The sequence below is a fragment of the Saccoglossus kowalevskii genome, chromosome 14, assembly GCF_978046115.1.
Source record: "Saccoglossus kowalevskii chromosome 14, keSacKowa6.1, whole genome shotgun sequence".
Lineage (NCBI taxonomy): Eukaryota > Metazoa > Hemichordata > Enteropneusta > Harrimaniidae > Saccoglossus > Saccoglossus kowalevskii.
In genome coordinates, this window is record NC_140654.1 from 6,238,387 (window position 1) to 6,360,282 (window position 121,896).

Genomic DNA, 121,896 nt, shown 5'->3' on the forward strand with positions numbered 1-121,896 from the left:
TCAATTGAAAACGTCCTTAATCTTTGGAATACTAGAAATTTAACTATCTATGGGAAGGTGGTGATTATTAAAACCATGGCTGTTGCTAAACTTACATATGTGATGAATGTATGCACAATTCCTAACGAGTTCCTTATTAACCTTGATAGAATGTTTGCTAAGTTTATCTGGGGCTCCAAAATCGATCGCATTAAGCGTGGTACTATTATTGGTGAATACAACGAGCCTGTTAATGTGAATGTATCGTCATGGAAACTAATCCTCTTGTATTATTTATATAAGGATGGTATTGCTAAAACAATCTTCAATATGAATTTCTCAAAACCAGGTGATTGCGGTTGCTTAAATTCGATACTTCCTTTCTACAAAGATGTGATCTTGTATTGGCAAGAATGTGAAGCAAGCACTATTATGAATGTATCAGACGCGCAAATTGCCCTTAATCAAATTATTTGGTGTAATCAAAATATTGTATGTAATGGGAAAACACTTTTTTTCCCGTCACTGGCTGGAAGCTGGTTTGATCTATTTAAATGATGTGATCAGCCAATCAGGAAATATTAAAATTGAGAAAATCTTCACGAATTTGACAACCAAAGTAGACTGGTTAAGGGAAGTTTTTATTGTTTATAACGCTATTCCACTTAAATGGAAAATGCTAATTAAACAAGAACCCCAGTTATATCAAGCAACTGATGACCAGCAACAACAAACTGTTCATCTATTAGAAAATTACAGTAAAACAGTATTACAAGACACTAGTTAAAAAAAAAGTTTATTGTACCTTGGGTAAACGAAATGTCGGAAAAATGTTGGGCCAATGTATGGGTTGAACGGACAATCAAAATTACCCAAGAGCGCAGATTGTCAGCCTTTATGTACAAATTCCTGCATTGTATTTTACCAAACAATGATAAACTGTTTAAACGGCAGAAGACAGACTGCAAACTATGTCGTATCTGTAATTACACAGAAACGCAATACCATATGTTTTGGGAGTGTACACGTCTATGCAATTATTGGGCATGGGTGGGAGAGTTTATTAATAGCAATACTAACTATGCGGTTTCTTTAACATTTGATGATCTTGTTGCTGGTGTATCAAACACAGACGCATGTGTCAATCATATTATTATTGCAATGTTCTCTATAAATCATGGTATGTTTGCCAGAGCAAGTCTATAAGCACATTCAAACTTTTTAATTGTTTTTCATTATTTAAATCAGAGCTCAAGTTTAGAATTAACATTGAACACGAATATAATGGTGTCAGCCAAGTTGATTACTGTGTGGTTCAAAAATCATTTTTGCCAAAGATCAACTACTTAAAAATCAATGAATTAAGTCATATATCTGATCACTGTTCACTATCTTTAGCTATAAATACCAACTACGTTAATGAACACAGCATTGACATCTCATTGACTCTATACTAAAAATATACTTGGAATAAAAGGAAAAGTTTGTAACTCAGCTAAACTCTAAGGATTCAGTAAACAAAATGAATACTTTTTTTGATAATCATTTTAATTTAGAAGAGAGTGACAAAGCGATATCAGACTTTAATGATATTATGCATTTCACAGCTGACAAAGCTTTAAAGTTCACTGCAATTAAATCAAGAAAATTTAGTAGAAAAAACAAAAGAAAAAATAAACAAAAATGGTTTGATAATGATTTAGCGCATGCCCGAAAATGCCTAAAAGATATTTCCAGACTTGTTGGACAAGTTTCCTTTTGATCAAAACTTGAGAATGCAAAGGATGAGTATCAATAAGCGATACAAAAAATTAGTCAAATTGAAGAAAAATAAGTTTAAAGAAAAATTACTGCATGACTTAATGAATTTGGAAGCAAAAAAATCCATCAGAATTCTGGGATGATATCATCAAACAAATTAAAGAGAACAATGATTTGGATACTAGTAAACATCCTCCATCCATTGCATCAACAGAATGGACTAATTATTTTTCAAAATTATATAACATTAGTACAACAGATTCCAATTCAGAGTTGGATTCTGAGGTAACTAATTTTGTTGATAACATGGATCATAATGCTACTAGTAATCCGGATCTAGACAAAGAAATTAGTATCGCTGAAATAATCAAGGCTATCAAGAAAACAAAAGTGAATAAATCATCAGGCCCAGATTCAATTCTCAATGAGATGTTCAAATGCTATAGTCCATTATTAATAGCTTGTATAAGCAAACGTTTCAATCATATTTTATCAAGTGGGTGTTTTCCTGTACACTGGAGTACTAGTTATTTAGTACCAATTCATAAATCAGGCCATATTTGGGATGTAAATAACTACAGAGGAATTGCGCTTTCTAGCGCCACCTCAAAAATCTGTAATACAATTATTCATATCAGAATACAGCATTTTCTTGACAAAAACAATTTCTTTCAAGATACTCAATTCGGTTTTAGAATAAATATCGAACTACAGACAATGTTTATATTCTGAAATCGTTAATTAACAAATATACAAATAAAGTGGGCAAACATTATCTATATGCTTGTTTTGTGGATTTACGCAAAGCCTTCGATAGTGTTTGGAGAGAAGGACTTCTTTTTAAATTGGCTAATGCAGGAGTGACAGGAAAAATAATCCACTTGATAAAATCAATGTATAGTAATACTAAATACGCCATCAAGACTAACCAAGGTTATTGTAAACTCTTCATGTCTTCTAGTGGTGTTAAACAAGGGTGCAATTTAAGTCCCCTGTTGTTTAATATCTATATCAATGACCTATCTGAAAGTCTAGTACAAACTGAACCTGTCAGGCTGCATGACATGTCATTTAACTGTCTACTCTTTGCGGATGACATTGTCATACTGTCAAATTCAGGTTCTGGGCTACAAGACAGTCTTAATCTCTTTAATGACTTCTGCAAAAAGTGGAAACTGACTGTCAACATCAAAAAAACCAAAGTTATTATTTTCAACAAAAGGGGGAGAAAAATTAATGATATATTTTTTCTAGGTGATGAACAAATAAAAGTAGTATTTACATATACATACTTGGGGATCACCTTTCAGAATAGTGGCAATTTTACAGTCGCTGTTAATAACCTTGTAAAGAAAGCACAGCGAGCACTAGGGGTCCTAAAACAAACTCTGCTATTAAACAACATTATTGCCTCACCAATTAATGCAATTAAACTATTTCGTAGTTCTGTTATGCCTATTCTACTATACGGCTCGGAAATTTGGGCAGCTTTTAATTTTAAACCTAATATCACCCCTGAATTATTTATTCAGAAATTATTTAGTGATAGCTCAAAAATTGAATCAATCCACATCAAATTCTGCAAACAACAACAAGAGTGTTTTTCAATTCAGGGACTATATGCCTGGTACACCCCACCTCTAAATCAGCCACTAAAGATGTCATTGGAACAAAATTGTGTACAGAACTGAGACGAACAGAAAGACAGTGATTCCCATTCCATTGATATTTTTACACAAGAAATCTATAGAACTGTATAACAGACTATTTTAAAATTAATCAATGACCATGACTTAAGATTCTAGGTTGCCCTTTTACAGAATTATGTTCAAATTTACATTATATATTCATGAAGTAAACTTTACATGATACTGGTACATTTATATGTGCAAGCTGATTTACTGCTAAATCCCTGTATGATAAATACCGTCTGGCTACAACCACTTTTATACATCTGGACAAAATTAAATGCCTGTATCATACTAAACTTTTTTCTCTTTCTTAAGTGCAGAATCACAGACATTAGCATACCATAAGCTAAAGTCAGTTTTCCATATTTATTATTAGATTAAATAAAAAATATTTCACATATGAGCATAATTATCAGTGGTACATTAACGTACACACGAACTTGATGACCATAAATCAAAAGATACAATTTTCTTCACTACTGTGTTCCAACGAAATACCACACAATTTTCTCTTTTCTCAATTTGATGAAACTAGACATTTCCTTTCTTACCTACAGATGTATAACAATTAAACATTTTACAGCATTTGCAAAATAAAGTACTTGTCCTGGTATATTAAGCCCTGACTCTTCTATATTACAAAATAAGTTGAAATTTATTTGGTGGTCTTTAATACCAGTGGGCATCAATTTTCTAGTGATTTTTCTAAATATATTGAAATAGCGAGAGGGGGGATACCTACTATACAGGCTTATATGGTTATGACCTCAATTATTTGCAAATTTAAAAAGTGCTACAAATATTGTGGAACGCTTAATTTTCACTGGAATTTTATTTTTGCTGAAGGCGTTTTTCTATACTTTACATTGTGTCTTGATACAATACAGTGAAAATTAGGTCCACACATAATGCCTGTAAACTGTTTTCAGTGAAAATAAAGTATTTTACAGCAAGCATTCAAACAAGTTCAAGTCATGTTTTACAATTAAATGGTTGAGAAAAAGAGATGTCTTCTGGCTCATGCACTTTGTTTTAGCAAAATATTGGTTGCTGACTTATAATCATATCGCTGCACTGCATGTCGAACTCTATTTAGAAATGATGATACATTCTGCAAAAGAAATACTGCAAGTAATATTTTATTCCAGAAAAATATTGTCATGGATTTATAATATAACATAATAGTACTGGTATATTATATTACTAATTATCTACTTGCATAATATGTTAGTTTTTTCACATTTGCTTTGTTATTCCCTTTAATGGAGAATTTTCTTTGTTTTCCACACATTTCCTCTTTACTGATCTAGGGGGGTTACTCAGTGTGTTCCTTTTTCATGTATGAAGGCATACACATCTTTTATCAAAAATTAGTTCTGTCTCTTGGCTCTCTCTTTTCTTTTTCCTAGCTTTTTCCAACAGTAAAAAACAGCAATTGCACAGGTACTCGTTTGAACAGTGACTGTCATTTATAACTCTTTGCCTTCACTTCAAAAGGCTGATTACAATTTATACATGAAGACTCCATCATTCAGAAATCAGAAAAATCATAGCAAGGGAAAAATAACCCTTTGATTTTTTGAACTTACATATGTTCTTTACAAATTAATAAATAAATCTTTTATTTATTATTTATGCATTTCTCATTTTATTGTACCAATGACGACACAGCATGACCCAATCTCCCAGGCAGAGTTCTATTCCACGAATATATCTCTGCCACCACGCGATCTTATGCTCGTCGTTGATTGGTCGATGCGTCAGAGTGGTACTTCTTTCAAAGACGCTCATCAAAACATTGTCATGCAAGTGTTCTATTTTCGAACTCAACGAATGTGTACGCGTTGTTTGCAGATTTTGGCTGTTTTCAAAGTTAGAAGCTTCTTTTTATTTATTTCTGTTACACAAATGGTGTGGCAGTAGGACGATTTAGTCGTCAATAATACAAAGTGCTTTCGATAGTTTGTAGTTCTTCGCCTCGCGATCAACAGGGCCGTCTGCTTGATGAACCGAGTAACACCTTAGTAACCGTTATTCCGCGATGAAATGATTTTCTTTTGTAAATTATAAGTATTTAACCGTTTTCAGTATGTTTACCAAAAAATCATTATCAGCTATCGATAACATACTTTAAAACTTGTTTTCCAGTAGGAATAAAGAAACACTAGAGACCTTTAATAACAAAAATACGCGAATGATACGCGTAGTAAAAGTCTTGTGGTGTTTCACCACAAAATGGCGGTGTGTGGTGGCAGAGATACTTTCGGTGATCTAACCGCAAGGAACTCTGGGAAGGAGAATGAGCATGCCCAATAAGACACATTCGAGAATATGCGAGAGCATGACGTCACAGGTAAAATTTTACAAGATGGCGGCTTCCCGTTGTAAATAGTAGATTTCCTCTGTTTTCACTATTTTATGGTGCAGGACAACCAGTTTTCCGAAAATTATAGTTAGAATAGGCTGTCAGGTTACTGATAAGGTAGGAGTAAACATAATAAATCCGTCGAAAAGACCCTTATATGTGGGTGATTGGGATTTCGATCGGCACCTGTGCATATCTTGAAGGCTTCGCGCTGTAGCTCTACTGTTCCCCCATGACCCGAAGACCAGGAATCGTGAGCTACAGAACTGCAGCTATCAAGTGATATGTTCTTTCTGAGTGAATGGGTATCTTTTTTCGGGCAGGACTCCAGAAGACGTACCTACACTTTATGCATTTTTTTAAAATTATGCTAATTTATTCATGACGTAGCAGTTTCTGTGCTCATGAATATTCATTAATTTGTGGATGAATATATTCTAAAAGGGGCGATATATTATTTTGGGGGGAAGAGTTCGAAAGGGGGATTAGCAATCTATAGGGGGGCAATACAAAAGAAGGGACCCATTTGGAGAGCAGAAATGCTCCTCGTGTCTGTTGTTGTTGCACGTCACTTGCAGCTGTCAACTGTCTTCGTACTTTGACGACTCCTCGGCTTCGACTGGCTTCCATGTGAGGTAGTATTCTTTTGTTCTGTTCTTGATTTGAACTTGCAATCTTTGAGTTCCCAGCACACTGTCTTGTCCACTGTACCAAGAGTGTCTTCACACATGTGATAGGATTTAAGTCCTATTTATAGGAGCACTGTTATCACTAGCATTCAAAAATGGTACTACCCGTACTGGATTCGAACCAGCATTTCTCTCACATTGCTGGCATTGTACATGCCCACTGAACCATGTGGGTTAGTCATGCAAATAAATGATTTGTTGTCATATTTAGCCTTATTGCAAATTAGTGTTTGCGAGAAAAGACATGGGAATTGAACCCGGGTCCTCCTGAAAACTATGTAGACCACGATGGATTGACTGGTTGTGTTTGCATTTGATGAGACTATATAATGTGTATATATATAGAAATACAACATATTTCTATTATTGAGTTACAATTGTTTTTAATTGTGTAAACTATATGCGTGCCATAACCCGTTAGTGTACATATTGCCAATTGGATGTTTGCCATTTGCGTTGCCAAGACACGTTCCTGTTAATAATTGCTCAATAATGATACTCTGTTGTGCACTGTCTGCGGGTAAGTTGCATTGACGTCAACTGGTTAAACAACTCTCATTTATTTTACACCGTTTCAAGTTGTTAAATTGAGAGAATAAATGTGTGCACAAATATTTGAGACTTATTTTGGTGTAAACAACTCACGTTTGATTAATTCACACAATTACAAGTTGTTAAATTGCGAGAATAAATGTCTCAACAAATATTTAATACTTATTTTGGTGTAAAGAAGTCAAGTTCAATTGTGAAAATAAATGTGTGGACAAATATTTGACTTATTTTGGTGTAGACAACTGTCTAATTAACTTTCACCATTACAAGTTAATAAATGTATGAACAAATATTTGAGACTTATTTTGGTGTAGACAAGTCGCGTTTAATTGACTTTCACCATTACAAGTTTTAAATTGTGAAAATAAATGTGTGGACAAATATTTGAGACTTATTTTGGTGTAGACAACTCTCATTTAATAATTTGAAACTTATGTTGGTGTAAACAACTCGCGTTTGACCAACTTCCACCATTGCAAGTTGTTAAAATAATGAAATAAATATACTGGTATCATTAGATATTTGATTTAATTGTGAAACTTTCTAACAACATTTTAACTGCGGACTTCGAACCATCAATCAACAATTCCGCAGACAAAGTATAAATTCCACAACACCACATTTGATATTGGTCTATTGCCTGAATTGTTTTCGTAATATAGGCAACGCCATCCATATTTTAACAAAACTTACCTTGACTTGGGTCTTGTTTATCTCTTGTCACAATCTGGAAACTGTTGAACAAATTGCGCGTCGTCCAGTTTAAGACGTAAGTTATTTTATTATTTATTCATTCAGTTTTGCATGGTGGAGTTTCGTGAGATTTATTATTTTTTCGCGACGTTTTTAATTTACTTGTTACGGTTTGAGGGATTTCATTTTATTTGATTTACGTTTTTACGGTAACTCCGAGCGGGACTCGAACCCACTGTCTTTTCACCTAATTTTGCTTATTTGAGAGAGTTAACGTCAACATTAACAGAAAATACACTTGATATTGTACAATTTGAAATTGCACCAGTAACATTTATTCCAGGCGAGCAAGATAACTTAATGGTACATGAAGTTGATGTAATGCAGGTTGATGGTAGAACAGTTGCATGGAAAGTATTGCAGGAAACAATTGGATGACAGTGGATCCAAAAAACTTACGGAGAGGGACAGAATAAGAAAGAAACTGTTTTCCACAAACCAGACTTCATGGGCTGCACAAAAGCATGCAACAAACCACTCTAACACCGATTGTTTCATTATTTGTGAAAAACAAGAATATTCAATTTTCAATCCAGTTGAAACTGAAAAATCTGTTGTTTTAGTTTATCCCCATCTGAATGTATTTTTAATCAACGTGGAAATGGCCTCCCATTAAGAGAGCCTGTAACAAAAGGCATAGTTGCAGATGGCAATTGCTTTTTTAGAGCTATATCTTACATTGTTACTGGTTCTGAAGTACATCATGCAATTGTCAGAGCAAGAGTAGTGGAACACATGATCAAACATAAAGATAAATTCAAGAATATTTTGAGAGTTCCAGGACAAACTGTAGATGAGTATATATAAACCAGTAAAATAGCAGACTTGGGTAAATGGGCAAGTGAAGTTGAAATAGTAGCTACATCTCCTTTACTAGAAACCAGTGTTTATACATACATGACTGACAAACGTTAGGTACAGTATTCAGGTCAGATGGTAGACGATTCTATGCATGTGGAACAAAGGTCAATTTACTTCAAACATTGTAATCTCAATCATTATGAGGTTGTTACGCAAATAAAAGATACGGATATGTCACTCATGATTAATAGTTATTTTAATCAACAACAAAGTCAACAGCTTGAACATGAACGCAAACGCAAGGCTTCTTTTCAGCATGCAACACCACTGAAGATTAGTAAAAGTGAAAATGATAGTAAACAAAAGACTCTTACGAAAAGACAGAAAGAGCAATTAAAAAGGAAAAATCACAAATTAACAATGCAAACTCACAGAGCAAATAGATCCAAATTGGAAAAACTGGAGGACAAGAGTAATGACAGAAAAAGAAAACAGAATGTTAGAACAAACAGATCTGAAATAAAAATAAGTGAAGACAAACAACAAAACAAGGAAAGGATGTACATGACTAGAACAAATAGATCGGAATCACACAAACTTGAAGACAAGAGTAATGACAGAACGTTAGAACAAACAGATCTGAAATAAAAATAAGTGAAGACAAACAACAAAAAAGGACAAGAATGGCAGAAACAAGAATAATTTCTAATGAACAAAAACAGATATTAATATCAGATTTCCATTCAAATCGTTCAACGAATCATCTTGCCTTTAAAATTGTTTTAGAAGAATATTTCAGTTCTATAAAATCGGGTTCAACTTATATATGTAGTTGTAATAGATTCATGTATAAAAGTGCAGTAGTTACATTTAGGAGAGATGAATTCAGCCATGTGGATAGCAAGAAATCCTGTAACAGCTGCTAGACACATTGATTACATTTTCAACAAAACCTGGAAGTCTGTAATATTGAGTGGTATTCACCCCATAGGGCAAATTCTGAACTACGATATCAGAAAAGAGATACGGCACATTTTCATGCTGCTGTTCATGTTATAGATGCACCAATATTGGACAAAAATACTGATGAAGAAGTCGTTACTTTTATTGACAAATATGTAACATGTTGTATTCCTAGTGAATCAGATGATGCAACTCTTTATGACCTCGTGATTTCACGCCAAATGCACCACCATACCAAAACCTGCCGAAAAAAGAAAGGTGTTGAATGCCGATTTCACTTTAAAAAACCACCATTTTTCACAACAATTATTGCCAGAAAAGGAACATCAGATGATTCAATTTCAGCAGCAAAAATGTTATCAGTAAAGTTATGGAAGCTTTGGAAAAAATTGGTACAGATGTTACATTGTCACAGTTACTAGAAGATGCTAATGTATCCGAGGATGATTACAATACTGCAGTGTCAGTGTCATTGAAACGTGCAACAATTATTTTAAAGAGAACCCCATCAGAGGGAAGTATAAATCCATATAATCCATACATTTTGAAGGCACTAAGAGCAAACATGGATATACAGTATGTTACTGATGTATGGGCATGCATTGCATACATTACTTCCTATATGTGTAAACCTGAAAGGGAAATGTCTGAACTTATGAGGAATGCTGTCAAAGAGACAAACTCTAATGTATTGGAAATACATTTCTGTGCTCACGAGAAGTTCCAAAGCATGAGGCTATAGCACGATTGATAGGATTGCCACTAAAACAAACCAATACAGCTGTACAGTTTGTTTTTACCGGATATGAACATGAACGTACTAGAATGTTGAAGAGTATGTCACAACTAGAAAAGATGGAGGACAATGATGAATGTGTATATATGTCAAACATTATTGATAAATATGCTGCAAGACCTACAAGTTTAACAGATATTTGCCTTGCTGAGTTTGCTTCAAGATACACCTACAGTATCAGTTATAGATGACGACAATGATGACAATGATCCGGATGATGTAATACCTGATATGAATGAATCAGAACCTACGTCAAGAACAAAAACAACATGCATTAAACCTTTGAAAGGATTTGGGTGGATTCGTAAAAGACAGTAACCTGTGTCAAAGCAGAGAAATTCAGAACGATACTGTCATCAGCTACTTCTCCTTTATCTCCCATGGACAGTTGAATCTGAACTTAAACTGAATGATAGCTATGAAGCTAAGTTTGTGCAGGTACATCATTCTATAGTTGACACCATTAAGAAATATGAACCTTGTATAGACGAGGTACAGGATGCTTATGAAAATGCAGTAGATACTGATGAAGTTTATAAGGAAATATGGGACAGAGTAGCACCTGTTCACGCTGAACAATGCAGAGATGAGGAGATTGCAGATGACAACAATTATAATCTGTTGGATCCATCAAACTTGGAGCCTGATCAGATGATGCAACCACTTATTACAGTCAATGCACCATCAAACTCAAAGCATTCGGTTACATTACAAGATAAATTGGTACGTGATATTGACTATTACAAGTCAGTAAGAACTTTGAATGATAAACAGCGTAGAATTCATGATTTCATCTTTGTATGGTGTACTAAATGTAGACTAGCTAAGATACTTGGCAACCCTTTACCATCTTCTTTTTATGTAATACTGTCTGGTGGTGTCGGAGTCGGCAAATCCCATACCGTTAATGCAATCTTTCAAAGTGCAATACGACAGCTCCGTACAGTAGGTACAAGTCCTGATACCCCTACTGTCATATTGACTGCTTTCACTGGTAAAGCCGCAGTGAACATAGGAGGAACTACACTTCACAGTGCATTTAAACTTCCTTTCAGAAAAAAAGGTGAATATCACAAACCATCTGCACAGACATTAAATAACTTAAGATCAAACTATGCAATGTTGAAAATAATTATTATTGATGAAATACCAATGGTTGGTGGTCAGACATTTTCAAACCTAAATTTAATACTCCAAGATATTTTTGAAAATGAAAGTCCATTTGGAGGTGTTTCCATCCTTTCTGTAGGAGACTTATTACAGTTAAACCCAGTGGGAGAAAGACCTATATACAAACCATCAAGAGTAATAGATACCAATGTTTTAGCAGGATCTCCATGGCTAAACCTATTCAAACTACATGAGTTGAACTGAAATTGTACGTCAGCAGAATGATCCCGAATTTACATGTTTACTTTCAAGAGTGTGATTAGGCGAACATACAGAAAATGACATTAAGGTTTTAAAATCTTAACACTGAAATACCTACAGATTGTGAGTCTATATTTTTAACAAATGCAAAAGCAGATAACTACAATGACAAACAGTTAAACTAAATTTGTACTGATGTTATAACTATTCATGCGCAGGATACTACTAAAGACTTACATACTGGAAGGGCGAAAGTAACAATTATTTCAAATAATATGCATGACACAGGTGGACTAATAGTCCAGCAGATAAGAACCAAAAAAGCATGGAATTGTTCAAATTGTGATAGAAGCATGAAATTTAGTACAGGTCTTCATTTTGATATGGAGATTCATATTCCATTGAGACCTACCGCAGATCTGATTTTTGGTGTAAAATATTACATTTTGGTCAAAAATTATGATAAACAAATATATTATTTTAAAATGTTTAAATTGTAGTACACTCGTGAAATTTAATACATATACACATTTGGATGTGACAATTCATATAAAATTTGAACTATCATTGAGCTCACCTTTAAAAGCTATCTTTTGGGACAAAAAACATCAAATTCTGATTCAAAAATATGAAAATAACAATAAATGGTTTACAAATGTTTAAATTCGTTTTAGAAACATACAATATAGTACAGGTATGCACTTTAATATGTAGATTCACATTTCATTGAGAGCAATAGCGGACATTGTTTGTGATGACTGATTTTTGGTTTTAAAAAATAACATTTTAGTCAAAAAATACAAATACCAGATTTATAACTGCCTCTCGTATTATAGAAGCATGAAATTCGGTACATACATGTATTTTGATGTGGCAGTACATATTACACTTAAACGTGCATTTTATTTTCCATTGAAAAGTGGGTTTTGGGGTGAAATGTGGAGAAGAACAGTTATAACAAAAACACATTTATATTGTTAAAGTGTAAACTTCATCTGTAAATGCAGATTTGTATAAAAATGTGACCCAGGTAGGGGTGCATTGGAGTGCAAATGAAAAAATCATTTTGAAAGACAAAAAATAACCTGAATATAATAAGCATAAACACCTAGAAATTCACTAACGTTTTTTTTGACACAAAGTCAATAGATAAGCATGTTGGACAATAATGTATATATAGTGAATATTAATAAATATAAACATATTTGAATGAAAACGCAATTCTGGTTGTTCCAAAAAATGATGCAATGCAATTATATCATGAGCATTTATATCAGTTCTACAGTTGATTGCGTCATCTTAGCCTGACACTATTTAATATTAGCGCCCTCAGTTGCCAAAAGAAACTGCGCATGCGCTTAGTTCCTCTGTGAAAATAGGTTTGCGTTGTAGTCTCCATGTTATCAGATGAATCAGGAAAACCCAGTAAAACAAGAACTGTAATGCACTGCAGGACATTAGTTGGTTGGACAGATTTAGACCAGAAGTATTCCATGTACATGTATATTGTACCATAACAAATAATTTGGTATATTCTCGAATTACCAACTCATCGATCACTTCCACTATTCATGTGTTGGTGAGTAAACATTCTTCATGTGTTGATTTTTTTTCCACAATTTTTATAGTTTATACTAACATTCTGATAGAATTTGCACAATAGTTATGAAATCATTTTACTTGTAGGTGAAGACACATTTTAAGTTAGATATCACTACATAACTGAAGAGTAAAATGGAACTAGAATCCTGTCCAAGTACAAGTAGCCAGCGAAATAGTCAAGATAGCTCCATCCAGTGGTATGTATGTGTCTTGTGTCAAAAGCTGTCAGATGAAAAGTTAATTTGTCAGTCTAACCGCAAGAATAAGCAAGGTTCAGGATACCATACACTGTCTGAAAATTTGTCTGGTTTTCATAAACTAGGAAATGTACATATGAACATTAATATAGCTAAACTTGACGAAGGTCAAGGAATTGAGGCTACTTTGAGAAGAAATGATGCAAAAATCATGCTACAATAATTGTAGCACCCTCAAGCTCCGACGAGCACAAATGCGAAAATTAAGTGAAAGTGTTGTAACACATGCAAGCCCTGTAAAAACTCGTGCCAGCATGGGATCATGGGTTTCTAGTGGAAATAGGGATACAACAGTGTGTTTTTTCTGTGATGAACCTGGAGGATCCCTACATCGAGCATGTACTCTTGACTTGGACCACAAGGTAAAATGGTGTGCCACAGAACTAGGAGACAGACAGTTATTGGCTAAATTAGCTGCTGGTGACATGCATGCATTAGATGCCAACTACCATTTGAAATGTCTGGTGGCTTTGTACAACCGAGCTAGGCGCACTTGCAAGCAAGCCAAGTGCAATACAAAGCAAACGTTAATGGAAAGTATTGCTTTAGCTGAGATAGCGTCATACATTGAAGAAACTAGGACTGATGGAGAAGACACCAGTTGCATATTCAGGTTGTCAGACTTGGTGAAACTGTATACTTCGAGATTGGAACAGAATGGGGCTTATGTTCCTAACTCTTCAAGACTGAAGGAGAGACTGCTTTCTCAAATCCCCGATCTCAGAGCATATAATGAAGGCAGAGAAGTCATGCTTGCTTTTGAAGGAGACATTGGCACAGCTTTGCAATTTGCGCATGTGAACAGTTCTGACACAGAAGCCATGTATTTATCAAAGACTGCTACTATTGTGAGGAGGGAGATACTCAAGAAACAGAAATGCTTTAATGGCCATTTGACCCTAAGTGTCAACATAATGCAGTGTCTGACACATTACTTGCTCTTATAAATATGATATTAAAAGGACCTGACATACGCAATCAGATTGGCAACGAGAAAGTTGATGCGGCTTTAACATTGTCACAACTTATCATTTTTAATGCTGTTAATCAAATGAGATCTCATAGTACACAGGTCAGGCATCCTGCTGACAAAGAAACTCCTCTAGTCATTTATCTTGGATTAATGGTTCATGCTGAAAATCGAAAGAGAACTCTCGTGGATAAGCTTCATAGACTAGGACTATCAATTTCTTATGACAGAGTTCTTCAGATATCAGCTGACATGGCCAATAGTGTATGCGCCTTGTATGAGACTGAAGGAGTGGTATGTCCACCAAAACTAAAAAAGCAGATATTCACCACTGGACCAACAGATAATATTGATCATAATCCTAGTTCACGCACATCCAAGGACTCATTTCATGGGACAGCTATCTTTCTAACCCAGCATCCAAGCCAAACATCACATGGAATAGACAGGCAACTTGTCATCAACCCCGATTTAACAGAACATAAAAGAGTGTCGCAGCTTCCAGGATCATATAATGATGTACAACCCGTCTTTCTTGCAAAGGGGAACCAGTATACACCTATGGTTGATGGTTCAGTAAAACCCCAACCAAATCTTGTTACAGAGGTCCGAAAGTTAGACTATAGATGGCTAGAAAGAGTGGATGAGCTTTTGAAGAAAGAGAATCTCGAAGATGGTGACTATGTTTCATGGTCTGCATACAATGCATCAATACAACAATCTTGCTCTAGACCATTAGCTAATACATCATTACTACCACTTTTCCACGAAACTGCACATTCACCAGCAATGATGCTGCATTCAATGAAAGTCATAAAAAACTCAGTGGAATACCTCAACTCTGGAGAGACTCCTGTTATGGTCATGGATCAATCATTGTATGCCATTGGCAAACAAATTCAATGGCATATTACTGACACATATGGGGAAGACAAATACATAGTGATGATGGGAGCACTGCACATTGAGATGACTTCCCTGAAGATGCTTGGGCATTGGTTGGATTGTAGTGGGTGGACAAGTGCATTAGTGCAAGCTGCAATCACAACCCGAGGGAACGCAGATGCAATTTTGAAGGCCTCGCATGTCACACGTTCTCGCTATGCTCATCAAGTCAGTGCATGTGCACTGTATAGCCTGCAGAGAAAAGCATATAAAGCATATACTGATTCTGTTGAAGGCACAGAAGTTCTGGGTTTCACTATGTGGAAAGAGGAACAGTCTAAAAAACACCCGCACTTCAAATTCTGGTCAACTACTTTAAAGTTAGAGCTTACACTCCTGGATTTTGTAAGATCGCAAAGAGTGGGTGACTTTTCCTTATATGTTCAAATACTTTCTTAGATAGTTCCATGGATGTTTGCACTGCACATTCGAGGATTATGCAGGATCAGCTTTTCTTTCCAATGTTAAGAAAGAAGCACAACCTGTAAAGCGATTGGATCTTGTATGGGGTCGATACATTCCCAATAGTCTAAAACAAAGCACAAGAGATACAAGGGGGCATGGTGTTCGTAGACGAGTTTCTGTGACTTCATTCATTCCAGGAAATTGGATGAGTTTTTTGAGAGTTAATGAAAACAAAACTGAACTGTTCACGTTTTTGGCAAGATATGTGACTGATAATACAATAGATGAAATAGAAGTAGTCAGCACTTATAACGAAGATGTTGTTAGTTCAACTCCCATAGATACTATTGGCATTGCACCATGCAACCACGAGGAAGCGGACACCAGACTCCTTATCCATATAGCACATGGAGCAAAGAATGACTACCAAAGAATTATGATAAGAACTGTTGATACCGATGTTTTAGTGCTAGGCATTTCACATTTTCACAAGCTAGGCATTCAAGAACTGTGGTTGGACTTTGGTACTGGAAAACATAAACGATACATTCCTGTCCACATAATAGCTAATTCATTAGGGTTAGAAAAATGTGAAGCATTTCCATTCTGTAACTGGGTGTGACACAGTGTCTGCCTTCTCAGGTAGAGGGAAGAAAATGACATTTGAGACATGGAATGTAGATCCAAATGTGACTCCGATATTTCGTGCACTGTCTAACAGACCAATAACTATATCAGAGGAAGATCTCCAAGAAGTTGAACAATTTGTTGTTTTGTTGTACAGCCGGACACTGCCTCATAGCCAAGTCAACAAAGCCCGTCAAGCCCTATTTTCTCAAGGTAGAAGATCTATAGAGAATATTCCACCTAGTCAAGCTGCCCTAATAGAACATGTAAAGAGAGCTGCATACCAGGCTGGTCATGTCTGGGGACAGGCCCTTGTTCCTATTCAAGAACTTCCCAGCCCAAGTAACTGGGGTTGGGAATCACCAGACAATGTGTGGATACCAACATGGACTACCCTACCAGAAGCATCCAAATCATGTCATGAACTGATTCACTGTGGATGCAAACAAACATGCAGAGGTAACTGCAAATGTTACAAAGCAAGTCTTCAATATACCATTCTGTGCAGGAAATTGTCACCAAGACTGAATTATGATAAGTAATTTGTTGTTTTGATAATTTTTTACCAAAATGTGATATTTTACACTAAACATCTTTATAGGCCAGTTAAAAGAATGGTATATAAATCTACATTACAACCATTAAAACTGTATACGTGTGCCATATTATATGGTTCTAAAACGATCAACACATTTGTAAATCATTTATTGTTATTTTCATATTTTTGAACCCAAATCTCATGTTTTTGCCCCAAAAGATAGCTTTTAAAAGTGAGCTCAACGACAGTTCCAATTTTATATGAATTGTCACATGGAAATGTATACATCTACTAAATTTTATAAGTCTACTATGATTTCAACATTTCCAAATTATTTATTTGTTATTTTCATAATTTGTAACCAAAATGTGATATTTTACACCAAAATGAGTCTTCTTGGGTCAGTTACAAGATGGGTGAGCCAATGAAATATGAATCTACATATAAAAGTGTATACCTGTACAAGATTTATGTTCTAAATCGATCTAAACTTTTGTTAATCATCTATTGTTATTTTCTTGTTGTTTTTTTTAAGGTAAACTCAACGATAGTTGTAATTTTATATGAATCGTAACTTTGAAATGTATGTATTTGCTAAATTTCATAAGTCTACTATGATTTAAACATTTGCAAAATACTTATAATTGTTATTTTCAATTTTTTTGACCAAAATGTGATATTTTACACCAAAAATCAGTCTTCATCGACGAGATTCTCGATGGGTCCCAATCGAATATTAATCTACATGTCAAAATGAACACCTGTGCCAAATTTCATGCTTCTATCACAATTTGAACAATTATTCACTTATCCGCTGGACTATAAAAGATGAAATACAAGTTGCAGTTAATGCTAGATATATACAGATCTTCCTGATGGTCTTGTGAATGGAGTGACAGGAAAGATAACGCATATAGATATGGATCAACAACATTTATTTATTTATTTATTTACTTATTGACTCTTACACAATCCCCGGAGGGAAAGAAAATGGTCACAAAGTACAAGGAGAAATATATATATATAAACAAAACAAAACAAAAACACAATATACTAAATAACAAATAACAAATACAATCACTAAATTACTAAATAATACAAAATCTCTAAAATACAATCTAATAAAAAATTACAAAATTGACAACCATTGAAAGAGATAATATATGTAAAATTTGACTGTAATAGCACTGGAGGCTAAGAAAACAAGTAAATACCCCGATTCAGTTCCCATTAAAGCTGTCACAGAAACATTCTCTTTCTCAATAAAAGCTCAATCAGTTAAAGTAGATAGAACACAGTTTCCTGGTACTCTGGCATGGGGAATAACTGTTCATAAATCACAGGGCAGTACGTATGAGTATATGATTGGTGACATGAGTCCTCCTTGTCGTTCATCACCTGGTCAAATGTACACTATGTTTAGTCGAGTAAAATCAAGATCAGGAATTCGTTTAGTTGATTCAAGTTCAAGAGAAAAACATCAAAGTCAACAAGTCAGCACTCAAAGAAATGAAAAGACTACAAGATACAATGCTATTCAATTATAAGTGGCTTATTGAGACAGTTGAAAAACACTTTCTCGCTGTTGGACATCTTAATATAAGGTCAATGAAATCACATGTTGCTGACTTGAAATGTCACCCCTTTACAAGTAGACTGGATGCAATTTGCCTGACAGAAACAAGGCTGAAAAATGGAAATAACTATAACCTACAAAATATGGAACATTTCTCTGTTGATAGTGATCATGTTTGAATAATGTATCAAGTATCAACAAAATACATTCAAATGTGGATTTTGGATGGTTTTTATCCCAAACTGATCACAGTCCAAGGACTTAAAAATTGGGTTCCATCCATCCCCTGCAGTATCTCAAAAGTTTATGACCTGATTCTCCCCAAACTTGGTACATGCTTTAAATTTCATTATGTCACAATCCAATTCAGCAATTCAGGATGGTCCAGCGGCAACCATTTTGTTTTATGAAATTTTTGCACATTGTGGCTTATATCTCAGATTCACAGAGACTAAATTAATTAGATTCACATAGAATTTTAAGACATAAAGAAAAGTGAATTTATATTGCAATCCAATTCAAGATGGTGACCTAGAAGCCATTTTGTTTCTTTGACCATTTTAGTTTACATCTCAAATTCACGCGATCCAATTAGGTTTACTAAAAGCTCAAAACAATTAGTAATTGAAGTAAATTTGTATAAATGTATATTTTTGTCTAAGCTTATAATGTGCTGAATGAATTATGCAAATAATTGTTTACCTGTTGGTGTTACTCCACTTCCATTGGACATCTGCTGTGGTTCTGATAAAATAATTATAGTCAAAGATTAATTTTTTTTACTAAAAGCTCAAACCAATTAATAATTGAAGTAAATTTGTATCAATGTATACTTGTATCTAAGCTTATAATGTGCTGAATAAATTATGCAAATAATTGTTTACCTGTTGGTATTACTCCACTTCCATTGGACATCTGCTGTGGTTCTGATAAAATAATTATAGTCAAAGATTAAATTTTGTTCACTAAAAGCTCAAAGCAATTAGTAATTGAAGTAAATTTATATAAAACATATATTGTTTACCTGTTGGTGTCACTCCACTTGCACTTGTTGGTGTTATTCTTCTGTCTAGAGAAACAATTTATATTTCATTAATATATCAGAGGTTGTATCACAATATATTAAAAAAGAACAAAATTGAAAATGAAACACAGTCACAGCCAAAAAGATCATTTAACAATTATTAGCTGAATACCAGTCACCCCCCAAAAGGGTTGATTGTGAGAATTATGCAATTGCAGAAAAGTAACCTTTATAAATGTGTCATTTAGTTTGTGCACATGGTTAGTACCATTGTAGATTACGTGAATAGACTGGTGTTCTTGCTGGTGGTTTGGCGGCAGATACAACTCTAACTGATTCACAAAACAAAAGCATGTACATACGTATGGCATGTGTAATCTCTGTGTGAAGTCTAACTAATCAGCCAAGTCATGCCTGAGATACAGGTGTGAACTGACAGATGAATAAACAAACACATGTAGATAAAATTGTAAGTCCCTGGCTGGCATGAGTCAGTGTAATTTCAGTGCCTCTTAAAAACTACTACCTTTTTGGAAATTTTTTTTATACAATAATTCTTTAAACAATTAGATATTTACATGAAATTATGATGACAAGTTCATACATTTTTTTGACAAAAATGTCCACCAGTTGGCCAAAATTCAACAAAATGATGAACAAGATTGAGAAATGATGTCTGACGTTATATTCATAATAAAACATGGAATTGAAGATATTGTCGCAATATGATTTTTTTAAATTATCAACATATACTAAGTATCAATTTGAATCAAGACTGGTAGTTTTCAAGAAGAAATTAATAACATAATTTTTTAACCAAAACAAAGAATACAAAAATATATTGTCACAAAATGAATAAATCGGAAAGGTTCACAGGAGGTACATACTTCTGGTTAAATATAAATACATTAGTAATCAAAGAAAGCTTAGAAACAACTCCTGTGTGCTGAGAGATATTGATGGAATAGCTGAAAACTAATTATGTAAATCAGGTAACTGATATGAGCAGATTTGAGTGTAAAACTAAAAAGGCCTGTGTAATGTAATATCTATGTACCAAGTTTCATTGAAATGTGATTAGCACAAAAAAACTATGAATTATTATTAGAAAATTAATATGAACAAATTGCAACCCAAAATTAATCGGGCCTGCCTATTGTTCTAAAGCATTTATGTACCAAATTTTATTTAAATGAGATGATCAGTAATTGAGTCATCAGTGTTAACTAATTATTTTAATTAGGTGATTAATAAGCATAAATATTTACTAAAAACTAATTGGGTCTCTGCATAGTCCTAGGTTCATTGTAATGTGATGATGAATACTTTCATTAAAATCCAATTAGTGGTTCTTTATATATTAATGGAACATTCATGGAAAAAAATTACTAATTATGCGAATTAGGTAATTAATATCCACAATTCTTTACCCTAAAACTAATCAGGTTTCTGCATAGTCCTAGAGGATCTATGTAGCAAGTCTCATTGAAATATGATGATCAGTACTTGAGTTATCAGGCGAAAAGCTGAAAATTAACTAATTATGCTAATAAGGTGATTAATATGCACAAATATTTACCTCAAAACTAATCAAATCTGCGCATTAGTTCACATCATCTATGTGCCAAGGTTTATCAGGTCTCTGCACAGTTCTTAAGTAACTATGTACCAAGTTTCATTGAAATGTGATGATTACTACTTGAAATATCAAAAGCTGAAAATTAATTAATTATGCAAAATAGGTAATTAATATGTACTGATATTACACTAAACACTATCAGGTCTGTGCAGTGTCCTATGACATCTATGTACCAAGTTTTATTGAAATGTGATGATTACTACTTGAAATATCAAAAGCTGAAAATTAATTAATTATGCAAATTAGGTAATTAGTATGTACTGATATTACCCTAAAATCTATCAGGTCTGTGCAGTGTCCTATGATATCTATGTACCAAGTTTTATTGAAATGTGATGATTAGTACTTGAGATATCAGTGGAAAAGCCAAAAATTGATTAATCATTATGCAAATTGGGTAATTAATATTGCACAGATTTTTACCAAAAACTAATCAAATCTGCGCATTAGTTCAGATCATCTATGTGCCAAGATTCATCAAAATCCAATGAGTGGTTCTTTAGATATCAGTGGAACAATCAAGAAGCAGCTAACAATCAGCTAATTATCATGCAAATTAGGTAATTAATATGCATGGATTTTTACCAAAACTTAATCGCATATGAGCATTGGCCCAGAGCATCTATGCACCAAGTTTCATCAAAAATCAATGTATGGTTCTTGAGATATCAGTGGAACAGACACACACACACAGACACACTAACTGCAAAGACTCCCTTTTTGTGCTTCGCACACAGGAGTAAACAATTTACATACTGTATTTTTGCTTGGATTTAATTTTCGCTATTTTCACAGACAGAATAATTCAGTGGAAATAAAATCCAGTGAATATACCATTGTTCCTATATTTTACATTCAATTTGTCAAAAATCAGTAAAAATAAATTCCCTACAAAACACCCCAAAAGTCTAGTCAGTGGAAATTTATAGCTTAAATAAAAGTATTTTCAAGTACATTGGATGAACAAGGATGATGAATAATATGAATTGCTCCACTCCAATAATATAAATAGACAAATAATCTTTGCTGACAGCGGAGCCAAAAAAAGACATGCCTGTTTCAACTGGTGTGAGCAACGATCAGAAACATAAATATTTGTTGGGTCCTATCTAACTAAATTCACTTATCTAATTAAATTCACTTACTTTTAATGAAGTTATCAAACTGCATCTGTATATTATTATCATTATTTGCAAACATGATACCCAGATCTGTGGCAGTTGTGAACAAACCATTGCAATTGGTTCCAAGGACACATACCTCTGTGTCCAAGGATTGTAGTAAGGCACACTAAGAATACAAAAAAGTACATTGGATGCTCAATCTATTTTGTTGAACATCATTTGAAATAACATATGAAATATAAATTAATCTTGTGGTGAATTCCTCCATTCAAATTCCATAGCTTTTGAAATTAAAAATTTTCATGATAAGTTGGAAAATTGCTATCTTAGTTTCAATTTGTTCATGTATTGGTATACCGGTTCAAAATAGTTTTAATTTGTTTCATATCTTTAATATCTCCACAAATTCAAAACTCTCATATTTTGGTTAATAACTAGCAGAAATGTACTTTGGAGTTAAGTTTCCCTATTTGCAAATATGGTAATTAGAGTCAGTATGCTTTTATATCATTTCACCATGTATACATATAAAAAGAATACAATGAATTTTCCATGTGCCTAAAAAAAAAAAAAAATTGTGTTGGCAAACAAACAAAATTCGCTATTTGACCCAAGATTTTACATTTTCTTCAAGCAACTACAATCTGAATCCTATAACTAGAATTTGTATTAATTCAATAATAATGTAATTCTATTTTGAAAACAATATCTTTGCATGCTTTTTTTTCCTAAGTTTTATAACGACAAACAAAGCCTTCTAACTCAGTGATACTGTGCTCACACATGTACCAAAAAGCCTTCTAACTCAGTGATACTGTGCTCACACATGTACCAAAAAGCCTTCTAACTCAGTGATACTGTGCTCACACATGTACCAAAAAGCCTTCTAACTCAGTGATACTGTGCTCACACATGTACCAAAAAGCCTTCTAACTCAGTGATACTGTGCTCACACATGTACCAAAAAGCCTTCTAACTCAGTGATACTGTGCTCACACATGTACCAAAAAGCCTTCTAACTCAGTGATACTGTGCTCACACATGTACCAAAAAGCCTTCTAACTCAGTGATACTGTGCTCACACATGTACCAAAAAGCCTTCTAACTCAGTGATACTGTGCTCACACATGTACCAAAAAGCCTTCTAACTCAGTGATACTGTGCTCACACATGTACCAAAAAGCCTTCTAACTCAGTGATACTGTGCTCACACATGTACCAAAAAGCCTTCTAACTCAGTGATACTGTGCTCACACATGTACCAAAAAGCCTTCTAACTCAGTGATACTGTGCTCACACATGTACCAAAAGCCTTCTAACTCAGTGATACTGTGCTCACACATGTACCAAAAAGCCTTCTAACTTGGTGATACTGTGCTCATACATGTACCAAAAAGCCTTCTAACTCAGTGATACTGTGCTCACACATGTACCAAAAAGCCTGTTTGGAGACCAGCTTTATAGTGAAGCCAGCGTTGAAACACATATGAACACATATGTCATTGAAAATGACACAGTCCCCGATACATTTTTGAAAGTTCTCTTTGTGCTCGTCATGTTAAAGCAGAGGGTTTGTCACAAGCGTGTCCCTGAAACTTGAGTCCCAATTGGCAAATACCAACAGATTGTTCATTTACATCAACACGTGTTACATGACGACTCCTTTGGTTTAAGACATAGATCACAAGTGAAGGTAAAAAAAATTGAGGTGCATGTCTATGTTACTGAACTTGCTTGCAGTCTGTTGCTATTCCAATGAAAATTCTTGAAAAATAAATATAAATTGTGTAAACGAGGCATGAACGCGAAAGTCATGTGACCGCAAAATCCCAACAGACTTTCCAACAGTGTAAGCTCCCTCACATTACCAGCCAGATTTGGGCTTGTGTTCAATAGGGGTTCTATGGCAGATTCAATATGACATAGAAGATAACAGCTATAAATAGCTCACTATTTTTTTAATTTCTAGACAGGTAAGATAATTTGATGAATGTTCTACTTACAATACTGTTAATTTCCGAAAACTTCTGCCTAATCATCTTTCGTTTTTGTTTAGACGTAAAGGTATTTATATCAAAATTCTTCAATTTGCCAGCCTTCTCCCTGTAATTATGTTTGTCTTCAGCTGACAAGCTCTTCCATTGTGCTCCCCATGTACAAAAGACATGTGGAGCAGATGTATTGGGGTCTGTAGGAAAATAATTGCCAATATCAATATATATTACCTGTGGTATAATAAGAACTGTATCCAAAAATACAAGTGAACAATTATATGGTCACATCATGCCTTTAAAAAGAAAAACAGATGCGAATACATTAGTTCAGCCAGCATAATGGGTTTAAATATGGATTTGACAGATTTCAGCATGGTTGTAACTATTACATAATATGATATAAAACAGATGTGATCAAAATACACATCTGGTATTTTCAGATGTCAGCTAATATACTAGTATGTTTATGTTCGGCTAAATGTGAAACAGGCTATTGTCTAAGGCCAGTCCTAATTTTCTGTTTGTTTTAAAAACAAATTTTTGCTTTCTCACAGTAAAAACATCATGTTGGCATCAAAACATTCTTATTTCTTTGGAATGCAGATTTGTTACATAAGAAGTTTCCAACATGGGGGACCAATGTCATTGGGTTCTAAATTACAATTGAGTAATCACGTTTTGGGCAATCGCAGTTCAATTTTGTGTTCATATTGGAGATGCCTATGGTAATTCAGTTGTCAAGATTCTGCTACATGTACTGTATATAGACTTACCATTAAAACGTACAGTCAGAGTTTCACCAACTCTTACAATACCACATGTAAATTTTATAAGTTATGCTTACCATGATTTCTTTCACTAGCAAATACATTATATGCTGATGGACCTTTTTTGTATGATATTTTGTTTCTTTTATATGTCCTTCCTATATTTTTTTCTTTTATGATTTCCAATCCAGTTCTGTAGGGAAAATAAATGCAGTGATGCGTTTTTGAACCACTGGTTCCCATTAACGAAGACACCCAAAATGAAAAGAAAATATTTGCGTATTTCAAACATGTGTACATCACTCTATTAGTAATACATCACTCTATTAGTAATACATGTGCTTACACAATGGTGAAATGTGTATAATAACTTTAAAACAATATGAAATTGTAATATTGCATTGGCCAATTATTTAAAAAAAATACAATATACCGAATTAAATGAGAACAAAGGGGTTTTATTTTTGTAACAGATATTTTCTTTATGTATTACTACTGTGCAGGGGGCATTGGCAATCAATGAATGCAATTTAGTGGCCATGAAATCTAGAGAACTTGACTTGAAAGTAACTACAAGTATTATATAACTTAGCACATTCTGTTTTATACCCTTCTATCAGTTTTATGATATTATTAATGTAAACGTTATACCTTTATCACAGTAACATCCAAGCAAAGCCTCAATACTTGCTTGGGCGATCAGCTCCTGACAGTCCTTGCCCTTTCCATTCATTCCGTTGTCATAATATCCTTCTAATACTTCCAATTCTGACGAGGATATGCATGTTCTAGAATTCTGGAAAAGTGAGAATAACAATCATAGCATGAAATCCAAGATTTCACTACTGCCCTGGGTGCAATTAACTCTCCATTTGTTATCGGCTTAGCCCAACACGCGTGTCAGACGGGTGTATGGAAAACGAAGACCCTGGAAAACGAAGACCGAAGACCTAAGACCCTGGAAAACGAAGACCCTGGAATGTTCCTATGACGCCAATGATACACGAATTCGACCAATATCGGGCATTTACTTTCATTGTGAACTAACTTCCCGTACGAAATTTTTCATAATAAATTAAACTAACTACTTTTAATTGTGAAATTACAACGTATGGAAAACGAAGACCCTGGAAAACGAAGACCCTAGAAACCGAAGACCCTGGAAAACGAAGACTCTGGAAAACAAAGACCATGGAAAACGAAGACTCTGGAAAACGAAGACCCTGGAAAACGAAGACCCTGGAATGTTCCTATGACGCCAATGATACACAAATTCGCCCAATATCGGGCATTTACTTTCATTGTGAACTAACTTCCCTCACGAAATTCTTCATAATAAATTAAACTAACTACTTTTAATTGTGAAATTACAACGTGAAGTACTTATTTTCGTTGTGAACTCACAACGTGCGTATATTGAATGCGAAATAATACGTATATGTATAATTGCATTTTACTAAACATATGTAACATATGTAAAAATCAATCACGTCATATTATTAAATGAGTTCTTAAATAAATTGCATGACGTTATTAAATAGTTACCAAATGAAATTACGTACGCTCCGATCGCATGGAATTACGTCGCTATTGGCCATCGTCATTAAATGGCATGATTAAATTATGTCAGAAAAAAAATGTATATTATCACGTTACTGATTAAAACGTGTCCAATGGAACTACGAAGTTAACTTTACTGACACATGATTGAATTTGCAATTCCATCCCGACCTCATTTAATTATGGTGAGTACGTAATGATTTATTTACGTACTCGTATAATAACGACATGCATAATTCTACTGCGAACTCATATAATAGCGTGATTTACTTAATTTAATTGCGAACTCGTTCAATAACGTAATATACTTAATTTCACTACAAACATATTTAATCCAACACGAGAATGTAATTCAATTGTAGCCCCTCGAAGACAATAGAAATACCTTCCCGGTTCCAATACGTATACTGGTACTTGGTGCTTATTAGAAGTACTTGCACTTTGAATATATTCGCATGTATAGTTACAAAGTTTAATCAAGCACTTTATTTATAGATTACAATTTCATACAGACAACCAAAGACATTTGAGGATAAGATGCAGTTTTTTTCTCATTTTTGACCGTTTTTGCTTTTTTTTTGGATTTCCTGTACGATGGGTTTCATAACTATATTTTGTTAAAAATAATTTAAAAATAATCATTAAAACCAGTTAAACTATTATTATGAAGCGCTGTTTACGTTTTGTTTATGTTTGAGGGATGATTTGCATATTCACGCCACTTAGCGGTTCCTGATTGACAGATAATATGTAAATTAAATAAGAGTCAAAAGTTTCATAACAGTACTATTTCCGGTGGTAGGGGTCGCGTGTTGTGATTTTGTGCACAGTTTACCGCGGTTTTGTAACACTAGTTGTAATATAACTAACCGAATAAATTTTCCGATTTGGAGCAGTGTCTTCGATATTATGGATGAGAATGTAAATGCGTTGTACCCTGGCTTCGAGGTCACTTTTGCACATCATATAATTTATGCAAGTACCGCCCCCTGTTTGTTCATGCATTGATTACGTCAATATAACGGGAACATTCAGAGTGCCACTGAATGATACTTCTCGGAACGCACTTTAAAGTGCGACTATTCTCATATTATCCGTACATTTATCTAATTTGTCAGTTATCCTTCATAATGTCATAGTTATCATGTGAGCTGGTAAATATTGTAACAGCGACTGTGAAAGTGACCGCAATTTGGCATGTTCCCACAACGACGTGCCGATTATGCAAACCGGCCATTATCTCCGTTTCTTTCGAAGCACTTTTTTGAAACTTCAATTTGAAATAGCGTCTGAACCGCATGTGGGATAGTTCTAAAATTTCACACAGTGTTGTTAGTACTTTGAACATCAAAACGGGGTCGATTCGTTCAGACACCGCTATATATTAAACGAAACCAAGATGAAATTAGGCATACTACTGGGTTTCACATTGATTATATCCGCAAATGTGTATGAAAATAATTTATTATGAAGAATTCGCAATGAAATTCGTACGGGAAGTTAGTTAACGAGTTCACAATGAAAGTAAATGCCCGATATTGGGCGAATTCGTGTATCATTGGCGTCATAGGAACATTCCGGGGTCTTCGTTTTCCATGGTCTTCGTTTTCCATACACCCCGTGTCAGACGTGTGTTCCAGCTCAGTGGTATAAAGACGTATTTTACAAATGCAAGCGATGATCGCCCCTCGCCATTTGACTGGCGGCGCCGAGTTTATGTATCTGCGCAAATCGCTCGGCCTAGATAAAACACTGTAATTTGGTGGAACATTTAGCCTATATTGAAGTATTTTTCATCATTTTGAACCAAATGGTCATAATTTCTTATTAGACACTGGTCCAGATGAAAATTTTAGAAAAGTCTATGAATGTTGACGAAAGTTTATTTTGGCGCTCAATGGTTAGCAGAAATGATATTGCAGGGATATTCGCGGACACGGAAAAGTTTTTTGAAATAAAAAATACTACGAAAACACATATACACTCACGTTCGCGTTGTTGCGGTTCGTGTCAGTCATCATTAGTTCAAAATTCAGAATATACGATTAAAAGTGAACTTCCCGCCGATTGGACTCACAGCTGACTATATTAACGAGGGCGCTGTTTTGCGCAAGGTAATTTAAACATCGCAAGTAAATACTAGTATCTTATCGCTTTCAAATTAGCACAGGAAACGAACAGCTTGTCACTTTATTGCCCGGAATATGCCATATGTCTAATTTATGGTTTCGTCACTAGAAGGGGGAAACAGCAACTTCTCTCATACCCAGTGGGTGTTCCAAATGCACGCACATAGGCACGTAACGCATTTAGAAATCAACGAAAAAGGTGTGTTATGGGCAAGGTGAACAAGAACCAAAAAACAGGATTTTTGTAAGACATGCACGATGCAACATAAAATAATATAAAGTGTTGACTAAACAACAAGTTTTACGTCGTGCCTTTTTGCGTGTCACATGAGACGGAAGTCGATTCGTCCCAAATCACATTCGTCCCAAAGTCGATTAGTTCTATTTATTTTTTCTATACGCCCAATAAGATCCGAACAAGAAACTGTATCATATCGAGTTCACGCACTCATCGTACACATGGCAGTACCCCGACGACGTTTATTGTATCCCACTTTGTAATACCGTAATGCGTCAATCGTCAAATGAGTTATTCATACTGATTCATATTTCAAGATTATAGTGTAGTTACGTGTCAGTAACTAGTAAACAAGGTTGACCGAACCCACACCTCCTTGTACACCAACATAGAAGTCAACATTACCATGCTCGAGATTGTAAGGCCGACTAAAGGAAATGGGACGAAAGTGTATTGGGCGAATATGAATTGGGACGAAACTACTAGTACTATATATATATATATCTTTATTTCGTACTGTGGCCATTGGCCTTATGTACAGATACAAATAAATACATAATAAATTAGATTGGAATGGTCGCAGAACAAGTAAAGAAAAACAAATATAAAATCATAATACATAACATTTGCATAATTAAGTGTTCTCTCCAAGCATAAGTTGACGTACTTGAAAACTATAAAATATAAATTTACCAAGGTTTAATTGTATATATGGGGTTTGATTCTGAAATAATGAAATAAATTTTATCTCTGTAGGTGGGGAGTAGTAATACTGTGCAATAAACTTCAACCTTAGGGAGTTATATTTGGGACAAACTAATGTAAAGTGGTATTCGTCCTCAATTACATTACAGCCAAAAGGACACAACCTCTGGTTACGTGGAGTACCACTGGCCCTACCCTTTTCAATTTGTAGTACATGGGACGAGATCCTTAATCTACATAAAGCATTTCTGTATATTGCATAAGACTGACCAATATTTGTAAGATATTTCTCAGATGTTAATTCATGTTTCACCTTACAATAAGTTACTAGTTTGAGACTTCTATTAATTTCAGAGCTCCAATCTTGTCTGGAAATATCAAAGCACTTCTGTTTAAATAGTTCCAGGAATGCAATAGAATTACTTACGTATTGGTCAATCCAAATATGTCCAAAACCATATTTATAGAGAAGATTTTTAACTGTCAAAGCCCAGCAGATAGTACCTGCTCCTGCCATATTAAGTTGAAATTTATACGATTCTTTTAAAATATGTGGAGAAACATCACGTATTAGTTTTAACCAAAAACGAATAATTTCAACATTTACATACACTCTAAGATAATGCCGACCCAATTCTCCCCTAACAGCGGAATTAGTGGCAACAAAACTTAGTAAAAATTTGCAAAATTTATTGTACTATAGACTACTAGTACTATAGACAGTAGGGATATACTTGTATGGTTGTACACCACGGTGGACCTTACCCTCGATTTTATATGAATGTGATGCTAAAATCTAAGTCCCGGCCGGTACTAGTATGTAATACTAGTATATAATTATTGTTTGTCAATTACGGAGGATTACCATTCTTTACGTTATGATTGGCACATGGAAGTCAACTTGTAACTAATATATCTGTTATACAATATTAATATTGATATCAAGCTTGTATTTGTATCGAGATATGTATATCTCATGCAAAATTCACACGAAAATTATATGCGTCAATTATGCTACATGGATATTGGAATACCGATGTATTAAATGAAAGAGTAAAACAAAAAACAACACGAGTTGAATAACTATGTTTTATATAAGCTAAATCTGGAGAGCACGTAATGTTATAATGACATGACAAATATGCAGACAACTAGTGGGGAAAATAACTGTACCCAAAATCGTATTTTTCGGAGACCCCGACCAAATTCTAAAAATGCATCAGCTCACAAAGCTGCAATTCAACGTTCTGATTGGAATATATCAAATGAATGTTCATATATCGAATCCATATCCTCTTTGTCTTTAAAAGAGCGAAATTGTACGCACCTGTTCCAATATGCGCAATTTTGTAGTAAATTGCGCCATATATATCCCGTTCAATATATGGTTCTTCCTATAATAACGTACACATGTGCATCAATGTATTTAAATGCAAGCGACTAAGAAACAGTTGTCTAGTAACGTCCATTAGAATGTCTGATATTGTAACATATATTCCTAGAAGCAGTCTTCCCAATTTGTCGATCTTTGTCTTACACAGTTTTCTAGCAAATACCAAATCCTCAATAAAAACAGTAGGATGGGTCAAATAAACATTATTCATCAATGGTATGAAAAGTGAAAATACTCAAGTTTACCTAAGTTACTGCAAATGATGGTTTTGAAGTACAAAATAAATATTGAAGTTGCAAACTTGGGCGATGGCGCTGATTGGAATTGAAATCCTCATATTAGAGCAGTAATTCATTGTTTGTGGTGACCGACTCAGAAAATAACTGTGTTTGATGTATACCTCAAATTATATTATGGTACGCACATTTACCTGATTGTATGACACAGACGTTTTTCTCTTATTTGTATATATTGTGTGAAATTTCAGTCAGAAAGGTATTTTTCTAAAAAAAATATATCCCACAACCAGAAATGATAACGACAAGCCGCATCAATTTATCATTTGCAAAAATACGTATTATATACCATTTTAAAAAAGGATCTTTCAAAAATAATATCGACAGCTACTTCAGTGCAAATGTGACATGAGGTTCATATTACGCCTGTCTTTATTGTGCGTTCTACCTCCATTCCGAGATTATAATCTGTTTCATGAAGTGTACTTAAATTTTCAACAAAAAAGTATATATGTGTGTTTGCGTATTGAGAAAAACGCACGTGGTTTGCTGTCTGATTTATTCCAGAATACCTCGATCACATGTTAAATTCACATCTGATTTTTTGAGATATCAGAAATTGGGCTATCAATATGCATATTTTCCAGGGCCGTAGCAAGCTTTTTTTCACTAGGGAGGAAGCAAAATATGTATTTGCGTATAAATGTATAAAGGAGCAGAAGTGTGCAGTTGCGCCATAAGTTAATGGCTATGGAGATCGGGTGGGGTGGTGGGTATATCTATTTTTAACAATAAAATTATCTTGATATATTTTATGAATATATACAAAACACGGGATATTGCAGTATGAACTTTAATACCTGAAACACTTTTGTTCTATCTTAATATAGGAGAAACATTAATGTACAGGACTGATTAATACAATTGATAGTTGTACAATACACAGTTTATGTTTACAACTTTGGCAATAACATATTAAAAATATTATATTATTATTATAATAAATCAAATCAAATAAATCACTTCTGGGGAAGGAATGATGTAAAACAAAATTCAATCTGAAATACTTGAAGGTAACGTTTGACCCGCTGTGCTGTAATTAAGTACCAACCGCCTCTTGTTTTTAACTTCATGTTTTCAAAACATGTTAATTATTACTCATCGTGAAGCAGCTGGCACGTGTAGCCAGTGTCTAGCTTAGAACGGGTAGAATATAAACTCTATAACGAAGCGTACGACACTCGGGATAATCAGTCTAATGCAGGGGCGATTGGCACGAGAGGTGGCCATCCGATCTGAATGGAACGTTTCGACGTCAGTCGTCCGTAGCCCATCGTCAAAGCAACAACGTCCCGTTTATGAACAGATGAAATATTTTCAGCAATTTCTTTACAGAATAATCCTTAACAAAACTCAGAAAACATTTCATAGACAAATACAGACTCCAAAATTATGTCTATTGCAAAACAATTCAACCGACAACCAGTTTGACGCCACAATGTCTTGCTGGAGCCCGAGTTCTACGCGTGATTTTATTGCGTTCAAATATGTTCCATTTCAAACTGCGCATGCACACACACTGTGGTTTCTCGAAATGCATACTAATTAGGTAGCTTGTCATATTTTGAGCAATAGTACTAGAGTGAAATATAACTGTGTCTCTGCATTCTCCATGAATTTCGTAACTTGCTATGATCATGGTAAAGAGAAAACCTGTGCTTACTGTCAACAGTTAGCTGGAGTCTGATCGAAAACGTGTCTCAAAAAATACCTGTACATCATATTTCGCGATTATTTTTTCAGCTCGTAACGATAGAATCAGTCAATTTAGAACTAACATGGATGCTATCGGGAAGCATTTTGGCACAATTTTATTGAAAAGACAAGTTTTTCATTGCTCACGAATATTAATTTATGCAAATGAGACGTTTATTTCAACCAATCGTGTCATGTAACCCCCCCCCCCCGTCTAATGATAGGACATATTGATTTGGGGAGACTATATCGACATATCGACTTAGATAGTACGTATTGAATACAGGATTAATAACAGATCTATGATGGCAATACTACATGGTTAATAATGGATACAACGAGGTCAACAGTTATAGACTCTCCCTGCCTCATCTCTGAGTACATCAAGTTACTGCCAGTACGCGTTCTTTCTCAAACAAGCTTAAGTATATTACTACTGTATTACAAATAATATTTATCAATACAGGCTATCATCGTGTTTCACTCTATTAATATGTAAAGTTTACTGGTGTTTAGATAGCCACCAACAATTTTGAAACCACGAACAAGGCTGCCAAGTGAGTAATAAGATTTCACCCATTCTCATCAATAAACATGCGTAGATTCGAGCATGTGCATTTCGTATGGAGTAGATATATATTATCAACACACATGTATAGATTCGATCATGTGCAAATCTAATTGAGTATATATATATTATCAACCCACATGCATATATTCGAGCATGTGCAATTATAATGGAGTAGATATATATTATCAACACACATGCATATATTCGAGCATGTGCAATTATAATGGAGTAGATATATATTATCAACCCACATGCATATATTCGAGCATGTGCAATTATAATGGAGTAGATATATATTATCAACCCACATGCATATATTCGAGCATGTGCAATTATAATGGAGTAGATATGTATTATCAACCCACGTGCATATATTCTAGCATGTGCAATTATAATGGAGTAGATATATATTATCAACCCACATGTATATATTCGAGCATGTGCAATTATAATGGAGTAGATATATATTATCAACCCACAAGCATATATTCGAGCATGTGCAATTATAATGGAGTAGATATATATTATCAACCCACGTGCATATATTCTAGCATGTGCAATTATAATGGAGTAGATATATATTATCAACCCACATGCATATATTCGAGCATGTGCAATTATAACGGAGTAGATATATATTATCAACCCACATGCATATATTCGAGCATGTGCAATTATAATGGAGTAGATATATATTATCAACACACATGTATAGATTCGAGCATGTGCAAGTCTAATGGAGTATATATATATTATCAACCCACATGCGTAGATTCGAGCACGTGCAAGTCTAATGGAGTATATATATATTATCAACACACATGCATAGATTCGCGCATGTGCAAGTCTAATGGAGTATATATATATATTATCAACACACATGCATAGATTCGCGCATGTGTAAGTCTAATGGTCTAGATATATATTATCAACACACATGCATAGATTCGCGCATGTGCAAGTCTAATGGAGTATATATATATTATCAACACACATGCATAGATTCGCGCATGTGCAAGTCTAATGGAGTAGATATATATCATCAACACACATGTATAGATTCGAGCATGTGCAAGTCTAATGGAGTATATATATATTATCAACCCACATACTCATATTCGAGCATGTGCAAGTCTAATGGAGTATATATATATTATCAACACACATGCATAGATTCGCGCATGTGCAAGTCTAATGGAGTAGATATATATCATCAACACACATGTATAGATTCGAGCATGTGCAAGTCTAATGGAGTATATATATATTATCAACACACATGCATAGATTCGAGCATGTGCAAGTCTAATGGAGTAGATATATATTATCAACCCACATACATATATTCGAGCATGTGCAATTATAATGGAGTAGATATATATTATCAACCCACATACATATATTCGAGCATGTGCAAGTCTAATGGAGTATATATATATTATCAACCCACATGCATAGATTCGAGCATGTGCAAGTCTAATGGAGTAGATATATATTATCAACACACATGCATAGATTCGAGCATGTGCAAGTTTAATGGAGTATATATATATTATCAACCCACATGCATATACATTGTATTCGAGCATGTGCAATTATAATGGAGTAGATATATATTATCAACCCACATGCATATATTCGAGCATGTGCAAGTCTAATGGAGTATATATATTTTATCAACCCACATGCATAGATTCGAGCATGTGCAATTATAATGAAGTAGATATATATTATCAACACACATGTATAGATTCGAGCATGTGCAAGTCTAATGGAGTATATATATATTATCAACCCACATGCGTAGATTCGAGCACGTGCAAGTCTAATGGAGTATATATATATTATCAACACACATGCATAGATTCGCGCATGTGCAAGTCTAATGGAGTATATATATATTATCAACACACATGCATAGATTCGCGCATGTGTAAGTCTAATGGTCTAGATATATATTATCAACACACATGCACAGATTCGCGCATGTGCAAGTCTAATGGAGTATATATATATTATCAACACACATGCATAGATTCGCGCATGTGCAAGTCTAATGGAGTAGATATATATCATCAACACACATGTATAGATTCGAGCATGTGCAAGTCTAATGGAGTATATATATATTATCAACACACATGCATAGATTCGAGCATGTGCAAGTCTAATGGAGTAGATATATATTATCAACCCACATACATATATTCGAGCATGTGCAATTATAATGGAGTAGATATATATTATCAACCCACATACATATATTCGAGCATGTGCAAGTCTAATGGAGTATATATATATTATCAACCCACATGCATAGATTCGAGCATGTGCAAGTCTAATGGAGTAGATATATATTATCAACACACATGCATAGATTCGAGCATGTGCAAGTTTAATGGAGTATATATATATTATCAACCCACATGCATATACATTGTATTCGAGCATGTGCAATTATAATGGAGTAGATATATATTATCAACCCACATGCATAGATTCGAGCATGTGCAATTATAATGGAGTAGATATATATTATCAACACACATGTATAGATTCGAGCATGTGCAAGTCTAATGGAGTATATATATATTATCAACCCACATGCGTAGATTCGAGCACGTGCAAGTCTAATGGAGTATATATATATTATCAACACACATGCATAGATTCGCGCATGTGTAAGTCTAATGGTCTAGATATATATTATCAACACACATGAATAGATTCGCGCATGTGCAAGTCTAATGGAGTATATATATATTATCAACACACATGCATAGATTCGCGCATGTGCAAGTCTAATGGAGTAGATATATATCATCAACACACATGTATAGATTCGAGCATGTGCAAGTCTAATGGAGTATATATATATTATCAACACACATGCATAGATTCGAGCATGTGCAAGTCTAATGGAGTAGATATATATTATCAACCCACATACATATATTCGAGCATGTGCAATTATAATGGAGTAGATATATATTATCAACCCACATACATATATTCGAGCATGTGCAAGTCTAATGGAGTATATATATATTATCAACCCACATGCATAGATTCGAGCATGTGCAAGTCTAATGGAGTAGATATATATTATCAACACACATGCATAGATTCGAGCATGTGCAAGTTTAATGGAGTATATATATATTATCAACCCACATGCATATACATTGTATTCGAGCATGTGCAATTATAATGGAGTAGATATATATTATCAACCCACATGCATATATTCGAGCATGTGCAAGTCTAATGGAGTATATATATTTTATCAACCCACATGCATAGATTCGAGCATGTGCAAGTCTAATGGAGTAGATATATATTAACAAGACACATGCATAGATTCGAGCATGTGCAAGTCTAATGGAGTAGATATATATTATCAAGACACATGTATAGATTCGAGCATGTGCAAGTCTAATGGAGTAGATATATATTATCAAGACACACCGTAGATCCAGGCATGTGTAAGCATGATTGAATACCTCTTATCCCTCAACACGAATGCATTTATTCAGGTGTGTAGAAAAATATAATCAACCGGGGTCAACCAGTGCTATTTTGATTATGTAAGCATAGCCAAATCAAATCACTAAACAATGACATGAAAAAATATACAACTTATAACTTTAAGGAACATGATAAACCTTGTGCGAACAAATTCCAAGAGCCTTGCAATTCTTAACATGCATTCACAAGGTCAGTGTCCAGCGCTTGGATGCTCTTAGTCACACCTGTAATGTAAAAAGAAACAATTTATCTTTCAATATGCTGACATTGTTTTTCGTAATCAAAGGAAGCTGTACATGACAAAAGAACAATTAAGATCATTTTTTAACTTTTCTAAACCTGCTCGGGAATTCAACCAGTCAATATTACCAAAAACAGTAATTTTATTGTACATTGCAAAATGACTAACCAGTGGAATTTTTGAAGAAAACTTCATCTACTTACTATAGAAACAAATGTAGTAAAGATACTACCAAGCAACCAATCAGCACTACACATAGGTGCAAATAAAATAATTCCAGTACGAGAAAATATGAAATAAGATCACGAGGATCCATGAATTAAAGCGAACCTAAATGCGGCCTTAATTTATAGTTGTGTATATTCTAAACTGTATTCGAAATAATATTGCAGTGGTTTAATTTTGTTTTAACTGTAGCTTTGATAGGCATTTGAAGTGCTAACAATTAAACACCATGGAGGCCATTCATGGCGGGGAGTAAGTAACGAACGAACATATTTACCATCCGGGTACTTTTCAAAGCTATGACGTTTAGTATCTGATCGCATTCGTATACGCCATTGTACATTGCCGTTCATGCTGCCAAGCATTGTGTACTACTAGTATAAACTCAACTTTTATATGCACAATGTGCTTTTTAAAACTTGGGTTAGAGTCTTATGCGTTTGAACCACAGTATTCTGAGAGTGGAAGCCCAATTGCGTTAAAGTACCGTACTTCCCCGATCGTAAGTCCCTCCCGAGTATGAAGCCCATCCCTATATTTTTACGAGGTATTTATCGAGTCGAGAGCATTCACGATTATAAGCGTGTTTACTGGGCGTCGACGATATTCTTCAAAATATGCATGTAAAAGGTGTGTTTCATTTCATAATAATCGTGATTGGCATGGTAGTTTGGTTCGTGCTTTTAGTTTTTATAAGAAAACTCGCATTAATTTCATAGTGCATGGCGAACGTACACAACGTGGTTCGCATCCTTTCTATTATGCCATTTACTCAGGATGAACCCCGATGTTGCAATACTGGAGTAATCCATATTTTTTTGAGTAATAGTTTTCGAAAAGCCAAAAATGTGGTCGTTAAGTCGTGTACCTGGTTATTGGGCATGGTTTACTTTGAGACTATCATGAAAGGCCTAGGGTTTGAACGATGTGACATGTTGGCGACCGTGAAAAGTGTTTAAATTCTTCCTCCACACTCAGTTTACCCACGGTTACTATTAACCGTCGTTTATATTTCGGAAATTGCGAATCGCCAGTTTTTAGGGAAAAAATCATCGTTTTTTCGTTGCAATCAGTGCTACAGATCGCATTTTAACATTGCCGTAATTCACTTCCGCATTGCGTTAAAAATCATCGTCGATAATCGGAAAATTTCATCATTACGACACATCATTTTGATTGGTTAATGAAAGACATGACCTGTTAAAGTTGTTCCAGGTCAAATCGTGCTGAAAAACCTCATGGTGGAAAATTGCTTTGCTTCGAGTTTGCGTACGATCGAAAACATACCAAAACGAAGATAATGATAAATGCCTTCGTCCACTGTTTCCACACAGACCCTACTCATTATTTCACCGTAAATTCAGACGGTATGTAAATCGTATTGTAATAAAATGTGTGTGTTTTTTATGAACATGTTTGTTTCTTCATTGTAAGTGTTGTGGAAATCAATGACGCATTTTTTTCAAAAATAAGTATTATTTTCCCGAGCCCGGCGTGGTGAACGAATATTTTTTTGGATAATTTGTCGTTGTTAGCAAGATGGTTACAGTGTTTAACCCCAAAACAAAATCATCTTTTTTGAGTTGGTCCTCGAGTATAAGCTCATCCCTTACTTTTCCCTTAGGTGTTCATGCCTCCGGGCTTATGATCAGGGAAGTACGGTATACTGTGAAGATTCAGATCAGTCCAGTGTAAGTGATGAGAGTATATCGTCGACGATGTCCCTTGTTCGGATGATAGTTTTATTTCAAATTACACGGAAGTCTGTAAACAATCTGCTTGGTGTTCCTGTCACAATTGTCCCATGATTTGCCAGTGCAGCCTCGTGAATACAAGTGGACGAAAATGTTTCCACCACCACCTACGAACTCAAGATTGCATACGCCAGCATCCATACTTTGAATGATTTGCACGCCGCGCAGTGCAGTACCGGAAACAGAATTTATTTGACAGTTAGACAAAAAACAAAACAAAATGCCTGTCTCGATCAATTGCACATCCATAATGTTTGTATATTGATACGCTTGTAAATAACATTAACGTAAAAGTCGAAACAATCTAGACTAGAAGTCAATTCACCAGTCCAGCCAACTATGGCTCCCAAAGTTGCTTATATTTAATCAGATACTATTTCGTCATCATGCTTTGTTACCTTAACTGTTTATACCTCATGAGGGCGTTTTTTTATGGCAAGATGGCGCAAACGGAAGTCCTTCGCAGGTTTATGGTTTCTCATATTTAAATTATCATAACTCTGAAGACAATCATTTTTTTTTTTCATTTTTTTTTCAAATTTATAATCAATATACATAACTTGATAAATACAAACACCAAAATAGGCTCTATTTAGTTCCCCTTTAAGTTGTAGTCGTTTTATAAAGCATGATTTCTATTTAAATGTAGATGAACTTACATTTCTTCATTTAGTTTCCAGCTGTCCCCAAACTCAATAGCGTCGTTAACACTGGTGCCATCAGGCTTCTTGAAGTCATTATGTTTGTCACCATCCGCATCGCCCATCAGACCACAAAGTTTACCATTGTAATGAGTGCCAGAGAGTGATTCGTGTATTATATGCTTCTTCATTGTCCATGTCAGAGTGAATGTTGTATTTTTGGACGTAAATATCAGGGTAATCACGTGATCTTCTTCCTGAATATGTATAGCAGTTGAATCCACACGCCCATCACGTGTACTTCTCTATATATCAAGACACACTTGAATGTTAGATATTGTGATTATAACTGCATATGGATATGTGGTCGACATAGTAGATATTCAAAAGTACTAAAGTATATGTGTTTGTCTATGCAATATGATATATCAAAATACTTACTGTGACTACACCAAGGCCATCAACAATAGCATACTGGTCTCTGACAGTGACTTTGAAAGAAACTGTTCTTGTTTTGAATTGGTCGATATCATATCTTTTTTCAAATTTAATTTTGACTTCAAATCGGGGTGTGTGATGCAGTCTTTGAAAAATGTATACCAGCATACACCTTGCAAACTGTATCGACGTCCATCGAATGTCGTCATATGTGGATCACCTGATGCAGCTCCTTGTGCTATGACATTGAAAATACATATGTTAATTTCTGGTATGTAAGTAAATAATATTTTTATGTATCTACAAATGAAATGAAATGAAGCTATACCAAGACTCCTAGCTAGTAAAACAGTAATCGGGCATTGTTTAAAACAAAGATACTAGTTATATATTACTCATAGTGTCGATTTCATATATATTGTCACCATGTTATATGTGCTTTGTAGTACTTATTAGACCAACTCAATAATCGAACGCTGAAGGGATAAAACTCTCCATAATATATGATAATAGGAAGTCGGTAATAGAGAAATTCACTCTTGTAACCATGGATGCTGTCTTATCCTCTTTCAGTAAATGTATTGAGGTTGGACAGCAAAGAAATAATACAATAATACGAGGGAATAGTTGTTCAACGAACGTCACAATGGCAAGATATTTGTAAATATAAAAATACAATTTAAAAATGTGAATTACTTACTCGGGGGGCTGGTTGTGGTGGTGGCGATTATGCCTGTTATAAAATAAATTATTGATATAAGAAGTTTACTAGTTCAATGATGCATAATTTGAAATGTTCATTTTGTGGTTTGGATAGTTGATTTCCTAGTATGGTCTTGTATTACAGAATTTATTAATCTGTGGCGATAGTCAACGCTGCCAATCTGTGATATAACTCTGAAACGTCTAATAAATTAAAGTCTAATTAGTCATTTTGTTGAGACAATTTTAGACATGTGAGTTGCGTCAATACAAATAAGGAAATGAGTTACTTGTAATATACTGTTTACTGCAAATAGTTTTTTTTGTTTATTGGTGTTTCAGAACTGAATGGTGATCAATCAAATATCTCTCGTACATAAGGACCGGGTGTAATTTTATGCATTCGTATTCATCTGTCGTCTTGCTAATAGGTTCAGCTCTTTGGTACGTCCAGTCTATCTTTCAATTTAATTGAGGCCAAATATCTGTCACTACAAATGTACTTATTTGGCGTTCGTGTTCTCGATTCGATCACTTGCATAATTATATATCATACAAAACTACATCATTTGATGGACGTATTTTCTAACGGGCAGTACTACCTTTATGGAACACAGCAGAGCAACACATTACCATTGAAACTATTTTTACCATACATTACACCATTTCGGATTTCATTTGTACTAAAAAGTCTATATTATTCTTTAAGATAAAATTATGTAATACACATTAATTATGAATGACACCCCCACAAATTATAATGTAAATATAAAAATGTTTAGGTTTAGAAAAGTTGAATATTTACATTTCGTGTTCTTACTAATCGTCCAAATGAATAAGTTACGGACAATCACACCGTTATTACGTGTTTGTCTTGTAGTTCATTGTTGATTTAAGGTAATTACGTTTTTGTTCTAGATATATCCGTTTTGCATCTTCGTATAATTTCAACTCCCACTTATTTCGTTTACGTAATTCAGTCATTTCATAGTCAGTGATTGTTTCGTTATGAATATTTGCATTTACATGAACAACATAGTTTTCTTGTGGTATACCAAATATATACGATAACATATCCTGGGAGGTTTTAAAGTCTTCAGTCAACCCAATAAATGCCATTCTGGTTTCTAAATTTCTCTTGGCCACAAGGTAATGTTTCTCTTCAACCTCAGGTATATTATTAACCTCGGATAATGCAACCGAACCATACGAGTCTTCAAATGTATCGTCAATTTCTGGGAAATCGCCAAACTGTAACAATCGTATGATAGAGTTGCTCATATCTTGTAATCGTATATTCTCTGTTTGATTTAGGTAGTTTGTAATTGACGATGTGTTTGCCAAATATTTTTTACATATCAAGTGCTTTCCACCACATTTCTTTCTTCTCAAATAATGGTAGCTGGAAACCAGACGTGCTATTGGTTCTCGAAACCACGTGACATATGCTACTGGTCTATCTGTGTACACATAATTATGCATACCGTATGTGCGTTTAGAGATGTACACCGTTTGTGTGGAAATCTTTCTGGAAATAATTCCTTCTTTGAATAGATCTAAACAGTGAGGAATTCCACTAATACGCAAGTCTCCTGTCTTAGGTACGAGTTTTGTGAGAATTTTCTCAACAGACGTGCCAGCAGCTTTAGGTAAATGTGTATAGATAATATTAGCTTCATGATACTGACGAAGGCTTGATGCATTTTGGGAATTCCAATTCAAAAAGAAATTTGATAGTGGCTCTCTGCCAGCATCCGACGTGTTCAAGTAATTACGAAGTACTGTATTCAAGTGACTGCATACACCAGTACCTTCTGGTACCAGAGCTTCCACTAACGATATCCATTCACGTGTGCTTTGCAGACAGCTCATATTTTGAACGACGGGAATATTATCACACGTCTTGCATGTGGAGTGTACTGTCACACTAGGTTGTTCAGCTCTGTTTATGTCCACATTAAACGCACATGGTAGTCGTTGCAAGTACACACAAATCAGAAATATAGTGCAGATAGTTAGGCAAATGAACAGTCTGAATGATGTAATAGGCATAGTAGTTCATACAAATATACTCCATATACGTCTTACCTGTGAAAAAATGAAATCATAATTATATGTTTTCAATCATGATCATGATGCACTTGGTGTAGGAAACAACACGGGACAAACTGGTGTTGTGAGAGTGTAGCCCGAATCAGCTTCCTGATGTACCGTGGTATTAGCTACTTATACACTGGCTGCTTTATAGTACTAGGCATGGTCGACATAATTTACCCAACCAACAAATAATTTGTTGACACTGACCACTCAGAAGCCATAGGAATACACCTGATTCACTGTTTAAACTATCTCCACCCTCTTTGAAACTTTCGGCCAGCTGCTTCTAAGATTTCAGTGGGGGTATATATCATCATGGCTTGGCTCTGATTAATGCAAGAAATCACCAGCTTTAACACGATCGCTGGTTGGCTACTCGGATGTACTACATATCGTGTGCCTTTTGATACTGCATGTACTGCATTAATCTGAATGTCCCTTATAGAATAATATAGCATAAACTGTATAAAAACTCTTAAAATAATAGTACAGCAACATATCTAAGCAAAATGTACGTTATATATTATAACATGAATTGTATAAAAGTTCCCAAATAATAGGATAGTATATATAAGCAAGATAAAATACTAGCCAGATTAAGAAAAGGCGGGAACTACACTTGTCACAACATCAGTTTTTATGAGAGCATATTACTATTATTATTATTATTCGGTCCACATATTTCTATTGCTAACTAATATTTTACTTCAGCCAAATTATAAAATCACTTGAAAATCTCACTTGCTAGTCACACCAAAACTAAACTTTGTTGACATTTCATAGAGAGTGGTAAGATTCTCCAAATCGAATAAAATTACTGTTACTGTAACCACAAGTAGATGCCTACTCATAATTTTTGAGAAAGTTGGTTATAAATCGCATTATGTAAAATCAAAATAATAGAAGACAAAGTTGAAAAATGCATTTATTGACACATTTTAAAAACGAGATTTTTGAAATAATTAAGGACAACAACAACAATACTTAATCATCATATTTTACATTATATGATTTTCAGCCTATTTAACTAAACCTCAAATTTGAGATACGGCATAATATGTGTGTCATGTAGAAACCCATGGTAAAAACAGTATAATCCTAACAAAATAGCCACTATCCACTAAAATAAAACAAGATTTACTCGAAAATTAGGCTGGTACCCTCAGCTTTTTAATTCAATATCTTTATATTGTCCAGCAGGAATACAATTTATTACGGAATGAATAAATGTTGGGTGTTTGCATTTATGAGTAAGCTTCTAAACTATTTGAGGTATTGTGACCACAAGAAAAAAAGTTTTATGACGGAGTCTACGACCAAATCATCATCAACTATTCATTATAGGTCAGGTTATTTTTATCATAGACTCAAACAAGAGTACACACTTTAGTTTTCACTTTATCATGTTTGGAAATGAATTCATTTGGTAAATCAGAACTATGTATTGCATTTTTTATGTATTCCCAAATAACATAACGGTCTACCAGCCGAATTGTATAAATTATATTTGACATATAATGGCAAAAATGTTAGGATATCAGAATTTCATATTAATAACAATATATGACATTTTCAGCCCAGCTACTGGAAAATTTTGGGACAATTCAGTCTTCAATTCAAATATTATCCGGTGACCCATATGTTTGCAATTTCTTTATCCTAATTACATGACCTGTAATAATGAAAGTAGTCAAAATCTTATCGCATTGAACTTATTTTATGAGCTCTATTGTCTCTCCTTTATATATAGTGCAAGTTATTCCACAACTCTAAAAATCACTCCCAGTATATCAGATTTACATTCGTTATTAAACATAATGTTGTATCTAATTATTAGCTGCTCTTATCAAATGTGGTATCTCTGGTCATGGTCAGTGTAGCATACGCCACCCTCAACAATATTACAACCAGACAGTTTTTAAAGTTCACCTCGTATCAATGTGAATCCGTATAATGGAACTCGTTCATCAGAGTTCATCACAAGCACCAACTACTACGTCATTCATGTGTTACAAGCGCGATCAAAGTTCAAAATGAATATATATAGTTCTCATATACGTGTTTTTAACTTACATTAAAAACAATGCCAATAACTTCAAAATAATTTAAATGATTTCACAATTACGTTATGAGATTACTCACCTTTTCTATGTTACAGTGAAACTAAAAGAACTAACGTAGGAGACATGTGTTAGCATCTAATGTGGAAAGGTAGTAGTTCAAATGGCCGTTATCAGCAGTAACCTTGTGAATATTACATTAATTATTAAACCAGAGTTAACTATTTACGGCATGACGTGTGGTGTTTAACACCATCTAGAATGTTCTTAATCCTATAGAATAAAAGATTGTAAGCATTATGGTAATGTAAGACAATTCGAAGTTACCTTCAGCAATCGAGTTCATTAACGTGGTCGTTCCATCACCATAATACCATGGCAGAATATACACCTGTATTCATTGTCGACGAAATCACGCACAGCATCACATGCGCTGATGCGAATCCATGGTAAACAGAGCACGACGTCAAATGCTGTTATCATTAAAAATATGGCATGATATCAAACGACAAAATAGTATAGTTGTTTTCAATAAAATATGTGTCGATGCATTAGATCAGCGCGCAAATAGCGACCAGCAATTAATAATATGATCAAATGATCAATTCAAAGTAGAAGCACGGATAATGGCATATGATTGGTCGGTTAATATTTAAATGTATAATCAAAATCTAGAATGCATATCGTATCTGAATGTGACTTAATCGGAGTTCCAGAGTCGGCACGTTAGGCGAGCTGATATTTGTATTTGTATTGTAAATATTTTTTTTTACTTTAGCTAGAATTAATTTTCTCTTAACAGACTGGCTGTTTTTATGACGTATTTTTGCTGAGTTTACTGTATTTTCGCTAGATTTTATTTTTACTGATCCATTCCTTCATCGAAAATGACAGTATATCTGCGACTATTTTGTATGTCTCATTACGCCAATTAGTAATTCTAATCACATATGGATAATCTGTCACCGCAAATATACTTATTTGATTTAATTAATTCAAACCAACAAAACGACATTACAGACAAAACGACAACATTTGGTGGACGTAATTTCAAACGGACAGTACTACCTTTACCAGAGAACCACATTGAAATTATACATTGAAACAACAATTACTACAAAATGACTGTGCTTTGTCATAGGACATTACACCATCTTAGCTCGTTGTCGAAAAAAATAGGTGACGATCTCATCCCCCAGATCGGCATTATTTAATCTGCTTGACCATATATTACTGTTATGTGCGTCTTTTCGTGTATTTAAGACGAGGATACGCAATCAATATCAATATCTAATTGTGAAAAATAACTTCCGGCAATTCCGGATACCCAGTATTGGACACTAAATAAATTCAAAGACATACTGTTTATGAGATTTAAAATCAATACAACATTTGCAGTTTAAGTTTATAAATTAGTGTGTCACAGTCTGTATTTTTGTTTTGCAATCTGCGTATTTCAAAGTCATGCTGGTCTTTCTAGTAACCAGGTAGAGAATCTTTGGTGAAACTTTTAGACTTGTGTGCGATGGATTGAGATTTGGAATAAATTACTTGACAGAGTAAAAACCAGTATATTATTCAGTAACACAAGAATAAAAGTTTAGAAACACTGGAAACTGGATACACATTATATACAAACTTTGACTTTGATCGACATACATTAAAACTGTTTCAATGAAACTGTATACATGTCTCTACTGTCAATCAGAAAAATGTGTACAATCCACTATAGTCGTCCATTCATATGGGGAAATATCTTTAAGTTCAGAGATCAAACTGAATATTGTCTGGTATGCATGCAGTTGAATCATGAAAATAGAACTAACCATCGAATGATAGGCTTTGGACAAGCGATTTTATAGTCCATTTGGGGGGTGTGGTAAACAAAGCCACCAGAACTGGGTAATTGGGTCACATATCAATCAATCATAGCCTGATTGGTAAGGGCCAACGTTATTGCTACAAAGGAGATTCAGCAAAGTTCAAGAAACAAATAAACAATATCAGTAAACGCCATTTATTACTCGTCACTGGAATGGGTTACATGTATTTGCGTGCTAAAACAAGTAATTAAGCTTATATAGCCTTGATACCATCAGCCACCGTAACACAATTTAGCAGGTTGTTGCTGATTTGTTCATGGAGCTATGAGCTATTATAGATTAATAAGACAATAGCACTGAAATGAAGTTATCATCGAGTTAAACGTGTAATAAAGACGATTGGATTGAATAAACACAATAACAATATGAGAAATTCAAGAAAGCACTGAATCATAATTGAATAATAGTGATTAGGGAAATAATAGTGGATTATTAGGTTTGATTATCATTGTTTTCATACTAAATATGTCAGTGCCATGACAACAGAAGATACAACTGACCGAGTTACCAGCAGAACTATCAATTATATAGGGTTAGGTGTTTTCTCAATTTGACAGGACAATATGGATACAGAGATAGCAGTTTATAATCTGTGTATGAATGGAACAGTAGCAGTTTATAAGCTGCTTAAGGAATGGTGAATTAAGGTATGAGAATAAACATAGTCTCATTTTTTTTCATATATGGACAAAATATAATGTATCGTTTATCATTGTGGTGTTTTGTTTACCAATGGGTATCAACCAATTCAATTTGGGGTTATGTCTTTCAACAGTGAAGTGTCAAAAGTAATTTGACAACACTGTGTATAATATATTAAAATTAACATCCGATTAATATGTGATTATATTATTAAGGTATACAAGAAATTAAAAGTTGTTTTTAAATCTGTTGAGTTGTCTTTCGGTGACTATTCCACTTGTGCTATAGCTTTCCCCATCAATCGGTCAGTCATTGGAGCACTTTCCTTTAGTGCTTTTCTCTCAACCAGCAGCGATCTGTAATGAATAAAAGTACAATTAAATTTTGAATCAAAGAAACCTTAGAAAGAACTCCTGTGTGCTTAGAGTATTGGAGGCATATTGAAAATTAAGTAAAAAGGGATGATTAGCCTTTCAAACAAGAAACTTGGCAACTAATATCTGTCTGTTATTTGAGTTGCACAGCGTGAAAACAATGTGATCCACATTATTGAAGTTTACAATACTTTCAGAAAATAGTCTGGTTGTACATCTGTGACTCACAGTCTAATTTATTCCAAAGCACCTCTACAAAATAACATTATTGCCTAATAAATAATAATTAGATAATCAATATGCATGTTTTTAAACATTAAACTAATTATCTGTGCATAACCCCAGAGCATCTTTGGACCAAATTTCAGTGAAAATTGATAATTATGTAAAATATGCAAATTAGACAATCAGTATGCTCGTATTTCAATCCAAAACTAATCAGCTCTTTAGCATTGTTTCCATAATTTGCAAATGCAATAATTGGTTTTTGAGATATAGGTAAAACATTCGGATATTATTATGCATAGAATATAGCCCAAACATTATTAGGTGTGTGTATTGTTCCAGGGCACATATGTACAAAGTTTCATTATAAAGCTGAAAAGTAAATGACTATGCAAATTAGGTAAATATTGTGGATGTATATAACCTCAAAACTAATTAGATCATCGCATTGTCTTCGAATATTTAAGTACAAAGATTCAATAAAATAAGATAAGTACTTGAGACTTTGATAAGTAATTGATGGTTTTGGTAAAAGCTAACCAATATGCACAAATTTTAATCTAAAACTAATCAGATCTGTGCATTGTCCCAGAGCATATATGTACCAGATGTAATCTTAAATGATTATCATCACTTGAAAGGAAGAAGCAATAAATAATGTATATACACACTACATATAACTAAAACTAACATAAGTACCGAGTGTCATGTGAAAAGTTGCTATTATTTCATTAGTCAGCATTGAACAAATTAACGTAATACAAATTATTGGTTATAACAAAACTTTATTCAAATAAGATATTACTTACCTTGCCAGTTGATGGTGTTCTTTTTTCGAAGACTTCAAGGCTGCATTTATGAGAAACAGGTTAAACAAGTCCCTCTAAAAATAATATATTATAAGAAGTGGTGAGACAATTGTTTCAAATATCTTTCATTTCTGTCATCCGACCAAACATGATCACATAGCCCAATTTTTCAACCAGTAAGCCTGACATTCAACTTTGTATTTTACCCATAAGTATCTGCCTCTGAATCTGCATGATTTATTTTTCAATGACAATATCAAGTGTTTTTAAGGGCCCTATACAGTGTATACAACTTACATAAAATATGTTGTTTCATAATCTTATTGTATTTAAGTGTCTGAATGCCATAAATGTGTACTGCTAAAAACTTTGCTGCAACAATTTATTTTTATGTTAATATTTGACCAAATAACCATAATTTCTCAATTGCTAGATTTTGGAAGATATATGAAAAAGTATACACTACCAGGCTTATTTTGTGAAAGGTGACAACAATTTACAATATGTGTTTTTGTATGTGACAGTAAAGTCACACTGACATCTAAAATAACTTGAAGGCAATTTCCTAGATTCGATATATGTTACATAGGTCGTTATGAATGAGTGAGACATCTCACAACAAGATTTCATGGAGTTGTGATACAAGTACTTTAATTGAATTTTACGCTTACCTGTGCATTACTACCTCCAATGTTTACAACTTTATACCGTACAGGTAGGAATATATCCACAGCTTTAGCAAAGTCACCATCACTGTATGCCTGGACTGCTTCACATATTGTTATACCAATCTTTTGCATGATGTCACGTTGTGTACCAGTGTGATTGCTAACAAATATACATGAGTTAACAACAACAATGTGAGGCAGAAACTTTTATCTTTGAATTTTAAATGCATCAATATTTGTAAATATCGGCTTTAGCTTTCATTCAATTTATGTAATTTTCACTGACACAAGATCTCAACATTGTCTACACCCACAATGCGTGCACATGCCTTTAATCATATCACTATAATGTTAAATGGGTGAGAACTGCATATACTTTTTTGAACTTTGGCGATACCGGTAATTGTTAAATTAATAGATGTAATTTGCTGCAGATTTATTGGCAAGGATAAAAATAACTGTAGAGAATACAACTATTCACGCCATATTCATTCGTATATGCAACAAGATGTATGATGTAGTTTTGTAGATGTGTGGTGTGTTTGAACAAAATAGCTGACAGACATTTTGAATCCAATCTGAAAAGCAAAATGACTGGCATAAATGTCTCATTACGTCTAACGAACAATGTTGAACAAAATCCATCCATACACGACTAAAATCTTGAATCAGATCATGAAACAGATCAACATGCCTATGTATCTCATGATACAAGATGTATGTGTGAAGTTTGAATGTAATATCAGCCCATGCCTGTCCTATATGGAGGTGGGTACAGACGGACGAAGGGACAAAGGTCAATTCATAAGTTTCCATTTTCAGGCAAAAAGGCGATTAACTTACTTAATAAAGGTCTTAATGGATTCCATTAGTTTTTCTGATTCCTTTTTTTGTTTATTTCCAAGTGTAGACATCAAAAGATGAATATCATTAAATGCCAGAATATGATCACCAATACGAGGCTGGCAAATCTCATAAATACATTTCCAACGATCACCAACATCCACACCTAATGGTCAGTAAAAAATTCAACAGCATTATAATATTTTGGCAAGTTTTCATATTTTCATTGGCTTTTAAAATTTGTTCTATTTTTGGTTAGATATACGTGTACAAAATGTTATTGAGGAAAGTAAAAATTCTAAAAAATTGCCTACTTTAAAAAAAATAAAGTATTTAGCTGTATTTCATGATTTATTGTCTTCTAACACTTCAACCAATCACTGTGCTGTTTTAGTTCTCTAAAAAATTTTCCTTCGCACCAATGGTTTAATATAGGCTTTTATTAATGAAAACAACGGTACACGATATTAAGGACACAGGACACATTAGGTAAATGATGGTTTACAGTAGTATCCACACATAAAAAATACCTTACTTCTCCAAGCTTTTCACAGCATTGAATTATTTATTATTCAGATGTAGTTTGATACAAAAAATTTCAAGAATGCCATTAACCAATCAAAATATCGCACAATATCGCAAAATATCGCACCGCAAAAAATGCATCCCAGAAGTAAATTTTTTTTATTATCAAAGTTGCATTAGTATCTGTGTGTGTTGATTGTGAGTGTGTTAACAGATTTCAAGATGAAAACAAAATATAATGAAATTTGTTTTACCTATTCGCACAGTAAAGTCTTTTTTTCAGTACTAACTCATATTTATACCTTTTTTTGCCATGAAACAAGTGATTGTGTTATGACAAGTTTTGTTTTTTCTGACAACAAGTATGCAACATACCGGTATATGTGCTATCTAATGGTTTTGTAACCCCTAATTATATTTCAAAAAGTTCAATCAGGTCGATATTTCAAAAATTTAATCAAACCTAATTATTGAAAAGTTGACGAGTGTTTACGGTATGGTATATAAAGGGTTACATGTAAATGTTGGATCTCGTGTAAACAAACAATGTATTGTGCATATATTGCTTATATATAATGTATGGGACTCATATTGAACACAATTCAACAATTAACATCAATATTTACCTTCCATTTGCAATCTAAACAGCATAGAACAGGCATCAACAATATCCAACAATGCACCTGAATGAACACGCTTTCCAATCTGTTGGTAAAAAAATTGCCAAAGATTGACCAATTTATTTGTAGATAGAAGTAAACATGTAGTTATTAGTTTGTTCTCTGCATATAATACTACCTTATTAGGCGCTATATTTTTTCAAACACAAATTTTGGTGCAACGCTTTGCTTTATTTTAAATTACATTTCTATAATATTTTTGGAACAAATGGACATAATTTCCTATTGAAGACAGGACTTGATCAAAAATTTGAAAAAAATCTCAGGGCTGGATGTGGCGGATTCACTGGACTTTCATTTTAGTAGAGATGTGTGGAGGAAAGTCATTATATGCATTTTATAGCAAGTTATAATTTAGTACTACCCCCCCCCCCCCCATAAAATAAATACCTGTATTTGTATGTTTTACCTTTGATAAACTGTGAAACATGGAGCATTGTGGGGCTTAGATTTAGGGGGAATTACATGCATGCTTGAATATGCTGTCAAAATAATAAAACTTGGAGGGCCTTAAAATTCAAAAATAAAATCACCACCATTTAATCATTCTAAATTAGATCACCAAAAAAATGTACATACATGTGAAACAATGTGTGATGTATGTACAAAATTTGAACATAATCGTGTTAGACGTGTCAAAAGATAAAAATCTGTGCCAATTTATTGATTTTGTTCAAATAGTATTTTATAATAACAAAGAGGTTATAAGTAATTATTTATAAAATTAATGAATTTCTTCTTTCTCAGTTAAAATTAATGTATTAAATCTTACGATTCTTTATTGAATATGACATGCGTTATATTAACGTTCCAAAATAATGCAATAATTTCTCAAAAGATTTCAGCAGGAATATACAATGTTGATATTGTAACCACCATACCTTGCCTCTCCATGATCATTATGGGGAAGATGGTTTTATTTTGTGAAACATTTACTTTGAAGAGTTAATAGTTTTCTAACCTCAGAATCGTATATGTCCAAAGCTTTAGTATACTCTCCCTGAAAAATATAAATCGTTTTCAATTAATAATATTTGACACTTTCAAAGATGTACTAATGTCAACAAATAATAAATAAAATGATAGATAATAAAATGGAAATTATAATTACAACAACTAATTAATAGACAATAATATTATAATAAAACAAAAATTTCAATATTGTCATTTTGTAAAAGTATACAGATACAATAACACAACAATTATTATTTCAACAAAAAATAGAAATATTTTTAATATGTTTCAATCATAAAGCTAATAAATGATAGAAACATTGAATTTCTAAATATACAAATATTTATTTATATCAATAATAATTAATTATAATTACTTAATTATAAGTTACCTTTTCAATATAATACACTGCCCAGTGCCAAAAGTTGTGACATGCCAGCATCCCACATTTCTATGAAGAAATAGACAACATTTCAATTCAAGATTAATTAATAGTTCCTGTGGCACTGACTTTACACACTGATGCTAAGAATTAGGTTATTTTGTATAGTAGAGTATTTATTGTCATTTGTATGTCGTCATATAGACAGGTCAGAATTAATTTATAGTTAAATGACATGTATGTCTGCATTAATTTTACTATATACTTCATTTTCAAGCACAGTTAAAATTCAAAACTGACTTGAAAATAGAAAGGTGTATGGGCACAAACTGGCATACTGTAACATGTGAAGAAGTCAGTGAACTGGAAGTCAGGAAACATTTCCCAATATGGAGGACTAGAGCATGTATAATTTCAATTTCTTTTTCAAAGTAGAAACGACTAAACTGATAATATGTGCTAGAATCACTGTACATGAATCACAGTGTTATGTACCAGAAGAATCTGCAACCAAAAAGCATTAAGCAAGGGTGTAATACAAGTCCTGTCACACAGTGAAATGAAATGATTCGCATTCTAATATTCGGAATGTTCATATGAGCATTAATTCTGTAGATTGTCTGAATAATTTAACATATATTATCACTCAAAAAAAATAAAGAAAAATGACTGGATGATATTTTACTATTCCTTACTGTCCAGTCTTGCACAGTTGAGCCCATGAATGAGATGCCTTCGTCTTGACGCCCCATCATTTCAAAGACATGAGCCATAGAATGTGTTGACCATCCATCATTTTTGTTCAAGTTAAGGCCCTGAAATTACCATAATATAATATAATAAGTTTTAACACAATGTGACAAGACATCTTTGGATATGGGTGTCACTCGCGTTGTACACACTGTGTTTAAAATACATGTACATCACTTAAAAATACACGCAATTAGAATGCACTGTGCACCGATTGCGAGCATACAACTACGGTACTTCAGCTATTTCATATAATATGTTATAGTTGCAATATGAATGAGACTGTGCAATGTTGTAGTATGGCGTCGTATTCCTGCCAAAATTAGAATATGCCATTTAATGGTATTCTATGCCATTTGACGCCACAACATGCCATTCTACGATGAAAGATTTGAGTATTTATATTGCAATTCCACAATGCGAGATTCGAGTATTTGTATTGCAATTTCACAATGCGAGATTCGAGTATTTGTATTGCAATTCTACAATGCGTTATGCCATTCCACAATGCGAGATTCTAGTATTCGTATTGCAATTTTACAATGCGAGATTCGAGTATTTGTATTGCAATTTCACAATGCGTTATGCCATTCCACAATGCGAGATTCGAGTATTTGTATTGCAATTTCACAATGCGTCATGCCATTCCACAATGCTCCGTGCATTTGACGCCAAAACATGCCATTTGATGCCTCGAAGTGCCATTCCACTATGCGAAATGCCATTTGAAGGGACCTCATTCGATGCCTTCGCAATCTGCGTCCTGCTATTTGAAGCACGCTCATTTCACGCCTTCGCAGTGTGCGTCACACCATTAATAATAATAATAATAATAATAATAATAATAATAATAATAATAATAATAATAATAATAGCTTTATTGCATCCTTAGAAATACAATGTTTCTATCAGTTAATAGCAATAAAGATTAGTTGTGATAACTACTACTACAAAAAAAAAGTTAATTGTTGTTAAAAAAAAAAAAAAAAAAGATAAAGCAAGTGTTACATATCAAATGGCATTTTTATTTCTTGATTGAAATGCATTATGAATATAGTTGCCAATCTTTTTTATTATTACATCATCTTTTGAAGTCATCAAGAAATTAAATTTCTGGAGATCATCCTGGGTTTCTTGTGGAAATATAATGTCTTGTATGATTTGTTGGCGTATTACTTTATATTGTGGACATTTCATAAGAAAGTGCAGTTCATCTTCTATTTCATTCTGTGAACATTGTTTGCAAATTCTATTTGAAGGTACCCCCATTTGAAGGCTTCGCATTCGACGTCACCTATTTGAAGGAAGCTCATTCGTCGAATGCACCCTCTATCGACAAATTTCGAAAATGTTAAGTAAAATGGCGCAGAACTTCCAGAACAAGGGAAGTTCGTTAGGTGCAGGGCAATCGTCCTTTGATCGCGCAAGACGTTACCTATCAATTGCAGGTCAGCTTATACGACATAGTGATGGGGAAGCAACACCACTATCAACAGAGAATGATTTGGAAGTCGAAAGTGCAACTTCGACCCGCGTGCCAAATTCAGCATGCAGTTCCGGCGCGAATGTTGTCACGCCCAGAGAAGCGCGCACAACAACCCCGTCGCCGGCCTCTCGCAGAGGTTCATCTGACAGCGAATTAAAAGCTTTATTTGGTAGAAACAGGAACCAGACGTCGAAGGGACGGTGTTGAGGGACGGTGGTCGAAGACACAGTTCAGAAAGAGGCAAAACAAAATCATCTAATTTTATTATTCCAGTGCCAACGACGTGGACTCACAAATTCTGTGTTTTGGCAAAGCAGGGTCAAACACAATTTGCCACCAAGTGCAGAAAAAGATAACCTAAGAAGAGCCGGGCTGGGTGATAAAAAGGTCATCTTCCAGAACATAAATGGTGACTTTTAAACATCTACGTGAAACCCTCTTCGACGTGTATCCAAAATTAAGGGATGCAGGGGGATTTACAATTTGTCGTGCTGCCAATACAGGTAACAGCGCAAAACCAATGATGCCGATCGAAATGTTACCCAAGGGTTACACCATACCGTATTTACTGTCCTTTGCGTCAAGCTATCGCATATGTGGTACCACTACATAGAGATCTAGACTTAACGTCAATCCAAGAAAATGAGAAGGTAGCTATATTCATATTATATCTTTCATGTTTTTATGTTTGAAAACTGGGAGGGTGAAGATTTTTTTTTCAAGCATCATAGTAGATACTATATACTATATTGTTAAAGTGTCTAGCCAACTATGAATGATTGTTCGTCCAGTGATCAAATCGTTAGCCCTTAGTAATTCCTTACTAGTATATGCTAGTCTTCAAATATGATTGTTCCTTGTGAGGCAATATTTATTACATTTGAGTATTTATGTGTGTGCATGGTGTGATCATTTACTGAAAACCTAGGAAAATTGTAACAATTATTGAAAATCAGTTTTATTTTTTATTTCAAAATAAACACAAAATTAAAATATATTTTTGAATGAAGAATTCTGTCTCTTATCCCACTCAAAACCTTCATCTTCTAAATATTGTTTGAAAGTCCTTATATAGAGGACCACATTTGAACATACTAGCTCGTCATTTGTTTACATAAGCATTATATGACAAATTTATTATTCACCTTGTCAAAATGATTAAACCTGTCATTCTCTGAAAGCATGTTAAATTAATGCAATGTCCTTTATTACTTTTATCAAATAACACGATATGTACACAGGGAGTAGTATTACTGGGTAGTTGGATCGTGGCTCATTTCCTTTCCCCACAAATGCGGCAAAACATATGCAGGTTATTTCTATGTTTAATCTCCATGTTTCTCTATTTATTCAAAAAATGAGAATATAGATAATTAAAATTTATGCTCCATTAAACTACAAGCATCCTACAGAATATTTAAATGCCTTCATTTGTTTAGTTGTGTGAGCATATCATACAAAGCGTTCACAAAAAGGAACATTGTCAAAGCCAACACCGCCACTTGACCTTTATAAAAACCGAAAATTTCACTAATTCTTGGAAAAATCAAAATAATAAATACTACTATAAATTTGCTCATTATGTATTCACAATATTAAAAATAGGAAATATTAAAAAAGATGTAACTCATCCAAAAATTGGCCGATTTGAAGGGAACAACGGCAATCAAAAGGTCAAAACACACATTTTATTTCCGATTAGAATAGTAAGTTAGATCTGAAAGTATGCCCCTGTGTGTTCGACACTAGACTAATTTTTCTAATATTACAACAAAATACTTGTAAATGAATGTTACAGTTTATTAACCAGTTCTACTGCAGAGCATATAATAATCATGCTGTTAAGAGAATAATTTAAAACAAATTGGTGCAAATTTTGGGAAAATCATGTGTTGCCAGTAATATGTTTATAGTATCCATTGTTATGTAAATATACCAATCAATGGATAATCCACTATCAAACATTACCAGTACTATTAAACAGCAGACTGTTTACAGATAAGCTGTAGTTCAAGTGCATCTGATTAGACACAATAAACAATCAAATATATACTTCATCTAAGACAAACATTATGTAAAAACTTAGTGCTCAGTGCTTACTAAGGGATTTCAGATTTTTTACTAAACTTTGATAAGTTTGGATTTTTGGTTCTGAATTGTAAAAATAAAAAAAAGAATTCTCATTACCTAAAAATACAGCAGGGATATATTGAATGTTCAAAAGTGTGATGCACATCATATTTGTCATTTTGTCTAGTATGCTGGTGACATTTAAATTAACATATCTGTTATATCTCTGTTGGACATAATATGACAAATTATTCAATCCTAATTTCACAAAACCTACATGGAGAAGTGGCTACAGTTGACTGTATCTATTGTCATGAAAATATTATAATTGCCAATATTACTGATCACCAGGAAGTCTGTAATTCCATGCCTATTAATATCGGTCCAGAAGATATTGTTCAGGATAATTCAGCATGTGCCAGCGATGTCACAGTTATTTCTGATGTGCATGATGATACCAAGCAGTCGGAGGTATTTATTGTTCTCATATTTATTCCTAATTCAATATGACACTTTGGGATGCTTGATTGCAAGTAGCAGATCTGTATCATACTTGTATCAACTGAGTTGAAACTAAGCTGTTTGGCATTTATATCCCTCCCCTTGAGATGTCACCTTAACATCTGATTCCTAAACATTTTTCAGATACAGGAAAAAGCTGACACATTGATAGAAATCTTAAAGGATAAATCAAGGGAAGATGTTCTTTCTAAATTGGTAGAATACAATGGAGATGCTGATATGGTATTCTATGCTTTATCATCCGTTAATGGTAAGATTAATTTTCATTCCACTGTCAATTTTTGTCATCTTTTGGAAAAAATAATTCATTCAGTATGCTTGTCTTCGCAGTCCGAAAACGGGAACTTATGTTTTGACCTTTGTGCTTCCGTGCTTCTGTGCGTCTGTACTTGTATCTTACAAATGCCTGGACCAATCACAATCAAACTTCACACATACTTCATACATGATATATACATATGCACATCAATTTGTTTCACGATCTGATTCAAGATGGCCGAATGGTGGCCATTTTTGTGCTAAAAAATCTTTAAAATCAAGCATTTATGGATGGATTTTGTTTGAACTTGGTGCATACGTCGGACATTGTGGGACCTTGATGCACTGGCGACCATTTTGTTTTAGTGAATGCAGTTCTAGTGCCAATATCTCTCCCATGCTTTGACTGATTATGTTCAAATTTTGTATATATACATTGTACATCATGACATAGATATATTGGTTTGACTATATGATTCAAAATGGCCAAATGGCAGCCATTTTTGTGCTCAAAAATCAAGCATTTCTGGCATTCCAGAACTGGATCTTGGTGTTTATATTATGGATAGATTTGGTACATGTATTAGAGGTTTGGGGTTCCTGATGCACGTCATTTTATTTTTCAGATCGGATTCAAAATGGCTGACTGACGGCCATTTTGTTTAAATGAATGCGCTTCTAGAGCCATATCTCTGATATGCTTTGACTGATTATGTTCAAATTTTATATATTCGTTTACATCATGTTATAGATATATAGATGTATTCATTTTAATTTTAATTAATGCTGTTCCAGATCAATATTTCTCTATATGGACAAGTACTCGTTTGACGATTTGATACAAGATGTCAATCATTTTAATGTTAAAAAATCATCATAATCAAGCATCATCTTCTGGATCCATACTTCATGTTTATGTTCCAACTATATTACTATAAACAAAACTATATATCTTAAATTTGATAACTAACACTGTCACTGTCACTGTGCAGTGGCTAAATAATTTTTTTTTAGGCCTTAGATGAACATTCATTTGTAATGGTTGCCTGGGCTGATATGTGTTTGTACTATTTTTTTCTGCCATTATCATTATATGTAATTTCTAAAACTGTCAAAATTGGTGAAATGGACACATTAAAATGGCATGCTTCTATTACTTTACAGAAAGTGAAGATGAATGTCCAGAATTTCCTGATGAATGCACTGATGTACCTGAGAGTGTAAATGGTAGATATTAAGTATCAAGGCTAATGAAATAAAAATGAATATTTTGCTGTTGAACTGTGATTATAGCCAATTTTTCTCCACTCCAACAAAAATATGTACCAGTAATTCATGTATGTGGTTCTAAGTACATACCAGTATGATCAAGTAAATATGCCTCACATACTCTTGATAATGCTGTAATATGATACCTTATATAATGCTGTTGCATGTTCACGATTTCCTGATATGCGATGCAAATAATGACCAAAATCTTTTACAGCAAAATCTGCTCTCTGAATTTTTTCAAACAAATAAGGATTACAAAGTTTCTCTATTTTTTAATATCCAGCTAAAATAAACAGTTCCAGTTTGGGATGAATGGTATTTCAAATGCACCAAGCTCAAACATTTACATTTTGTATAGTAATTACTTGAATGTAATTTTGTCTTTATTCAGATGCTAGCAAATCAGCAACCTTTTCGACAATTAGTTGAGATTTATAAGAAAAACATCAACCTTTGCATTCATCCTACGGTGTATTTTATTTCTGGTGGGGAAGAGGAAGTGGCAGTTGATACAGGGGGACCCAGTAGAGAATTCTTTCATCTCGTGCAAACTATTCTTACAAGTGAAGAACCCTTGTTTTAAGGAGCCAAAGCCAAAAGTTTACCTATTAATAAACAGTATATCATAAGCCAAGAATTATTTGAGTTGGTTATTATTGAGTAATATATTTTTTGATGAAATCGTTGATGGAGTGGTCCATTGCATTCTGTTAATAGGCCATTGATGAGGAAAACGAACAGCCCATTATACAGCAGGATATAACAAAACTTAAATTTTGTATAAAAAAATATATACCGGTAATATCTTCCTACCCACTCTTTGTGGACAGACACAGCACTATGACCAAGTTTTCCAAGCCTCTCACTGATTGCCCAAGGCTGTGTCTGAGAGTAGACTAAAACAGAAACAGAATCTGACTGATTTTATATATTTTTTTTCGTTATATGCTTCTGACACAGCAGATCTGTTTAAGCTAACAAGCTGCTTCCTTTCACAATTTAATGTGCATGTACTGAGGAGTATAAAATTGATAAAGGTCTATGCATTTGAAATATGATGCCATAAACTGACATTATGTTTTATTGTAATTGTTCCCTGAATAGATTTTGGATTGCAGTGAAAACCTTCAGGCATATGGACCACAACTTATTGAAATGTTGGCTAATGCTGGAGCATCACATTTCGAAGTGACACCGGAGAATAAGGGAATACTTGTATTTGAGTTAATACAACATCATGTATTACTGAGCAGAAAAATACAAATGGATCATTTGGTCGGGGATGAATAGTCTTGGACTCCTGAAAGTGTTGTCATGTGAACATGGAATCATGGCAACATTATTTCCAGCTGTGCCACTTATTCTTTATGATGTCCTGAAATCGAAGATAACATTGAAGGAGGATGATCATCATGATACTGAACAGAAGGACTGGAGTTTTTTCATCGTTATATAAAAGAAAAATGTGAATCAAAAGGTAATTCTGTTTCTAATGACAATTTAACCTTCACCAATGCAATTGTCTTTGATGAAAACTTAACAGGATACTCTATATAGGCCTTATTTTATATCTTTTCATATGAGGGGAAAATGTCATCATTTTTGTCTCTAGCGTAAATTATTTTTTAGCAGTTTTTAGCTCCCATTGGAGCAAAACACAAGAGGGGTAGTGATCACAGTTTGCTGAGTTTGTGAATACAAACTATAAAAGAATGAGCAAATTCATATGCAAACATGATTCGTTTTTGAGTAATTTTCGCTTCATGTATTTCAAACAAATTTGCTACGTAGTTAGAGAATATTCTATATTTTATATATTTGAAATCTTGTATAATTCTGTAGCAATTTAATCTGTTTAATTTATTATTAAACTGCATCTCAATCAAACTTAAGTACCAGTAAACACATTTTTCATGGGCAAGATGATAATTATGCAAAGTTTTTGGTCATGAATGGAGTTTTGTCCTAAATATCTGATGCTGATATGTTCTGTATTCACATAGGATCAACAGAGTTTAACTTTGATTGTCCAATCTTTTTCAAGTTTGGATGTTAGGCCAAGTTTGTTTTTGGTATGTGTTTTATATATTATTCAAATTATTGGTGAAATTTCAGTTAAAATTGTCTGCATATGATTACAATAGTTTTCCCGTAGTCTATCTATTCCACTGGTGTCTCAAGAACTATATATTGGTTTTTGATGAAACTTAATGCATAGATGTTCTAACTAATGTGTAGATTTGATTAGATTTTGGTGGAAACCATGCATACTAATTATCTAATTTGCATGATAATTAGCTAGTACTTAACTTTTAACAGTAGTGTTCACGTTAGAGATCTTGACACGTGCCGAGACTCAAGACCGAAACTTGTGTGTGAACGGTCACGACCGAATCGGCACGTGCCAAAAAAAATCAATCTTAGTCCCGAAACTCGGATTTACTGCCTGAACACTCGGCACGAGCCAAAATCTAGCCCTCAGTGGGAAATTTAAGAGAAGATATGCTGATTCATACTACATGTAGTATAAAATGACGATGACAGGAATGCAGATATACTAGTATATGGTCGGATGCTGTAGTAATGAATGAAATGAATGAAAACCATCGTCAGCGACGCATATTTATGTGCTGCTGCAACCGCTATTTTCTTGCAAATTTAAATAAAATTGTTTCACTTGACGAACATAACAAAAAATTCTTTTCAAATTTGTATGGAAAACTTGAACTACACCTGCATTCCAGAAAAGTGGACAAATAAAACCAAAGAAAGCTTAGAAAGAACTCCCATGTGCTGAGAGTATTGGAGACGCATTAAATATAATTTGAAATTACTTAGCTGAAAACTAATTATGCAAATCAGATTTGAGTGTAAAACTAATGAGGTCTGCGCAATGTAACAGAAAATCTATGTTTCCAAGTTTAATTGAAATGTGATTAGAACCAAAAAATTATGAATTATTATGCTTATTAGGGAATTAATATGAACAGATTTTTACTCCAAACTAATTAGGTTTGTACATTGTCCTAGAGCATCTTTGTACTAAGTTTCATTGAAATGGAATAATTAGTACTTTAGATATCAGAGTGAAAGCATAAAATTGGTTAATTATGCAAATTAGGTAATTAATATGTACAGATTTTAACCCACAATTATCCAGGTCTGTCTATTGTCCTACAGCATCAATGTACATTCATTGGTATGTGATCCATGTACATTCATTGGTATGTGATGTTTAGTATCTGAGATATCAGAGTGAAAGTTGGTTAATTATGCAAATTAGGTGATTAATATGCACAAATATTTACCGGAAACTAATTGGGTCTGCATAATTCTAGATTCATTGAAATGTGATGATTAGTACTTTAGATATCAGTAGAAAAGCTGAAAATTAATTATGCAAATTAGGTAATTAATATGCACAATTATTTACCCTAAAACTAATCAGGTCTCTGCATAGTTCTAAAGGATCTATGTACCAAGTTTCATTGAAATGCGATGATTAGTACTTGAGATAGCTGTGGAAAAGCTGAAAATTAATTAATTATGCAAATTAGGTGATTAATATGCACAAATATTTATCGGAAACAATCAATCTCTGCATAGTCCTTGAGTATGTAAGTACCAAGTTTCATTGAAATGTAATGCTCACTACATATATCAAATGCTGAAAATGAATTAATTATGCAAATTAGGTAATTAATATGTACTGATATTACCATAAAAACTATCAGGTCTGTGCAGTGTCATATATCTATGTACCAAGTTTCATTGAAATGTGATGATTAGTACTTGAGATATCAGTGGAAAACCCAAAAATTGACTAATCATTATGCAAATTAGGTAATTAGTATCCACGGATTATTACCAAAAACTAATCAAAACCTAGCATTAGTTCAGAGCATGTATGTACAAAGTTTCATCAAAATCCAATGAGTGGTTGTTTAGATATCAGTGGAACAATCATGGAACAGCTAAAAATCAGCTAATTATCATGCAAATTAGGTAATTAACGAGCACGGATTTTTACCAATACCTAATCAAATCTGTGCATTGGCCCAGAGCATCTATGCACCAAGTTTCATCAAAAACCGATGTATGGTTCTTGAGATAGCAGTGGAACAGTCGGACACACATACATACATACACACACACACACACACACACACACACACACACACAGACACACTAACTGCAAAGACTCCCATTATGTGCTTCACACATGGGAGTCAAAAAGTCCTATCCTGTTGTTGCCATGACAACCCAAAACTTGATTTTTGGTCATAGCATTGCGAAAAATGTATCCTTTTACAAATCGTGAGTCAAAATCTTGGACACATCTCATTTGAGTTTGCTTGAGTGCCTAAAGTTACTTTTTTTTTGAGTTTGTCTTACAATTAACATGGCAACACCCAAAAAAATAATTTTATTTTTAGCAGAACATTTCATTTGTGAGGATAATCAGTATTGGGACAAAATTTGTTATTTGTGTTAATTTTAAAACCATTTACTCTTAGACTATTATCTGTAACCTGTACTGCAATTTCTGCATATCTTATGTTCAATATGTAGCCATCTACAGTAGTTAGTTCAATGTTAAGATTCTTATAAATATATTTTGTTACTGCAACAATATTTGCATTTCATTTGATAGAATGTGTGTGAATGGCAAATGAATGATATGTAATTGTTCAGTATATAATTAATTTTTATGAAATCAACTATAAAGTGACAACTTAATGTCAGTTGAGTTGAAACATGTACGCAAGGCAGAATATCAACAAGCTGCTCTCTGGACTGTTAGACACAATCTTGTAAGCAGCTTCTCAATGACTTCAAAACATTTAGGAACATAATAGTTACCAGTCAGTTGTGTAGAGAACAATCACATAAATTAAACTGCCTTCATCTTCAACAAAAGAAGCCTTTTTATTCAGGTAAGATCAGGCAACATGATTACAAGTAGCACATAATCTAATCAATGAAATTACAATTCACAGTAATCTGACCCCTGTAAATTTTGGTACGACTGGTAATTTGTCTTGCATGGCTACAAACATTTCCAATAAATAAACACAAAAACCTGTCCCATGACATTATAGATTAGTTCCTATGTTTGATACCAAATCAGACAATAATTTGGCTTGTAGTAGTCAAGTAGTGCACTCTTACAAAAAAGTTGTTCACTATACTAGTATTAAGGACTTTTCCATCTAATTTTCATTATTATTCATTGCCCACTTTGTAGCACAGCTATATCTATACAAGTTTTCTACTACAGAGTCATGGTAACACATTAGTGAGTTCAAATTCATCAACCCTCTAAATTTCATGCATTTAATAAGAAATGTCAAATCAATGGGGTACTAGTAGGTGGTTTAAAAAAAAAATGAAGATAAACGTTTTCAACTTGAAATGAACCAATCTTATAGTCAGGCCGATGTATCCAAGCCAGCAGATGGTTTGCATTAAGTGGATGGACACTCATCTATACAAATAGTTCTACTCCATTATAAACATTAATCATGGCAATGTTTCATGAATGAGAAATGTTCTGATTAACCAGTAAGCTAAGAATTGATGTCAATTAGCGCAGTAACTACTGTACATCAACCGTTTCTTCATATATGTCAATGCCGTAATTATTGCTTTCTCTACACGGGTTTACAATTCTTTGAAGTTCCCTCATGGCTTGTGGATTGAGACTAATGTTGTTGTTCATTCACTTCATTGCACTCTCTCTGCTGATACTGGTCCTCCCCAATCTATACAACTGAATGTTAGTCTATGAAAACAAAAACACTAAGTGTCATTAAAGCAGCAATGTTCACACATACTCGTACATGTTTGAATTGTGTGGTAATAAAATAAATTTGATTAATCTGCTGATATTTATACGGCTTGAAACTAAACAAGCAGCCTATCGGCTGAGATAGCTCCGCTGTTAGCAATGCACATTTCAATTAAAGAAGTGAAGACATCATTAGAAAATGAACAATATGAATAGTATCAAAGCAATCGGACTTACAGTTTTTAACAAGAAGTCGAAAATATCACTTTTTACCAAAAATTACAAAAATATTCACCAAAATAAATTAATTAGAGAATTGAAGATATCATCACAAAACGAACAAATCTGAGAGAGGTCCACATGTAGTACCTATATATGTAATATCAAAGCAATCGGACTTACAGTTTTCAACAAGAAGTCGAAAATATCACTTTTTACCAAAAATGACAAAAATATTCACCAAAATTAGAGAATTGAAGATATCATCACAAAATGAACAAATCTGAGAGAGGTCCAAATGTAGTACCTATATATGTAATATCAAAGCAATTGGACTTGCGGTTTTTAACAAGAAGTCGAAAATATCACTTTTCACCAAAAAATGAAAAAAATATTCACCAAAATTAGAGAATTAAAGATATCATTACAAAATGAACAAATCTGAGAGAGGTCCACATGTAGTACCTATATATGTAATATCAAAGCAATTGCACTTGCGGTTTTTAACAAGAAGTCGAAAATATCAGTTTTTACCAAAAATGACAAAAATATTCACCAAAATTAGAGAATTGAAGATATCATCACGAAATGAACAAATCTGAGAGAGGTCCACATGTAGTACCTATATATGTAGTATCAAAGCAATTGGACTTGCGGTTTTTAACAAGAAGTCGAAAATATCAGTTTTTACCAAAAATGACAAAAATATTCACCAAAATTAAAGAATTAAAGATATCATTACAAAATTAACAAATCTGAGAGAGGTCCACATGTAGTACCTATAGATGTAATATCAAAGCAATTGCACTTGCGGTTTTTAACAAGAAGTCGAAAATATCAGTTTTTACCAAAAATAACAAAAATATTCACCAAAATTAGAGAATTAAAGATATCAACATGAAATGAACAAACCTAAGAGAGGTCTACCCAAGGTACATATACACCAAGTATCAAAGCATTTAGGCTTGTAGTTTTCAAGAAGAAGTTGAAAAAGTAAAACATTGACACGGACGACGGACGACGACGACGACGACGGACAATCACTCATATGATAAGCTCCGCTCGACAAAGTCGACAGCGGAGCTAATAAAAAGGTAGTTTCAAGCTGTATTCAAGATGGCTGCCCATATATTAAGTAAATATATATTGGCATTATTTTGTTATCACATGTACGCTAGCTGACTGGTAGTACACAGTAGTTAGACTACACTAAAACAGGAGTTCATCCTACTTCAATAAAAATAGTGTTCGAAGTTACTTATTATATTCGATTGCAAATAAGCAGGGTAATTTCAATTTTTTTTACGTTTTTGCTCATGTTTTTTTTCTCAAAATAAAATTGAATTAAAAACGCAGACAATATTTATTAAAAAAATATTAAAAATGAAAAGACTTAAATGACACTCTGCATATATGTTGTATAGATGTGGTGTTCAATTTAATGTTGCATTTCATAATCAGGCATATCATAATTGTTTGTATTGCTACATTTGAAACAATTGTTACTATTTATTTATTGAGTAAACTTACAAAATGCTTACCTCAAGTTGGGTGGTGAATACCTCTTCAGCAACAGTACTATCTGAATTACTGATAGCTAACAGCCCACTGACCCACAATTGATCAGGACTTAAGTTAGCAGCCGTACGAATTTTATGTGCATTCAATCCCTGGGTGAAAATATCCAATGTATGATTAATCCTGGCATGGTACACAAAATGCAAGCAAAATATATGAAGTTCATTAACCGGGTCCAATAGGCCAAGATCTTCTAAATGATAAAATAGATTATAAAATAAGTAGGTACAACCAGTAAACACATCTCTCCACAAACGCTCTATACGTTGATTATGCTTGCTTCAACCAGCAATATGGCTACCACGGCCAGGTCCTCCTTCAGGATGTGTTAACATTCTCCAGCCCTCTGTCAGAACGAACACGAAATGGTAACCCATACTTCGAAACTGCTTCTTCAAATGCACTAAGCACCGTTGCAGCTCTGTTATTTTGACTACAGCGCAGGAACATAATTTTCTTGCTATACCCATCAATTCCGCCATGTGTTACGAATCGTCACCTAAAACAATACAATTTCTGTTAGTCAATTAGTATACATGTATGTATCCAAGATCAAAGTTGTTCCACACAACCTCAATAAACCATTATTCAAACTTGAATTCACAATGTTTAAGGTAATATATGAACATGTGTTTGTGCCCATCAAATTTAAGCTATAAATTAAGTGGGTAATTCGCATATTATTTATCAAGTCTTGGCATTTCCCACTGATTTGATGTGAAATAGTTTCATTAGTTTTTATCTGATTAATCTGTCATGAAATTTTGGTGCGAAACAAAGTAGTAACTTTGATCAAATAATTCTGGTTTGCTGAAGATTTTTCAAAAATAATATCAAATGTAATAGGCAACAAATTTGAAAACATTTTAATCAATTTCATCACATTTTAGACAAATTTGCATTTGTTTATGATTTTGTATTGTCCGTAATAGTGATTATTTACTGCCATTATATATTGTTTGTGAAATGAAATGAATGTGTAAAATTACCTTATTAATTTATGATGTCCATCGATATGCCACAATGCTAACGGAGCAAAAACATTGTACGGTCTACGCTTAACGAGCCGAAATTCCATCGCCCTAATAATAACACCTTCTGCATCTACTCTGTGCATAGAGTCAAGTATCAACTGCTGTTGTACGCGTAGTTATCTTTGTTGCAAAAATCCATACATACGCCGAAACTCGCAGTTAGGAAAGCTGTGCAGAATTTCTCTTACATGTCTGTCCAGTTCATCATCAAAAAATTAGCATACTAGTATGTTTCTGAAATTCGTATATCATACTCAGATAACCTGCGATAAATTGTTCGCTCACTTACGTGTAGCATTTTCGCAATGTACACTGCGGAAAACCCCAGACCGATCAAGTATCTTAAATGTGCCTCGGAAATATTACCGTATATGCTGGCCTTCCAATGCTGTTTTTACTATTACGAGAAGCGTGGTAGCCTTGGAGATTATGTTCATTTCTTATTCTTAGCTGCCCGATCTCATCTGTAGCTTCTTGCAGTACTTCAACAACTCGGTCGCTTACAATTTCTGCACTATTCATAAGTACAGCGGCACGTAATAGAGCCAATGACCTTCTATAAAGCCTCTCACTTTCGAAAATTTCAGCCACGTATAAATTGCTCATTAAACTGTCAACACTGGTTAAAAAAGTTGTTATAATAAGAGTATCACTGTTACATGTGTATGCCATGTTGTCGACCACGCACTGGGTACACTATATAAGCCAATCAGTTTGCAACGGTATCCTTGTACTATGTTCGTTCACTTCACAGGAAAAACACTATAATTTTGAGCCTACAATTCACATATTTCCAAGCGAGACACACACCATCTGCCATTTTGTTTTACGTTTGACCCCAGCTGATGTCATAAACATGTACTAAATAATAACTTTCAAAAGGAAAATATATGTAGTAAATTTAATGTTAAATTGACATTTAACATATATCCTAACCCAGAGACGACCATCTCGCAAATAACAAATTTTCTTCTTGTGCAATTTCCCCCGATAATAGTTTTATCAATTTGCCGACAGAGGGCCGGCACATTCAACGAATGAGCTTCCTTCAATTGAGGTGACGTCGAATGCGAAGCCTTCAAATGGGGTACCTTCAAATGGCGTGACGCACAATGCAAAGGCGTGAAATGAGCGTGCTTCAAATGAGGTGACGTCGAATGCGAAGCCTTTAAATGGTGTGACGCATAATGCGAAGTCGTGAAATGAGCTTGCTTCAAATGGCATGTTTTGGCGTCAAATGGCACGAAGCATTGTGGAATGACATGACGCATTGTGAAATTGCAATACAAGAACTCGAATCTCGCATTGTAAAATTGCAATACAAATACCCGAATCTCGCATCGTAGAATGGCATGTTGTGGTGTCAAATGGCAGGAATACGACGCCATAGTTGTAGATTTATAGGTATATTGTACAATGCTTTATCCTAAACTGAAAATATCTTAGCAAGCATCTTTTAAAATAAAAAATATTAAAATATTTATTGGATGACACAAGGAAATTTTCAAATACACATAAATGTATGTACTTGTTGTTTTGGTACGTACAATAACGATCCCTACACATGTACATTTATTTAGTAGTTTTGATTTTTCATCAAAACTGTGTCATTGTGTTCCAAACACAACATTGTTAGTTTATAAGAAAGAATATTTTGATTTGGTATACAGTATGGAACCACAATATTAAAAATATTTGTGTTCATTCATATTGCATCTTTGAAGGGGTGTTCATCACAATGTTATTACAGTCAGCATTTGATATGGACCCCACCATATACAAAGCAATTAATGTATGCGCGTCAAATGCATTAATTATTCACACAAAATTCCGATACTTCTGAGTGCATGTGGCTGTGATGACCACTGTTCTTAATCATACATCAGAACAGAGATTTTGTGAATACACTGAAAGCTCAGAACAATATAAATTTTACACAATAGCTAAATGCATAACTACATGCATTCATGCTGTTTTTTATAAAGATAATCTACTTAAACCTTTTCACTACCAGACTTTCTCGCTCAAATTTGTCTGCACTTTTTTCTTATACATTCTTTAATATTTCTGAAAATGAACCCTAATTTTGGAGCCAACAGGCAACATTTTAGTAAATTTTGGCAGAGTTCATACCCACCATAGACTCCGGTCAGTCAAAATGACTATTTTGAACTTAGGCGAGGGTTCTCCGAACCCGCCTATTCACATAGTTCATACCCATCAAAAACTCCGGTCAGTCAAAATGACTATTTTGAACTGTAGGCATTAATCAGCGATTCTATCGGTGACAGAGAGATAGAATCTAGATCAGGGGAAGCCCCATGACCCCGAGATTCTCTTCCCTTACGTCACGAACCACGTGACCGAGGCCATGTGGCAGCGCCACTAACGGCTTGACAATCACTCTGGTTCCTTTCGCTCCGCCTCCAGGACTTAGACCAATGATACGGAAAGAGTGGGATGGTTGGGGGGGGGTCTATGATGGGTATGAACTATGTGAATAGGCGGGTTCGGAGAACCCTCTGCCTAAATTCACTACGTTCAATTACCCACCTTAGACTACGATCAGTCAAAATGACTATTTTGAACTGTAGGCACAGTCAGACGCCGATAGGTGGCAGGTTTTTCGAGCAAAAAGAAAATGATGAAAGTCTTTTCCCAGTCCGGGATGAAACAAACTACAATAAACTCAACACCTTAGTTACATGTAAGACCCAAAAAAGGGTGGTGTCGTACCTTGCCTGTGCTGTCCACGGAGCAAGAAGCCAAAATGCTGCTATGGTGACAGGGTTCGGTGTGCCTGAGAAAGCTAGACCCCAACCCAATTCTGGGGGTAATAAGCCGAAACAGTTCTGCATGAGGGCATAGGCCGAAAAGCAGGTCCTGGGAGCTTCCAGGGAGTGCTGATGGTAGAGAAATCTGTCCACATAAAATGCCGAGACTGACTCATTGCCTATGCTCAGGGACCCTTGTGGTCGTTCGGGCTGGGTCAGCAAACCAAGACTGACCCGCTATGACGAGACCCAACCTAAAGAGACCTCCCTCAATGGATTCGGTGTCTGTTTTGGTGGTAGTTGATAAAGACGTTCTGCGTTCTCCAGAAGCCTGCCCTCCATGTATGCCAGAGGGGGGGCACCTGACGCTAGCACAAGTGAGTTGGCAATCGCACAGACCCCATGTGCTCGTACTTGGTGTCTCTGCAAGCTCTGTGTCGAGAAAGTTATGTGTTGCAGTAAACCACCTGGTTATGGAAGTTGGGGAGGCCGCTTGCCTCCTGGCTGACTCTGGCTATCGGACGACGCTCTAGGGCGTTGTGTTTTCTGTGCTTGGGGTGCCCTCCGCTTGCCCTTGGCAGGGCCAACTGACTAGCGGATTCAATCTGAACCCTCTGGTTCATTGCACTCCGAAGCTCCGAGACTGTACCCACCATTCCCTGAACAAAGAGGTGGAAGATGTCCAGTCCGGTCAGTCAAAATGACTATTTTGAACTGTAGGCATTAATCAGCGATTCTGCCGGTGACGGAGAGATAGAATCCAGGTCAGGGGAAGCCCCATGACCTCAAGATTCTTTTACCCCTTACGAACCCACATGACCGAGGCCACCTGGCAGCGCCACAGGTAGTCGTCCATCACTCTGGTTCTTTTCTCTCCGCCTCGAGGACTTAGACCAACGCGACGGAAGGAGTGGGGAGGTTGGGGGGACCCGGAGTCTATGGTGGGTATGAACTATGTGAATAGTTCGGAGAACCCTCGCCTAAATTCACTACGTTCAATTACCCACCATAGACTCTGGTCAGTCAAAATGACTATTTTGAACTGTAGGCAGAGTCAGACACGATAGGTGGCGGGTTTTTCCGAGCAAACAGAAAAAAAAAAAGGAGAATGATGAAAGACTTTTCCCCAGTCCGGGATGAAAACACACCCAAAAACCTAAGTTAAGACCCAAGAAGGGTGGTGTCTTACCTTGCCTGTGCTGTCCCCGAAGCAAGAAGCCAATGCTGCTGTGGTGACAGGGTTCGGTGTGCCCGAGAAAGCTAGACCCCAGCCGAATTCGGGGGTGATAAGCTTGAAGTAGGACCGAAACAGTTCGCATGAGGGCGTAGGTTGACCGAAGCGAAACCTGGGAGCTTCCAGGAAGTGCTAGTGGAACAGACTGAATCTGCCCGCAAAAATGCCAAGACTGACTTATCGCCTATGCGCAGAGGCCCCTGTGGTCGTTCGGGCTGGGTCAGCAAACAAGGCCTGACCCGCTACTATGGGGCCAAACCTGAAGAGACCCTGCTCAATAGATTGGGTGTCTCTTAGGTAGTAGTTGATGAAGACGTTCCGCGTTCTCCAGAAGCCTGCCCTCAGAATGTGTTTGAGGGGCACCTGACGCTAGCGCTAGTGAGTTAGCAATCGCACAGACCTCATGTTCTCGTACTTGGTGTCTCTGCAAGGTCTGTGTTGAGGAGGATAGTGTATTATAGACCTCCAGTACAGTTGCAGTAATCCACCTGGAGATGGAAGTCGGGGAAGCCGGCTTATCCTGTTTGCCAGGGCCGTAACACAAAAACATGTGTTTGGTTCCCCGTCTAGAAAACCTGGTACAGTTCTCGTGGCAACTCACCGCTCGGACCGGGCAGAGAAGCAATTCCTCCTGATCCTCCGGACTGACAATATTTGCCAGCCGGGGGATGATGATCGGTTGAGGATCGTGTCCTGGGATTTGGTTCTTGGCGAGAAACCCGATTCGTGTCTTTAGTACAACTTGATCGTCCATAAAAGTGGCACAACCGTCCGCGAAGGACAGTGCGCGCCTAGCTCTGACCGGCGCCTACCTGAGGCAAGGGCCAGTAGGAAGACTATTTTCCACATCAAAAATTTGAGTGGTGCTGATTGGAGAGCCTCAAAGGGCGGTCTGCTTAGAGCAGACAACACAGCCGACAAGTCCCAGTTGGGCGGCTCCCTTGTATGGGGTCTTGGCGTCTGGAAAGCAGTAAATAGTCTCCTAATAATAGTACAATCGGCTAGTCTTGTTCCCATACGTTCTGAGGGGGACAAGACCGACCTGTAGCCAAAGCTCGCTGTGTAGGACAAACCCACTTCATCAAGCAGGTGGACGAAGGAGCCTGCTACCTGGCCAATAGAGAGATGGTATGGATCAATCTCCCTTCCGCTACACCAATCAGTGTATGCTTGCGGCCTAGAAATGTAGGCCGCGTAGGTGGAATCCCTGTTCGCCCTGGCCAGGACGTTGGCAGCCCGCTCAGATAAGGCTTTCGTATGTGCGGGTCTACTGAGAGCCTCTATGCGTGTAAGTGATACCTGCTGGGCTCATTGGTAGTGCGCCGTCTGGTTGGGACGGCAGGTCCAGTAAGTCCGGAAGCACTGCTGACGCTTCGACTAGCATTTCCAACAGAAGTGAAAACTAGGCCTTGCTTGGCCAATTGGGTGCAACCCATGATAATATGCGGATGTGCCCCCGTCGAAGTTTTCTCCGGTGCCCGATGAACTAGCGGGAAGGGAGGAAAGGCGTACACAACTAAGTGGGTCCACGGGGCTAGCAAAGCGACCCTGGCCCAGGCTCCTGGAGTCAGCAGGAATGTTACGTATGTCCGAAGCTTTGCGTTCCGGGGTGCGGCAAAACGGTCCAACCTTGGGCCGTCCCACGGCCGAAACAGCCTAGAGGCTACCCACTGGGGTATCAGCTACTCCGTGTTCTGGAGACGGAGCCGCCCTGAAAGGGCGTCGCCAGACTGTTCCTCACCCCTGGAAGGTGGTGTGCGGCTAGCTCCACATTGTATCCCAGGCACCAAAAGAAGATTTTGCTCCGCTAGGACTGACAACGATGGGGAATGCGTCCCCCCTCCTTCTTGAAGGAGACCACCGCTGCATTGCCTGTGCGGAGCAGGACTCTGTGGTCTCGAACTACGGGTAGAAAGCATGGTAGTGCTAAGTACACTGCTCTCAGTTCGAGCCGGTTGATATGGTAGTCCCGAAACTAATGCGGGGGCCATATCATTGGGCTTGTTGGCCCAATAGATGCTCTCTCCAACCCTAGGGGGAGGTATCTGTTACCAGAGTCATACCTGCGAAGAGCGGGCCCAAGGGGCTCCCCTGTCCGAGATTGGCCAGGGACGACCACCAGGGCAGGGCTTCCTTCACTTGGTCCGAGATGGAAACCCGCCTACATAGTTCCCATAGGAGAGCTCGGCATTATAACAAGCGTTATACCGGGCGGCTGCATAGTGCGGCCTGGGGAACGACCCTTTGAACCGAAGTCATCATTTCGATGATCCGTATTAGTTCACGGAGGGACACCGAGGGAACGCTGACTAGGCATTCGGCTAGGCTGCTTAGCGCTAAGCAATACGCTTGAAATAGCTAAGCCAAGCTTACCTCTGTGTCAAAACTCCATTCCCAGGGACACCAACTGTACGTTGGGTCGAGGTGGGACTTGTCGATTTACTAATGAGCCCAACTGGTGGAGTAAATCCCGTGTTAGCCTGACGCGTTTGGCTATTACCCCTTGCCCGAGTTGTTGGTAACCGCAAGTCTGGGTATGGATCGAGGTGTACCGACATCTGGTGAAGCAGCAGCACTACCTGTTTCATCACTCTGGTGAACATGTAGGGCGCTGTGCCTAACCCGAATGGAGGGGCACCTGAAATTTGAATACTTGGCCCAGCTGGGCGATTCAAAGGAGATGGCAACTCACTGGGTGCATCGGTACGTGCAGGTAGGCCCCGCTTAAGTCCAGCGGGGCTAGCCCATCAAAACGGTGGATGGAGAGAAGAACCCTGAATGGTGTCTCCATGTGGAACCGCTCGAGGAGCACGTACTGATTCAGTCTGCCGAGGTCCAAAACTGGACGCCTGCCACTTGTAGATTTGGTACTACGAACACATTTGGGTAGAAGCCTGGCCTTAGTTCCGGCTGATGTACCCTGTGTATGGCGTCTTTCCCCAGCAAACTGCTACTTCGTGTCTGATTGCTTCCGCCTTGCGGGAGTCCCCTGGCAGTGCCCAACAGGGGGAACACTGACGGGGGGGAAATGGAGATTTCAGCAGTATCTCGTAAACGGATGTCACCACCTGGAAAGGTCCAGGGATCGGTCATCCACCGTCTCCAAACCGGACTACACCGGCGCAATCTGTGTACGACAGGGATATGTGGCCATGTGTTCGGCAGTTGCTCCCTTCCCACATAAGGTGAGCTTCCCAAGGCCTGAAGTAGTCACTAAGTTGTGACCTGTGACCTAAGTTGCAGAGGTGAGCGTCAAACATGCCTCCCCTGCTGCCGGGTAGACGTCCGCCCAGGGAGGGTGAGGAGCCACCACCTGGCTCTTACCTCCCTGGGGGCGCGCCACTACCCTCCCCTCCCATGGAAGGGTATAAGCGCTTGCCTCCTGGCTGACTCTGGCTAGCGGACGACGCCCTAGGGCATTGTGTTTTCTGTGCTTGGGGTGGCCTCAGTTTGCCCATGGCAGGACCAACTGGCTAGCGGATTTGATCTGAACCTTCTGGTTCATTGCACTCCGAAGCTCCAAGACTGTACCCACCATTCCCTGAACAAAGAGGGTGGAGGATGTTCAGTCTATGTCACTGCGGTGGGGGACGTACCCCGGCTCAGCTTGTCGACAAAAACACGTGCGTCTAAGGCCGCGTCCCATAGCATGGTAGTGGCCCTGGCCAAGAGAGCCAGGCGACACTAGGGGGTGTCGCATGCTAGATGTGCGGAGACCCACCAGTAAAAATGTCGCCTGGTCTAGGAGGCTGGTGCATTCTGCCTCCAAGGTCTCCAGAATGCTGGTCACGCATAATAATGTGCTCAAGCAACTCTGCCCTCAGGGCTGGATGGGTCGTCTTCAATTGGCAAAGACACCCATGGAACGCGGCTATCCCCCTTTGCCCGGTTTGCCAAATTCGTGGTACCGGGGTCTGGGAAAGGAGCCTTGGAATCCGGTTGGGGGCGTTTTGGTCTCATCCCACGCTATGGGGTCTGATCCCGAAACCACACGACCGAGTAGCGTTTGGTCCAGTGGGAAGTGTTGCCTAATGTTATCCCCACCCGGGGCCTTAAGCATTACATCCTCCGCGGCTGACCAATGCCGCCCATAAACACCGTTTGCGTGCTCTGCGCCCCACTCCGCACTCAGGCGGACAGGGATAGACTTTGGATCCCGACGCCTGTGATCCCATAAGCGTTGAAGCAACTTTAGGTGGTCGCTCTAGGATCAAGGGTGGGGGTATATACATTGTATCACTGGGATCGATGATACTCCGCCTCACCCCAAAAGCGTGGCTCACCGAGTCATATAGATGGAAGACTCTGAGGGACTGCCCGGAGTACCGGCTGTATCCGACGCGAGCGAACTGCATCTCCTTTCACTTTAAATATGTGAGAGGGAGTGTGTTCGACTGTGCGTCTCATGACAAGGTCGGTTCCCTCTGGGGACGCCCGTGGGTCGGAAGAAAGGAGTCAAAACCCACAGCGGGGACCGGACACAAGGAAAAATTCATTACCGTTGTACCATTACCGCGTGACGAACCCTAGCTGGCTGAAAGTAGGGGGGGTCAACGTGTGCCCTGCCCTGAAAGCCCTGCCCCGAGATCGGAGACTTGGCTGCCAGCACCCCGTTGGCATTCAGTGCCCGAGGATCCAGAGAAGGACCGGTGCAATTAGCCTGAGCCTCGGCCACCCCCCAAAAAAATAGTGGGAGAGCTGTGCCTGGGAACGGGGGTTCCCCGGAAGAGACGTGTTTGAATGCAAACATGCTTTCGTGTCTCTTCCTGCTTGCCCACCGAGGGGACACAGTGGAGACAGCTCGCTCGGACTGCGTCTGATCTACCCGGCCCGCCAGGGACGCAATTGCCCCGACAGTCCTTCGACCAAAGCCCTCAACTCAGAGGCAAACCCGGCGCCGTGCGAGGAAGGGTCCACAAAGAGACCCGCAACGGGCCCCATAGGAGGAAAGCCTCCAGGGGCACAGCCTCGCTGCAGCCGGTAAAATCGGGTAAAACACCGCCTGAAAAAACAGACTGTGAGGATGCCCTCCGATCAGCGGGGGAGACCGAGAAAAATATCGGTACCTCCGCCGTCGGGCCTCTTACTCGACGTCCCGGTACATGAAGTACCGGTAGCCGAGCGTGAGGACTTTCCACTCATGCCAAACACGCAACTCACTTTAACCGATCTGTTTACTGGACGCGCGACCTTGCTGTGAGGCGGTCAGTCTCAGCGATTTTGATGGCTCTGAAAGAAAATCTCTGGCCTCAGAACTCCAGTGAAAAAACACGCTTTTACGCAAAAACCCCGAAACCCGCACGTAGCTACGACAAAGTATCTCGGATGCAGGTTCTATGCTGGTAAATTCTGAATATAACCACTGCACGGTCGACTCGAAACACGAGGAGACCGGAAAGAAAACGGCAGCGAGCCCTGGTGCTGTCATTACATCTATACAGTACTCATTCCGCCCAACCTCCCGCTTTTATCGCTTTTTTTCCGACCGCTTATCGCTAAATTTCCGACCGCTCGCTGCTTTCCGACCGGAAACCGACCGCTTTTTTTCCGCTCGCTCGCGTTCGCTTTTGTTCGCTCGCTCGCTCGCTTTTGTTCGCTCGCTCACTCCTGCTATGGCTGGCTTCAGAAACATCCGCTTGCCAGCCGACCGCTGGAGTAACAATGATCGTACATTGTATGTATCAACTTAAGTTTGTATTCGTAATAAATTTAGGTTTTAATGACGATTCAAAACACAACGCCTATTGCTTCTCTGTTTTGGAACAAAGACGCCTTCAAATCACTTGACACATTTTAACGTTTGCTACGCAAGTCGAGCTGTGACCTGTATTTACATATTTACGTCCTTGTGTGTGTAGTTCAAGCAGCTATATAACTGGTCAATCGCGATATGTATTGAGTACTAGTATTTGTGTGTTGTGTGTGTGTTTCTGTGTGTGATTTTGACTAAATTTATTCCGAACGGCGCTCAAAATAATTTGACACTTTGTTATTTTTGAACGCAACTCGCACTATGACCCTTACTCAATTTGCATAAGTAATACGAATGCTGTAGTTCAGAAAATCTATTGGTTAACTTTTGCTCGTGTCTGGGTGCGCAAAACAAAACTGCACATATAATTATCGCATAGCTGAATTTCTACAAATCAATTGGACTTAAACTACTAGTATAATGATTGTGACGATTAATCGCTTGTCTGAGTACATGCGGCGACGAATTATTGGATTGGCAGCAGCCGGACGAAAAATGAAAGAGATATCGGAACAGTTTTTGTTGAGGAAAACAAAACAAACGCAGCCAGTGATACATTTTGAAAACAAAAATACAAAATAATCGCAATCAGAGGCGCCGACCACGCGCGTTGGAAATAAATAAAACGTGTTGTGACAGTCTCACCAAACTCTTTCACTCGCACAATATAATTATGTTATTTCCCAAAGCACTTATATTTAATACATTGACGAAAAACACCGCAAGAAAAATGTAAATCAGGCTTGTAATTACTACTCGAACGCAATGTTGATCACTGTAAAAGTGGATAAATTCGAACCGTCATCAAATTCAAAATTCAAGCGATCTCGTTGAATGTCAAAAATAAACTCGATGTTTAGAAAGACAAAAACAACACCATATTAGAGTGCAAAAAAAGTTAGCAGCAAAGAACGAGAAGTGCATGTGGGAAAGCGATGAGTGAACTCGAGGAAAATTATGCTGATGTGAGAACAAGCCATATACTCGCGGAGTACTCGCTAAAACATCGAGAAAATGTGCCATTTCAAAGGGCACCCTTACAAATAATGTCTGCGATTGTGTGAACATGAAAACGTGCAAACAAGGAACAGAACTCGTGGTCCACAAGGAAACTTAGCGATGACGCAGTTAGATGTATACGGCTGTTGAAAACAGACTCCTTAGATCTCATATAAGCAAGTTCACGTGGATGTATCATTTTCAACTATTACCAACAACGCTATGATAACAAAGACATTGTGAAATTCATTTGTTTTTATGTAGAAAAATACAGTAATTTTACCAAGTAAAATCATATTTATTAAAATTGTTGTTCATACACGAGTTGTCGAACACACTACATAGTTTGTAATTTCATCTAGCTCCTTTCAGTCACGATTCAAAACAAATAAAAGGCACAAATATAGATAATATAGCAAATTATTTTTTTCTGTAATATTCGTGTGTAATCAGTAATTATGAAAAAAAATTATGGGTACATATGAAATAGATTTCGTTATGAATTATTCTTAATATCAATTTCTAAATTATTTTGTCAAAATCAGTTTTTTTTCCAGGTTTTTTCCCCAAAACGAAAGAATTTCGTAATGTCGGGAACGAGAAGTTTTTTTCTTATTATTATTTTTTGGGAACGGAAAGTCTTTATCGTAGAGCTTCGCCTCGGTTGACAATGAGCTCTTCGGGTCGCTAAAACTGTATGTCCACTTCTGTTGGGGTGAACATTTGTATTATTATACTGAATAAATCTTAGAACAGAAATGGTGGCACTCAATTATGGCAATCTTCCAGCTCATCGTTAGAAAGATTTTAGGAGGCAAATTTAATCTTGAAGGATTGCAGGAAATTGACCCTTACCGATTCATATTTATGAATTAATCGGGATTCAGGTATCATAGTGTTTGTAACAGGAAGAAAAAAAACGCTTTCGCGTGGGATTTTTCATGCAAACATTGTGAATGGTTCCCCGACACTGATTCCTTTTTAACTTTAAATTTTTCTAAGACGCGGCAAACCCTGCTCATGACCGGAGACGTCGTCGAGATGCAGATGCGATTCCTCTTAGCAACGCGTTCTATTTATTTTCAAAGCCTGTGGTCGGCGCCTTTGATTGCGTTTATTTTGTTCTTTTATTCAGTGAACGTAATCTATCACTGGCAGCGTTTGTTTTTTCGCGTCTCACAACTTAATGTCCAAGCTGACTTTGTTTTGGCTGTAAGTGAACTACGTACAGCTCATGAAAGTATTTCGCCCAGAGTTCGCAAAAAAACGGAATACCCTGCAAAATTTGAATCCTTTATTTTATAACGAGACATTGGGCGCAAACATAAAAACCATAATTGTAATTCAACAGATTTATGTAACGTGTTAGTCCGCTTGCCAGCCGCCTAGTTAGAAAACGCGATCTCCAGTGAAGTCGGTGTCGACAACTTCGGACAAGTAAGATGGGCGCTGGCCGACATTACATTTGCAAGTATTGTATTTGTTTGACAAATTGTACACTACGGTCATTCTATAACAATCGATCAGTCGTTTTTTTCACAGTCTTACTATTCCTGCAGATATTCTTCAATTGTTATAGGTGCCACGGATTTTAACATAACTACAACTTGACCCGTGTTAAACCCAAACCATGCGTGCATGACAACCGTCACCCTACACACGGTTTAACTCAACGAATACCGTTCTCTACAGTAGACATTTTTCGCTCTCCACCAAAAATAGAATGGTTTTATTTCATATTAGTTGTGTCTGTGTCAGTGTCGTATTTGATTTCACATGTTTGGTTCGATCTTGTTTATGGTGTACATTATTATCACCAATTTTATATGGCCGTGTGATCCACCGTATTTTTTTCAACGGTCGTTCTATAAATTTCTAATTGTATTTATTCTTATTTTAACATCATAAAAACAAAAATGATACACTTGTACATGAAACAGTAGGTAATGAACTGTAAATGCGGGCGGTTGTGCTGTCAGGCGAGCGAGCGAGCGAGCGAGCGAGCGAGCGATTGCGCGAGCGGATACTTCCAGATTTGCGCGGTCGAAAAAAAAGCGGAAATTGCGCGGTCGGATTGAACAAAGCGAGCGAAAAAAAAGCGATCGAAATCCGGAAGCGGGCGGGAGGTTCGGCGAAATGAGTACTGTATATTGCTAAATACATTGAAAATAAAAGACGACATGCATGAGGGAAACGAATTACAGTTGTAAAAGGTGCCGCCATGAAAACCAACTGGTTACGTAGTGGTGCCGGATTTTGATTTTTTGCTGTGAAAAATACTACACACAAAGGGGAAAACGACACAAGGGTAAAAATGACAAGGAAAACTTATCCTACCAGCTACAATGTCGGATGCCAAGCAGCGGCGGCAACAACCCAAGCCATAAATCCGAATAGGAAAAAAAGGCAGGCGATCCAGCAGAGCTCGCTAGATTTCATCTCCACTCGAGGCGGAGAGAAATTAAGAGTGATGGACGGCTACCTGTGGCGCTGCCAGGTGGCCTCGGTCACATGGGTTCGTGACGTAAGGGGTAAAAGAATCTTGAGGTCATGGGGCTTCCCCTGACCTGGATTCTATCTCTCCATCACCGGCAGAATCGCCGATTAATGCCTACAGTTCAAAATAGTCATTTTGACTGACCGGAGTCTATGGTGGGTAATTGAACATAGTGAATAGCGTGTTCGACTGTGCATCTCTAACAGGATCGGTTCCCTCTGGGGACGCCCGTGGGTTGGTAAGAAGGGAGTCAAAAACCCACAGCAGAGGACGGACACAAGGGTAAATTCATTACCGTTGTACCATTACCACGCGACAAACCCTGGCTGGCTGAAAGTAGGGGGGGTCAACGTGTGCCCTAGCCCTGAAAGCCCTGCCCCGAGATCGGAGGCTTGGCTGCCAGCACCCTGTTGGCATTCAGCCTGCAATTAGCCTGAGCATCAGCCTGACCCAAATTAGTGGGAGACCCGCGACTGGGAACAGGGGTTCCCCGGAAGAGACGTTTTTGAATGCAAACATGCTTTCGTGTTTCTTCGTGTTTGCCTACCGGGGGGGCGCAGTGGAGACAGCTTGCTCCGACTGCATCTGATCTACCTGGCCTGATCTACCCGGTGCTGTGTGAGGAGAGATCCACAAAGGGACCCATAGGAGGAAAAAGCCTCCAGGGGCGCAGCCTCGCTGTAGCCGGTAAAATCGGGTAAACCACCGTCTGAAAACACAGACTGTGAGGATGCCTCCGATCAGCGGGGGGAGACCGAAAAAATATCGGTACCTCCTACTCGACGTCCCGGTATGCGAAGCACTGGTAGCCAAGTGTGAGGACTTTCCACTCATGCCAAACCTGCAACTCACTTTTAACCGATTTTTACTGGACGCGCGACCTTGCTGTGAAAATACAAGCGACGCGGTCAGTCACATCGATTTTGATGGCTCTGATAAAATATCTCAGGCCTCAGAACTCCAGTGAAAAACGCATGCCTTCAAGGCAAAGACCCCGAACCTCGCACGCAGCCACGGCAAAAAAGCATATCGGATGCAGGTTCTATGCTGGTAAATTCTGAATATAACCACTGCACATTCGACTCGAAAACGAGTAGACCAAAAAACAGTGGCGATTCATGGAGCTGTCATTACATCTATTCATTTCTAAATATGTAGATCAAGCAAAAATGAAGACGACACACATGAGGGAAGCGAATTACAGTAGTAAAAGGTGCCGCCACGAAACCAACAAGTGGTTACGTAGTGGCGCCGGGTTGTTAATTTCTTTGTTGTGAAAAAATATTACACACAAAGAGGAAAATGACACGAGGGTAAAGAAGACAAGAAAAGCTTATCCTACCAGTTAGAATGTCGAATGCCGCCCAGCGGCAACAACCCAAGCTAGAAACCCCGACAGGAAAAAAAGCAAGCGATCCAGGCAGAGCTCGCTAGATTTCATCTCCATTCGAGGTGAAGAAAAATCAGAGTGATTGTACAGCCGTTAGTGGCGCTGCCACATGGCCTTGGTCACATGGTTCGTGACGTAAAGGAAGTGAAACTTGGGGGGCTTTCCCTGACCTAGATTCTATCTCTCTGTCACCGGCAGAATCGCTGATTAATGCCTACAGTTCAAAATAGTCATTTTGACTGACTGGAGTCTATGGTGGGTAATTGAACGTAGTGAATTTTTGGTTTTTACTCAATTTTTATCCTAATCCTAAGTGCAGACTATAAATGGGACTAATTTATGAATTTTTGATGATAAGAGAGAAATATTGGTGAAAAGGTTAAACATATCAAATTACTAGATACATTTTTTTCTTATGGTAACCAAGGTTTTAAAAATCTTGATATTTAATTTATATGTATACATATACAAATGAATCAAAGATTATCATAATAAATTCTCACCATTCTAGCTTCCTTTTCAGCTTGCGTATAAAAGTTTGTTTCTACCAGACCAAATGCATACATGCCTTTTAGGTAACTGAATCAGAGTAACAGAAACATAAAATTAAAATGTGTAAAAAGAATCTTAAGTGTAATGTACATGTACAAGCTCTTGAACATGCTCGTAGGGTATTGAAGTGGAATTTGCATGATTTCACTATAGTACGCAATGCACTTATTGCAATATAATTAACACACATGTTACTAAAGTCTGTCATACTAACATACTAAGGGACGACGTCAAAAGATCGATGTCGAATAAAAAACTTTAGTTTGAGGGTGGCGGGTGACCTCAAAAAGTTTCTATCCTATGAAAACGATTTTATTTTTCAATGAAGTCAAAAAAATCCTCGAGTATTTGTAGTTCGTTTTTTTTCTATCTAATCATGGACAGAAATAACAGAAAATGAAAAAAAACACATCCAAGATGAGAAAATGGTTTGGCCCGAGTGTAAATATGTGCGTCAAATGTCAAATGAGGTAAATTTCAGGGCATAGACCTAGAACCAACTGCTATGCCATATTACTGTCCGATTATCAATTTGTATTTAATGGTGAATGTAGTCTGATGCCATGATCAATATTTATCAATTAAGTTTCAGTGGGGGGTAGGGGGGTTTGGAAAAAAACTAAAGGAATTAAGTTTTTTATTCTACATTGAACTTTTGATGTTGTTCCTAATCATGTACACTAGAAATGTCAGTCTTGTACACTTGACATACTTGTCTAGCAGCCTGACATACTTGTCTAGCAGCCTGACATACTTGTCTAGCAGCCTGACATACTTGTCTAGCAGTCTGACATACTTGTCTAGCAGCCTGACATACTTGTCTAGCAGCCTGACATACTTGTCTAGCAGTCTGACATACTTGTCTAGCAGCCTGACATACTTGTCTAGCAGTCTGACATACTTGTCTAGCAGCCTGACATACTTGTCTAGCAGCCTGACATACTTGTCTAGCAGCCTGACATACTTGTCTAGCAGCCTGACATACTTGTCTAGCAGCCTGACATACTTGTCTAGCAGCCTGACATACTTGTCTAGCAGCCTGACATACTTGTCTAGCAGTCTGACATACTTGTCTAGCAGCCTGTCATACTTGTCTAGCAGTCTGACATACTTGTCTAGCAGCCTGACATACTTGTCTAGCAGCCTGACATACTTGTCTAGCAGTCTGACATACTTGTCTAGCAGTCTGACATACTTGTCTAGCAGCCTGACATACTTGTCTAGCAGCCTGACATACTTGTCTAGCAGCCTGACATACTTGTCTAGCAGCCTGACATACTTGTCTAGCAGTCTGACATACTTGTCTAGCAGCCTGACATACTTGTCTAGCAGCCTGACATACTTGTCTAGCAGTCTGACATACTTGTCTAGCAGTCTGACATACTTGTCTAGCAGTCTGACATACTTGTCTAGCAGCCTGACATACTTGTCTAGCAGCCTGACATACTTGTCTAGCAGCCTGACATACTTGTCCAGCAGCCTGACATACTTGTCCAGCAGCCTGACATACTTGTCTAGCAGCCTGACATACTTGTCCAGCAGCCTGACATACTTGTCCAGCAGCCTGACATACTTGTCTAGCAGCCTGACATACTTGTCCAGCAGTCTGACATACTTGTCCAGCAGCCTGACATACTTGTCTCGCAGTCTGACATACTTGTCTAGCAGTCTGACATACTTGTCTAGCAGCCTGACATACTTGTCTAGCAGCCTGACATACTTGTCTAGCAGCCTGACATACTTGTCTAGCAGCCTGACATACTTGTCTAGCAGCCTGACATACTTGTCTAGCAGTCTGACATACTTGTCTAGCAGCCTGACATACTTGTCTAGCAGCCTGACATACTTGTCTAGCAGCCTGACATACTTGTCTAGCAGCCTGACATACTTGTCTAGCAGTCTGACATACTTGTCTAGCAGCCTGACATACTTGTCTAGCAGTCTGACATACTTGTCTAGCAGCCTGACATACTTGTCTAGCAGTCTGACATACTTGTCTAGCAGCCTGACATACTTGTCTAGCAGCCTGACATACTTGTCTAGCAGCCTGACATACTTGTCTAGCAGTCTGACATACTTGTCTAGCAGCCTGACATACTTGTCTAGCAGCCTGACATACTTGTCTGATTCACTGACATAATAGTCCAGCTAAATGAATTACTGGTTTATTTTTCCCAAGTACTCTCAGACTGGTACGTTATTTAAAACTACTCTGATACTTTGGATCAACATTAGATCAACTCACAAAATAACAAACACATCAAAAAACTCACCCATATAGTGGAGTGTCACTCTTCCAGTAAGGTAAAACTCTAGCAAGAGAGTCCCTCATCTGGGCTGAATAACCCATATAAAAATAAGAATCATGCGCAAACTTTAATGCTAACATATCAGTTGGGTGCTTCAATAATATCTCTTCCCATTTGATTTGAGCTTTGTCAATTTCGCTGAAAATAAGAATACAATAATTATGTATTTTGAAAAACAAAACAAAAAAGCTTATCTTAACTGCCCAGTTTTTTGCATGCCAAACTTTAGCCACCTCTGCATAATTGTCTACATGCAAAATGTTAACAGAACAGTACATGGTTATTTGGTGTTTGAATTTGAGTAAACAAATAACGTACAAACGTACATGTATATTACATGCATAGAACATGGCCCTATGGTCCCATATTAAACATGCTGCATCAACATCCTTTAAATTGATCAAGAAAAAACAATACTCAACCTTGTACCAGTACTTTTCTGACTTTTACTGAGAAATTAAAATGACTATACTAATTGCATGGAATAATACAAGGTTATTATATCAAATTTCAGTGTAAAGATACGTAATGGTGCCAAATTCTGAATCGTATGATGTTTGAGGACATATATTTTGGTATTTTGTTAATAGAACTTTATTATTATACATGTATATGTACATCATTTTTAACTGATGCTGAAAAGAAATTAAAGTGCAGCTAAACTTTTGTTTTTCAAGTTTGCCACCAGACGTTATCAGGGACATATTCAAAATATGTATAATAGAATGTGCCACACTCGTACATTCCACTGACGCGAACTTTGAGTATTCGTTTTATACTCGATCTGATCCTGGGAAAGTCTTTCTTTTATTCAAGCTAGAAAGACTGTGTGGTACATGTATTAGTACAGTCATCTTAACAAATATCTTCAGAAAGTATTATTGTATGTCAGCTCAGCAGCTGCATTGACAGAACTTTTTGAAAAGAATTAACTGCCAAAATTGAAGTTTGAATCATCTATATTCTATTTTGAATACAAAAAATATATTTTCAGATTAAATTTAGCCTGAAATGATTTTATTATCGGTATATTTATGTAGAACTACTGATCAGATCAAAAGATCAACAAGAACCCAATAATATCGTAAATACATAATTATTGGATTCTGTATCCTAATTAGCATAGTTATTGTACGCTGATACTTGAAATTATTGTATTTTGAAACTGCACAGATTATAGTTGATGTATTACCACATAACCATGGTGTAAGAAATTTACAGTCGTTCAGGGTAAAATACAAATGTATCACTAACTGATGTAATTAGTACAGTAATTAACGTCACAATATTAATTTAAGTGTCATAATTGTCAAACAGTACGTAAAGAAAAACAAATTATGTGGTGTTATTATTTTTATCGCCTCAATAAAATTACAGACTGGATACCAATAATATGAGGTTATTATAAGGATACCTCAAGGTATGCATGAAGACAGTACAGTGGGAGTATTGATTGACACGCAGTGGAGGTCGATGCAATGGTGTACTGTCTTTGTGCATATTTTGAGGTATTCTCAAAATAACCTTATTATTATACATCTTTTCCTTCCAAGGATACATCATGGGAATGGCGAAATCCAAAAAGTTTAGAACAGTATCAGTGAACTTCTTTGTGTGGAGTCTGGTCAAACCCTGGTGGCAGCCATGTTTGTTTTTAATATACGTGTGTAATCATTCCATATTTGGAACTTGCATTTCCTAATATGGTAGGATGAAAATACCCCGTAAAATACTGCAAAATTACAGCATGCTGTAACTTATGGCATTACAGTGACAGATAATATATATTAATAATAGTTATAACAATAACTTTCTTACCCATATGCCCAAGCAGTAATGCCTTCAACATGTAATTTTTCTCTTGGTGTAACACTTGGAGTTTCGGCCAACTTTACAATGTTGTCCATGTTAGCTTTGAACTCGGGGTCTCGGTAAATAGATCTTCCAGTACCCATGACATCCAAACCATGCACCAAAACGTTACCCAGAACTGATCAATACAAAATATAAAATACCTTGAAATAATTATAATGGTAAATTAATATTATTCTGTCAATTTTACAATATGACACATTTTCAGTATAGACACACCTCTGTCATTTAAGTAATAAGGCCAATACCAGTAACCATAGAATAGTCCTAGGTTTTAAATAAATCAGAGGAACTAATATCATAATTCTGTTCATTTTAAGACATTCTTACAATTTTTTTGAATATTGCATTCAACAGTAGAGAGTGAAATTATTATCATTGTTACACAAGTCTACTCAGATTTAAAAAAAAAGGTTTCTGGTCAAATTGTTATTCAAAAATTATGTGGTAAGATAAAATATTTGATGGCGCACAAATTTTGCAGGTTTAAGAAAATCATCAACAGAGGGCGCTATTTTTGGGGGGGTTCTTAAACCTCAATAGTGGAGTTGTGAAGTGAAAGCAAATTACGCTCTAGTGATGAATGGTAAATGTAGTTGCCATGACAATCTGTAGAAGCAGCAGACACAATGTTACTTGCCGCAATTTGGGTCTGCATCCAGTAATTTTGTACAACATGCTTCCATACCACCAACAGAGTTTTCGTCGTACCAACCAATGTACTGAAATGATGTCATGAACAGAATTGAAACTGAAATATTGACATATTTCAAATAGATTTATCAAAATACAATTCAACCATCATGTAATGTCAATATGCACATCGTAATGTATAATCACTACGGAGGAAACGATCAGACAGTCCACAATCCAATGAGCTCTCCCAGTGGCAAGCATGAACGCTAATTTCAATCATAGACCTTAGAAAGAGATTCTAAGGTCTATGTTTCAATTACATGTAAGCCACAATGAGCACTAAATATTGATATTAACTCGAAAGTCTAATTGTTGTGTTTCAATCATCCCTGAAATTACCCCATCCCATACCTCCACCATACCTCCTTCATTCATCATTCCAATCTGTACTGGCATCATCCCTGAAATGACCCCATCCCATACCTCCACCATACCTCCTTCATTCATCATTCCAATCTGTACTGGCATCATCCCTGAAATGACCCCATCCCATACCTCCACCATACCTCCTTCATTCATCATTCCAATCTGTACTGGCATCATCCCTGAAATTACCCCATCCCATACCTCCACCATACCTCCTTCATTCATCATTCCAATCTGTACTGGCATACCTGTGACAGTAAAGCATCATATAGCTTGGCAGCTTCATTACTGGTAGTTGACATAGATAAACCTTGTTTATCCCATTCCTGAAAAAAAAAAAAAAAAATATTTAGTAATTTAATAGTATTATTAATCTCCCGCCATGTTGAAGGCACAAATCATATATTTAATCTATGAGAGACCCATTTCCTTTTGAGGCACATACAAGGCAAGATTGTTTGATACATGCAGCTGGTTTGTCAATATTCACTAAACTCTTAGATAAGACAGTTTAGAGGTGAACCACAGTCCCTCTATCATATATGATGGAGGGACTGTGGGTGAACCATAGAACTACTCATATCATGTTCATCAACAAAAAATTTTGAATAAATTTTGACACCTGGATATATATTGTATGCTGTGAAAAAATAAACATGACTAATATGGTAATAGAATAGAATAGAATAGAATAGAATAGAATAGAATAGAATAGAATAGAATAGAATCATAACTGCATGCCTTTCTTGTAGTGCATTCTCTTCTGCTTTATCATGTTTACCTCTGACACATCGAATGATTCGCAAAACACATCAACACTGCATGACTAAAAAAACACTTTCTGTGTATATGATGACCATATTCCCAGGGGATGGACATCCAGGAATTTTCACTGCCTGGCAACAATCATGATGAAACAAAGGCCAAAAACACTTATAAAAATATACTTCTGTGGAGTTGTTGTAACTCTCATAAACAGTGAATCAAGATTATCTCTACATGTGCAACATATATAAATTTGGTTGTTCAGAATAACTTTAAAATTGCATTTGGAACTTGAGCTGTTTTCACCGACACTACCGATATAACCTGGCGTTTCACAGCAGCTCGCCCATAGAGTATGTAGTACACTGCCACGCCCACAAGAGTAGGGTCTATCAATGCTAAATGCAATTGTTTTGAACTAATAGTATTTTATTTATGTTGGTTATTAATCTTATTTTTACCATTTATTGAAACATTTAGATGTCAGATTCAATCATTGTGCCACACACCATTGTCTGTTGTTGAACATAGTTTGTGCAGGGCTAGTTTTTGCTACTTGCTGTTAAGGGATATTTTTTTCCTATACCGTTTAGGATTGCCTAAGATAAGATAAGGTAATTCTTTATTACTACCATAAAGAAACAATATAATTCTAGTTTGTTTAAAAAGTGTAATAAAGGTATAAATTATAATTATAAAGGTTTGTTAAACTAAAAGTTTAATAATAAAAAAATCAGGAATTGTTTTCTAATTGTTATTGCTGTTTTAATATAGTTTAATAGTTAGTTTCATTAGTAATAGTTTTTTGTTTTTGTTGACTATATGAATAAACTTCTGAATTTTAATGTGGTGTTTGAACTGATCATTTGATTTTGAGAAAAATTAATTTAATACAATGTCTTTCTTTGTTCAGTGATTAGTTTGCTTGAAGTGATAAAATGTATCTCATCTTCAATTTCATTGCATTTTGTATATTTTCACTGGTCTAATTGAATTGTTGGTCTCTGATAGCGTCCAGTTTCAATATTCAGCCTGTGAAAGCACAAATGCTCATGAGTAGATGCTTGTTTGTAAACAATGACACGCTATGGCCATCTGACGCATGCGCAGATGACGTCTTACCTCCTGCTTTAATCTGAGTTTAAATAGTAGTCTAATACCTGTTTGTTATTTTAATATAAGTACATATGGTCAAGTTTTGAATCTTAGTGTTGATTTTCAATGTTTCATTTCTGAATGTGGAACTTGAATGCTTTCTGAAAATGTTTGTTAATATTTTCCAGGTTATATGTAATGTTATATATTAATTTCATTTTGTTGAGTTCAGACATCTTGATCAGGTGTACTTTTTTGTTAGTCCTGACTGAACCTTAATATTTAGTTGGCTGGGATGTTTCAAAATATTCAAATTGAGATATATTTATTCTACTTGAAATGCAGTATATATTGTCTCTCAATTGGGATAAATATGCATATCCAAATTATGGATGTATACCTCTTCTGATGTTAATTATGGGAAACCATACACTAGCACCAGCCTTAGCTGTCTTCTTAAAAAACAGCTATGAAACAAAGCATCTACAACTATCAGTGTATTAGGTTGAAATTAGAGAATGTTTTTTATTCTGTATTCTGTATTAGCTGCAAATTGTCTTTATTTTTCATTTTGGTTTACTTGAGTTGTTTTATATTTTAAAGCGAGGGAGTCATCACCTAGGCATGCGTCAGATGGCCATAGTGTGTCATTGTTTACAAACAAGCAACTACCCATGAGCCTTTTTGTTTTGGCATGTGTTGTTTTCATCGCTTGGGAGGTGATTTTATTTTTTCTTTGTTTATACTATTAGTTTTAATTTTCTTTTTGTAAGACTCTTTTTATCCTTTCCTAAGGATTTCATGCGTCTAATAAATATTATTATTATTATATATTATGATAACAAAATATAGTGAGTGACCTTCTAAGGTAATGGTCACAAACTTTCAGTTGAGTTGAAGCAGATGTACAAGACAGAAGGTCAACAAACAAGCTGCCCTCTGATTGGTCATTTAGGTGATATCATATCATATGCAGTGATAGTGAGATAATAGTCTTTCAAAAATTAAAACATCACTACTAACCCCTGCTTTTACGAATCTGTCATGCTCATTTCTGGGCTTCCAGACTAGTATTAAGATACCACTCCACCCACAGTCACTTGGAGGCTGAAAATCAATAAATACTAATTTTCAACAACAAAAATCATCCGCTATTATCTACGTATAGCGGATGATTTTTATTGAAAATTAGTATTTATTGATTTTCAGCCCCCAAGTGACTGTGACTCCACCCCAACTACTGGCACCACTTCCACCCCGCATCAACCAGGCCACCCGAAATGAATACGTTGGTAGCATCATAATTGCAGCCACAAAACACCTCGTTTTTAAACTTCACATACCTGACAGTCGCGCCAATTACTGAACATGGTGATTATTCGCACTATAACTCCACTATAACTCACGCAACTTCTTGAGACCCGGACACAAACAACCACACGATGACCTTCGGCGACCCCAAAACAACACACATCGATGCCCCCTAACTCGGTTGAAAATAATATTTTACATATCGCCCTCAAATAGGGTGAGTGCAAAGGTCAAATCCGTACAAGAAACACGTTGGATGTGTTCACAGGTTGTCTGCTGTTGTCTGCTTTGTAAAGAATTTCTGTTGCGATCTGATTAACGACTTGATGTTTATATTGGTGTTAGATGAAAGGTATATTGAATGAAAGAATGAATCTCGCTCTAAATGGCGCAATCGCTAAATTCAGATTTAAGACTTTGGATTGAACGCGCTCTGACCACAGGCGCGGCGCTCAGAACGTTTCCTGGATAATAAAAAATGACCTAAAGTGGGCTCTGACTGGAATGACTGAGAGTGAGAGTTGGTCTGAATGTTGCGCTTCACTAATTGACTACTATTTTGCATTTGTCCACAGTGATTGAGGGGGGGGCAACATATATATTAGCAATACTTTAGTGAGTTATTATATTGCCCAGTCGATCAGATTACATGTTCTTTATTGTCAATTTTAAGACATTTAAAGTGGGTGAGTCGTCACCTACGCATGCGTACGTCAGATGGCCATAGCGTGTCATTGTTTACAGACAAGCCTTTGTTTTGTTATCCTGGACTATAGGACCTTTGGAGCACCCACATTCATTCATGAGAAATTGTTGGACAACTACTAGTACTTCTTAAGAGTGTCTGTAAAATGCTTCTCTTCTTCTTTCTATAGGACATTAATGGGTGGATGACTAAAGTGTGAACTATGCCTTCATTCATTAAAAGTGCATTCCCTGCAGCTGTAACTCTCTTTAAAAAGAACAGTATTGTAACACATCTTAAAAAAAGAAATCTATCAAATGGTATGTCCAAATAATTTAGTTTGCTAGACCTTTGTGTGCGTGTCTGTTCGTCTTGCATCTTGGACATTTCTAGGCAGAAGATATTTAGACCTCACACACAAATTATAGGTACATGTAGAAATTTAGTATAAATGAAAGAACATACAATAAATCAATGGTCAAAAAAATGGTGATTATATATATCTTATGATACATACTGTGAACTGGTTGGTTTTAGAGTAAAAATCAGTGATGGCCATAAAAAAAAAACAGGTCATGAATATGAATGAGTTCATTGTTTCACCATTAAAAAATAGACCTGCATATTTATTTTCATTTGTTTATTATCATTATGAAGGCTGTTAAAACTATCTCAGTACTTGTTTTACCTATATAATCTTTCTAATAAAACTTTATCCAGCGAAATCAATGCCAACAGACCATACTGCAATTTCGATAATAGCGAATTTCAATTTTACATTGTATTATGTGATTGCAAATACTGGTATTCAGAAGTGTAGTATCATATGATATCTGATTGGCATGGCTGGTCAACTTTTGATCAAGTAAACACAGTGGATATGAATCAATCAAGTGTTTTTAGATATTCATCTTGGTGATATGAACTTGAAATCTACATGTGTTTCATAACAATCTAAAGCGATAAATGTGTCATTGCACCAATGTGACAGTATAACATGATGGAGATAATGAATTATTTAGTTATGGGCATCAAGTTTTAGAAACATTGTGTTACAGAAATGGCCACACCCATATTTTAGAACACTTTTGCAAAACGTATCATGTCCGTATTGTAACATGATGTCCGAACTTACAGGCAACTTATATTTTTGTTTTTGATGAACATCCAAATTCAATCACTCAAACTTAAATTTAACCAAACTTTGAGTTATGGAAATATATTTTTTGTTTGTTTAATGTTTACATTTGGTAATTTCATTTAACAGCACAGAAAACAATTATATGCTTGATTTGGTGTACTCAATCTGTCCTTATTGAATTGAATAAATGAATGAAACTATTTCTGTTTTGTTTTATTACAGGTGTGTTTTGTGTCCATTCTGAAATAAGTGAAGCAATATCTGTGGGTAAGCCAGTTGTGGCATTAGAAAGCACCATCATTACACATGGGATGCCATATCCACACAATCTAAGGTATGCTATGAGTTTGTCACAATAATACAGCATACACAGGGACAGTACAGTTATTGGGTGATGTGATCCTGTACTGCCTGAGTAAATACCTTTCCATATTCTTGCAATAACAGTATTACTAGTTCCTGTTAGATGTAGTGCAGAACTGAGACTTGTGTCTTGTGGTTCCATTCCATCTGACATCATTTCTCCGACATGTCTGGATTGATTTTGTTCAATTTCAATCAACAATTTGACATGTAATCAACTATTTTTCAGGCATGCATGGCTCTAAGCTTTTTATTCATTCAAAGTTGGCATTGACATCTCTCATGTTGGGACATTGATGCACATCATCTTCTTTTGTGATTTCATTCAAATTGACCCAATAGTTGTCTTGTCAGATACACAAATGCACTTTCACAGATTTTATTTAAATTGTGTACAAAGGCAACACATAAGTTGCATGATCCTTAAGTATTTTAGTATTTTGATACAATCTTACTGACTGGTGGCCATTTTCCTTAAATTCAATAAAATGCATGTTATGATCGATTTTACATTACATTTTATGAACATCACATATACATTGTAATTGGTTACTGATGTGCATTACAATGTTTTGTGATTTCAGTTTTTTTTTATAGAAAAAAACTGCGAGAGGGAGCACTGAAATTCAGTGGCGCCACCAAGTGGGGGAGATAGGGTTCTCCCTACCAGGGTGTGGAGTTAAAATGGAGCATTCTATGGCTTCCTTGGGGCCAAAATTACTATCAGACAGATCATAGTTGAAGACTGTGGCCACATGTGATCCCTGGTCATTCAGAATGTTATTGTTGCCAGAGAATCTACTCCCCACCGTAAGGGGACGCACTGCCATGGCATGAGGGCGCTGCGCCTCTGTTCCCTTGTTTAAAACAATCCCTGGATTTAATTCGTAATGACCATCTGTTTTATTTTGATGTGTCTTCAATCATTTCTCAAACATGCTTTGATGGATAAGTCACAGTACAGTACATTAAGTACAAAGACAAGTTATACACATTTTGTTTCAACATGTCGTCAACCATTTCTGGTGCACCTGGACCAATTTCAATCAAATATGGTGTTGTCTGTTTATAATTATACTTGTGTAAATTACTTATGCACATTATTTATTTGATTTGATTTAAAATTGATGTGTCCTTGTTTCAGCAAGGAGATAATGGCGGGAATATTTCTTGCAATCTTCTTTCCTCTACAGCTAACCATCCATACAACATAAAACTATCGAAAAGTGGATTTTACATGTTTTTGATTCTTTTTAATTTCTTCATCCTTTTTCTCAGGACAGCACTGTTGGTAGAATCCGTAGTGAGAGAAAATCATTGTGTTCCTGCCACCATTGCCGTGTTACATGGAAAAATACATATCGGTTTGACAGAAACACAGTTAGAAACACTATCCACATATGATAATTGTGTTAAAGTTTCCAGAAGGGATTTATCACTGGTATTATCAAAGGTAGGTTATTTTTTTTTTTTTTACAAAGTCAGCATGAATGTAGGTCAATTGACAGACACATAGCAAGTCTTCATTAATCTATCAAAATACATGTTTCCCTGTGATTATATATGATTTAACAAACTTGAAATGTGTAAATGTTCTTGATAAAAAATTTTACAAGATTCTTATCACGATAGAACTGTGTGATCACTTGCATCCACACAACACATTGTTAGATCGGAATTAATATCAAGAAATAACTACCTTATAACCACAAAACAAAAAAAATATTTAATAAGTATTATTCTATTGTTCCCTAATATATTAGAATTATCTTCTTTTTGCTTAAAATATCAATCTGTAAATGTAACAGAAAAAATAATAGAAGATTTTTTGATGAGCAATTAAGTTAGATATGATATGATCTATTCAATCTGAATCATTTCCCCTTTAGGGCTTAATGGGAGGAACCACAGTGTCCGGTACCATGGTTGCTGCTCACAAGTTTGGGATTCATGTATTTGTCACAGGGGGTATAGGTGGTGTGCATAGAGGGGCAGAATCAAGTAAGTTGCTTATTCTACTTGCTTGAAACACCATAAAAAAATGAAACGTGACATACATCCTTATCAGAGACACAGTTCCTTGCTCATCACTGGTAAGATGGCTGCAAATCATAGGTTTTATAAGTTATTAAGCTAAGGCCTATTAAAAATGGATATACTTCAGATTGAAAGATGTCACAACTTTTGGGGGAGGTAGGTTCTCCCAAAATTGTGCAAAACTGAAAGAAAATCTATGTTGCTGATCACTTCAGCAAATTTCGCTATTGTACTTGACTGTGTTTATATTGTAGTCTATTTCACCCCCTCATGAAAACACAAACCAAATAATTGTGGAGCATATATAATGGGGCATACAATGAGCAAAGGCATAAATTCTGAAATTTTGTTGATAATTATTATTATAATACATCTTTTTAAGAAAAAGAAAGAAAAGATCAGCTAAATTATAACTTCCACTTCTAAAGTGCAGTGGCTTACTGTACAATACTTTATTTTCACTGGGAATGATTCAATGAAAATAAAATCCATCGAATATACCTGTTTCCTATACTTTACATTCAACTTGTCAAATAACATGCAAAACACCAATAAAATCTTTTTAGCGAAAATTAATTCCAGCTAAAATAAAGTATTTCACAGTATTCAACATTTGCATAATTCAACTGTGCCATTTCTGCACACTCTACTTAGTGTTTGTTTCGTAATTGGTTGAATCCTGAGAAAAGCCAGAACTGCATGTTTATGCTTTAGTTTACCTTGATGAATATTTTAAAAAGGTATTATTAAAGTAGTGACCAGGATATGCGATCAACTTTGAAGATCAGCCACTTGAATACTGTTGTCTTGACAGAATTCAGAAATGTTTGAATGAATATTACCAATATACTATAAATACTTTATTTTAGTTGGAATTAATTTTTGCTGAAAATGTTTGTAAAAGTATGGAAAAATTAATATGCAATATATACATTTTTGTATTTTTTGTATTTTATATATTTTGTTAAAGTAGACATTTGGATTCAAAAAGTTAAAGTTTCAATGCACTCTTGACATTGAACAAGACCCTCAAACAGATATCACCAAACATCTTATTTGTTTAAGTGGAAAAACTATTTTTTTTCAGCGATGGACATTAGTGCTGATTTGATTGAACTTGGACGAACACCTATGGCTGTTGTTTCAGCTGGTATTAAATCAATACTGGATATTGGGAAAACACTGGAGTATTTGGTGAGTTAATATTGGATATTGGGAAAACACTAGAGTATTTGGTGAGTTAATATTGGATATTGGGAAAACACTGGAGTATTTGGTGAGTTAATATTGGATATTGGGAAAACACTGGAGTATTTGGTGAGTTAATATTGGATATTGGGAAAACATTGGAGTATTTGGTGAGTTAATATTGGATATTGGGAAAACACTGGAGTATTTGGTGAGTTAATATTGGATATTGGCAAAACATTGGAGTATTTGGTGAGTTAATATTGGATATAGGGAAAACATTGGAGTATTTGGTGAGTTAATATTGGATATTGGGAAAACACTGGAGTATTTGGTGAGTTAATATTGGATATTGGGAAAACATTGGAGTATTTGGTGAGTTAATATTGGATATTGGGAAAACACTGGAGTATTTGGTGAGTTAATATTGGATATTGGGAAAACACTGGTTGGAGTAATTGGTGAGTTAATATTGGATATTGGGAAAACACTGGTTGGAGTAATTGGTGAGTTAATATTGGATATTGGGAAAACACTGGAGTATTTGGTGAGTTAATATTGGATATTGGGAAAACACTGGAGTATTTGGTGAGTTAATATTGGATATTGGGAAAACACTGGAGTATTTGGTGAGTTAATACTGGATATTGGGAAAACACTGGTTGGAGTAATTGGTGAGTTAATATTGGATATTGAGAAAACACTGGAGTATTTGGTGAGTTAATATTGGATATTGGGAAAACACTGGTTGGAGTAATTGGTGAGTTAATATTGGATATTGGGAAAACACTGGTTGGAGTAATTGGTGAGTTAATATTGGATATTGGGAAAACACTGGAGTATTTGGTGAGTTAATATTGGATATTGGGAAAACACTGGTTGGAGTAATTGGTGAGTTAATATTGGATATTGGGAAAACACTGGTTGGAATAATTGGTGAGTTAATATTGGATATTGGGAAAACACTGGTTGGAGTAATTGGTGAGTTAATATTGGATATTGGGAAAACACTGGTTGGAGTAATTGGTGAGTTAATATTGGATATTGGGAAAACACTGGTTGGAGTAATTGGTGAGTTAATATTGGATATTGGGAAAACACTGGTTGGAGTAATTGGTGAGTTAATATTGGATATTGGGAAAACACTGGTTGGAGTATTTGGTGAGTTAATATTGGATATTGGGAAACACTGGTTGGAGTAATTGGTGAGTTAATATTGGATATTGGGAAAACACTGGTTGGAGTAATTGGTGAGTTATTATGCAAAAATACATCAAGTTTAGGGCATGACTATTAAAAGAAAAGTCAAGTCAAGCATTATCTCATTTTTTCTTAACAGAGGATATGATGTCACACTTTACCTACAATCCTTTGCTGGAGAATCATGATGGCGGACTACATAACACTGATGAAAAGTTTAATATCTAGGAATGAAAAGTGATATAAAAAAACTGGAAATTGCATTCTCCTACATTTATTGAACTCTTTCTTATGGAAGCATTGTTTTGTTTGCCTTGACTTCCCATTTACAGGCCTCATTCTGCAATGGGTTATTTCTAGGTAGATTTTTTACTGTTTAGTTTTATTTTTTGTTATTTACTTCTTTAGGAGACTGAAGGAGTAACTGTTGCAGCATATGGAAAGAACAAAGAATTTCCAGCGTTTTTTACACCAAATAGTGGATACACAGTACCATATAATTTAAAAACACCACAAGAAGCAGCAAAAATGATAGGTATTACCAAATAATAATTAGATATAATCATTTTATGCATCCTCGCCAGCCAAGGACCATTTATTCGGCCGAAGCCTCAAAATTAGCCCTTGGCAGATTTCACCATGATTCACTGTATGTCGCACGCCCCTCAAGCGATTATAAAATTCACTTGGGCTCATTTGCATTACCCAATCAGAACTCACGATAGAGACGACACATACTAGTACTTGGTGAAATTAAAATGGCAGGATATAGAAATCGTGTTGCTAGCTTTTTGCTCTGTGAACGAGCTTACTGATCATCAAAAGAAAGCGTTTAGTGATGTATCTGAGGAAAATGATGTGTTTGCTGCAACAAAGACCATATGAGCAAGTCAATATGTTATGTCAATATTAAACTGACAACACAGTTTGCACAAATATTTAGACATTCAATCGTCTTCATCCACTTGCCCACAAGCAATTTTCAACGTTGGAATAAAAAAAATTTTAAACCTGTTCTTGACTCTCAGTGAATCAGTGCAAAGCCTACATGCTACCATTGTTTTAAACTGTGATGACCCCAGACATTCACATTTATGGTACAGCAATGCTGATTGGTGGCGCCAGCTCAATCAAATGACTTAATCTAACTGCAGTTAAATAAAGCTTTTCCAAACACAATCACGCACGGGTTTGTGGGCCGGTTTTGAATGGCCAGAATCATGCGATTCAGACTATGCATTTTATGTTAATAGGCCACAATTATTGTATAACAAATGTGTGATAAGTGATCAGTCTACTTCACCTAATATATTTTCTTTATTTTAGAACGTAATCTTAGCCTTGGTTTGAACAGTGGAATGTTAATTGGAGTGCCTATACCAAAACAAGATTCTGATTTAGGAGAACTGATAGATGCCGCAATTCAACAATCGGTTGAAGAGGCACAGTAAGTTGACCTTTAAGGTAGAAGCCTACTCATATTTTATGAGAAATTTTGTCATAAATCACATGACAATGTTTATTGGTTTATTATGTAAAATCATGAGGCTATTATCCCATGGCACCATAACATAGCATTCTATTGTGTGTTACAGTGACGTATTTTGAGAAACTTGTACTACATTTTTTCAAAAATAGCTATTTTTAGAACAATTCCATAGAGCGCAATGTTAAACAAAAATTGCATTTTTCAACACTTTTTAAAACACAGATTTTTGAAAAAATTCAGGAAAACAAAAAGCCTATGTCACCAGCCTACAATTTGAGATATGCCATAATATCTCTGCCATAGGAACTTATGGTAAAAGCACTATAATACTGCCAAAATGACCGCTATCCACTAAAATACAACCATGATTTTCTCGAAAATTAACCTGGTGACCCCCATTTTTTTCAAAGTCAATATTCTTATATTGCCTGGAAGTACAATATATTAAAAAATTAGGAAATTCTGTGTTTTTGAAATCACGAGTAGGCTTCTACCTTAATGTTTACTATTTAAAGAGTGGACTCTGTCAATTGTAGGAACTATGGAAACACTGTAATTTCTATATCAGCTGTAACATTATTTAACTAGACTAGATTATCAGCAAAATGGTCCAGATTAAAAAATAAACATTTCTATAGTTGCGTTCACGCACAGTTCCTTAGCACGGGCTAAGAGGTCAAATTCCTTAGCCCGTGCTAAGAAAACGTGCATGAACGGGCTAAGGAATGCTAAGTACGGGTTAAATCTCATTCGAATTTAAGACGCGGTCTAGACCCTTAGCACGGGCTAACGAAGTCTGCGCGAAAGCTTATCCCAGGGCTAAGCGCCCTCTGCGGTGACCTTTGGGTGTGAAAATTATACACGTGATCAAATACGTCCAACTTTCTCATTCCCAAAGTTAACAGACCTGAAGTTTTCGAGGAATATTGCATTGTCCCATGTTCGTATAACGACTCTATTCCACCAGTCATTACTCCGCGCTCACTTCCACACTGATCGGTCGCTGTAGTAGAGCGTACAGCAGCTCCAATTGTAGACAAAACAAATTTGGTTCGCTGTCTACGACATGCATTAATAAAACTCTGTATTCTGTTACGCCGTTGTATACTGTTTCTGTGCATCCAAATAAGTTGGGTCCGTCTTCTCTCGCGTTCCTGTGCACGTCACTTCACCAAAGGTCATCGACTAATGGCACCCCTTAGCCCGTGCTAACGACTGGCCCTCCCTGTGCGTGGACGCAATTGGGTCTAGCCGAAATGCAAATATGCTAGATAAGCCTTAATCAGCTTAAATCTTAGCCCCTACTTCGTGTAACGTGAACACAACTTATTAGTGTACAGCAATAAAGTCTTAAGATATGAAAAGAAAAGCAAGCAAGCAAACAAACAAACAAACAGTCAGAAAAACAGCTTACTTATTTCTAATAAAATTTTTTATTTTTAAATATTGTCTGAACTGTCTATAACCATGTTATGTTTAGTTGTACTCATTAGGTAAATTATTTTATTTTTCATAAAAATCAAATATTTCTTTATTTTACTCTTTTTCAACAAATGCACCAGATAACCAGTTGCTTGAATACTCTAAACTGCTTTTAATTAATTTCACAAGAAATATTTGTAAAATTTCTCAAGCCTGTCAAATCATAAAATATTTTAAGAATTTTTTCAGCAGTGATAATCACCAATAATCTTTAAAATGTGAAAATTGTCATGATCTCACATTTCTAGCGTCACTGGTATACTCAGTAGAAATATTGTGTTTTCCGTCTCATTATATTCCAATTTTGTTTCCCACTTTTCATAGACCTATTCATAAAAATACTCAATATGTAAATCAATTATTTCTCCAGTGAATGCTTTTACTTTAATTTTTGCTCAGTTCTATGATATTCAGCTGTGACAGGTGTTCCGTATATAGGAAAGACTGTCATTATTGTTGAAAGTGTGAGATTAGAGTGAACAGTTGGTCTCTAAGTTGGTAAAACTTGATAATATTATTCTTGCTAATATTGATAAGAATCATTCTTTGTAAAGAGTAGAAAATTGTCACCAGTTTATTGGTTATACCGTAAATTTGTAATGATATTGGTGAGAATAATACCAAGTCTCTGCAAACTACAAGTGGGTGTCACGAGTCTCCCTTTTTAGCTCTGCTGTCGACTTTGTCAAGCGGAGCTTATCATATGAGTGATTGTCCGTCGTCGTTCGTGTCAATGTTTTACTTTTTCGACTTCTTCTTGAAAACTACAAGCCTGAATGCTTTGATACTTGGTGTACCTATGTGTACCTTGGGTAGACCTCTCTCAGATTTGTTCATTTCATGATGATATCTTCAATTCTCTAATTTTGGTGAATATTTTTGTAATTTTTGGTAAAAAGTGATATTTTCGACTTCTTGTTAAAAACCGTAAGTCCAATTACTTTGATATTACATATATAGGTACTACATGTGGACCTCTCTCAGATTTGTTCATTTCGTGATGATATCTTCAATTCTCTAATTTTGATGATTATTTTTGTCATTTTTGGTGAAAAGTGATATTCTTGAATTCTTGTTGAAAACAGCAAGTCCCATTGATTTGATACTATACATATTGTTCATTTTCTAATGATATCTTCTGTTCTTTCATTGAAATATGCATTGCGAACAGCGGAGCTATCTCAGCCGACTGGCTGCTTGTTTTTTACAAATTATACATATATGTTCACTTTTAAGTTTAACCAATCTCTTTGCGGTATATTTTGAACAGGTTTTTATCAAATATGTATATATCATTTTAATTACAGAAAGAATGGTATTGTAGGAAAGGAGGTGACACCATTCATACTGGAAAGGGTGAATGAACTTACTGAGGGCAAATCCTTGGATGCAAGTATCCTTTGCAGGAATAACCAATATCATTACTGTGTTCTATTACCCCAGACCATTCGTCCCGGTGTTATCGCTATCGCCACACGAGACTCCAGCTTGTCTCCTATACAATTTGACTGCGCACATCCAGAAAGTAGATGTAGCTGTGATTGGTGGAATACTAATGAGTTGAGTGTCAATCAAACGCCCACGCTATCTTTAGTAAACAAAGTCACGTGACACGCGCCATTTTAGTTTTGGCAGGCGATTTCAAGGCAGCACGCTTAACCCTTTCGTTCACAGGTTGGGAGATATTAGAATGACTGACAATTTCACGCCACTGTTTTACATTATTGGCGGATTTTAATTCTGCGCTATCAATCTTTCTCTTACAAACTAGACATAGATGAGACGACAGAGTCGCTCCTTTCACAACGTCGCACTGGATCAAATTGGAAAGACGATTTCCATAAGTTATCCCTCCTGCTTTTCCTGGCTTGAATAAATTCACACACGACTTTAACTGTCCACAAACTCGAAGACTACACGAACACAGTCTACAATAGTCGTTCGCAACAATATGTATGTATATCTTCGGTGTACTGATGCACGAATGCACCGTGACACGGTGTTTCTGGGGTGTCGCCATCGCTGAGAATGCCGCCGGCGCAATTTTTCACCCAACTCGCGATTCTGTTTTGCAACATTTTATCAATATTCCCTTTGACAAAATCGCCGACAAAAGCACCGCTTTGCTGATCTTTTGTTCTATAATTCTTAATGCAAACACCGACCCTAGTAGTAATTAGTAACGTCGCCTAGTACAACGGTCGTCATTGCAAATCGAACATCCTTTTGAAATTTGGACGTCGGGCAGGCGATTTCAAGGCACCGCACTTAAATATTAGCAACATATTTTTCTGAGCGGTTGTTTATTCTCTTTCAAACGAGACATAAATGTGACGACATAGTCGATCCCTTATCCACCGCTAAGAATGCCGCAATGTTTCGTTCGTTTTGCAACATGCCACAGATCGTCGAAAAAACACCACTTCGACGGAAGCTTGCGTAATAAGGGGGTTAAAACAAGAAAACAAATGCCATGTTTAATACATATCGACCTGTTTTACTTGCGAAAGATAACGGAACATGAACTCGTTTCGTGCGACTTCGGAACCCGAAGGAACACACCAACAACGTTGAATTTACCTGCTATCTTCCAAATATGGTATATTAATTTATTCAGTTGTTTATTTAGAGTGACGTCCGCGGTCGAATGCGATTGGCTATCGATGTCAGTGCAAAGGTCATATGAATATTAAAATTAAGTGGGCGGAAGGAAAATTGTATAGGAGACAAGCTGGAGTCTCGTGTGGCGATAGCGATAACACCGGGACGAATGGTCTGGGGTATGTGTTCTATGTACCACGTTTAGATTTTGGTCTTTAAACGTGTCTCGGACTGCTTTTCGTGATGAATGGGTGATTATATTTAAACTTTGCATCATGATATTGCTTTCTAGGTTACAGATGCACACCATATTCTTTTAAGATTTGAGAAAAATGGCCGACCAATGGTCATTACATTTTTATGTTCATGCTTATGCCAATTCTTATACTAATAGGTATACAATAGGTCCTGTTATTTTTCGATTAGATTTGTCGAATTGATGGCCGTTTTGTCTAAAAAGTCTGAAATTGCAGTTTGTAACCGTGTCAAGAACTGTTTCTTGGTGATTTCATTCAAATCCTGATAATGCATATTGGGCTACAGGTGCATGTTGTATTTTTTTTAAGATTGGCAAAGGACCACACCAATTCCACACTAGATATATTGTCTGCACACAAGTATATCTAGATATGATTTGTACTGAACACTGAGAACACTTAAAAACAATACAGGCTTCTGTACGCATTATGAATGTTGGCTTGTTTTCTATTTGGCTTGTTTGTATTGAAGTGAAGGAAAGTCATAGTAATGGCAAAACGTTTGTCATAAACAAATTTGTCTGCAATACATTTACTGTCATAGGTACATATTGTCAATTAGCATGCATGGATGACTTTTCACGGAGTAACCTAAGCTAAGACTATGTAAATTATCGTGATTGTAAAAAAAAATGCTAAGAAAGTCTGGCACAGCAGAAAATAAATGGAAAACATTCACAGATAAACCACAATAGAAAAAAAAATCCACACTGAATCTCAGGTTTAAACAATATATGTATCTTTATATTAAACAAAATACTTTTAGTAATCTACAACACACCATTGTCAAATAGCAGATAGTCAAAAAGTTGCCAAGTCAGACAATTATATACAGTTTTACTATGTTTATCACTTTGAAAGTGAATGAATACATTCTAGCTTACTCAACTGACCTGTATTTACTGCCAGAGTTGTTATGTCCAAAAAAGCCAGACAAATATACATGTATTTGGCATTGTTTATTCCGTGTAATTTCAATATTAACTCTAAGCAGGCATTGTATATGAATGTGTAATTTAAAACAGCATTTTTTTTCTTCCTTATTAACAACATTCAGATATTGCACTGATCAGAAATAATGCAAAAGTTGGAAGTCATATTGCATATGAACTTTCTAAACTCATGAAAACAAATGGAAAAGATAATAATAGAAATAAGGATGATAACAAAAAATTGTATAAGAGATACTCTGATATTAAGCCTAGGCCAATCGTTTTTGGTGCCAGTATTGTTGACTTTATGTCTACAATTACCAAGAAAAACATCATGGTGAGTTATACTGCCCTCAGGTGGTGCCTTGCACTGTGTGTTAGCTTTTGTTTTTATTATGTCCTTCTTCGACATTGTTTATATTTTGACTTCATTTTCTGACAGCTAAATTAATGCACTAATTTAAAAAAAAATATTTGAAATACTCAAATTTAAGGATTGAGAGTATTATTTGGTTTCTTCAAGTAGTGAATTTAAAACCTAATACATGTACAACATCAAATTTACTAAAATGAAGCCTGGTGAATATTTATCTATCTGCAGTACCATTCATTGATACTCTGAGGTTATAACGAGAATACAGGAAGGTTTGCATAAAGGCAGTACAGTGATCATATCAGCCGTCACCTAGCAAAGGTTGACACCATGTTGTCTTTGTGCTAATTTCATGATGACATTATATTATTATTTATCGTTTTCCACACGTAGTTATAATTTAGTGATATTTACATATAACCCAATGTAAACAATAGAAAGTGTTCGAAAATGATGTTATTATGATGTGTATTTTTCAAATAAGAAAGACATTGAACCTTGTCTGTAACACATTTGAACATTTCTATATAATGTGGTACTGAATTGTCATAAAGCAACTGATTTTCACTAATTTATTCTTTCAATAAATATAAAATAAAAACAAAAATAGTTGATAAGGATCATAATTATAATAATATAATTGTAAACATGTAGGAATCTTTATAGTATTACAGAACAAATTTTTTTGTTTGTTTTCCCAAATGAACCAAGTAAAACTATATTTTCTGAAAGATTATAATATTTGTTGTATCATTTTACAGTTTTTCATTTTAAAATATTTTATTTTGATTTTTTAGTATCATGGGGGCACTAATCCAGGAAAGTTGAAGCAATGTTACGGTGGTGTTGGAAGAAATCTTGCAGGTAGGAAAGACTAGACTGATTAGGTGGCTAGACTGTTTTTTAATAAATTTGTGTTCCAGTCAGATGGAATTTGTTAACAGGAAATACTCCATCCATTTATTCCTCTTTATTTTGAACATTCTTTATAAATAACATGCAATGATAGTTTTTGTTTAAAGCTGCCACAACGATTTTATAAGAAAATCAAATTGGTCGTTCCATGCATGCAATTTGAAATGATATCACAGATTTGTTATCTTCTGAAATGCTAAAACATACTGGGATTGGTGACAATTTATTTTTGTGATAATTATTACATACCAAAGTGCTATATTGCATTTGATAAAATCTTCATTTCTAATTCCCCCAACCTTACCTTGGCAACTCGCTGGTTTGTTTCTCCACTGAACTCTCATTATTGCTTGACGATTTACAGTTAAGATGCATGAAACAGTTGATAGAACAAGCCTAAAATTTAGTAAAAATGTTACCAATGTGTCTAAATCTGTAACCATAAATGGATTCAGAAAAATAAAAATTTTGTTTAATAACAGACGATAAACTGGCCACAAAGTACTTTCAAAGAATGGCATTCATGTATGCAAATGAATAGGATGTGCTAAGATTCTTAGAACACAGGCACACAAATACCCGGTAACAATTCTGATGTTAGTTTTTGTGGGCAACAGTTGGAAATGCATACATAACAGATTTATTTTACATGTTAAAAATAAATAAAACATGAATATTATAAACAAATTTGAATTTAATCAGATTAGTTTGACCTTTACCCTTTGACATTTGACCTATCATAAATATTTTACAATTTAACCTTCTTCACCAAATTTGTACATTTTTGCTAATGGTCAATTTCAATCATTTTTGTACGGGCAATGAAATTTATTTGTATTCGATCATAAGAATGCAGCCTTCTCGAAAGTCCTCTAAATTTCCATGAAAATGTACATGATTCTTTGATTACTTACAGATATTTGGATAGTATTACTGTCAGTATATGACAAATTTGTACCCTTATTGCACAATACTTTTTTTTTCATTTCTTTAGTTATTTAATTTCTATGGTTTGAATCTTTCCACCAGATTGTCTGAGTCGCCTAGATGCGAACCCAATATTTGTTTCAGCCATTGGAGATGACAACCATGCTTCCAACTTGTTGAACTATTGCCAACACATTGTGAGTATAAAATAAAAGATATTTTGGTTGTATCTCCATCTATTCTTCTCGAATTATTTCATGACTTCACAGTCTGTAGTCAGAAATGAGCAGTTTTATCGGCATATTCAAAAACAGCAAATAACACAAAATTACTTTTGCAAATATGCTTTGTAAATTGCCTAAGAGTGGCATGTGCTCTTCTGGTCTATGGGCAGCATCATTTTGTTTATTGTTACACATATTAAGCAAAGTGATCAAGCTTATTTTAATATGATAAAAATCTTTGGAAATCTTATACAACAATAAGGCAATGATTTTGTGAAAATAGTTTAATTCTGAATGTTTGTCATGAGTCAATTTGAGCAGTGTCTACACCAATTATGACTGCAAGGTTTGGGTTCATGTGTCACAACCACCATCGGTGCAAGTACCATTACTTAGGAATTTCCTATGTATAACGTTATCATATTTCTAGAGAGCTTATATAGTTACGCTGAGCAATTTGCTCTGAGGCAGCCATTTCCTATTTGATATATTTAATGTAAGTCAGAGCCTAATTACTGTTCTTATCATTTTATCGACACAGTCAAACATGAACCAGAAATTTTTTTTTTGTTCGACTACCCTCAATCAAAATTCAACAGCGAGTCAGAGAGCAGTCACTTTTGGTCCACTCAAGTTTCCGTGAGCCAAGTGACATTTTAGGCTATGGCACGTGTGCCAATAAGTAATAGTGCACTAGTCTGATCTGATTCAAGATGTGCAAATTATGATTAGCATTTTATTGTTAAAAATTTATCAAAACTGAGCATTTCTGCTGTTCTGGGACCAAATCTTGGTCATGTATGGATGGATGGATTTTGCTCAAATTTTCTACATGCATTGCACATTATTGGACCTTGATGAACATCATTTCGTTTTGAAATCAGTTTCAAACTTGTTTCTGCTGTTATATGAACTCAGATCTTGGTTATACATAGACAGTTGCTGTCTATTTTGGTACATACATTGAGCATATATATGTATATAATGAGTATCTAAATATACATCTACATGTATCTTGAAAAAAATATAGTTGCTTCATTCAAATGTGGATATGCATGTGCCAATAACAATCTGATTAAATAAGATCCTGGCTGGCTTCATTTTTTTATATATATATAATTATTTTATCATCGGGTGGCTTTCACGAACAAAACCATTCTGGCAGCAAAATAATTGTAACGTCAAAAAATAATTAAAATAAATAATAATTATAGTAATTATATATATATAAAAAAATTAAGCCAACCAGGATCTTATTTTTATCAGATTGGTGCCAATAACCAACGTAAAATAACAGTTATCAGTTGGAATATTTATATGATAAACTAGTAACAATTTATCTATGAATGTTTAGGAATTTTGATCGTTTGTTAGACAATAATGTATTATAGATTCAGCATATTCATTCATACATATGAAACTCAGACTTAAATATTTTTTTTAACTTATAACATTATCTAGGATACAGGTTACATTCAACAGTTACCAGGGGAACAAACTGCTACATATTGTTTAGTTTTAAACCATACTGGAGAGGTAGTGCTCGGTATAGGTGACATGGAAGTGAATGCTGCAATGACTCCTAACTTAGTAAGTACATTGTCACCATCTCATTTAACTACCCTGGAATCTTTGTAGAGAGACCACAATGCCCAAGTACATGCAATGATTTGTGTACTTATCAGCTATGCACAATTATAAATATCCCAGTTACTATGGCTGCCTTTAGCAGTTTATGCTACCTGTTATGAGGAATCATATGACTAGTATGACTAGTAATCCAATCAGTCAATCAAAGTTATGGTCTATAGTGAATCGTGATGAACCATGCAGATTTAATCATCACTTTATATGTGAGTGAATTCTCATTTTACTTCAACTATTCTGGTCAAACTGTATTTATTATTAAAAAGAATTTTCAAATTTTATTTCAAATTTTCCTATGCGAAATATGACACTTGTAACTACACTGAATATCATTAATTTTTTTTGACATTTATTATAGATCATAATAAAGAAGTTCATGTATATTGTCATAATTTTAAAATAATTTAAATAGATAAATATTTATTTACAATATATATACAAAATTGTAAAATAGGATTTGATGAGATTAGAGTGTAATTTTATGATTAATTGCATGCCTTTTTCTTCATAATAGATATCAAAGTTTGAAAAGGAAATTTCACAAGCACCTTTGGTTTGTATGGATGCCAATCTTCCAGTCGATGCTATTAATTATATCTGTGAATTATCGGATTATTATAAAGTGCCTGGTGAGTACATGTATATCACTCAAAATACTACAGTCATTATGCCATACTCATTTAAATTTGGTTTATGTCTGAGATTTCACCAAATTGTTCATCAGTCACCAATGGCATGTTTTATTTAGATATGACTACAACAAATTATGTCACTACTGCCACCGATGACTCAGACTAATTTCAAACCACTACTCAGAAGTCATGGTCATCATTACAGAATCTATGAACATCTACAGAGAGATAAATTAAACATTTGGAAAAGATATATGTTATAAATTATATGTTATGGTAGGATGATTCTGATGATTTTTTTTATTTTTAATAATTCTGCCTAGTGTACTACTAATGTAGCAATCATAGCATTTATCCTTAGCATAAGTCTGGCACTCAAGTTATTTAATTATAGTATATGGTCATGTGACCTAATTAAAAATGTGTGAATATCATATATGGAGCACTATTGCAACTGCTTCCTTGAAGATCAGTATATTCAATTACTATATGGTCCTTTGATTTTCTATCATATCTGGAACAATTATAATTTTATTTTTAAATGTTCAAACAGTGCTTATAATAAAGATGCCAGGATCTGCCATTTCTGATGGGTTTTTTTGTTGGGGTTGATTTTGTCATGATTTGTACAATACATGTAGTTATAAAAGTGTATATTAGTTATTATCTGAATCAATAAAGGTTGAAACAAAAGTGCATCAATGCAAGACAGATCTATGAAGTACTGTGACTTGTGACCTGAAATCTATCATGCAGATTTCATTAGTTTTCTGTTATCTCAAACCTACATGAATCTCAATGTTTATTTTGAGTCTCACAGATACAACTTTATATTGAGTAGAGCTGTTAAATTTAAATTTCAAAAATGAGGACAAAATTTAATATGAAAAACATGAAGATTACACAGGGGTTACTTTATGGAGGTCTCACAAAATAACACAAATGTGATGATTGTATCATGGCCTGGAACTTTCTGAATTATAATGATTACTATTTACTTATCTTACACTTTATCTACTCTTATGTTGTAGTTTGGTTTGAGCCAACCTGTGTGGTAAAGTGTAAGAAACCCTTCAATTCTGATTCATGGAAGTCATTAACGTATATATCACCAAATGTTAATGAACTTGGCAGTATAACTGAATTACTTGATGGTAACTTAAAAGATATTCAAACAGGTAGGTATTTCATTTATATTTGAGAAAGAAATAGTCTTTACATCCACATCATCTCAATATAGTAATGGGATGATGATTATCATGCCGCATTGTGCTCAATATTTGATGTATGTAGTGACACACATAATGCATGTAAAATAAATTATTTATTTACACATTTTAACGCATGCTGCGTGATAACCTTTGCCCTTTAAAGGGCGGGAGTCATCGCGCCACGCATGTGCGATTTATATGGGTCTCATATAAACAAAGATGGCGACTTTGACTGTTGTGCAGATCAACGAGCACAAACTGTGATTGGAAGGTATCGAAGGAGTCAACGGTGGTATTTAGTGGATGTCACGCCTAGGTCAAATTTCATACTTTTGATTTCCTTTAGAAGAAGGCATTGGATTGTGGGAAAATCAATGTTTATCAACACTAATGTCGCACATGCGCAGCGCAACGTTTGCCGCCTTTTCAACTTGTATATCTATGTCTTTCAATCATTATATAAGTAAATTAGTGAACTAAGTAACTGAAATGTGTCCTCCTGTGTTGTCAATTTTACATGGCCGATTGTCTTTTTCTTACATTTAATCTGAAATCACATGCCTGATTTCTAACACCCAATCAATCAATCAATCAATCAATCAATGTGTTTTGTTCATTTCTCCCCAGATTACAAAGTTACAGATCTGCTTCCTCTTTGTGACCAGTTATTACATCACATCAGTTGTGTGATAGTAACACTTGGTAAAGATGGTGTCTTAGTATGTAGAAATACACATGCCCATCAGCCTCTTCCAAGTGGTAAAAAAACAAAGGTATGTGTTATATTTATGCCAATATGGAGTATAGCGCCACCTATGTTAATGTTGAAATGCTGTGTGTTAATTTGTTTTCCCATGATGCTCTGTTCAACATGGCTACTCTCATACCAAAATAAACCTGGTAACGTAACTCATTTAGTCTGATTCATCCTGTTCTTCCATTGATATTTAACCCCACGCAATAGTACTATATTTACATACTCTCTTTTAATTTTCGAATGCCAACTTTTGTAATTTTTCACAAAGCAAACATTCATGTTGTCAAGACATGTATGCAATGAATAATTATGTTCATTTGCTTCAAAAAAATTAGAGAAAAATTACTAAAATTGTGCGGGAAAAAATATCATGTTAAAAAATATTGAGTTAGTAAATTCACATCAGTGACGATGATTGTTGTGTTGTATATGTAAGACTCAATTCACTAAATTGACAAAGTAGTTCCTAGTAGCATTCTCTGAATCAGTTGAACTCTATTCAGTTTTTAAGATTAGGATATGACTGACTACACAATGTTGTACCTAACACATTATGCCTAGTATTTATAAGCTTCAATCCTATAGATAGCACACAGCTGGGCACTAAAATTGCTTGTTGATAAAAGTCACAATGCTTGCCTGTGTTCTAAACTGTGTAATTTGTTTGTTCATTAGGGAACAAAAAAGGGACTTGTTTCTGCTGTACATTTTACTGCAACTGATAGTGAAAATATAGTTAGCGTTTCAGGAGCTGGTGATTGGTATGTATTTTCTACCCTCAGCACATGAAAGTTCTTTCTAAGGTTACTTTGTTTTGAAATGTTTTTAGAATTCATATCATTGTTCGTCAATCCTCATCAGATGTAGTCCAACCTATAAATATTGTTCATTTCATTGCTAGCCAATTACTACTGCTGTTTTGTATTATTATACATCTGTCACCGTAAAGCCATAAGTTACAGCCTGCCGTAATTTTGCGGTATTTATGGGGTATTTTCATCCTACCATATTAGAAAATGTGAATTCCAAATATGGAATGATTATGCGTGTAAGCATCCTCTAATAATAAAAACAAACATGGCTGCCACTAGGGTTTGACCAGACTCCATACAAGGAAGTTCGCTGATTCTGTTCTAAACTTTTTGGATTTTGGCATTCCCTTGGAAGGAAAAGATGTATAATAATAAGGTTATTACGAAGATACCTCATAGTATGCACTCAGACAGTACGCCGTGCATCGACCTCTGCTGCGCGTCAGTCGATATTGCTGCTGTACAGTCTTCATACATACTTTGAGGTATCTTTGTAATAACCTTACAAAAAATGTAGATATCCTCGAAATCAAACAAATAAGAGTCATCATGTCGAGTCAAGAAATTTGAACGAGGGTCTCCCAGAAGTAGCACACTGGCAGAACCCCTTCCAAAATCAGTTCTTTCTCAGCGTTGACTGAAACGCATCAAAGGATTGTTCTAGGTCTGTTGCAATGATCCAGTATAAGTTTCAGTGTGGTTACAAATATTTGAGCATTATTGCTTTGTTTTTTGTAATTCTTTATGGAAAACCCAAGATGTGTGATTTATTCTGCTGATTTGAGGTCCGTGGTCTAAAGCTATAAAATCATCTTGTGTGATTCATTCTTTTCCCATCCTCCCATTTTCTATTGTTACCTGTGCATTGACAATCTTCAAATATCATGCAGGTTCTCGAGCATCATCATCATCAGAGCACAATATATTAGGTATTCTGTGCACCCATTGACTGCCCAAATTACATGGTCAACATTTGGAGCACTTTGTCTCAAATGTCTCTGGCATATTCAAATTCAGTCACCTCAAAATCTTCTTACATAAAAAAAATGCACAAGCTAATTGGTATTTAAGCAGTCATAGACCATGTGCTTTCAGCAGGTTATTGTGTTTGGTTTCTACTATGTTTTTCTGGGTCTTTTCAATGCAGGGTTACAAACTAACACAAATAATGATTGCTCACATTTGTTCTTGTATAGATTGGATTTGCAGAACAAAATAACTTAAAATGGCTGACTGGCAACCATGTTGATTTCAAATTTCTCGAATTATGTACAAAAACAAGACAGTTTCATACACATATGTTATATTAGCTCTGTCATTGAGAAAGTCAGCTGATTGTTGATCGTCCATGATTGCTGTAATCAACTTCACATTTTACACTTTACGAAATGTTCTCGCTCTGATTTGTTATTTCATGTTTATAAAAAGAAATTGCTTTAATAGGTGATTTTCCGTTCAACTGCGAGATCTCGCGAGTTGCATGAAAGACGCGCATCGTACGTCTGCCGCAAAAATCAAACGATTTGAATTTGAACTTCTTTATTTCGTAGCTCTCATCAACCGGCCGATCTTCGACAGAGGAATATTGCTTTCTAATACCCTTACTATCATCAAATGTGGACAGCACATTATTAAGCTTGGAAATGTCCCAAAAATACTTTCGCGTTTGTTGAATCCCACGCAATGTTTGACGCCACTACAACGCTATGACCTTTGTCTGTCCTGTTTTTACGTTCGATTTCACGCATAACGCGTGATTCTCTTAGTGAATGGAAAATGGTCTATTGATATTTCATTTTATATACATGATTTCTTTTAATCCTATGCATATAATCATCTATCATGTCATTATTTATTTATTTATTTATTCGTTTATTCATTCGTTTATTTTTTCGTTTATTTATTTGTTTATTTTTTTTAGCTTGGCATCATTCATTATTCATGGTGCAATACAAGGTTTTCCACCAAATATATGCATAGAAGGAGGACTGAAAGCAGCCTCGTATTCTCTTTTATCCCACCATGCTGTACCTCCAACCATTACACCAGAGCAGTTCACTCAAGATGAAATTTCAAAGTGGAGTAAAGAACAAAGCATCAAACAAACAATCTTATCCAGATGATCGTCTGAAATTGCAATCATATCAGGAAATGCATTTAATTTTAAAATTTGTCTATAATAATATATTATAAATTTTTATACAAAAAAAACAGTATTAATAAAGAATAAATAATTTTGTTGTTCTAAATATTTTTAAAGTAAAATAAATTGTGATGCATGGTATGTATTCTGTGATTGTATAAATCCAATGTTTTTGATCACTGTCAAACAAACTAAGGACAATATTTCTCATAAATTATTATTTGTCACTTCATGTAAGTTATAAAGACTGCTTCCAGCTTATTTTTTTTTATCAGTTACTTCGATTTACTCCTACTTTATACAGTTTGACATTTGTCCAATTTAGACAAAATCAAATTATTTTGCCAGGATTATACAATATACAAGAATTTTTTTTTAATTAATGGTTTACCCCTAGGCTGCTAGGCAACGTCGGCCATCCTTCATACACATGCCGCAGCTTACTGGCACTTCCATTATTCAACAAGCCCAGCCGTCTCACTCTTTTGACACCTTTATTTCTGGTTGTTTATACCGAACTAAGCCGAGCTTTCTAACCATTATGTTGAGAAATGTAAGTGCTTGCGAGTCTCCCACAATTTTCTGTTGGTTTCTCTGGTTCCCAGTGTTCAGATATGAGCTATTGACTGTTTGCATGGTGATGGCAACCTCCACTCTCCTTCCCAGAGATCCTTGCGGTTAGAACACTGAAAGTGTATTCATAGAGATAAAACTCTGCCTAGGAGATTGGGCAACCCACCCCCACCCCCCCCTATCAGACGAAATTGAAATATTTTTACATCAGAGTCAGAGTGCAAAGTTTTTATTCCTTGAATATGCCATTCTGATTGGGCGAAAACATGTTAATTATGCAAGCTGTGGTTGAAAAGCCGATTTTTAGTGTTTAGTATCACACTGCAGTGTGCACCGCTGATACAACAGTCAACTGGTGCACAAGTGATAATAAAATATAAATGCAATTTATGTACCAATATTTGTTATATGGAAAAGCTATAGTGAGTACACCTTAAAACTAAAGAGACAAGTTTCGTACAAATTAAGGGGGAAATACCAAACTTTCACAACCAAACGATTTGTTGGAGCAATATATCTCAACCCCTAAAACAATACCACAACATTCATCGTTTCTGTGTAAAAATCATAGGAACACCTCATTACACGAAACACGGATAGCATACATGTTGAGTGGGAAATACAGTGGAGGTTCTAATCTAGCAACTATATTCATCAAATTTATATAAAAATATTGATAATCCCCCAAAACACCCAAATTTTATTATTCGGATTGTATTATAAATTGAAGATACAAATGGAAGCTTTTCCTGTTCATCACCTTATTTTGCTGATCCATACCACAGGTGAGCACACGTGTAGAGTGTATCCCTGGAGACATGACTCTGAGAATGGTATAAGGGCTGTTGGCGCTTTCTGTTGTAGCGCCTGATGACATACTACATGTGAACACTATTTGTGCAATATAGCTGACGAAAAAATACATTATGAAAACGTTAAAGGGGGAAACGCTGTTTGCTTTAGCACAGAGTGAATGGTGTTAAAGAATTAGTTTTTCGCAGTAGCTATATTGGTTGTATTCATACATATTTAGGGGCCCAAGCCTGTAGGGCGTGGCCCCTATTCTTATTGTTCGGTTTTTTTAGGGGCCCAAGCCCGAAGGGCGAGGCCCCTATTCTTATTGTCCGGTTTTTTCTTCTTTCTTTCTTTCTTCCGTAACTTTTTTCGTCAAGCCGTTTGAGAAAACTGCTGAACGGAATGGTCTGATAATGCTCTATACTGATAGTCCCTAATGTGAACTGGTGCAACATGCTTTCAGAATTTTGATTGGCCAATTAGTTTGGCAGCCATATTGGATTGAAATAAAACCGGAAGTGGCTGTTTGACCACTTTCTGAGGGTCTAGGCGTCTAGATTTTTTTATGGTATATAGTACAACTCATGTGTAATAAATATCAGAAATAAAAACTTTAGCGGTCATGTGACTTTTCCCGCCATTTTGTTTTTCCTAAAAACGGCAAAAAACACTTTAAAATCTTCTTCTTCAGAACTGCCAAGTAAAATGTTCTCATATTCAGTACTTAGCTTCTACATATGGAGCAGATTTAAATTTGAGAAATTCAGTATGATTGGTCACGTGGTTTGGCTGCCATTTTGGATTTGTTCTCAACAGGAAGTAGTTTTTTACTCATGCCACACTTGAGCGTTAATCTCAAATATTGCGTCATGGCATGTCCCTATCTAACCCTTTCAGAAACCTAAAAAAAATTTCAGATCAGTCACATGGTTTCGCCGCCATCTTGGATTTTAAGCAAAATTGATTAAAAGTTTGGGCATTTGTTTCTCAGAGGTGAGTCAACGAATCTACTAGATGTTTTTATATTTACCATGCCTGGCCTCAACTGCATATGAAAAAAATAATATATTTTCGATAAGTCACGTGGTTTGGCCGCCATCTTGCATTTTGTGAAAATTGAAATTATGCAACTACATGTTTTGTATTAGTCCGATTGGAATAAAATTTTGTATGTGTATTCTACTCATTAGGTGCATTCTTTCCCCTGAATGGCATATGGCTAGGTCATGTGGCTACACGCCCATGGGGTGGGGGCTTCTAACTTCATTAATATGCATAGCTGCTATATCTCAAGCACTGTTGCAGTTAGGAAGATGATTCCTGTGTTATCATGACAACAGTGAACAAGCAATTTCATTAAAATAACAGATTACCATATATGGTCATGTGAACTCATTAATATGCATAACTGTTATATCTCAAGCACTTGCAGGTAGGAAGATTCTTCCTGTGTTATCATGACAACAGTGAACCTTAGATTTGATTAAAATAACATATGACCATATATGGTCATGTGAACTCATTAATATGCATAACTGTTATATATCAAGCACTGTTGCAGGTAGGAAGATGAAATCTGTTTTATTATGATGATGTTAAACAAGAGATTTGAATAAAATAACAGATGACCATATATGGTCATGCGAGCTCATTAATATGCATAATCGTATCTTAAACACTTTTGCAGTTAGGAAGATGAATCCTTTGTTATTATGACAACAATGAACAAGAGATTTGATTAAAATAACAGATGACCATTTATGGTCATGTGAACTCATTAATATTCATAACATTAATATCTCAAATAAATATATGGAACCAACTGCATGGGGTGGGGGCTTCTAACCTCATAAATAATCATAACTGTTATAACTCAAGCACTGTTGTAGTTATAATGATGAATCCTGTGTTATTATGATGATGTTAAACAAGAGATTTGATTAAAATAACAGATGACCATATATTAATAACCTTTATATCTCAAATAAATATATGGAACCAACTGCATTTCGACCTCATGGTACTAATCATTCAAACTAATTGTGTATCATTTGACCTCATTATTTATGGCATGTATACTTGGGCCCCTGTGACGCTGCTTGCAGCTTTAATTCTCATATTATTATTATTAATAACATCTTGAAAGTTGCAGTCGGTTCTGAAATGTGACACTGGTTCCAGTGTTGAATGGGCTTTATATTTTTAAATGGCCGACATAGTACTCTCCACCATTTTGCATTTTATTTGTGATTATTTTCATCTTTGTATTTTTTTACTTTCAACATTAAATTTCCATAATATTTGTAAGTACATGATTGGTTTTGTATTTATATCACACAAATTTTGAATTGTAGTGTTTTCTTTTGTTATTTAGATCCCATAAAGACTACCTGTGTGTGGTCGAAACGAAATCTAACCACAGAAATATTTTCTTATTACTGCTCTACCTGAAAAGTTGTATTAAAACTTTCTTCAAGAAAATATTGCAATTTATTCAAAACATGTTATAATTTTACTAGAGTAAACATATTTTCTATATTAGCATTGGCTCTTTATATCAAGTATATTGATTGGCTATACGATTAGCTTAACATTCGAATTCAGTAATATTTGCAAAAATATGAACACAATCATTTTGAGAACAACTAATAATTTTGAGAAACTAATACAGCTATATTGGTGAGCTAACTATATACCAATAGTTATGTTAACATTTCCCATTAATCAATATCGTAACTGACAGGAACACTAGTTCTTGTCAATGTTATGATAGGAAGGCTCGTATTCATGAATCGTACAATGCATGCAGCTACATTCTAATATATACTCGTATGTATAAAAACTAGACGTGCTATTGTTCATTCGGTCGCAGTTAACCAAATCAACAGTACGATATTCTGTTTCTGTCGCCTGGCAACACGTACAGGTGTCCTCCAGAGAGTTTGATTCAAATGACCACATGGAACCGGATTTACATTTACCATCACACTCTGTTATTTTGATCGGAACAGCACTTTCACATCCACCTATATACACTATCTGTGTTTCACCGCTCACGGGTTTACAGCTTCCGTGACGAGGAACTGAAATGAACAAAATATACCGATAAATTATGAGATAAACTCATCATTCAGAGTTACCAATACGAGGTATAGGAAGTTGAGTCTACCTAGTTTACAGATTTTAACTCGAAGACTTGAAATCGCATACAAATTTGCACATTGGAAACCCATATAAAATAGGTATAGTGGTTCATGTATTGATTGAGACAGTGTTTTAATCTTAAGTACCAATTGAATTCTTGAATAATGCAAAGCTATTCTTGCCCATATTACTAACCTGACTCGTATCTATGACAACAACAGCATACTCACTACACTCGTATCTATGACAACAACGGCATACTCGCCACACTCGTATCTATGCCAACAAGGGCATACTCACTGCACTCGTATCTAGAACAACAACGGCATACTCACCACACTCGTATCTATGACAACAACGGCATACTCACTACACTCGTATCTATGCCAACAAGGGCATACTCGCCACACTCGTATTTCCGACAACGGCATACTCACCACACTCGCATTTATGACAACAACAGCATACTCACCACACTCGTAGCTATGACAACAACGGCATACTCACGACACTCGTATCTAAGATAAAAACGGCATACTCACTACACTCGTATCTATGACAACAATGGCATACTCACCACGCTCGTATCTATGACAACAACGGCATACTCACCATGCTCGTATCTATGACAACAACGGCACACTCACCACACTCGTATATATGACAACAAAGACATACTCACCACACTCGTATCTTGGACAACAAGGGCCGTCTACTTTACTCAGCATCGAATCGGGATCACAAGTTGGTGGACCCGGGCACACGGGAGCACACACTAGAATTATTAAATAGAGAAGGTAATTCACACTACTGTAGACACTATGAAAAAAAGAAGATTATTAAGCGTAGTTTGCTTGATATTCTATCAAAAGCGAACGCTTTTGGTCCGCCCTACATACATTGCGAATCGTGTCATAAGTGTCTCAGGCTAACTATATTGAGGAACACGTATAAAGATAGAAATGGCATTTCAAAGACACATTACACAAAGACACACTGAAATTTTGCGATCCCGCTTTGTCAGGCTTTTCACGACATTACATTTTATCCAGCGATACGTTCTAAGTGGGAAATTATGGAAGAACGTACATTGATGACTTTGTAATATTATTCTCATATAACATGCATGTTTATTGTCTATAATGATGACGAACACGTTCACTATCGATCGAACCATTCAACAGATCGTATACGTTTTTGAGTGATACATACGCACAAGTGAAAACAAATATAGCGACACTTACCGCAGAGATAGTGTATGTCGGGACAACATTTCCCACTATCAATAATTGTCATTTCAAGCACGTGCCCTTCTGGACAGGGTGGAGGGTTAGGGACCGAGCATTCGTCACAGGCTGGATATGAGAGAAAATCGTTGTGGAGTGGATGATATTATCAATATATACGTAGATGGACGTTTACAAAATATATTCATTCAATGAACTGGAATGTTCGCATCAGTCCATACAAATGACAGGGCAATGTTAACAGTTACTTATGGTAAAATATATACATAATATATTCATATACTTACAGCAGCAGTTCCCATTCTTGTCGTACGTTCCTGTGGGGCAGAAGCAACCACGAGAGGGTGCTAGTGAGCATTCTTCCATGGCGCAGACATCAATAGAGTTGTTACATGTCTGAGCACATTCACTGTATACCATCTCACCAAAGCAGTCGTCATAAGCTATAGTGAAAAAAGGCGATATTATACCATACGCGATATATAATTAATAAAATGAGAATCAGTCAAGCCTTGTTATTAGTTCACTTACGGCAAACGTCATTATTCCTCCATTCCAAACAGATACCGGCTAAACTGCATTGGTAAGCATAAAATGCTAGCGAATCACACGCCCCTGATTCGTCACAATGAGCGTATTCCTCGTCATACAGACATGTCTCCATATATGGCTCTGGGTCGACGTTGTCATGGCATGCTTTGAATGGGTCTTGGTATAACAGATCACAAAGTGTTGGTTTCTCATCTGGGCATGGCGTTGGACTTATTATTTCACAAGTGTCGTTCCAATTCTCTTGCCAGCTCATGGCAAAATCATTTACATTGTCTACTACGGTTTTATTTCGAATCATAAAGTCATCCACACTATAGTCGTTGCATGGACCTGCAAGGGATATATAAAATAAATAAATGTACTGAGATTTTTTTTTAAATGCTCCTTTGTTCTTGTAATTATTTATCCATTTATACCAGTTATTGTTTACCCTAAAGCCTAGGAACATTAAGGTAGAGATGCAGGTTTGTGGGCACTTGGGAGTGAATTTTTTTTTGCTTTTTATTATCCAAAAAGTCTTAGCTATAGAC

The 121,896-nt window shown here is 35.7% G+C and overlaps 3 protein-coding genes and 1 pseudogene across 3 annotated transcripts; 1 reads left to right on the forward strand and 3 right to left on the reverse strand.

The window, feature by feature from the left end:
- Positions 1–47,463: 47,463 nt before the first annotated feature.
- Positions 47,464–92,207, reverse strand: LOC102807662 (tetratricopeptide repeat protein 38-like). Its single transcript, XM_085507840.1, has 14 exons — positions 92,072–92,207; positions 89,117–89,194; positions 88,447–88,528; positions 87,753–87,924; positions 85,899–86,072; positions 83,577–83,652; positions 54,143–54,262; positions 53,457–53,516; positions 53,073–53,111; positions 52,058–52,136; positions 50,907–51,072; positions 50,067–50,223; positions 49,396–49,469; positions 47,464–48,343 (listed from the first exon to the last, which is right to left on the reverse strand). The coding sequence occupies exons 1-14, from the start codon at positions 92,096–92,098 to the stop codon at positions 48,256–48,258; spliced, it is 1,392 nt and encodes a 463-aa protein (XP_085363966.1). The 5' UTR covers positions 92,099–92,207; the 3' UTR covers positions 47,464–48,255.
- LOC144357881 (uncharacterized) lies at positions 65,528–67,843 on the reverse strand (annotated as a pseudogene).
- Positions 92,208–93,845: 1,638 nt separating the features above from the next.
- On the forward strand, positions 93,846–115,292 carry LOC102809771 (uncharacterized). The gene is made up of 17 exons (XM_085508246.1): positions 93,846–93,861; positions 94,088–94,199; positions 95,507–95,681; positions 96,118–96,229; positions 97,353–97,459; positions 99,062–99,188; positions 99,980–100,100; positions 102,932–103,017; positions 105,540–105,751; positions 106,585–106,651; positions 107,732–107,826; positions 109,315–109,443; positions 110,015–110,129; positions 111,164–111,310; positions 111,971–112,116; positions 112,776–112,861; positions 114,834–115,292. Exons 1-17 carry the CDS (start codon positions 93,846–93,848, stop codon positions 115,033–115,035), a joined length of 2,055 nt encoding a protein of 684 aa, XP_085364372.1. The 3' UTR covers positions 115,036–115,292.
- Positions 115,293–118,890: 3,598 nt separating this feature from the next.
- On the reverse strand, positions 118,891–120,914 carry LOC146734412 (apomucin-like). Its single transcript, XM_085507626.1, has 3 exons — positions 120,812–120,914; positions 120,250–120,342; positions 118,891–119,506 (listed from the first exon to the last, which is right to left on the reverse strand). Exons 1-3 carry the CDS (start codon positions 120,861–120,863, stop codon positions 119,172–119,174), a joined length of 480 nt encoding a protein of 159 aa, XP_085363752.1. The 5' UTR covers positions 120,864–120,914; the 3' UTR covers positions 118,891–119,171.
- Positions 120,915–121,896: the final 982 nt, after the last annotated feature.

Bases quoted from the DNA above. Each gene is read 5' to 3' on its own strand.
- LOC146734412 (XM_085507626.1), bottom strand. From the start codon at position 120,863: ATGACAATTATTGATAGTGGGAAATGTTGTCCCGACATACACTATCTC. The intron at 120,343-120,811 runs GTAAGTGTCGCT...TAATAATTCTAG, and splicing joins CGACATACACTATCTCTGCG to TGTGTGCTCCCGTGTGCCCG. The intron at 119,507-120,249 runs GTGAGTATGTCT...TGTTCATTTCAG, and splicing joins TTGTCCAAGATACGAGTGTG to TTCCTCGTCACGGAAGCTGT.
- LOC102807662 (XM_085507840.1), bottom strand. From the start codon at position 92,098: ATGTTCAGTAATTGGCGCGACTGTCAG. The intron at 83,653-85,898 runs GTGAGTTTTTTG...ACTCTGATTCAG, and splicing joins AGTGACACTCCACTATATGG to TTACCTAAAAGGCATGTATG. The intron at 54,263-83,576 runs GTGAGAATTTAT...TGGTAATTTCAG, and splicing joins CTGAAAAGGAAGCTAGAATG to GGCCTTAACTTGAACAAAAA.
- LOC102809771 (XM_085508246.1), top strand. The intron at 94,200-95,506 runs GTATGCTATGAG...CCTTTTTCTCAG, and splicing joins CCATATCCACACAATCTAAG to GACAGCACTGTTGGTAGAAT. The intron at 100,101-102,931 runs GTAAGTTGACCT...TTTTAATTACAG, and splicing joins CAATCGGTTGAAGAGGCACA to AAAGAATGGTATTGTAGGAA.